The sequence below is a fragment of the Rhinopithecus roxellana genome, chromosome 5, assembly GCF_007565055.1.
Source record: "Rhinopithecus roxellana isolate Shanxi Qingling chromosome 5, ASM756505v1, whole genome shotgun sequence".
NCBI lineage: Eukaryota > Metazoa > Chordata > Mammalia > Primates > Cercopithecidae > Rhinopithecus > Rhinopithecus roxellana.
In genome coordinates this window covers 59901353-60025082 of record NC_044553.1, presented here as the reverse complement: position 1 = coordinate 60025082, position 123730 = coordinate 59901353, and the positions used below count along the sequence as shown (strand labels likewise).

The 123730-nt window shown below is 43.1% G+C and overlaps 2 protein-coding genes, 1 long non-coding RNA gene and 1 pseudogene across 7 annotated transcripts; 3 read left to right on the top strand and 1 right to left on the bottom strand.

Annotated features, from left to right (window-relative positions):
- Positions 1 to 48909: 48909 nt before the first annotated feature.
- On the bottom strand, positions 48910 to 89014 carry LOC115897489. The gene is made up of 2 exons (XR_004057273.1): positions 88601 to 89014; positions 48910 to 50456 (listed from the first exon to the last, which is right to left on the bottom strand). It is a non-coding gene; the product is annotated as an uncharacterized LOC115897489 (long non-coding RNA).
- Positions 62334 to 77494, top strand: LOC104662713 (dehydrogenase/reductase SDR family member 4). Of its 2 annotated transcripts, XM_010363803.2 has the most exons (8): positions 62482 to 62677; positions 63794 to 63971; positions 68412 to 68513; positions 74275 to 74345; positions 74445 to 74496; positions 74791 to 74925; positions 75395 to 75450; positions 76969 to 77494. In XM_010363803.2, exons 1-8 carry the CDS (start codon positions 62550 to 62552, stop codon positions 77081 to 77083), a joined length of 837 nt encoding a protein of 278 aa, XP_010362105.2. In that variant the 5' UTR covers positions 62482 to 62549; the 3' UTR covers positions 77084 to 77494. The 2 variants fall into 2 exon arrangements, with proteins under 2 accessions (XP_030786216.1, XP_010362105.2); XM_030930356.1 differs by lacking the exons at positions 74275 to 74345; positions 74791 to 74925 and having other exon boundaries at positions 62334 to 62677; positions 76969 to 77019.
- LOC104662710 (dehydrogenase/reductase SDR family member 4) lies at positions 88493 to 103692 on the top strand. Of its 4 annotated transcripts, none has more exons than XM_030930353.1 (8): positions 88493 to 88743; positions 89855 to 90032; positions 94729 to 94830; positions 100548 to 100618; positions 100718 to 100769; positions 100979 to 101176; positions 101584 to 101639; positions 103167 to 103692. In XM_030930353.1, the coding sequence occupies exons 1-8, from the start codon at positions 88616 to 88618 to the stop codon at positions 103279 to 103281; spliced, it is 900 nt and encodes a 299-aa protein (XP_030786213.1). In that variant the 5' UTR covers positions 88493 to 88615; the 3' UTR covers positions 103282 to 103692. The 4 variants fall into 4 exon arrangements, with proteins under 4 accessions (XP_030786213.1, XP_030786214.1, XP_010362104.2 ...); XM_010363802.2 differs by having other exon boundaries at positions 88581 to 88743; positions 100979 to 101113; positions 103167 to 103689; XM_030930354.1 differs by lacking the exon at positions 94729 to 94830.
- Positions 103693 to 114907: 11215 nt separating this feature from the next.
- LOC104662709 lies at positions 114908 to 122315 on the top strand (annotated as a pseudogene).
- Positions 122316 to 123730: the final 1415 nt, after the last annotated feature.

The following is a 123730-nucleotide window of genomic DNA, read 5'->3' as shown; positions in this document are numbered from 1 at the left end:
CTTTTGTGTTCTGGAGATGGCTTCTTTCCTTAAACCTCATGGACCAACTTCTGCTAGCTTCAAACTTTTCCTCTGAAGCTTTCTCACCTCTCTTAGGTGCCATAATTCTCTTTAATTGAAGATAATTAGGTCCTTGCTCACTCAGGATTAGGCTTTGTCTTAAGAGAATGTTGTGGCTGGTTTGATCTTCTATTCAGACCACTAGAACTTTCTCCATATCAGCAATAAGGCTGTTTTGCTTTCTTATCATTCCTGTGTTCACTGAAATAGCACTTTTAATTTCCTAGCTTTTAGCCTATCTTGGCTTTCAATGTACCTTCCTTACTAAGCTTAATCATGTCCAGCTTTTGATTTAAAGAGAGAGATGTGTGACTCTTCCTTTCACTTGAACACTGAGAGGTCATTGCAGGGCTATTAGTTGGCTTAATTTTAATATTGTTGTGTCTCAGAGAATAGGGAGGTCTGAAGAGAGGGAGAGACAAGGCTGTTCAGTGGAGCAGTCAAGACACACAGCATGTATAGATTAAGTTCACCATTTTATATGGGCTCAGTTTGTGGCACCGCACAACAATTGCAATAGTAACATCACAGATCACCATAATGAATATAATAATAATAATGAAAAAGTTTGAAATATTGTGAGAATCACCAAAATGTAATGCAAAGACACAAAATGAGCACATGCTCTTGGGAAAATGGTGCCAATAGACTTGCTTGATGCAAGTTTGCCACAAACCTTCAATTCGTAAAAAAAAAACCGCAGTGTCTGCAAAGTTCAATAAAGTGAAGAATAACAGAATGAGATTTGCAGGTACTTTAATGATGAATAAATGTCATTATACATTTGTAAACACCCATAGAATATACAACACCAAGAATGAACTCTAATGTAAACTATGGACTTTGGGTAATTAAGATTTGTCAATGTAGGATCATCAAATATAAAAACTGTATTTCTTTGATGGGGAAGCTATGCAGGTACAGGGACTGTGGATATATGGAAAATCTCTGTATCTTTCTCCTAATTTTGCTGTAAACCTGAAACTGCTCTAAAAAAATTTTTTAAAATGCATGGAACACATTTTCTAAAAAGTTAATTGAAATCCACAACATTAGTTTTATGACCCACTAATGATTGAGACCTGCAATTTGAAAAACAGTCCTCCACAGCTACTTTAAAAAATGGTAGTGGAAACTGGGCATGGTGGCTAGTGCTTATAATCCCAGAACTTTGGGAGGCCTCGGCAGAATTGCTTGAGTCCAGAAGCAGGATGGTGAAAACCCATCTCTACAGAAAATTAAAAATTTAGCCACGTATGATGGCACATGACTGTAGTCCCAGCTACTCAGGAGGGTGGAGTGGTCAAGGCTGCAGTGAACCATGATCACACCACTGCACTCCAGCCTGGGCAGCAGAGTGAGACCCTGTTTAAAAACAAAAACTGGTAGTGGAGAAACTGCTTAATATACTTAACATATAAGTTATACCTGGGCATATTTTAAAGTTTTAAAAATATTAAATTATCAAAAAGTGATATGATGTAGGGTGGGTGAAAGAAAGGGAGATCAGATTCATAACCTTTAGGGTTAGAGGGCTCCAGACCTGAGGATTCAAATTTGGGAAGGGGAAGAAAAATGCACACAGAAGACAAAAGGTATAGATAGGAAATAGATCGAAACACTAATAACTTCATTTGACAAATTCTGCTGAAAATGCAAGAGTATGCTCCTCAGTAAGGGGACCTAAAAATGTTTAATTCCCAGATGGCAGTATCACCAGCACATGGTGAGCAATATGTTCTTTTAAAAGTAATTTCATTTCATTTATTTTTAATGACAAAGTAAGACATAAATACATTCTCATCGTAAAAATCAAAATTATACAGAAAAAGTCCTTTTTGACTCTGTTACTTCTCCTTAATTGCAGTGACCTTTCAAGAACAATTTTAACTTTGAGTACACTTCCAGACCTTTCCTAATACATTTTCATTGAGCTACAAATCAAATGTGCATGAACACATAGAAATATATTAAAAACTTAACTGGTATTATAATGTGTGTTTTGTTCTGTAACTTGATTTTTGCATAACAATACATCACAGAGATTTTTCTATATTAGTGGATGTAGATTTATCTCATTCTTTATAATGTACTCATAGTGCTGATATATTTGAATTTAGATGTTTCACATTGTAAATTTTTTTGTGTGTTCCTGCTGTGTTTTGCTTCTGTTTCTCCTTTCTTGTCTTCTTTTGAGTTATTTGAATATTTTTAAAATATTGCATTTATCAGTCATGATTTTCATTATATTTCTTTGTATACTTTTCTTGGTGGTTGCTGTAGAGATTAAAAAATATATAGCTTTTCACTATCTATTTACAGTTATTTTATCACCGTAATTGGAATATAGAAATCTTACCACCTTATAGGACCCCTTACCCTCTCTAATATGTGCTATAGTTGTCATATATTACTTGGTGAAACCCCATCTCTACAAAAAAATGAAAATTAACCAGGCATGGTGGTGCATGCCTGTAGCCCCAGCTACTCAGGATGCTGATGTGGGAGGATCACCTGGGCCTGGGGAGGTTGAAGCTGCAGTGGTCCATGATCATACCACTGCACTCCAGCCTGGGCAACAGAGTGAGACCTTGTTTCAAAAAAATTATAGTGGAGAAATTGCTTAACATACTTAACATATAAGTTATATGTGGGAATATTTAAAAGTTTTAAAAATATTGAATTATTAAAAAGTGGTATAACTTAGGGTGGGTGAAAGAAAAGGAGATGAGGTTCATAACCTTTAGGGTAGAAGGCTCCAGACCTGACTATTTAAATTTGGGAAGGGGAAGAAAAATGGGCAAGAAGACATCCATTGAAAATCCTATCAGACAGTGTTATGACTTATGCTTTCAACCATCAAACATATTTTTAAAAATGCAAGAGAATAATAGCCTATTATATTTAACCAGTATAAATCATTTCTGTAGCCCTTACTTCATTCCTGATGTTCAAAGTCTCTTTCTTGTATCACTTCTCTTCTGCCTGAAGGAACTCCTTTAGCAAATCTGTTGGAATGGATACGCTGGCTCTGAATTCTCTTAGTTTTCCTTTATCTGAGAATGTTTATTTTACCTTCAATCCTGAAGGACACTTTCACTGAGTATAGAATTCTGGGTTGACAGGTCTTTTCTTTCAGAATTTTTTAAAATGTCATGTAACTTCCTTGTGGCTCCACAGTTTCTGATGAGAAATCTACAGTCATTTGAGTTGTCCCCTCTTGGTAATATGCTGTTCTCTTCTGGCAGCTTTTGAGATTTTTTGTTTTCAGATTACCACAACTGGCTTATGATATGCCTGAATTTAGCTTGCTTTATTTGTTTGTTTTTCTATTGAGGATTCTCTTACTTTCTTGAATTTGTAGGTTTATGTCTTTTGTCAAATTTGGGAAGTTATTAGCCATTCTTTCTTTTTTTCTTTTCTTTTCTTTCTTTTTTTTTTTTGAAGTCCCATCTCCTTCTGGGACTATCTTCAAATTCAATTACCATTTTGCTATTAAGTCTATCCAGTGAGGTGTTTTTTGTTTATTTGTTTGTTTGTTTTGTTTCCAGTGAGGTGTTTTCTGTTTATCTGTTTGTTTGTTTTGTTTTGTTTTTTCATGAGACAGGGTCTCACTCTGTCACCCAGGCCGGAGTGCAATGGCACAATAATAGCTCACTGCAACCTCAACCTCCTGGTCTCAAGTGATCGTCCTACTTCCACCTCAGCCTCTTGGGTAGCTGGGACTACAGACATGTACCACCATACCTGGCTAATTTTTAAAAAATCAGTTATCATAGGTTTTAGTTCTAAAAGTTCCATTTGATTAATTTGTTTGAACTGTTGGACAGTATTCATTATATAAATATACCACAATTTATCTACCCATTTGCCTATTGATAGACAAATGCTTTTAACTCTTCTTTATTATAAACAATATTATAATGAACATGTTTCTTCATACATATGAATGAAGATCTCTTTAGGGTGTATGCCTCTAAATGAAATTGACAGTTCATAGGACATACCACATCTAGTTATGCCACCCCTTCCTAGACTCTTTCAGTTGTACCATCTCCAAGCCTAGGCCTCTTGCTCAATGAAGAGTTCTATCTGCTGCCTCCTTACCATACCAGACTGGGCGGATATACATCAGCTGCATGGAGGGTATTCACCAGTGCATGAGTAAATGAACTGCAGCTGGGCAGTGGCTTCTCCAGTAGCAGTTGGGCAGCTGGACTATGCCTCCTCTATGTACTCTGAGGAGCAGCTTCAACTCTTTCTGCACCAGGGTCTACAGCTCAGCCTATGTTCTAGTCAAGGCCAGGAGATTCTCCACGTTGAACCTCAGCTCTGACTCCTCATTTCTGCCTTCTGACCCTCTGCCGGTATCTTGCAGGATCTGGCTAAACATGGTCCTGGCTTTGTTCTCTACTTTTGGACCTACATTAAAGGCTATACTTCTATGCCACTGCCCAGAAGAGCCAAGTAATACAATTCTTAAGTGTGGGTGTGGGAGAATTAATGCCCTGTGGGGCAATCTTTGACCAATCAGAAAAATATAGAAATATAATGTGAGCCACATATATAATTTTAAATTTTCTAGTAGCTATGTTTCAAAAATGGAAAAAAATAGCTGAAATTAATTTAAAGAATATGTTTTATTTAGCCCAATTTATCTAAAATATTGTTTCAACATACAGTCAACATAAAAATTGTTAAGGAAATATTTTATTTTATTTTTTGAGACTGTGTGTTGCTCTGTCACCCAGGCTGGATTACAGTGGCATGATCACAGCTCATTGCAGCCTTTACCTCCTGGGCTCAGGCATCTGCTCACCTCAGCCTCCCAGGTAGCTGGGACTACTGGTGCATGCTATTGTGCCTGACTAATTTTTTTGTATTTTTGTTTGTTTGTTTGTAGAGACAGGGTTTTGCCATGTTTTCCAGGCTGGTCTCAAACTCCTGGCCTAAGTGAGCCACCCACCTTAACCTCTCAAAGTGCTGGGATTACAAGTGTTAGCCACTGCACCTGGGCCTTTTTATTTTTTTCCCTGAAGGCTTTGAAATCCAATACGTATTTTGTACTGACAGCACATCTCAATTCAAATGCTAAATTTCATCAGAAATACTTGGTATATATTTAGATTTCCTAACATTTATAGTTGAAAAAAATAGATTCACAGGTCCAAGCTGTTTCAACACAAAAGTTTTCCCATAACTGAACTGAGTATCAATTTTAAATTAAAATGAAATTTCGTTAAAATTTAAAATACAGTTTCTTCATCACGTTGTCCACATTTCAAGTTTTCAGTAGTCACATATGGTAAGTGGCTACTGTATTGGACAATACAGTTTTAGACAGAGTCCTCATTTCTGCCTGTTTGGAAGGGAGTTTGGAGCTTCCATATGATTGTGTTTTTTTTGCATTAGGAGGCAAATCTTCACTACTGGGAGAACATGATATAATAATAATTTGGAATACTGTATTAGTCTGCTAGGGTTGCTATAACAAACACAACAGACTGGGTGGCTTAATCAACAGAACTTTAACTCCTTACAGTTCTGGAGGCTAGAAGTCCAAGATCAAAGTACTGGCAGGTTTGGTTTCACTGTGAGGCCTCTCTCCTTGGTCTTTTCCTCTATGCGTGTCTGTATCTTAATCCGTTTTTATAAAGACACGAGTCATTGAACTAGGGCCCTCTCCAATGACCTCCTTTAATCTCAATTACCTCTTAAAGACACTGTCTCCAAATGCAGCTGCATTCTGAGGTATTGGGGGTTAGGACTTCAACATATCAATCTTGTGGGGACACAACTCAGCTCCTAACAAAGATTAATCCAGATGTCCTTTTCTTCCATCTTTGATTACCCCCATTCTGGACATGAGACAAGATGCTGCCAATTCCCTCAGTGTCTCAGTTGTCTATTTCTGTGTAACAAGTTACTCCAGAACATAGTAGCTTAAAACAACAAATATTTATTAGCTTATAGTTTTTGTGGGTAAGCTCACCTGGGTTGTGATGGCTCAGAGTCTCTCACGTTGTTACTCTCAGGGTGTCAGCTGGGATGGACATAGGTTGGAGCATCTGCTTCTAGGATGGCTCACTCATATGGCTGTTGGCAGCAGGCCTCAGTTCCTCATTACATGGGCCTTACCATAGGCTGCTTAAGTGACCTCACATCATGGCCTCTGGCCTGCCTGTGCATGAATGATCTAAAAGAGAGTGAGCAGGAAGTTGCAGTACCTTTTATGACCCTACTTTCCTGCTATGGTTTGAAAGTGTGTTTCAAAATTCACATGTTAGAAACTTAATCCCCAATGCAATAGTGTTGGTAGGTGGGGCCTTTTAAGAGGAATTGGGTCATGAAGGCCACACCCTCATGAAGGAATTGATGCTGCTATAAAAAGGGCTTGTGGAAATGGGTTCTGTCTCTTCCACACTTCTGCTGTGTAAGGAATAACACTACATCCTCCAAAGAGGATGTAGTGTTCAAGGCACCATCTTTGAAGCAGAGACCAGGCTCTTACCAGACACCAAATCTGCCAGTGCCTTGATCTTCCAGGCATCCAGAGCTGTGAGAAATAAATTTCTGTTCTTTATAAATTACCCAGTCTCAGGTGTTCTGTTATAGCAGAGTGAAACAGACTATAACATCTCCCAAGTGCATAGTGTCACTTCCACTCTATTCTAGTCATTAGAAGCAAGATACTAAGTCCAGTCCACACTCAAAGGGAGATAAATTTGGTTCTACCACTTGAAGGGAGGGATGTCAATTAAATTATGAACGTATTTTAAAACCACCACACCCTGTAAGAGAGTGGTTGGGATAATTCAGTGAATAAAGTATCACATTTTTAGCCTCTAAATTCAAGAGGCATGGTCCAGGCCTTGGATACACACACAAAAAGAAACCAGAAAAAAAACACAAGACAATAAACAGACTAGAAAATTCCTATGAGCTGGGGAGAGAGAAAAATTTGGAGTGGAGATGTAGAGTGGCAGTGGTGTAAGTGCCCTGTTTGTGCTTAGTCTAGAGCTGGGGTAACTAATGACCAGATATAATTCCCCTTAATGTTTAGGGCCTGAGTGAGGGAACTCGGGCTATCCTTCCAAGCAGCAAACAACAGGAGTAGTCTCTAAGCTATTAGGGTGCAGCAGTCCTGCAGACAAAAGTGTTTTGCGTGTGGGGTAAAGGAAGTCCAGAGACAGTCCTCTGCTTTCCAAGGCCCTGGGCCAGGGTGGGGGCTGGTAAGGAAGAATGTTGAAAGTTCCATGGGCCTGAAGTATGTCACAGAAATTGAGATAGCAAAGACTGCAATTTTTCAAGGAATGTCCTGGTTTGGACAAGAAAGTAAATAGAAACTTTTGGAATGGATGATTCTTGCTGAGGATTGAAGGGTAGGAACATTTAAAATGATCATTGACATCAAATTGTTTTCCAAAAATACTGTATAAATAGGTAGTCCATAGGTGCCATGTTTTTCCAACATTTGTAATAACAATGTTTTAAAGTTTTGTCACTCCAATTAGTAAAAAAAAAAAAAGACATAAATTAGTTTTAATTTTATTCTTCATAGTTACTAGGAGTTTGAGGATCTTTTACGTTTTTATTTACTGTTTTGGTTTCCTCTTCTGTGAATTGCCTGCTCCTCTCTTTTGGCCATATTTCTATACTGCCTTTTCTTTACATTTGTGAGATCTATTTGTATATTTGAAAGCGAATCCTTCACTTGTTATTTGTTGCAAATGTGCTATCATGGACTGCCACTTGTCCTTTAAGCCTGTTTACAGTATCCTTTGTTACACAGAAGTTTTAAATTTTAATATTACCAAATATATTGATCTTTTCCTTTGCAGTTTTAGTTTTTATACCTTGTTTAGGAAGTTCACCCATCTCCAAATCACAGAAATACATTTCTACATACTTTTCTAATCATTTAAAAGTTATATTTGCTTTCAGTGATCTAAAATCTATTTTTCTAGTTATATAAGGTTGTGATCTAATTTTATTTTTTTCCAAAAGGTGTTCCAGTTTTCCCAGCCTTTCTTCTGAATAGTTGCTCCTTTCCTTACTGAGCTTGGATGCCTCCTCTACTGTCCACTGGGTCCCACATGAGTATGGATCTGTGTCTGGGCCCTCTACTCCATTTCATGGTTTATTTCTCTTCTCCAGTGATGACATCACATTGTTTTGAATTCTAGAACCTTCAATACCTTTTGGCTAACAGGGCAAGCAAACCTTTCTCACACACACATACCTGTGTTCTCTTTTAAAATTGTTTAAGCTTTTGAGTGCCTTGACTTTTCCTTTGCCAGTTTAGAACAGTTTCCTGAAAATCCTGCTGAAATTTCAGTTGGGATTGCATTGAATTTGTAGGCTAATTTAGGGGATAATTGACATCTTTACAGTGCTGTTTTCTCATCCAGAAACATAAACATTTGTTTACATTTGCCTTTTGTTCTTTATCTTTCAATACAGATTTTAACTTTTCCTATGAAAAATTTGTGCATATTTCATTAGGTTTATTTCTAAATACTTGATATATATTTATTGATGTTGTCTACTTGGTGTCTTTTTTTAAAAAATGTGTTAGAATCTCCTCCTGTGTTTGTGTATTTGCCTTTATTTCCCTGTAATTCTATTTTTTAATTTATATATAAAACAGGATGTTTAAATTGAAGTTTTGATGAAGGCATAAGATATTATAAATGTGAAATTACAAAGCCAGGTCATCATATGCAAATATTTAAAGAAAATGTTTAAAAATCTGTTCCATGACTTTAAAAACCTCCCACCTAGTTTGAGAACATAAAAAAGGAATCAGGGTATGGAAAGGGACATACCCCATTTTGAAGAGATTTGTAAAGAGATTTCTTTGGAAAGGCATGATCCCTTGCTGTTAATACCCACCCCATCATGAGCCTTGGGAAGAAGGAGTTGCTGCATCTCAATATTCTTTAAACAATTACCCTTACTTTCCCCTAAAGGCTCAGCTTTCCAGCCTCCCATCCAATCCCCCCATCAAAGGGTTTAAAAAAAATTCAAGTAATGTATGTAGCAAACACTACAGGACCACAGAGCTCAACTCCCAAAGCCTCATTCTGAGGCCAGGAATGAAGCAAAGGTAAACACATTTTGAATGTTATGTGACATCTGTTTTAGTTTGTGTCGTAATTTCTTCACTATTGTATCAAAATAGTTCAGTGTATGTCAGGTTCTTCTTCTTCTCTCTTTTTTTTTTTTTTTTTTTTTTTTTTTTTTTTGGAGACAGGATCTCTCTCTGTCACCCAGGTTGGAGGAGAGTGGCGTGATCTGGGCTCACTGCAGCCTTGACCTCCCAGGCTCAAGCAGTCCTCCTACCTCAGCCTCCTGAGAAGCTGGGACTACAGGCATGGGCCACCATGCCTACCTAATTTTTGTATTAGGTTCTCCTTATAAAAGTGTGATGGTGAAGGTGCTAGAATATGTTATTGACTTGATTTAGGTCAAAATGGGCTTCTGACCAAATCATCAGAATACCAACTCACTGTACTTAGCTAGAAAGGCTGGAAGTTGGAAAGTTTATGATCCTGCTTAGGCAGATATAAAAGTGTAGAGTAGTTGTCTTCCTTGCAGCATTGACAAACAGGGCCCCTTCCCTCATGCAGTTAGATTTGGAATTCCATGGTGACTTAATCACTGGGCTAGGGGAGAAGGGTTGTTGCCAGCAACAGGAACTTCAGGGAGGTTTGTGAGAAACAGTTAACAGTGAGAATCCAGGGAACTTCCTTCCCCTAAACAGCCATTCTCCCAGAAGTCCCCATCAGGCTGAGAAGCCTGGAATAGGTTTCCAAATGCTGGAGACAGGGAGTCCCCCATACACTGAGAATCACTTGGTTACATTAGAGCCTGCAGCCAGAGTAGCAGAGCTAATGGAATGATTCTTACATTAACTGAATTCCTGCATGAGTGAAGGAAGAATAGGAAAGAAAAAAGGGAAAGAAACAGATAAGCTGCTAATGAATCAAAACATTTTTATAACATTTCACTTCTAAGTTAAGTACAATCATCTGACTTGTTTATTTGTTTGGAAAATAATGATTTATCTGAGAATTCTTCAAGAAATTATCAATTTGGTTTTTATTCTTTTGCATTTAGTTGAGTGTGGAGAGGCCAGGGAAAACTGAGGCACCATTGGAAAAGGCATAGAGAGAATGAATAAAAGCATGGGCTCACAGAAGTGATGAATATGTTTTAGAAAAGCACCCAAGGGAGGGCAGAGCAATAGGAACAGCTCCAGTCTCCAGCTCCCAGCGCGAGTGACACAGAAGATGGGTGATTTCTGCATTTTCAACTGAGGTACTGGGTTCTTCTCACTAGGGAGTGCCGGACAATCGGTGCTGGTCAGCTGCTGCAGCCTGACCAGCAAGAGCTGAAGCAGGGTGAGGCATCGCCCCACCTGGGAAGTGCAAGAAGCAAGGGAATCCCTTTTCCTAGAAAGGGGAATTGAGACACACAACACCTGGAAAACTGGGTAACTCCCACCCCAATACTGCACTTTACCAAAGGTCTTAGCAAATGGCACACCAGGAGATTATATCCCACACGTGGCCGGGAGGGTCCCACACCCATGAAGCCTCCCTCATTGCTAGCACAGCAGTCTGTGATCTAACTGCAAGGCAGCAGCAAGGCTGTGGGAAGGGAGCCCGCCATCACTGAGGCTTAAGTAGGTAAACAAAGCCACTGGGAAGCTCAAACTGGGTGGAGCCCACAGCAGCTCAAGAAGGCCTGCCTGTCTCTGTAGACTCCACCTCTGGGACATGGCACACCTAAACAAAAAGCAGCAGAAACCTCTGCAAATGCAAACGACCCTGCCTGACAGCTTTGAAGAGAGCAGTGGATCTCCCAACACAGAGATTGAGATCTGAGAATGGACAGAGTGCCTTCTCAAGTGGGTCCCTGATCCCTGAGTACCTAACTGGGAGACATCCCCCACTAGGTGCAGACCGACACCCCACACCTCACACAGCGGGATACACCCCTGAGATGAAGCTTCCAAAGCAAGAATCAGACAGGTACACTTCCTGTTCAGCAATACTCTATCTTCTGCAGCCTCTGCTGCTGACACCCAGGCAAACAGGGTCTCCAAGCAATCTCCAACAGACCTACAGCTGAGGGTCCTGACTGTTTGAAGGAAAACTAACAAACAGGAAGGACACCCACATCAAAACCCCATCAGTATGTCACCATCACCAAAGACCAAAGGCAGATAAAACCACAAAGATGGGGAAAAAGCAGGGCAGAAAAGCTGGAAATTCAAAAAATAAGAGTGCATCGCCCCCTGCAAAGGAACGCAGCTCATCACCAGCAAAGGATCAAAGCTGGATGGAGAATGACTTTGATGAGTTGAGAGAAGAAGGCTTCAGTCCATCAAATGTCTCAGAGCTAAAGGAGGAATTACGTACCCAGCATAAAGAAACTAAAAATCTTGAAAAAAGAATGGAAGAATGGATAACTAGAATAATCAATGCAGAGAATGCCATAAATGAACTGACAGAGATAAAAATCATGACACGAGAAATACGTGACAAATGCACAAGCTTCAGTAACTGACTCGAGCAACTGGAAGAAAGAGTATCAGCGATTGAGGATCAAATGAATGAAATGAAGAGAGAAGGGAAGTCTAAAGAAAAAAAAGGAAAAAGAAATGAACAAAGCCTCCAAGAAGTATGGGATTATGTTAAAAGACCAAATCTACATCTGATTGGGGTGCCTGAAAATGAGTGGGAAAATGGAACCAAGTTGGAAAACACTCTTCAGGATATCATCCAGGAGAACTTCCCCAACCTATTAAGGCAGGCCAACATTTGAACTCAGGAAATACAGAGGATGCCACAAAGATACTCCTCGAGAAGAGCAACTCCAAGACACATAATTGTCAGATTCACCAAAGTTGAAGGAAAAACTGTTAAGGCGAGCCAGAGAGAAAGGTTGGGTTACCCACAAAGGGAAGCCCATCAAACAAACAGCAGATCTCTCAGCAGAAACTCTACAAGCCAGAAGAGAGTGGGGGCCAATATTCAACGTTCTTAAAGAAAAGACTTTTCAATCCAGAATTTCATATCCAGCCAAACTAAGTTTCATAAGTGAAGGAGAAATAAAATCCTTTACAGATAAGCAAATGCTTAGAGATTTTGTCACCACTAGGCCTGCCCTACAAGAGACCCTGAAGGAAGCCCTAAACATGGAAAGGAACAACCGGTACCAGCCATTGCAAAAACATGCAAAAATGTGAAGACCATCAATGCTAGAAAGAAATTGTATCAACTAATGAGCAAAATAACCAGCTAATATCATAATGACAGGATCAACTTCACACATAACAATATTAACCTTAAATGTAAATGGACTAAATGCTCCAATTAAAAGACACAGACTGGCAAATTGGATAAAGAGTCAAGACCCATCAGTCTGCTGTATTCAGGAGACCCATCTCACATGCAGAGACACACAAAGGCTCAAAATAAAGGGATGGAGGAAGATCTACCAAGCAAATGGAGAACAAAAAAAAGCAGGGGTTGCAATCCTAGTCTCTGATAAAACAGACTTTAAACCATCAAAGATCAAAAGAGACAAAGAAGGCCATTACATAATGGTAAAGGGATCAATTCAACAGGAAGAGCTAACTATCCGAAATATATATGCACTCAATACAGGAGCACCCAGATTCATAAAGCAAGTCCTTAGAGACTTACAAAGAGACTTAGACTCCCATACAATAAAAATGGAAAACTTCAACACCCCACTGTCAACATTAGACAGATCAACGAGACAGAAAGTTAACAAGGATATCCAGGAATTGAACTCAACTCTGCACCAAGTGGACCTAATAGACATCTACAGAACTCCCCCAAATCAACAGAATATACATTCTTCTCAGCACCACATCACACTTATTCCAAAACTGACTACATAATTTTAAGTAAAGCACTCCTCAGCAAATGTACAAGAACAGAAATTATAACAAACTGTCTCTCAGACCACAGTGCAATCAAACTAGAACTCAGGGCTAAGAAACTCAATCAAAACCACTCAACTACATGGAAACTGAACAACCTGCTCCTGAATGACTACTGGGTACATAACGAAATGATGGCAGAAATAAAGATGTTCTTTGAAACCAATGAGAACAAAGATACAACATACCAGAATCTCTGGGACACATTTAAAGCAGTGTGTAGAGGGAAATTTATAGCACTAAATGCCCACAAGAGAAAGCAGGAAAGATCTAAAATTGACACTCTAACATCACAATTAAAAGAACTAGAGAAGCAAGAGCAAACACATTCAAAAGCTAGCAGAAGGCAAGAAATAACTAAGATCAGAGCAGAACTGAAGGAAATAGAGACACAAAAAACCCTCCAAAAAATCAATGAATCCAGCAGTTGGTTTTTTGAAAAGATCAACAAAATTGACAGACCGCTAGCAAGACTAATAAAGAAGAAAAGAGAGAAGAATCAAATAGATGCAATAAAAAATTGTTAAGACCCCACAGAAATACAAACTACCATCAGAGAATGCTATAAACACCTCTATGAAAATAAACTAGAAAATCTAGAAGAAATGGATAATTTCCTGGACACTTACACTCTCCCAAGACTAAAAAAGGAAGAAGTTGAATCCCTGAATAGACCAATAGCAGACTCTGAAATTGAGGCAATAATTAATAGCCTACCAACCAAAATAAGTCCAGGACCAGATGGAGTCACAGCTAAATTCTATCAGAGGTACAAGGAGGAGCTGGTACCATTCCTTCTGAAACTATTCCAATCAATTGAAAAAGAGGGAATCCTCCCTAACTCATTTTATGAGGCCAACATCATCTTGATACCAAAGCTTGACAGAGACACAACAAAAAAAGAGAATTTTAGACCAATATCCCTGATGAATATTGATGCAAAAATCCTCAATAAAATACTGGAAAACCAAATCCAGCAGCACATCAAAAAGCTTATCCACCATGATCAAGTGGGCTTCATCCCTCAGATGTAAGGCTGGTTCAACATTCGCAAATAAATAAATGTAATCTAGCATATAAACAGAACCAAAGACAAAAACCACATGATTATCTCAATAGATGCAGAAAAGGCCTTTGACAAAATTCAACAGCCTTTCATGCTAAAAACTCTCAATAAATTCAGTATTGATGGAACATATCTCAAAATAATAAGAGCTATTTATGACAAACCCACAGCCAATATCATACTGAATGGGCAAAAACTGGAAAAATTCCCTTTGAAAACTGGCACAAGACAGGGATGCCCTGTCTCACCACTCCTATTCAACATTGTGTTGGAAGTTCTGGCTAGGGCAATCAGACAAGAGAAAGAAATAAAGGGTATTCAGTTAGGAAAAGAAGAAGTCAAATTGTCCCTGTTTGCAGATGACATGATTGTATATTTAGAAAACCCCATCATCTCAGCCCAAAATCTCCTTAAGCTGATAAGAAACTTCAGCAAAGTCTCAGGATACAAAATTAATGTGCAAAAACCACAAGCATTCTTATACACCAGCAACAGACAAACAGAGAGCCAAATCATGAATGAACTTCTATTCACAATTGCTTCAAAGAGAATAAAATACCTAGGAATCCAACTCACAAGGGATGTAAAGGACCTCTTCAAGGAGAACTACAAACCACTGCTCAGTGAAATAAAAGAGGACACAAACAAATGAAAGAACATACTCTGCTCATGGATAGGAAGAATCAATATCGTGAAAATGGCCATACTGCCCAAGGTTATTTATAGATTCAATGCCATCCCCATCAAGCTACCAATGACTTTCTTCACAGAATTGGAAAAAACTGCTTTAAAGTTCATATGGAACCAAAAAAGAGCCTGCATTGCCAAGACAATCCTAAGTCAAAAGAACAAAGCTGGAGGCATCACACTACCTGACTTCAAACCATACTACAAGGCCACAGTAACCAAAACAGCATGGTACTGGTACCAAAACAGAGAGATAGACTAATGGAACAGAACAGAGTCCTCAGAAATAATACCACACATCTGCAGCCATCTGATCTTTGACAAACCTGAGAAAAACAAGAAATGGGGAAAGGATTCCCTATTTAATAAATGGTGCTGGGAAAATTGGCTAGCCATAAGTAGAAAGCTGAAACTGGATTCTTTCCTTACTCCTTATACGAAAATTAATTCAAGATGGATTAGAGACTTAAATATTAGACCTAATACCATAAAAACCCTAGAAGAAAACCTAGGGAATCCATTCAGGACATAGGTACGCACAAGGACTTCATGTCTAAAACACCAAAAGCCATGGCAACAAAAGCCAAAATTGACAAATGGGATCTAATTAAACTAAACAGCTTCTGCACAGCAAAAGAAACTACCATCAGAGTGAACAGAAAACCCACAGAATGGGAGAAAATGTTTGCAATCTACTCATCTGACAAAGGGCTAATATCCAGAACCTACAAAGAACTCAAACAAATTTACAAGAAAAAAACAAACAACCTCATCAAAAAGTGGGCAAAGGATATGAACAGACATTTCTCAAAAGAAGACATTCATACAGCCAACAGACACATGAAAAAATGCTTGTCATCACTTGCCATCAGAGAAATGCAAATCAAAACCACAATGAGATACCATCTCACACCAGTTAGAATGGCAATCATTAAAAAGTCAGGAAACAACAGGTACTGGAGAGGATGTATAGAAATAGGAACATTTTTACACTGTTGGTGGGACTGTAAACTAGTTCAACCATTATGGAAAACAGTATGGCGATTCCTCAGGGATCTAGAGCTAGAAGTACCATATGACTCAGCCATCCCATTACTGGGTATATACCCAGAGGATTATAAATCATGCTGCTATAAAGACACATGCACACGTACGTTCATTGCGGCACTCTTCACAATAGCAAAGACTTGGAATCAACCCAAATGTCCATCAGTGACAGACTGGATTAAGAAAATGTGGCACATATACACCATGGAATACTATGCAGCCATAAAAAAGGATGACTTCATGTCCTTTGTAGGGACATGGATGCAGCTGGAAACCATCATTCTCAGCAAACTATTGCAAGAACAGAAAACCAAACACCGCATGTTCTCACTCATAGGTGGGAACTGAACAATGAGATCACTTGGACACAGGAAGGGGAACGTCACACCCCGGGGCCTCTTATGGGGAGTGGGGAGTGGGGAGGGATTACATTGGGAGTTATACCTGATGTAAATGACGAGTTGATGGGTGCTGACGAGTTGATGCGTGCAGCACACCAACATGGCACAAGTATACATATGTAAAAAACCTGCAAGTTGTGCACATGTACCCTAGAACTTAAAGTATAATAATAAAAAATAAATAAAGAAATAAAAGAAAAAATTAATGATGGCATTTCCAATAAACTTAGAAAAACTAAAAAAAAAAAAAAAGAAGAAGGAAGAAAAGAAAAGCACCCAAGATGAATAGCTGGCCTGAAAGTGAGTATTTTCTCACTTTGATTCACAGGTTGCCACATTTTCAGAAACATTTCTGTACCACATAACAAAAGAAGCTTGCAGAAAGACTCATGAAAATTGAAGAAAAAAGTGAAAAAAAGGAGTATTTTTTCTTTTAGTACCACATTTTAGCTGCAATGACATAGAAATTTTTGCTCGTGTTGTGAACCCTATAGAAAGCTAGTTCGAAAGAATTTAATCATATCAGAAATTTGTCATTGAAAGTCCTGAGTCCAAATGTCAGGAGAACTCTGCTTCTCAAGATTCCCAGGGACAAAAGAATGAAGGAAAAATGCAAACTAAGCCAGATATCTGTTTATATTGATAATGTATTCTTTTTATTTATGCACGTCTCTTCAGTTATTCATTGTACTCAGTGTTAAATCCCACAATAATTACGAGAGTGTCAATACCAACATTTGGTCCAACCCTTGGGTCCCTGTCTTAGTCTATCTTGCACTGTTATAACAGAATACAACAGACTGGGCAATTTATAAAGAACAGAAATTTATTTCTCATAGTCCTGGAGGCTGGGAAATCTCCAAGATCAAGGTGCTGACATGTTTAGCTTCTGGTTCCAAGGTGGTGCCTTGTTGCTGTGTCCCCTGGAGAAGTGGAATACTGTCTCCTCAGGTGGAAGAAGGTGGAAGGGGGAAAACTCACTTCTGAAAGCCCTTTTCATAGTGGCATTAATGTATTCATGAGGGCAGAGCCCTCATGACCTAAACATCTCTCATTAGACCTCACCTCCCAACACTGTTGCATTGGGATTAAGTTTCCAACACATGTATTTTGGGGGTCATGTTCAGAATAGCAGTCCTATTCTGCTGAGTCTGCTTCATATTCTCAAAAGACTACCACCTCTTCCAAGGGTCATTATTCTATACCACCAAGGGTCAGGTTTACCCCCGGAGATAACCTCAGGCTTGGGCTAACTCAGGAATCAAGACCTGACCTTCTTCTGCAGGAAAGCGATCTTCAGGATTTTTCCCTGGGGCTGTATCCAAAGAAAAAGTCAAGTAATCACAACACAGAGATAAACCTATTAACAAAGTTTTCAGAAAAGGACAACGGTGGGAAACCAAGAAATGCCTATGTATTAGAGTTCTCCAGAGAAACAGAAACTTACACACACACACACACACACACACACATACAGATGCTCCTCAATTTACAAAGGGGTTACATCCTTATAAACCCATTGTAAGTTGAAAATATAAAAAGTTGAAAATGCATTTAATACACCTAACCTATTGAAAATCATAGCTTTAGCCTAGTCTGCCTTAAACATGTTCAGAACACTCACATTAGCCTACTATTGGGCAGAATTATATAATGCAGAGCCTACTTTATGGTAAAGTGCTGAATATCTCATGCAATGTATTGAATACTGTACTGCAAGTGAAAAACACAATGATATGGTTTCTAATTGGATGTGTATTGTTTTTGCACCATCGTAAAGTCAAAAAATTGTAAGTCAAACCATAGTAAGTTGGGGACTCTCTGTCTGTATGTATGTGTGTATGCATGTGTGGAGAGAGAGAGATGGACAGAGACAGAGACAGAGACAGAGAACCAGAGAGATTTATTTTAAAGGATTAGGGTTAGCTCTTATGATTGTGGAGGCTGGCAAGTCCACATCTGCTAGATAGGCAAGGAGGATGGAGACCCAGGAAAGAACTGATGTAGCTGAATCCAAAGACAGTCTGTTTACAGAATTCCCTCTTCTTCAGAGTACCTCAGTCTGTTTTATCTTAAGACCTTCAGCTGATTGGATGAGGCCCATCACATTATAAAGGATAATCTGTTTTACTCAGTGCCTACCAATTTAAATGTTAATCTTATCTAAAAAATACCTTCATAACAACATCCAGACTGGTATTTGACAAAACATCTGGGTGCCATGGCCCAGCCAACTTGACACTTGCAATTAATCACCACAGCATACTAGTTGTTTTACTTAAGCCCTTTGATTGCAAAGGACACTCTCATCCAGTTTGCAACTTACCCCAGAACAAAGGTAGTCCTCAGTTATGCTGAGTCTTTTGCCCACTTTCATAGCTGAAATATCTTCTCCTTCACAGTGCAAATGTCCATTTGGTAACAAGAGAGTAGTGGAGCAGAGATGCAGAGAGAAGCAGATATGGAGTTCTCTTGTGCAGTGGCTCTCAACCACAGGAACATGTCAGAATACCTGTGGAACTTTATAAATATAGAGATATTGTGAGATTCTGTCTCTATGAATAAAATAAAATAAAATAAAATAAGTCAGGCATGGTGGTACAAGCCTGGAGTACCAACTACTTGAAAGGCTGAGGCAGTAAAATATTTTGAGCCCAGGAGTTCAAGGCTGCAGTGAGCTATGGTCACATCACTGCACTCCAGCCTGACATTGTGAGAACCTGTCTCAAAAAAAAAAAAAAAAAAAAAGGTGGGGGGGGCTGGGCACAGTGGCTCACACCTATAATCCCAGCACTTTGGGAAGTCAAAGCAGGGGGATCACCTGAGGTCAGGATTTCAAGACCAGCCTCACCAACATGGTGAAACCCCGTCTCTATTAAAAGTACAAAAAACAGCTAGGCATGGTGGTGCACGCCTGTAATCCCAACGACTCGGGAGACAGACAGGAGAATCGCTTGAACCTAGGAGGCAGAAGTTGCAGTGAGCCAAGATAGAGCCACTGCACTCCAGCCTGGGTGACAGTGCAAGATTCTGTCTCAAAAAGAAAAAAAGAGAGAGAGAGAGATTCTCAGTCCCTTCCCTAAACTGAATCACAGTCACACTGTATTTCCTGATGATGAACACCCAATTAGAAACAGGGTTATATTTAGACAGAAAAGACATCTGATTCAGGGACTGAGAGAGATCTAATTAAAAGTATATTGTGGGTTGGATGTGGTGGCTTACACCTGTAATCCCAGCTTTGGGAGGCCTAGATGGGAGGATTGCTTAAGGCCAGGAGGTCGAGACCAGCCTGGTCAACATAGCAAGACTCCATCTCTATAAAAAAATTTTAAAAGTATATTTGTATCTTTAATTCAGAAAGAGTCACTGCACTTTTTGGGCTTTAATGGTGAAGAAGGGGACAAAATGTGTGAAGGGGTGCTATCAAGCATTAATAATTCCAAAGAAAGAGAGTAATACATTGATAAGAAGAAAGCTGATATAAGAATGGCAGATAACAGCAGAAATTAAATACATTACGCACAGGATTCAAATATAGATGGGTCTTTTACTACGTATGCCCAGATTTCTACTTTCTGGGATAACTCTCAACTATCAGTAATGAAGAATAGCTGAGCATGCACAATGTGAATGCTGCAGATGTTTACCACATTACAGGATGTAGATAGTATTGCAATATCAGAAATGATAATATATCAATACATCTGTCAGGGGTGTGTGAACCAGAGCAACTCCATCTTGAATAGGAGCTGGGTAAAATAAGGCTGAGACCTACTGGGCTGCCTTCCCAGACAGCTAAGGCATTCTAAGTCACAGGGTGAGATAGGAGGTCAGCACAAGATACAGGTCGTAAAGACCTTGCTGATAAAACAAGTTGCAGTAAAGGAGCCAGTCAAAACCCACCAAAACCAAAATGGTGACAAGAGTGATCTCTGGTCTTCCTCACTGCTACACTCCCACCAGCACTATGACAGTTTACAAATGCCATGGCAAAGTCAGGAAGTTACCCTTATATGGTCTAAAAAGGGGAGGCATGAATAATCCACCCCTTGTTTAGCGTATAATCAAGAAATACCCATAAAAATGAGCTGTTCTGTCTATGGAGTAGCCATTATTTTATTTCTTTACTTTCCTAATAAACTAGCTTTCACTTTACTCTGTAGACTCACCCTGAATTCTTTCTTGTGTGAGATTCAATAACCCTCTCTTGGGATCTGGATTGGTACCCCTATCCTGTAACATCTTTTTGGTGATCACAAAGGGATTATAGTGCAGAAATCCACAACCCAAAGGCTAACTTTGGATATGTAATGGGGTTTGGTAACATATTTCTGGTGAACCATGGATAGGATGACACTGAGGAGAACCCCCCTACAACCCAAAGGAAATAGACTACAGCATTGATTGGGTGAATTTGGGTAAGTGGTGGGGTACCCATGCAAAGAATGGGATTGGGTTAGAGGCCCAACTTACGGGAGATAGAGTCTCTCCTAAGACAGAGTGGGTTAGAGACCCCTCTTAATAAAAGGCAAGGACACTTAACTAACCTTGGGTTAGAGGCCCAACTTAGTAGGGTGAGAGTCCCTTCCTAAGATTTACGGGGTTAGAGGCCCCTCTCGGTAAAGTCCCTTTTGGCTAAGAATGGATTTAGCACTATGGGATGTTAGCCACTATTCTCTTTGGATCAATCTGCCTTGCACTCTTCACTGATGGCTGTGGGTGACAGGATTAGGCATGTACAGGATTGTGGGACACAGGGAGCTTTTTCCTCCATGAAAGAGGAAACTTAAGAGCTGATGAGACTGCTAAAATGATCCCTTTGCTACCAACAACCTGCCACCTGAACTTTTCAGTGTTGCCGCAGTGGATGAGTCTTTCTCTGACCTCTCTGAGTGCCTCACCTTCCCCACCTTGCCCAGGCAATGCTTTCCTCTTTCTCTCCCTGTGCAAACTGGTTGAAAGAACGGTAAAAATCACTCTTTATCTCCTGTAAAGTTTTGATTAGTGGGAAAAAGAATTTGTGAGGCTAGTCTTAAGCTGTAGCCAATCTGGTCTGGTGTGCTTTGTGCATCTTTCTGTAATGTTCTGTCATAAAGAGGGGTAACTTAGGATAAAACACAGGCTTAGGACACTTGTAAGCCTGCTTTTCAAGACGACCCAGCAAACTGGTCAATCATGTCCTTGGGAGCTTCACCTTATAACCATGTGGCCATTCTTTCTCTTTTCACAATGGCGGCCTGGGCTCAGGGTTCAAATCCCGGCTTAGGGGAATGAGCTCTTTATCTTCTTCTGTCTGCCTAGGTATTTATATGTATTATGTGTGTAATGTTTATATATTTAAAAGCTTTAATTAATTGGTTTAATAATAATAAGAGCTTAAATCAAATATTTTGTCAGAAAAGTAAAAGTATAATGCCTTTTAGTTCATGTGACTTAAGTAAACTTTGGGAAATAAAGACAGTTTTAAAGATCATTGGTAAAATAAAAATATCTTTAAAAATGTAAACATTTGGTCTAAATTATGCAGGTCAGATATTAAGTTTGCTAAATGCTTTAAAGTCATAAACTGCTTCTTTGACTTTTGAAAATTGTTCAATTTTACTACCTTGTAGACATTAGATTCTAGATAAGGCCTGGGAACATGTGGAGTTAACCACACCTCCTACCTATGCTGGAGAGTCAGCCTTTATCTGCACTTCTGCCTGGTGTGTCCTAGGCTAGGCTCCACACCTGGTACATACATAATTTAAATTACTTACTTACCAAGGTTTTCACCAAACATAAAATTCGCTAAGAGTTATCACCATAACATGTAATTGAGACTACTGAAAAACAAGGCATGTAAGGAAACTAGAATGTACTTTTAGTGAAAGATTATTAAAACTCATGGGAATGTGGATTTTTGCCTAAGTTTAGAGGGTTAAAGAATTTTTTAAGTTAGATAGAATAAAGCTGAAGGTTTAAACAATTTGTGGAAGATTTGTGAAAAGTTAATCTGGTAAAATAAATTCTGTGTGTGAACATATTGGCTAAAATTAAAGGGGGTATTATTCAGTTTTTCTGTAAACTGAACACCGGAATAAAAGCACAACAGGTTTTCCTTAGAGCACTAACTAATCTGCTCTTTAACAAAAAATTATAAAGGGTTGTAAAAGGTTTATGAGAATCTTACTTTGTGGTCAAACATTAAAATTGGGTAGATATGTCTATAAGGTTTTATTAAGAATTGGGTTTAACAGTAGTACACTCATGTAAAAGTGAAATTTGGCTTATTTCATATAAAAATCATACAGGAAGCATTGTCACATATGAAATGTTTGATGTTTGGTTTTCTTTAGGCTGTTTTTGTATAAATATGTTATTGGTATGTGTTCCAAAATCATGGGAAACTCCTATAATTCTGATAAGACTTAGTTTACCTTATCAGTAATAATTATAATTGTTATATAAAATTTACTATGCCACAAAAGTAACCAAAGTTCCTTATCAATTGTGGCTTTAATAGTGACTGTCCTAAGACTTTTTGTCATCCACAAACAATTGTTGTCTTGTTTTAATCCTCTTTAGAAAGTGGGTTATAATCAGCTATAGAACTCTAGCAAGTGTTCTTGAATGCAGGTTTTTTTAATGACTTTGGAGATGGTGACATCAGAATTGAGAAAAAAAACTTTCAGGACTCTCATGGAGAACCAAAATGTTCATGAATATCAAGCCAAACAGGAGTTAACTAAATTAACTGAACCATTAAAAAACTGATGTAATCTTTTTAACTTTGCTTAAATTGTTGCTGATCCTTTGTTTTGTTTTTCAGAGTCAAGGAAACTTTTGAGCTATCTATAGTTTTTAGCAATTGAGTAAAGTATACTCCTATGAACAACATTTGGAGCATATTTGTTTTACTCTAGCTGATTTCTCCAGAATTTGGAAAATATTTGTGAGTATTCTTCAGAGCTTGTTTGGAGGTTCTAGCAGGGAGCTACTCATATACCCTTGACCAAAGACCAGTGCTCCTCTATTGGGGACAGTCATCCTCTTCAACTGAGCACACAACTGTGGGAGGGACGCACATGGAGTGGTGAGGGAGAAAGGGGACACCCACGTAGCCAGCCAGATCAGCCAAATCAACCCTGACAATCAATGGGGTGACAGAGGTTGCAGCCAGATTGCCCTCACATCCTATTTGTGAGTATTCTTTTTTTTTTTTTTTTTTTTTTTTTTAGACAGAGTCTCACTCTGTCACCCAGGCTGGAGTGCAGTGGCCAGATCTCAGCTCACTGCAAGCTCCGCCTCCCGGGTTCATGCCATTCTCCTGCCTCAGCCTCCTGAGTAGCTGGGACTACAGGCGCCCACCACCTCGCCCGGCTAGGTTTTGGTATTTTTTAGTAGAGATGGGGTTTCACCGTGTTAGCCAGGATGGTCTCGATCTCCTGACCTCGTGATCCACCCGTCTCGGCCTCCCAAAGTGCTGGGATTACAGGCTTGAGCCACCGCGCCCGGCCGTGAGTATTCTTAATTTATGGCAATATAGTTGCCATAATTTGTGATGATATAGTATGGTATAAATTCAATAAGAATCTGTTTTCTTTTGTAACAAAATACAATTGGAAAAATTGGTTATTTTACCAAGGCTTTAACTGGAATTGTGTGCTTTCCTTTAAGGAATTAGAGTTATAGAGCCAATAAAAGCCCCTTGGGGAAGTGGCCTCATACCTTGCCTACACAGTCCCTGTACAGGGTTTCTGACCTGTGGTAAGTAAAGAATGTCACTTTCTCACATGTCCAGGAGCCCCAAGTTATCTTGGGACCTCAAAAGGAGAGAAATTTACTTAACTCCTAGGTATCTGAGGGTACAAACCCATCACAGGGCTCGGCTCTAAAAAAGTCTTATCTGAGATTCCTTCTGTAGAACCAAGTTCCATCAAAGTCAATTTAAGAAGAGATTATGTGAAAAATTATTTTTGCTGCACGTTATACAAAGAATCAGGCCAAATATAAGAAAGCAAATCAGTCTTACCGTGATTTGTCTTTAGTAAAAATGAGAAACTGGAGAGATAAATATTATGTTTCAAGAACTATGGTACACTTGTTATTAAATTCTAGTCTCATCAGTTGTTTATAAGTTTGTTTCTGCAATTTAGACAGACTGCTTGTTCCTGTGAACCAAGCAGGGATCTCTGACTGCTGCTTAGAAGAAACAAGAGGGATGGGTAATATAAAAATCTAGATCAGCAGTCTAATTCTGGGAACACTGGAATCAGCTAGCGACCCCATATCAGCTTGGTTCCAAAAATTTCCCAGTTCATGGAAAGCCTCACAATTTAGTTTACTTGGGATAATTTTACTTATTTTGTTTTACTCTTGTGGAATATACTTCTGTTGTACTCTTTGTGTAGGAGTGCAGGATAAGCTTACTGAATGCTTTCTTAATCTGAACATTTATTAATCTTTCATATAGCACCTTTTGTCAAAACTCAGTTATGAACGACCTTCACCATACCAACACTTTCTGACTGAGTTCCTGTCTACCCTGAATGCAAGAGACCCTAATAGTTAGGTAGGAATATCATCACCCCTATTCAGTCTGAAGAAGTTACAAAAGATGGATCTTTGTCCCTCTGCAACCCTTAGGATTAAGGGTTTTCTTACAGAAGGGAGAGGGGAACTGTCAGAGGCATGTGAACCAGAGTAACTCCATCTTGAACAGGAGCTGGGTAAAATAAGGCTAAGACCAACTGGGCTGCATTCCCAGACAGTTAAGGCATTCTAAGTCACAGGATGAGATACGAGGTCAACACAAGATACAGGTACTAAAGACCTTGCTGATAAAACGGGTTGCATTGACTGCCTGTTGAATTCCTGCAAATGAACAATAACACAAAATCTTTGTGTGTAAGAGATTTTCATGAAGATTGAGATAATACAAAGAGAATACTGCTCAGATCAGATCCAGCAACAAGTTAAAAAGGCATGTGAGAGATCACTCTGCTTAAGGTCCCAAGCTCCAATCCTTATCTTTCTTGCTCTTCAGGGCAAAACTCAAAATTCCCAACACTTTATCATACAAAGCAATTTTAGGTTCAGCCTTCACACTAGTCCAGGCTCTGAGCCTTCTGCGTTGCTCTCCTTTGGATAACTTGCTTTTGGAGAAGTCAGATGCCATGCCATGAGGACTCCTAAGCTACCCTGTGTAGAAGTTCAAGTGGCAAGGAATTGAGGCTTCCTGCTCACAACAGCATCAACTTTTCAGCCTCTTGCAAGCGGCTTCTGCAGCCCTAATCAAGTCAACATCCTAACTGCAACCTCATGATAGACTGTAAACAAGAACTTCTCAGGTAAGTCTCTCCCAAATTCCTGATAATACATGTTTTTTTTTTAGGACCCTAAATTTTGGGGTGATTTGTCATGCAGCAATATGTAACTAATAGATATACCTTAATATTGCTGATTACTAACTCTATTATTTGAGCTATCTTCAACTTTCTTCTTATTGTCAGTGGGTCATACTTTCATTTTGCCTGATAATAACATTGCTGTGTCAGTTTTCCTATGCTTAGTATTTTCAAGATATATATTTTGTTTTCAACCTATCTGTACCTTTATATTGTCTTTTATAAACAGTGTATAGGGGTCTTGCTTTTTTCTTTATTATACTTTAAGTTCTAGGGTACATGTGCATAATGTGCAGGTTTGTTACATATGTATACTTGTGCCATGTTGCTGTGTTGCACCCATCAACTCGTCAGCACCCATCAATTCATCATTTATATCAGGTATAACTCCCAATGCAATCACTCCCTCCTCCCCCCTCCCCCCTCCCCATGATAGGCCCGGTGAGTGATGTTCCCCTTCCCGAGTCCAAGTGATGTTCCCCTTCCCGAGTCCAAGTGATCTCATTGTTCAGTTCCCACCTATGAGTGAGAACATGTGGTGTTTGGTTTTCTCTTCTTGTGATAGTTTGCTAAGAATGATGGTTTCCAGCTGCATCCATGTCCCTACAAAGGACTCAAACTCATCCTTTTTATGGCTGCATAGTATTCCATGGTGTATATGTGCCACATTTTCTTAATCCAGTCTGTCACAGATGGACATTTGGGCTGATTCCAAGTCTTTGCTATCGTGAATAGTGCCGCAATAAACATACGTGTGCCTGTGTCTTTATAGCAGCATGATTTATAATCCTTTGGGTATATACCCAGTAGTGGGATGGCTGGGTCATATGGTACATCTAGTTCTAGATCCTTGAGGAATTGCCATACTGTTTTCCATAATGGTTGAACTAGTTTACAATCCCACCAACAGTGTAAAAGTGTTCCTATTTCTCCACATCCTCTCCAACACCTGTTGTTTCCTGAACTTTTTAATGATTGCCATTCTAACTGGTGTGAGATGGTATCTCATTGTGGTTTTGATTTGCATTTCTCTGATGGCCAGTGATGATGAGCATTTTCTTATGTGTCTGTTGGCTGTATGAATGTCTTCTTTTCAGAAATGTCTGTTCATATCCTTTGCCCACTTTTTGATGGGGTTGTTTCCTTTTTTCTTGTATGTTTCTTTGAGTTCTTTGTAGGTTCTGGATATTAGCCCTTTGTTGGGTGAGTAGATTGCAAACATTTTATCCCATTCTGTGGGTTTTCTGTTCACTCTGATGGTAGTTTCTTTTGCTGTGCAGAAGCTCTTTAGTTTAATTAGATCCCATTTGTCAATTTTGGCTTCTGTTGCCGTTGCTTTTGGTGTTTTAGACATGAAGTCCTTGCCCATGCCTATGTCCTGAATGGTATTACCTAGGCTTTCTTCTAGGGTTTTTATGGTATTAGGTCTAACATTTAAGTCTCTAATCCATCTTGAATTAATCTTCGTATGAGGAGTAAGGAAAGGATCCAGTTTCAGCTTTCTACTTATGGCTAGCCAATTTTCCCAACACCATTTATTAAATAGGGAATCCTTTCCCCATTTCTTGTTTCTCTCGGGTTTGTCAAAGATCAGATGGCTGTAGATGTGTGGTATTATTTCTGAGGACTCTGTTCTGTTCCATTGGTCTATAACTCTGTTTTGGTACCAATACCATGCTGTTTTGGTTACTGTAGCCTTGTAGTATAGTTTGAAGTCAGGTAGCGTGACGCCTCCAGCTTTGTTCTTTTGACTTAGGATTGTCTTGGCAATGCGGGCTCTTTTTTGGTTCCATATGAACTTTAAAGCAGTTTTTTTCCAATTCTGTGAAGAAACTCATTGGTAGCTTGATGGGGATGGCATTGAATCTATAAATAACCTTGGGCAGTATGGCCATTTTCACGATATTGATTCTTCCTATCCATGAGCATGGTATGTTCTTCTATTTGTTTGTGTCCTCTTTTATTTCACTGAGCAGTGGTTTGTAGTTCTCCTTGAAGAGGTCCTTTACATCTCTTGTAAGTTGGATTCCTAGGTATTTTATTCTCTTTGAAGCAATTGTGAATGGAAGTTCATTCATGATTTGGCTCTCTGTTTGTCTGTTACTGGTGTATAAGAATGCTTGTGATTTTTGCACATTGATTTTGTATCCTGAGACTTTGCTGAAGTTGCTTATCAGCTTAAGGAGATTTTGGGCTGAGACAATGGGGTTTTCTAAATATACAATCATGTCATCTGCAAACAGGGACAATTTGACTTCTTCTTTTCCTAACTGAATACCCTTGATTTCTTTCTCTTGCCTGATTGCCCTAGCCAGAACTTCCAACACTATGTTGAATAGGAGTGGTGAGACAAGGCATCCCTGTCTTGTGCCAGTTTTCAAAGGGAATTTTTCCAGTTTTTGCCCATTCAGTATGATATTAGCTGTGGGTTTGTCATAAATAGCTCTTATTATTTTGAGGTACGTTCCATCAATACCGAATTTATTGAGTGTTTTTAGCATGAAGGGCTGTTGAATTTTGTCAAAAGCCTTTTCTGCATCTATTGAGATAATCATGTGGTTCTTGTCCTTGGTTCTGTTTATATGCTGGATTACGTTTATTGATTTGCGAATGTTGAACCAGCCTTGCATCCCAGGGATGAAGCCCACTTGATCATGGTGGATAAGCTTTTTGATGTGCTGCTGGATCCGGTTTGCCAGTATTTTATTGAGGATTTTTGCATCGATGTTCATCAGGGATATTGGTCTAAAATTTTCTTTTTTTGTTGTGTCTCTGCCAGGCTTTGGTATCAGGATGATGTTGGCCTCATAAAATGAGTTAGGGAGGATTCCCTCTTTTTCTATTGATTGGAATAGTTTCAGAAGGAATGGTACCAGCTCCTCCTTGTACCTCTAGTAGAATTCAGCTGTGAATCCATCTGGTCCTGGACTTATTTTGGTTGGTAGGCTATTAATTATTGCCTCAATTTCAGAGCTTGCTATTGGTCTATTCAGGGATTCAACTTCTTCCTTTTTTAGTCTTGGAAGAGTGTAAGTGTCCAGGAAATTATCCATTTCTTCTAGATTTTCTATTTGATTTGCGTAGAGGTGTTTATAGTATTCTCTGATGGTAGTTTGTATTTCTGTGGGGTCGGTGGTGATATCCTCTTTATCATTTTTTATTGCGTCTATTTGATTCTTCTCTCTTTTGTTCTTTATTAGTCTTGCTAGCGGTCTGTCAATTTTGTTGATCTTTTCAAAAAACCAACTCCTGGATTCATTGATTTTTTGAAGGCTTTTTTGTGTCTCTATCTCCTTCAGTTCTGCTCTGATCTTAGTTATTTCTTGCCTTCTGCTAGCTTTTGAATGTGTTTGCTCTTGCTTCTCCAGTTCTTTTAAATGTGATGTTAGAGTGTCCATTTTAGATCTTTCCTGCTTTCTCTTGTGGGCATTTAGTGCTATAAATTTCCCTCTACACACTGCTTTAAATGTGTCCCAGAGATTCTGGTATATTGTATCTTTGTTCTCATTGGTTTCAAAGAACATCTTTATTTCTGCCTTCATTTCGTTATGTACCCAGTAGTCATTCAGGAGCAGGTTGTTCAGTTTCCATGTAGTTGAGCAGTTTTGATTGAGTTTCTTAGTCCTGAGTTCTAGTTTGATTGCATTGTGGTCTGAGAGACAGTTTGTTATAATTTCTGTTCTTGTACATTTGCTGAGGAGTGCTTTACTTCCAATTATGTGGTCAATTTTTGAGTAAGTGCGATGTGGTGCTGAGAAGAATGTATATTCTGTTGTTTTGGGGTGGAGAGTTCTATAGATGTCTATTAGGTCCACTTGGTGCAGAGATGAGTTCAATTCCTGGATATCCTTGTTAACCTTCTGTCTCATTGATCTGTCTAATGTTGACAGTGGGGTGTTGAAGTCTCCCATTATTATTGTATGGGAGTCTAAGTCTCTTTGTAAGTCTCTAAGGACTTGCTTTATGAATCTGGGTGCTCCTGTATTGGGTGCATGTATATTTAGGATAGTTAGCTCTTCCTGTTGAATTGATCCCTTTACCATTATGTAATGGCCTTCTTTGTCTCTTTTGATCTTTGATGGTTTAACGTCTGTTTTATCAGAGACTAGGATTGCAACCCCTGCTTTTTTTTGTTCTCCATTTGCTCTGTAGATCTTCCTCCATCCCTTTATTTTGAGCCTATGTATGTCTCTGCATGTGAGATGGGTCTCCTGAATACAGCAGACTGATGGGTCTTGACTCTTTATCCAGTTTGCCAGTCTGTGTCTTTTAATTGGAGCATTTAGTCCATTTACATTTAAGGTTAATATTGTTATGTGTGACCTTGATCCAGCCATTATGATATTAACTGGTTATTTTGCTCGAGTTGATGCAGTTTCTTCCTAGCCTTGATGGTCTTTACATTTTTGCATGTTTTTGCAATGGCTGGTACCGGTTGTTCCTTTCCATGTTTAGGGCTTCCTTCAGGGTCTCTTGTAAGGCAGGCCTGGTGGCAACAAAATCTCTAAGCATTTGCTTATCTGTAAAGGATTTTATTCCTCCTTCACTTATGAAACTTAGTTTGGCTGGATATGAAATTCTGGGTTGAAAATTCTTTTCTTTAAGAATGTTGAATATTGGCCCCCACTCTCTTCTGGCTTGTAGAGTTTCTATGGAGAGATCTGCTGTTAGTCTGATGGGCTTCCCTTTGTGGGTAACCCGACCTTTCTCTCTGGCTGCCCTTAAGATTCTTTCCTTCATTTCAACTTTGGTGAATCTGGCAATTATGTGTCTTGGAGTTGCTCTTCTCGAGGAGTATCTTTGTGGTGTTCTCTGTATTTCCTGAATTTGTATGTTGGCCTACCCTACTAGGTTGGGGAAGTTCTCCTGGATGATATCCTGAAGAGTGTTTTCCAACTTGGTTCCATTTTCCCCCTCACTTTCAGGCACCCCAATCAGACGTAGATTTGGTCTTTTTACATAATCCCATACTTCTTGCAGGCTTTGTTCATTTCTTTTTCTTCTTTTTTCTTTTGGTTTCTCTTCTCACTTCATTTCATTCATTTGATCCTCAATCGCTGATACTCTTTCTTCCAGTTGATCGAGTAGGTTACTGAAGCTTGTGGATTTGTCACGTATTTCTCGTATCATGGTTTTCATCTCTGTCATTTCGTTTATGACCTTCTCTGCATTAATTAGTCTAGCTGTCAATTCTTCCACTCTTTTTTCAAGATTTTTAGTTTCTTTGCGCTGGGTACGTAATTCCTCCTTTAGCTCTGAGAAGTTTGATGAACTGAAGCCTTCTTCTCTCATCTCGTCAAAGTCATTCTCTGACCAGTTTTGATCCGTTGCTGGTGATGGGCTGTGCTCCTTTGCAGGGGGAGATGCGCTCTTATTTTTTGAATTTGCAGCTTTTCTGCCCTGCTTTTTCCCCATCTTTGTGGTTTTATCTGCCTCTGGTCTTTGATGATGGTGACGTACTGATGGGGTTTTGGTATAGGTGTCCTTCCTGTTTGATAGTTTTCCTTCTAACAGTCAGGACCCTCAGCTGTAGGTCTGTTGGAGATTGCTTGAGGTCCACTCCAGATGCTGTTTGCCTGGGTATCAGCAGCAGAGGTTGCAGAAGATAGAATATTGCTGAACAGCGAGTGTACCTGTCTGATTCTTACTTTGGAAGCTTCCTCTCAGGGGTGTACTCCACCCTGTGAGGTGTGGGCTGTCAGACTGCCCCTAGTGGGGGATGTCTCCCAGTTAGGCTACTCAGGGGTCAGGGACCCACTTGAGCAGGCAGTCTGTCCCTTCTCAGATCTCAGCCTCCGTGTTGGGAGATCCACTGCTCTCTTCAAAGCTGTCAGACAGAGTCATTTGCGTCTGCAAAGGTTTCTGCTGCTTTTGTTGTTGTTGTTGTTAACTGTGCCCTGTCCCCAGAGGTGGAGTCTACAGAGACAGGCAGGTTTCCTTGAGCTGCTGTGAGCTCCACCCAGTTCGAGCTTCCCAGCGGCTTTGTTTACCTACTTAAGCCTCAGCAATGGCGGGCGCCCCTCCCCCAGCCTCACTGCTGCCTTGCGGTTAGATTGCAGACTGCTGTGTTAGCAATGAGGGAGGCTCCGTGGGCGTGGGACCCTCCCGGCCAGGTGTGGGATATATTCTCCTGGTGTGCCCGTTTGCTTAAAGCGCAGTATTGGGGTGGGAGTTACCTGATTTTCCAGGTGTTGTGTGTCACAGTTCCCCTGGCTAGGAAAAGGGATTCCCTTCCCCCTTGTGCTTCCCAGGTGAGGCGATGCCTTGCCCTGCTTCAACCCTCGCTGGTCGGGCTGCAGCAACTGACCAGCACTGATTGTCCGGCACTCCCTAGTGAGATAAACCCAGTACCTCAGTTGAAAATGCAGAAATCACCGGTCTTCTGTGTCACTCACGCTGGGAGTTGGAGACTGGAGCTGTTCCTATTCGGCCATCTTGCTCCGCCCTACCTGAAACTTTTTAAGGAAACCCACAATGATTTTTTTTTCAGTTTAGTGCATTCTCCCTTAAGTTACTTCAGTGACTGGTCTTTGCTGTACTGCTGAAAATTATTCAGTAACATTTTAAAATTAATTTTAAGAGAATTTGCAATTAGGAGTTTGACTGGTTTTCTACTCACTCCAATATTTTCCTGGATAATTTTTCTACCATGTCAGGCCTTTCTATCTTCTGATTCAATGGAATCTGGAAAGAATCCAAAGACCAATGATGGGATTAGAACAAGAAAGCCAAGTACTTTCAATAGAAAACTGAAAAATTCCTTTTTGTGCTTTGTTGCTGCTGTTAAGGCTCAGGCTGAGTCTAAGAAAAGAGAAGAAAGATTGGAATGCTGAAATAAAATCTTACCAAAAACACTTTAATAACCTTACATATTAGCTGCATTCCTAAAGGCTCTGAACCTTCCAGGCATCTCGCAAGCAGCAAAGGCCACAGTCATTTCTTTAGCTATAAATGAAGGGATGCTAAATTATTTCCAAGGTCACTTTTCCATCTCTGAATTTCTACAACATTAAATAATGTTTAAGCTGCTAGTTCAGGCATGAATTAATGTAACCAGAATCATTCCCACTTCTTACTACCCTGCCCACAAAATGCACACACACACACCCCTACTTTGATTTCCCGATTTTTAAATTTTTCAAATCAATTGTTATTAAATACAAAATGAAGCTGTGAGAGAGAAAATGAGGGAACCAAATACAAAATTCCTCCCTTCTGGAATCAGGGCAGCCTCTGCACCCCCAGATCTGCTCCAACACATGAGGTACTTAAGAGGAGACCCCTCAAGGCAGCACCCTGCCACGGCATGGGTGAGCCACCAAATCTCAGCCGTTTGGACTATGAGGGGAGGCCCTGAAGCCCTCTGGTGGACAAAGGTGGCATTACAGCCTTCTCTGTCTCCAAAAGGTCACAGCCCATCTGAGATGGAAGCCTCCCAGGGTTCTGATCTGCAAGCGTGACCTGAAATCCTAACCAAGGGCCAACCTGCCCAGGACAGGCTGGATCTTTGCCTCAGAAATGGTGTTTCTGTCATTTTGAGGAACATTATCCCTACAGATTTCAGATTGGAAACTCAAGAAGGCTATGGTGGATTTCAAATAGAGTAATGCTAAATTGTCTACATTTTTACTAGTATTGTGGGCACTCCTACCAGAAGAAAACATTTTTAATTCCATATAATTCAGAATGAAGTTAATCAGAATGAAGTTGTTCCCCACTCCTTTCTTGTGTCCTTCCAGCCCTCAGGGTGGTAGCAGCTTCTGCTGCCACTAATATGTGCTTGTTTAACCAGCCCGTTTGGCTTCTCAGCCCAGTCCATCGTGGAACCAATTTCCTGTTTTAAATTCCCTGTTTGAAATGCCTACAATGATTTTGTTGTGCTTGGCAATAGGAATATGGCAGTGAGCAAGACAGACTTCTTTCCAGATCTTATGGAGCTCATAGTCTAGCCCAGGAAAATAAATACTGAATAAGCACTCATTCATTTAATAATTATTTCAAAAAGGAAGTACATGAGAATGCATAGCAGAGGAACTTAACCTGGAATAAGGATACATTTTGTAGTTCCACAGGTGACACTAGAAGCTAGAAACTCTAGGCCAGCAGGACGTTACACAGAGACAGCCCCACAGCTATGGTGGAAGCACAGTTCTGATGTTGCCTCTCCTCCTCCCTGGATCCAGCAGGGAAGAAAGGAAGGGTCCCTAGCCAAAGGGGGAAGTGAAGGACTTCAGGCAGGAATCAGTGCACAGTAGTGACAGAGAAGCAAGGATGGAGTTCTTCTGACAGCCTGCAGGCACCCAATAAATCTTGGCTCTGCTAGATCTGGCCAGGAAAGAAACCAGAATCTTGAAGGAATGTGTCATCCCCCTGGCAACCTCCAAACCACAGGAGTCAGGCAATGTCCAGAGCAAGCCTGACTCAAAAAAATGCTTTTCCAAAGATTTAACTTACCAGATCACAGTATTTCCCCAGCATTCTCCCAACCAGCATCATATGATAGGGAACGAGGATGGGAGAACCAGTCTGCTGCTGGGCTCTCTTGTCCCAACAGGTGTCTCCTCCTGTCTTGATGAGCTCAAAACATCCTTATCTTCTCTACCTGTCAATACTGATGAACACCAGATTACTCAAAACTTTGACTCGCCATGCCAAATCATAACAACTCTAAATTTTTATCAGGTGGGATAGGCATACTTTATTCAGCTTTGCTATTTAGATCGGGGGTCCCCAATCCCTGGGCCACAGACCAGACAAGTCCATGACCTGTTAGGCACCAGACCACACAGCAGGAGGTGAGTGGTGGGCGAGCGAGCGAAGCTTCATCTGTATTTACAGCCACTCCCCATCACTCGCACTACCGCCTGAGCTCCACCTCCTATCAGATCAGCAGAGACATTAGATTCTCATAGGTGTATGAACCCTATTGTGAACTGCATATGCAAAGGATCTAGGTTGCATGCTCCTTATGAGAATCTAATGCCTGATGATCTGTCACTGTCTCCCATCACCCCCAGATGGGGCCATCTAGTTGCAGGAAAACAAGCTCGGGGTCCCACTGATTCTACAACATGGTGAGTTGTATAATTATTTCATTATATATTATAATATAATAATAATATAAAGTACACGGTAAATGTAATGAGCTTGAATCATCCCAAAACCATCCACCTGCAAGCCCCACAGTCCATGGAAAAACTGTCTTCTATGAAACCAGTCCCTGGTGCCAAAAGATTGGGGACTGCTGATTTAGATCCCTGTTTACAAGATCTAAAGGTTTTTGAACAGAGAACTTCTACTCCCATACCACAGAGGGAAGCCACTACTCCCCGTCCTGCCTTACAGAGTCCCCAATAGGGAATGAGGGAGAGAGCAAAGTTTCAGAGTCTTCTCTCTCCAAGTTCACTGCCTACTGCCTATTCTAAGTTAATATTAGATGACCTAAGAATGCCTAAGCCATTATAACTCAACATACTACCCCCTACAGGGCCTTGGTCTCTCCTTTGAACTCCAATTACATTTAGTGTACACTGTCAAACTCATGACTCAAGAAGTCATTATGGGTCAGTTGTAGCAACTGAGGCAGGCCAAGAAAAGAAAGGAGCTCTGATGTTGCTTGAGACCTTTGGAAGAGGACCCAGAGCAGCCCTTCTCAATCTGGGTTCCATGAGAAAATTAAACCCTAATGCCCAAAAGCGTCTATTTTATGTAATGAATTAACTTATATTTCTCCTTCTTCTAGAATGGAACTAGTTATGTCACATCCTAGAGAAACTGAGAAGACGGTCACTCAAATAATATTCTGTAGACCTTAATTCTTTCCTGGAAATCCTGTTGAGAAAGGCTGGCCTAATAGCAAAAGTAGGTTCCAGTAATACTTTTGTCACTCTCTTGAACCTGTCTAATTCAGAGGATCATACACAGATGATGACAGTCACACAAGCATCAGCACAACTAGGGAGAAATGCATATTGAAAAGACAAGGATATAAAGACTTAGCGAGAGAATATGGAAAAGCTACTAGGCAACCAGAAGAGCCCCAAGAAGGTCACACCCAGGTCTCCTGATGGCCTTTTGTCTTCCTTCTGCATGAATGAGATTCAGCAGATGCTTATCAATTTAACAAGAGATATCTGACTCCTCCAACTAACCAGACCCATTCCATTTTAACAGAAGACAACCTGAGAAATTAAAGCTATTTTTATCTAGCATGATTGCCTTTGCAGGGTCCATTTTCTGGATATATCCACACAAAACCACCTCCTCCCCTCATCACCCTCACACTCTCCCCCATACCAGTCCACTGAGCCCTTTGGGAAGGAGTGAAGGGGTGCAGAGGAACTATTTACCAACAGTGACTATGTTCCATGGGGTAAAGAATGAGTGGGACACTGGAGAGAAGATTCATGTGATCTGCCTCATGCTCCCAGAGTTCTGCCAACCGGGGCAAGGTTGAGCCACTCTGCGGGGAAGATGTAGTGCAAGGGTGGAAAAGAGGTGCCAATGAATCCCACTTAGTTTAGCACTTTTTTTGGCAGTTGTTTTCTAGGTGTTTCGTTGATGTGTCCTATTTCCTCAGCTAGCTTGTAAATTCCTTGAGTGCAAAGATGAAGTTCATGCTGTAAATCTTTAATTTTCTACAGTGTTTAGCACAGGGCTTCTCCTGCAGACACTTAATCAGCATATTGTTGATTAATTAGAATCTGCTCGTGAGGAAAAGGGTGCATCCTTGCAACAATTACAGTTAAGGTTTATATGGAAGTGCTGTATGAATATCATGTAGCTTAAAATATAAGGCCAGGCACGATGGCTCATGCCTGTAATCCCAGCACTTTGGGAGGCCGAGATGTGGATCACAAGGTCAAGAGATCGAGACCATCCTGGCTAACACAGTGAAACCCCGTCTCTACTAAAAATACAAAAATTAGCTGGGCACAGTGGCGGGTGCCTGTAGTCCCAGCTACATGGGAGGCTGAGGCAGGAGAATGGTGTGAACCTGGGAGGCAGAGCTTGCAATGAGTGGAGATCGCACCACTGCACTCCAGCCTGGGTGACAAAGCGAGACTCCATCTCAAAAAAAAAGAAAAAAAAGTATTTAATACTTGTGCACTATGAGCCAAGGCTCTCCCCCATATCCTGCCCTGCTATGCTTCATGGGAACCACCCACCTTGAAAACTGGACAGAAACTGAATCCTGAGCGGGGAGGGGGCCTCTCACTGCTCGAATTTATCAGAGCTCCTCCTGGAAACAGCCCAAAAGTCTCTTTCTCATCTAACTCTTCAAGAACAGCAGACAAACCAGAAACTGTAGATAAAACTGGCCCCCCATCTCCCTTCCACCCCTGCTGCCCTCTCCAGTCAGAGGTTTGTCTCATGCTACCCTCATGTGAAAGCAACACTTTGTTGCTGAACTCTAGAGTCCCAGCAACGTTCACTTCTTGCTACTCGCAGTGAGCAATCAGCTTGCATAGCCCATCCCCTGGGCCTTCAGCTCAGCTTCAGGACCACCTCTGGTGGGGTTCTAGTGCTCCTGAAGCCTGTGAGATCTGACTGCCAGTTTCAGGCTGGGCCCACAGGGTCCTGACCCCTGGTGTGGCTCTCAGATCAGTCAGCCAGGAGCTTGGATATCAAGACCTTGGAGGGAATTTGATGCTGAAAACTGGCACCAAACTCCCTCCAAGGTCTTGATATCCAAGCTCCTGGCTGTCTGGTTCAGAGACTTTCGGAATGCAGCTAAGTAACCTAAACACACACGAAATTGACTGAGTCTCAAAACCCAGTGGATTGGCCTAACGCCTGTAATCCCAGCACTTTAGGAGGCCAAGGCAGGTGGATCACTTGAGGTCAGGAGCTCGACACCAGCCTGGCCAACATGGTGAAACCCCATCTCCACTAAAACACAAAAATTAGCCAGGCATGGTGGTGTGCGCCTGCAATCCCAGCTACTTGGGAGGCTGAGGCAGAAGAATCTCTTGAACCCAGAAGGCAGAGGTTGCAGTAAGCCGAGATTGCACCAGTGCACTCCAGCCCGGGCGACAGAGCCAGACGCTGTCTCAAAAACAAAAGCAAACAAACAAACAAAAAACAGTGGATTCAGTTTCAGTGGGGAACATGCCCTTCCAGTGATGAGAAAAGGTGTTGTCCATCATCCCTCCAACCTGGAGTAATAATTAGAAAGTAGCAGAGTGAACATGGAACCAGGAGAGAGAGTTGGCTGGTGCTGAAGGATCCTTCAACCAGACAGGATGACAAGCCCACAAATAGCCTTGGCTGACCCTCTGTTGCTTGCAATTCTTGCGCAGAATGTACAGAGAATGTAACATTCTGAGATAGGAGGAAATGCCCAGAATAGCCCAGGCTTTGTCTCTGTCATTCCTAGAACAGCCTGCAATGCTTGGCTCATCAATCCAAGTGGTCTCTGAGGTATAAAACCAGAGCAGAGACCGGGTGCGGTGGTTCATGCCTGTAATCCCAGCACTTTGGGAGGCCAAGGTGGGTGGATCACGAGGTCAGGAGATGGAGACCATCCTGGCTAACATGGTGAAACCCCATCTCTATTAAAAATACAAAAAAAGGCCGGGCGCGGTGGCTCAAGCCTATAATCCCAGCACTTTGGGAGGCCGAGACGGGCGGATCACGGGGTCAGGAGATAGAGACCATCCTGGCTAACACGGTGAAACCCCGTCTCTACTAAAAAATACAGAAAACTAGCCAGGCGAGGTGGCGGGCGCCTGTAGTCCCAGCTACTCGGGAGGCTGAGGCAGGAGAATGGCGTAAACCCAGGAGGCGGAGCTTGCAGTGAGCTGAGATCTGGCCACTGCACTCCAGCCTGGGCGACAGAGCAAAACTCCGTCTCAAAAAAAAAAAAAAAAAAAAAAAAACAGAGCAGAATGCTTTCAGGGTCCCTCAGTAGTGGTGCTATATCAGTCCATTTTGTGTTGCTACAAAGGAATATCTGTGCAATTTATACAGAAATGAAATTCATTTGTCTTACAGTTTTGCAGGCTCTACAAGAAGCCTAGCACCCGCATCTATCTCCTCAGCTTCTGGTGAGGTCCTCAGGAAGCTCCCATTCATGGTGGAAAGCAAAGAGGGAGGCAGCATGTCACATGGCATGACAGGGAGCAAAAGAGAAAAGAGAAGGCACCAGTTTCTTTAAAATGACCAGATCTCACGTGAACTAATAGCTGAGAGCTCACTCATTACCACTGGGAGGTCACCAAGCCATTCATGGAGGATCCATCCCTGTGACCCAAACACCTCCCTCCAGGCCCCTCCTCCACACTGGGGATCACATTTCAACATGAGATTTGGAGGGGACAAATATCCAAACTATATCAGATGTAAAGTAGAGCACATACAGATAAGACTGCATTCACCCTGGGCAGCTTCCCTGAGCCTTGGGGGACCAGCACATCATGGATCCTAGACTTCCGTTGGCCCTTACTGCCTGCCTGGGAGTACCAAAGTTGCTTTGCCTGACATGTTGCACAAGTGACCAAACTCATACACTGACAGCCGGGTTTGGGCAAAACCTCCTGCCAGATCTAGAAACCTGCCAGATCTAGGAACCTTGGTAGAAGTTGGCAAGGTGTTTAGAGTTCTCCTCTGGGATTCTTAACAGTTGCACAGAATTCCCCACCAGGGAGTAATACCCATGCACAGTATTCTGCTTAACAGAGACGCTGGTGGTGCTGATGCGCACCCACTCTCCATGCTGCAACACACCTTTGGGGTGTCCAGAATATCCATGCCTACCAGAACATATGGATCTTCTTTGGGACAATATTAGACTCTAAAAATTCCACTTTTTTTAGAGACAGGGTCTCACCCTGTCATCCAGGCTGGAGTGCAGTGGCACAATCATAGCTCACTACAGCCTCCAACTCCTGGACTCAAGTCATCCGGCCTCCTCAGCCCGCTGAGTACCTGGCATTACAGGTGCACGCAATCATGATTAGCTAATTTTTTATTTCTAGTAGAGATAAGAGTCTCACTACATGGCCCAGGCTGGTCTCAAACTCCTAGCCTCAAGTGATCCTCCATCTCTACTTCCCAAAGTGCTGTGATTTCAGGCATGAACCACTGTGCCAACTCCCTATAAATTCTTAACTCACAGCCATCTTCACCCTACATTTGATGAGTTTAGATCTCCTTCCTTGTGTCTTAATAATTCCATCAGATTTTTGAACATATTTTTGCTCTTTTCTAAACATGTAGACAATGTTATGTCATGCACTAACAAATAAGGGTCATCAGCGGACGTACGTGATGGCAGGGATCCCACGACTTCCCTGAGAAGATGAGTTTCCTGCCCTTTTCTTTGCACTGCCTTCCAGATTTCATCTCCACTGTATTTAGAAATGATGTCCTCAGCCCTCTACTCATGGCCTCCAGTGGATTCTGGCAGTCAGGACTGCCCCAGGACCCCAACAAATCTGACAAGGATTTGTGTGATGTCTTTGCTGGGTCTCATTGGTTGGTAGTGAGTATGTGGTGTGTTATCTTCCTTTCTTTTAACTACCTTGTCTTTGGGGGCAAATGCAAAGCAATTCTGTACACCTTGCCTCTCTCCATCTAAGACAAGCTGAGGGTCACAGTCCTGCCCTGTGGTAACCTGCCCTGTGGTCAGGCACAACTTCTGGCTCTGCTACAAGGCAGAAACCTGGTCTTCTCGTTTCTGCTAGTCTGCAAAAAATTAACAGTCAACTAATACAACCTTTACACCACATTTATCAGCTTTGGCAAAGGGAAGCCTGAACTTTGGAAACTGTTTAGTAGGGTTGGCTGCCCGAGAAGTCAAAGACCAGCCTAGCCAATAGTATCAAAGTTGACTGTATTCTTTAGAGCCACAACTAACACGTTGTTGTTGTTGTTGTTGTTGTTGTTGTTGTTGTTGTTGTTTTTGAGATAGAGCCCTGCTCTGTCGCCCAGGCCGGACTGTAGTGGTCTGATCTCAGCTCACTGCAACCTCCGCCTGCCAGGTCCAAGCTATTCTCCTGCCTCAGCCTCCTGAGTAGCTGGGACTACAGGCACATGCCACCAGACCCAGCTAATTTTTTTTTTTTTTTTTTAGTAGAGATGGGGTTTTGCCACGTTGGTCAACCTAGTCTTAAACTCCTGACCTCAAGTGATCCACCCACCTTGGCCTCCCAAAGTCCTGGGATTACAGATGTGAGCCACAGTGTCCAGCCTACATTTTTATTTAATATATTTTAAGTCACTGTACTCAAATAAGCAATAAGATTTGGAATCTGATCTGCAGTTCTTATTTGGGGGCATCAAGCAGAATTTCCAGCTCAGTGAACTATACACAAACAGGCAGCTTAATGTAGTATAGAACAGTGGCTTTCAAACTGGCTCCCACTAAGAAATACGTGTTAAATGATAATGTAATGTGTGCACATGCACAAACACACACACACACACACTCCTACATCACAACAACAGAAGCTTCTTAAAGCAGTGCTGCCCTAGAGGAAGATGCACATGAAAGTGATTTATTAGGAACTATTCCCAGAGAAAAGAGAGATGTGAGAAAGTAAGAGTAGAAAGGGGCCAAGTAAGGGTACAACATCAAGCCACGTCCCATGGAAGGCAATTTTGATTCATTCCCACAGAAGGCTTGGGGAACATCATAGGTTACATCGCAGCCATCCCAGTGAGAGGGCAAAAGAGCTAGAATATGTCTATCCCCACCCCCATCAGTCATTGGTTAAAGGCTGTGAGGGGAGGGAAGGGACATAAATTCCCAGGCATTTCTGGCTCTCTTGTACCTTCCAACAGCATGCTGGCTTTTGGGAAAGAATGCACACTGGGATTCAACTGGTCTACACAGAGATAGCAGAGGGATCCCAGATGGCATAGGTAGAGCAGGAACAGCTTCTGCTACAAACACTCTAACCACAGGTGATGAATTGTGATATTTTCTATTCTGATTTTTTAAATTGCTGGTCATGCATTTTAATCTCAATACAGCGACTTCTAGGTGTTATTTAAACTGCCTAGGGCATTTTCCTCATTTCTAAAATGGGAATACCAACTTTGCTCATTGTAGTGAAAATCAAAAATGAGGAGTGGAGCAAGATGGCTGAATAGGAACAGCTCCAGTCTCCAGCTCCCAGCATGACCGACACAGAAGACAGCCTCTGCTGCTGACACTCAGGCAAACAGGGTCTGGAGTGGACCTCAAGCAATCTCCAACAGACCTACAGCTGAGGGTCCTGACTGGTAGAAGAAAAACTAACAAACAGGAAGGACACCCACACCAAAACCCCATCAGTACATCACCATCATCAAAGACCAGAGGCAGATAAAACCACAAAGATGGGGAAAAAGCAATGCAGAAAAGCTGGAAATTCAAAGAATAAGAGTGCATCTCCACCTCCAAAGGAACACAGCTCATCGCCAGCAATGGATGAAAGCTGGACGGAGAATGACTTTGACAAGATGAGAGAAGAAGGCTTCAGACCATCAAACTTCTCAGAGCTAAAGGAGGAATTACGTACCCAGCGCAAAGAAACTAAAAATCTTTAAAAAAGAGTGGAAGAATTGATAACCAGAATAATTAATGCAGAGAAGGCCATAAATGAACTGACAGAGATGAAAACCATGACACGAGAAATACGTGACAAATGCTCAAGCTTCAGTAACTGACTCGATCAACTGGAAGAAAGAGTATCTGCGATTGAGAATCAAATGAATGAAATGAAGCGAGAAGAGAAGTCTAAAGAAAAAAGAAGAAAAAGAAATGAACAAAGCCTGCAAGAAGTATGGGATTATGTAAAAAGACCAAATCTACGTCTGATTGGGGTGCCTGAAAGTGAGGGAGAAAATGGAACCAAGTTGGAAAACACTCTTCAGGATATCATCCAGGAGAACTTCCCCAACCTAGTAGGGCAGCCTAACGTTCAAATTCAGGAAATACAGAGAATGCCACAGAGATACTCCTCGAGAAGAGCAACTCCAAGACATATAATTGCCAGATTCACCAAAGTTGAAATGAAGGAAAAAATCTTAAGGGCAGCCAGAGAGAAAGGTCGGGTTACCCACAAAGGGAAGCCCATCAGACTAACAGCAGATCTCTCAGCAGAAACTCTACAAGCCAGAAGAGAGTGGGGACCAATATTCAACATTCTTAAAGAAAAGAATTTTCAACCCAGAATTTCATATCCAGCCAAACTAAGTTTCATAAGTGAAGGAGAAATAAAATCCTTTACAGATGAGCAAATGCTTAGAGATTTTGTTGCCACCAGGCCTGCCTTACAAGAGACCCTGAAGGAAGCACTAAACATGGAAAGAACAACCGGTACCAGCCATTGCAAAAACATGCGAAAATGTAAAGACCATCGAGACTAGGAAGAAACTGCATCAACTAACGAGCAAAATAACCAGTTAATATTATAATGGCAGGATCAAGTTCAGACATAACAATATTAACCTTAAATGTAAATGGACTAAATGCTCCAATTAAAAGACACAGACTGGCAAACTGGATAAAGAGTCAAGACCCATCAGTCTGCTGTATTCAGGAGACCCATCTCACATGCAGAGACATACATAGGCTCAAATTAAGGGATGGAGGAAGATCTACCAAGCAAATGGAGAACAAAAAAAAGCAGGGGTTGCAATCCTAGTCTCTGATAAAACAGACTTTAAACCATCAAAGATCAAATGAGACAAAGAAGGCCATTACATAATGGTAAAGGGATCAATTCAACAGGAAGAGCTAACGATCCTAAATATATATGCACCAAATACAGGAGCACCCAGATTCATAAAGCAAGTCCTTAGAGACTTACAAAGGGACTTAAACTCCCATACAATAACAATGGGAGACTTCAACACCCACTGTCAACATTAGACAGATCAACGAGACAGAAAGTTAACAAGGATATCCAGGAATTGAACTCATCTCTGCAGCAAGCAGACCTAGTAGACATCTACAGAACTCTCCACCCCAAATCAACAGAATATACATTTTTCTCAGCACTACACCACACTTACTCCAAAATTGACCACATAATTGGAAGTACAGCACTCCTCAGCAAATGTACAAAAACAGAAATTATAACAAACTGTATCTCAGACCACAGTGCAATCAAACTAGAACTCAGGATTAAGAAACTCACTCAAAACCACTCAACTACATGGAAACTGAATAACCTGCTCCTGAATGACTACTGGGTACATAACGAAATGAAGGCAGAAATAAAGATGTTCTTTGAAACCAATGAGAACAAAGATACAACATACCAGAATCTCTGGGACACATTTAAAGCAGTGTGTAGAGGGAAATTTATAGCACTAAATGCCCACAAGAGAAAGCAGGAAAGATCTAAAATTGACACTCTAACATCACAATTAAAAGAACTAGAGAGGCAAGAGCAAACACATTCAAAAGCTAGCAGAAGACAAGAAATAACTAAGATCAGAGCAGAACTGAAGGAGATAGAGACACAAAAAACCCTCCAAAAAATAAATGAATCCAGGAGTTGGTTTTTTGAAAAGATCAACAAAATTGATCGACCGCTAGCAAGACTAATAAAGAGAAAAGAGAGAAGAATGAAATAGTTGCAATAAAAAATGATAAAGGGGATATCACCACTGACCCCACAGAAATACAAACTACCATCAGAGAATGCTATAAACACCTCTACACAAATCAACTAGAAAATCTAGAAGAAATGGATAATTTCCTGGACACTTACACTCTCCCAAGGCTGAACCAGGAAGAAGTTGAATCCCTGAATAGACCAATAGCAGACTCTGAAATTGAGGCAATAATTAATAGCCTACCAACCAAACAAAGTCCAGGACCAGATGGATTCACAGCTGAATTCTACCAGAGGTACAAGGAGGAGCTGGTACCATTCCTTCTGAAACTATTCCAATCAATAGAAAAAGAGGGAATCCTCCCTAACTCATTTTATGAGGCCAACATCATCTTGATACCAAAGCCTGGCAGAGACACAACAAAAAAAGAGAATTTTAGACCAATATCCCTGATGAACATCGATGCAAAAATCCTCAATAAAATACTGGCAAACCAGATCCAGAAACACATCAAAAAGCTTATCCACCATGATCAAGTGGGCTTCATCCCTGGGATGCAAGGCTGGTTCAACATACGCAAATCAATAAACGTAATCCAGCATATAAACAGAACCAAAGACAAAAACCACATGATTATCTCAATAGATGCAGAAAAGGCCTTTGACAAAATTCAATAGCCCTTCATGCTAAAAACTCTCAATAAATTCGGTATTGATGGAACGTATCTCAAAATAATAAGAGCTATTTATGACAAACCCACACCCAATATCATACTGAATGGGCAAAAACTGGAAAAATTCCCTTTGAAAACTGGCACAAGTCAGGGATGCCCTCTCTCACCACTCCTATTCAACAATGTTGGAAGTTCTGGCAATCAGGCAAGAGAAAGAAATAAAGGGTATTCAGTTAGGAAAAGGAGAAGTCAAATTGTCCCTGTTTGCAGATGACATGATTGTATATTTAGAAAACCCCATTGTCTCAGCCCAAAAACTCCTTAAGCTGATAAGCAACTTCAGCAAAGTCTCAGGATACAAAATCAATGTGCAAAAATCACAAGCATTCCTATATACCAATAACGGACAAACAGAGAGCCAAATCATGAGTGAACTCCCATTCACAATTGCTTCAAAGAGAATAAAATACCTAGGAATCCAACTTACAAGGGATGTGAAGGACCTCTTCAAGGAGAACTACAAACCACTACTCAGTGAAATAAAGGAGGGCACAAACAAATGGAAGAACATGCCATGCTCATGGATAGGAAGAATCAATATCGTGAAAATGGCCATACTGCCCAAGGTCATTTATAGATTCAATGCCATCCCCATCAAGTTACCAATGACTTTCTTCACAGAATTGGAAAAAACTGCTTTAAAGTTCATATGGAACCAAAAAAGAGCCCACATTGCCAAGACAATCCTAAGTCAAAAGAACAAAGCTGGAGGCATCACGCTACCTGACTTCAAACTATACTACAAGGCTACAGTAACCAAAACAGCATGGTATTGGTACCAAAACAGAGATATAGACCAATGGAACAGAACAGAGTCCTCAGAAATAATACCACACATCTACAGCCATCTGATCTTTGACAAACCTGAGAGAAACAAGAAATGGGGAAAGGATTCCCTATTTAATAAATGGTGTTGGGAAAATTGGCTAGCCATAAGTAGAAAGCTGAAACTGGATCCTTTCCCTACTCCTTATACGAAAATTAATTCAAGATGGATTAGAGACTTAAATGTTAGACCTAATACCATAAAAACCCTAGAAGAAAATCTAGGTAATACCATTCAGGAGATAGGCATGGGCAAGGACTTCATGTCTAAAACACCAAAAGCAACAGCAACAGAAGCCAAAATTGACAAATGGGATCTCATTAAACTAAACAGCTTCTGCACAGCAAAAGAAACTACCCTCAGAGTGAACAGGCAACCTACAGAATGGGAGAAAATTTTTGCAATCTACTCATCTGACAAAGGGCTAATATCCAGAACCTACAAAGAACTCAAACAAATTTACAAGAAATAAAACAAACAACCCCATCAAAAAGTGGGCAAAGGATATGAACAGACATTTCTCAAAAGAAGACATTCATACAGCCAACAGACACATGAAAAAATGCTCATCATCACTGGCCATCAGAGAAATGCAAATCAAAACCACAATGAGATACCATCTCACACCAGTTAGAATGGCAATCATTAAAAAGTTCAGGAAACAACAGGTGCTGGAGAGGATGTGGAGAAATAGGAACACTTTTACACTGTTGGTGGGATTGTAAACTAGTTCAACCATTATGGAAAACAGTATGGCGATTCCTCAAGGATCTAGAACTAGAAATCCCATATGACCCAGCCATCCCATTACTGGGTATATACCCAAAGGATTAGAAATCATGCTGCTATAAAGACATATGCACACGTATGTTTATTGCAGCACTATTCACAATAGCAGACTTGGAATCAACCCAAATGTCCATCAGTGACAGACTGGATTAAGAAAATGTGGCACATATACACCATGGAATACTATGCAGCCATAAAAAAGGATGAGTTTCAGTCCTTTGTAGGGACATGGATGCAGCTGGAAACCATCATTCTCAGCAAACTATCCCAAGAACAGAAAACCAAACACCGCATGTTCTCACTCATAGGTGGGAACTGAAAAATGCGATCACTTGGACTCGGGAAGGGGAACATCACACACTGGGACCTATCACGGGGAGGGGGGAGGGGGGAGGGATTGCATTGCAAGTTATACCTGATGTAAATGACGAGTTGATGGGTGCAGCACACCAACATGGCACAAGTATACATATGTAACAAAGCTGCATGTTATGCACATGTACCCTAGAACTTAAAGTATAACAAAAAAAAATCAAAAATGACATAGATATCACTATGTCTATGGGATAACAGTAGGTATTCAACTTGTAGCTATTATGATTAATAAATGTGTCCTCAAAATGCCTCAAAAGAGTAACACGAAAATTTCTGTATCCTCTTAACTATGCTCAAGACATGCATGCATAAAAACACCGGTGGTGGAGCATGAGTTCCTTCGCAGAGACACGATGCACATGTGCACAAATATTCACCACCTCCATGACTTTATTCTTTATTCCCTTTGCCCAACGTTGCTCATCATTCAAGCTTCATCTTAAATGTCCCTCTTTTGTGAAGCTTTTTCAGACCCCAATTAAAAATTCTCCCCCTCTGAATTGCCATACTCTTCTATTTGAAGTTACTTTATGGCAATTTTAGCACTTTCTTTTTCCTGTTTGCAGTATCTATTAAAATCCTGACTTGGGAACAGACAGACAAATCAATGAAATGAACTAGAGTTCAGAAATAGGCTCAAATACATATGGTAATGATAAAGAAACCAAGGCATGGAAGAGTTATTCAAACAGTGCTGAGACAACTGGTTAACCATTTGGGAAAAACACTAACCCGGATTTCTGTCTCACTTCCCACACAAGCACAAATATCAGATGGCCCAAAGATTTAAACATACATATACACACATTGAATAACTACAGGAAATCTTATAACTGAATATCTTATACTTTTGGAATAAGAAAGGCCTTTCTAATCATGACACAAAACTCAGAAGCCATAAACAAAAAAAACAAAAAACTAAATAAATTTATTCCATAAAGATTTTAAACTTCTACAATTCATTAAAAAAGACATAAATTCAAAAGTCAAACTGGTAAAAATATTCACAACATATGACGATCAAATGGTTAATTTCCTTTTATAAAGAGTTTATAGGAATAAATGAGAAAGAAGTAAACAACCAAATAAAAGTAGACAAAGGTCATGAGCAGTTCATTTAAAAAGAAACACAAATGTCTATCAACAAATGAAAAGATAATCACCTTAATATCATTAATAATTAATATTTTTCTCCCACATCAGCAAAAATCTGTATGTTTGTTGAAGCTGAGTGTTATAAGGGTGTGAAGAAATGGACACCATCCCACAGGATTGCCTTTCAGGAAGGTTCTCTGCCACTGGAAAAGGGTGCAGCTTTTCTAGAGGGAGACAGGTGATTTCTATTAAAATATCAAAGACACACCCCTCTGCCCTTGTACTTCAACTATTTACCTGGGCTTAGTACAAGTTCTCCTAGCTACATGTACAAGGGTGCTATTGCAACATCATGCCCTAGAGAAAAACCATAAACAACTGAAGTGGATTCCGATAGGGGACTGATAAGTGATAGTTCATCCAGATAATGAACAAAGGAATAAGAATAGAGTAGATCTGTATGGCTTGCTAGTCAAAGTTCTCCTAAATACATCAACAAGCAGAGAAGCACAGACACACATTGACACACTCAAATGAGTGCAAGTAAAAAATAATGAAAACTGAATAAGGTCTATAGCCTAGTTAGTATTGTACCAATATCAATTTCCCAGAATTGATATTATAGTACAGTTGTCACCACTGTGGGAAGAGTACTCACGGACTCTATGTACTACTTTTGCAACTTCCTATGAGACTATAATTACTTCAAAATAAAAAATGTTTCTTTAAAAAATCAAGGTGCATAAATATTTATGGTTTCTTACAAAGTATGAAAAGATAAGGACAATCCTTGTTTAATTAAATTCAAAATGAGCAGGCAGAACATATGTAACCAGAAGGACAAATCCATCCTTCCCTTTTGTCAAGCGCGTCTTTGTGAAGAGACCACAAACAGGCTTTGTGTGAGCAACAAGGCTGTGTATTCACTTGGGTGCAAGTGGGCTGAGTCCGGAAAGAGAATCAGCGAAGGGAGATGGGGAAGGGGTTGCTTTGTAGGAGTTGGGTAGGTAATGGAAAATTACAGTAAAAGGTGGCTATCCATTGTTAGCAAAGGAGGGGTCACAAGGTATATGGTGGGGAGATCATAAGATTCATTGTCCAGAAGAAGAATATCACAAGGTCGATTGATCAGTTAAGGTAGGGCAGGGACAAGTCACAATGGTGGAATGTTGTAATGTCGGTTAATCAGTTAAGGCAAGAACTGGCTATTTTACTTCTTGTGTGGTTTTTCAGCTGTCCCAGACTTCTTGGCTCCTGCAGGCCATCTGGATGTATACGTGCAGGTCACAGGGGTTGCAATGGCTGAGCTTCGGCTCAGAGGCCTGATACCTTTTACTCCTGAGGGATTGCTCAAGGTACAAGGTTAATAAATTCTTAAACTACCCCCCACTTCCACTGCAGAGATTAAGAGTACAATTCTGTCCAAGAATTTGATCTGGCTCAACAAAAAGCCTTCTTCTGAAGTGGATTTGTTTTGTCCTTTGGTGAGGCTTGTGATGGGCCTTATTTATTCGTATCATAGGCCTCTTATACTATTCCAAAAACAAGACAAGGGAACTGAAACCACTTTGCACAATAATGTCACCTGTTATCTCCAGTGAGGCCAATCTGGCCACCTCTGGATCAATAGTTCTCATTTTTTTTTTTAGACAGAGTTTTGCTCTTGTTGCCCAGGCTGGAGTGCAACGGCACAGTCTCGGCTCACCGCAACTTCCGCCTCCTGGGTTTAAGCAGTTCTCCTGCCTCAGCCTCCCGAGTAGCTGGGATTACAGGCGCCCACCACCATGCCTGGCTAATTTTGTATTTTTAGTAGAGACAGGGTTTCTCCATGTTGGTCAGGTTGGTCTCGAACTCCTGACCTCGGGTGATCCGCCCGCCTCAGCCTCCCAAAATTCTGGGATTACAGGCATGAGCCACCGCACCTGGCCATAGTTGTCTTTCCTAATGTGGATTTAATCTGCATTGTCCCAAAGAACTCAGAATTACTGTTGATGCTTCAAAGGGGTGTGTGTGTGTGTGTGTGTGTGTGTGTGTGTGTTCAGTTGATTAAGAAATTCCTCCCAGGACAACAGAAGACCCCAGGAGGGGTGGGGCAACACCTCTTTATCTGCTACTGGCAGAGAGATCTTCATGAAAACACACATGAACCTCCAGAACTCGATGTGCTCCACCAGCCGGCCTTTGCCTGTCAAAGCCAACCCTGCAACTTACTGCTGAAGCTCCCATGGAATAGCTCAGCTAGCAGGAACTGTAGAGTAGAGAATTCTTAGTGCATCTTGATGTTCTGAGTGAGGGAACAGCACAGACCCTCTGGGAGACCATCCCCTGTGTGTTAGTGAGGTCTTGCATTGTAAAGGTTTTGAAGAAAGGAGACTGTGTCTGTGAGTCCTCAACAAAGTAGACACCTGGTTGGAGTTAGGAGTCCAAAGGGTTTATCTGAAGTGGCACCTGTGAAAGGAAAAGGAAGGAAGCAGGACTGAGAAGAAGAAAGTGTTAGACCGTGAGATACAGGTCGGACAAATGCCTGAGAGCTCCAAAGAAAAGAGGATCTTTTTTTTTTTTTTTTTTTAATTATACTTTAAGTTCTAGGGTACATATGCATAACGTGCAGGTTTGTTACATATATATACTTGTGCCATGTTGGTGTGCTGCACCCATCAACTCGTCAGCACCCATCAATTCATCATTTATATCAGGTATAACTCCCAATGCAATCCCTCCCCCCTCCCCCCTCCCCATGATAGGCCCCAGTGTGTGATGTTCCCCTTCCCGAGTCCAAGTGATAGCATTGTTCCCACCTATGAGTGAGAACATGCGGTGTTTGGTTTTCTGTTCTTGTGATAGTTTGCTAAGAATGATGGTTTCCAGCTGCATCCATGTCCCTATAAAGGACACAAACTCATCCTTTTTTATGGCTGCATAGTATTCCATGGTGTATATGTGCCACATTTTCTTAATCCAGTCTGTCACAGATGGACATTTGGGTTGATTCCAAGTCTTTGCTATTGTGAATAGTGCCGCAATAAATCTTTAGAGAAGCCACATGCTGGGCAGAAATAGTGAGGTCCTTGACCAAACTGTCCTGCTCAGTAAATGGCTAGGGCCACCCTGAGAAGACTGTGACCTCCTTCCAAAGCTGAAGTAGACCAGAAGGAGTTAACAGCTGGACACTCACAGCTAATCAGGCTCTCAGCAGCTGCGTCATGAGTCCTGTCTAGAAGGAAAACCTGAGCTGTGACCTGCATCTCCACATCTGCCACAGGGACTATCTCTGGAGGACAGAGGAAACCTCAGTTTTGAAAGCAGGCCTAGGAATTTGCTGGTGCCAATAAAAGACCCAATGGGAAGTTATGTTAGGCATCCTATGCCTGTGGATTTGTCCCTCTGTATTGTGATTCATTCTGCCCCCAAATTTTCAGTGAATTTCTTAGTGCCATGGCATTGTGAGGAATAAAGAATAGGCAGCTGGGGAAGTGTGTGAGTCCATTTTATGTTGCTATAAAGGAATACCTGAGACTGGGTAATTTGTAATGAAACAGAGTTTGTTTGGCTCACAGTTCTGCAGGCTGTACAGGCACAGTACCAGCATGGAGCAGGTCGCAGGCTCCTTTTAACAACCAGTTCCCACATGCACTAATAGAGAGAAAACTCATTCATTACCAAGGGGAGGGCACAAAGCCACTCATGTGGGATCCACCCCCATGACCCAAACACCTCCCACCAAGCTCATCTCCAATATTGGGAATCACATTTCAGCATGAGATTTGGAGGGGACAAACACCCAAACTGTATCAGGAAGTATGGCATTCCCCATCCCATCTCTGCCCCAAAGCCTGCATCTCAGCATCCACATGGAAATCATGCAAGGGCCATAATCTTGGAGTTCCCAGAAGTGGCCAGCAGCAAAGAGTGCTGAAGCCCAAGACGGAGCCACCTGCTATTTGAAAATAGACTGTGAAACTGCATAGACAAACCTGCTTCCCTTACCACCCCTTCCCAAATACAGCAGAAGAAAGCAATCCTAGGCATGAGGGGAAAGAGAAGCCCATGCTTGTTTTAAAAGAATGTTCTGCCTGCTAGGACCATACAAATACTGGGATATTTCCAACCAGTATTCACAAACAACTGCTTAAATACTGGGCAGTCAGAGAAAAAACTGAAAAACCAAAAATTTGAGTAACTACACAACAGAGTTATAGAATTCTAGGAGTCACTTACAAGATGGCTGAATAGGAACAGCTCTGGTCTACAGCTCCCAGCATGATTGATGCAGAAGACAGGTGATTTCTGCATTTCCAACTGAGATGCCTGGTTCATGTCACTGAGATTGCTTGAACAGTGGGTGCAGCCCAAAAAGGGTGAGCTGAAGCAGGGCAGGGCATCACCTCTCCTGGGAAGAGCAAGGAGTCAGGGGATTTCCCTTTCCTAGCCAAGGGAACCCATGAGTGACTGTACCTGGAGAAATAGTACACTCCTGCACAAATACTGCACTTTTCCCATGGTCTTCACAGCTGGCAGACCAGGAGATTCCCTCCTTTGCCTGACTTGGCAGGTCCCATTCCCACAGAGGCTTGCTCACTGTGAGTGCAGCAGTTTGAGATTGACCTGGGACAGTGGAACTTGGCAGGCAGAGGGGCGTCCCCCATTGTTAAGGCTTGAGTAGGCGGTTCCAGGCTCACAGTGTAAACAAAGTGGCAAAAAAAGCTCAAACTGGGCAGAGCCCACCACAGCTCAGCAAGGCCTACTACCTCTCTAGATTCCACCTCAGGGGGCAGGACATACCTGAACAAAAGGAAGCAGACAGCTTCTGCAGACTTCAACATCCCTGCCTGACAGCTCAGAAGAGAACAGTGGTTCTCCCAGTGTGGCATTTGAGCTCCGATAATGGACAGACTGCCTCCTCAAGTGGGTCACTGATCCCCATGTAGCCTGACCGGGAGACACCTCCAAGTAGGGGCCGACAGACACCTCCTACAGGTGGGTGCCCCTCTGGGACCAAGCTTCCAGAAGAAGGATCAGACACCAATAGTTGCTGTTCTGCAGCCTCCGCTAGTGATACCCAGGCAAATAGAGTCTGGAGTGGACCTCCAGCAAACTCCAAAAGACCTGCAGCTGAGGGGCCTGTCTGTTAGAAGGAAAACTACAAACAGAAACAAATAGCATCAACATCAACAAAAAGGACATCCACACCAAAACCCCATCCGTAGGTCACCAATATCAAAGATCAAAGGTAGATAAAACCACAAACATGGGAGAAACCAGAGCAGAAAAGCGGAAACATCCAAAAACCAGAATGACTCCTCTCTTCCAGAGGAATGCAAGTCCTCGCCAGCAAGGGAATAAAATTAGACAGAGAGTTGATAGAAGTAGGCTTCAGAAAGTCAGTAATAACAAAATTCTCCGAGCTAAAGGAGTATGTTCTAACCCATCACAAGGAAGTTAAAAACCTTGAAAGAAGGTTAGACGAATGGCTAACTAGAATAACCAGTGTGGAGAAGAGCTTAATGACCTGATGGAGCTGAAAACCACAGTACGAGAACCTTATAAAGGATACACAAGCTTCAATAGCCGATTTGATCAAGAGGAAGAAAGGATATCAGTGATTGAAGATAAAATTAATGAAATAAAGGCAGAAGACAAGATTAGAGACAAAAAGAGTAAAAAGAAGCATTCATTCAGGAAATACAGAGAACACCACAAACATACCCCTCAAGAAGAGCAACCCGAAGACACATAATTGTCAGATTCACTAAGGTTAAGGGAAGCCAGGAAGAAATGTTGGGTTACCAACAAAGGGAAGCCCATCAGACTAACAGCAGATCTCTCAGCAGAAACCCTACAAGCCAGTAGGGCTTATTTAACATTCTTAAATAAAAGAATTTTCAAAATAGAATTTCCTATCCAGTCAAACTAAGTTTCATAAGTGAAGGTGAAATACAATCCTTTACAGACAAGCAGATGCTGAGAGATTTTGTCACCACCAGGCCTGCCTTACAAGAGCTCCTGAAGGAAGCACTAAACATGGAAAGGAAAAACCGGTACCAGCCACTGCAAAAACATACCAAATTGTAAAGACCATCGATGGTATGAAGGAATTGCATCAATTAACGGGCAAAATAACCAGCTAGCATCATAATGACAGGATCCAATTCACATACAACAATATCAACCTTAAATGTAAATGGGATAAATGCCCCAATTAAAAGACACAGACTGGCAAATTGAATAAAGAGTCAAGACCCATCGGTGTGCTATATTCAGGAGACCCATCACATGTGCAAAGGCACACATAGGCTCAAAATGAAGGGATGAAGGAATATTTACCAAGCAAATGGAAAGCAAAAAAAAGCAGGGTTTGCAAACCTGGTCTCTGATAAAACAGAATTTAAACCAACAAAGATCAAAAGAGACAAAGAAGGCCATCACATAATGGTAAAGGGATCAATGTAACAAGAGCTAACTATCGTAAATATATATGCACCCAATACAGAAGCACCCAGATACATGAAGCAACTTCATAGAGACCTACAAAGAGGCTTACACTCCCACACAATAATAATGGGAAACTGTAAACCCCACTTTTAATATTAGACAGGCAAAAAGACAGAAAATTAACAAGGATATCCAGGATTTGAACTCAGCTCTAGACCAAGCAGACCTAATAGATATCTACAGAACTCCCCATTCAAAATTAACAGAATATACATGCTTCCCAGCACCTCATCACACTCATTCTAAAATTGATCACATAATTGGAGGTAAAACACTCCTCAGCAAATGTTAAAGAACATCAAATTACAAACAAACAAAAGAAATCACAACAAACTGTCGCTCAGACCACATGTGTAATCAAATTAGAACTCAGGATTAAGAAACTCACTCAAAACTGCACAACTACATAGAAACTGAATAACCTGCTCCTAGATGACTACTGGGTAAATAATGAAATGAAGGCAGAAATAAAGATGTTCTTTGAAATCAGTGCAAACAAAGACACAACGACCAGAATCTCTGGGACACATTTAAAACAGTGTGTAGAGGGAAATTTATAGCACTAAATGCCCACAAGAGAAAGCAGGAAAGATCTAAAATGAACTCCCTAACATCACGATTAAAAGAACTAGAGAAGCAAGAGCAAACATGTTCAAAAGCTAGCAGAAGGCAAGAAATAACTAAGATCAGAGCAGAACTAAGGGAGGTAGAGACACAAAACACCTTCAAAAAATCCATGAATCCAGAAGCTGGTAATTTGAAAAGATCAACAAAATAGATAGACCACTAGCAAGACTAACAAGCAGAAAACAGAGAAAAATGAAATAGACACAATAAAAAATGATAAAGGGGATATCACCGCCCATCCCACAGATATACAAACTACCATCAGAGAACACCTCTATGCAAATAATCGAGAAAATCTAGAAGAAATGGATAAATTCCTGGACACATACACCCTCCCAAGACTAAACCAGGAAGAAGTTGAATCTCTGAATAGACCAATATCAGGTTCTGAAATTGAGGCAATAATTGTAGCATACCAAACAAAAAAGTCCAGGACCAGATAGATTCACAGCCAAATTCTACCAGAGGTACAAAGAGGAGCTGGTACCATGCCTTCTGAAACTATTCCACTCAATAGAAAAGAGGGAATCCTTCCTAACTCATTTTATGGGGCCAGCATCATCCTGATAACAAAGCCTGATAGAGACACAACAAAAAAAAGAGAATTTTAGGCCAATATCCCTCATGAACATCAATGCAAAAATCCTCAATAAAATACTGGCAAACCGAATCTAGCAGCACATCAAAAAGCTTATCCACCATGATCAAGCCGGCTTCATCCCTGGGATGCAAGGCTGGTTCAACATATGCAAATCAATAAATGTAATCCATCGCATAAAAAGAACCAATGACAAAAACCACATGATTAATTGAATAGATGCAGAAAGGCCTTTGAAAAAACTGAACACCCCTTCATGCGAAAAACTCTCAATAACATAGGTGTTGATTGAACATACCTCTAAATAATAAGAGCTATTTATGACAAACTCACAGCCAATATCATACTGAATGGGCAAAAACTGGAAGCATTTCCTTGAAAAAAGGCACAAGACAAGGATGCTGTCTCTCACAACTCCTATTCAACATAGTACTGGAAGTTCTGGCCAGGGCAGTCACGAAAGAGAAAGAAATAAAGGGTATTCAAACAGGAAGAGAGGAAGTCAAATTGTCTCTGTTTGCAGATGACATGATTGCATATTTAGTAAGCCCTATCGTGTCAGGCCAAAATCTCCTTCAGCTGACGAGCAACTTCAGCAAAGTCTCAGGATACAAAATCAACATGCAAAAATCACAAGTATTCCTACACACCAATAACAGACAACAGAGAGCCAAATCATGAGTGAACTCCCATTCACAACTGCTACAAAGAGAATAAAATACCTAGGAATCCAACTTCCAAGGGATGTGAAGGAACTCTTCAAGGAGAACTACAAACCACTGCTCAAGGAAATAAGTGAGGACACAAACGAATGGAAAAACATTCCATGCTCATGGATAGGAAGAATCAATATCATGAAAATGGCCATATTGCCCAAAGTAATTTATAGATTCAATGCTATCCCGTCAAGCTACCATTGACTTTCTTCACAGAATTGGAAAAAACTACTTTAAATTTTATATGGAACCTAAAAAGAGCCAATATAGCCAAGATAATCCTAAACAAAAAGAACAAAACTGGAGGCATCATGCTACCTGACTTCAAACTATACTGCAAGGCTACATTAACCAAAACAGCATGGTACTGGTACCAAAACAGATATCTAGACCAGTGGAATGGAACAGAGGCCTCAGAAATAACACCACACATCTACAACCATCTGATCTTTGACAAATCTGACAAAAACAAACAATAAGGAGAAGATTCCCTATTTAATCAATGGTGTTGGGAAAACTGGCTAGCCATATGCAGAACACTGAAACTGGACCCCTTCCTTTCACCTTATAAAAAAATTAACTCAAGATGGATTAAAGACTTAAATATAAGATCTAAAACCATAAAAACCCTAGAAGAAAACCAACGCCATACCATTCAGGACATAAGTATAGGCAAAGACTTCATGACTAAAACACCGAAAGCAATGGTAAAAAAAAAAAGCCAAAATAGACAAATGGGACCTAATTAAAGAGCTTCAATGCAGCAAAAGAAACAAACTATCATCAGAGTGAACAGGCCACCTATAGAATGGGAGAAAAATTTTGCAATCTATCCATCTGACAATGAGCTAATATCCAGAATCTACAACAAACTTAAACAAATTTACAAGAAAAAAAACAACTCCATCAAAAAGTGGGCTAATGATGTGAACAGACGCATCTCAAAAGAAAACATTTATGCAGCCAACAGACAAGATAAAAAGCTCATCATCACTGCTCATTAGAAAAATGCAAATCAAAACTACAATGAGATACCATATCACACCAGTTAGAATGGCAATCATTACAATGTCAGGAAACAACAGGTGCTGGAGAGAATGTGGAGAAATAGGAACGCTTTTAGACTGTTGGTGGGAGTGTAAATTAGTTCAACCATTGTGGAAGACAGTGTGGCCATTCCTCAAAGATCTAGAACCAGAAATACCATTTGACCCAGCAATCCCATTATTGGGTATATACGTAAGGATTATGAATCATTCTACTATAAAGACACATGCACACATATGTTTATTGGAGCACTGTTCACAATAGCAAAGACCTGCAACCAACCCAAATGCTCATGAATGATAGACTGGATAAAGAAAATGTGGCACATATACACCAGGGAATACTATGCAGCCATAAAAAAGGATGAGTTCATGTCCTTTGCAGGGACATGGATGAAGCTGGAAACCATCATTCTCAGCAAACTAACAACAGAACAGAAAACCAAATACTGCATGTTCTGACTCATAAGTGAAAGTTGAACAATGAGAACACATGGACACAGGGAGGGCAATATCACACACCAGGACCTTTTGGGGGTGGTGGGGGGCTAGGGGAAGGATAGCATTGGGAGAAATACTTAATGTAGGTGACAGGTTGTTGGGTGCACCAAACCACCATGGCACATGTAACAAACCCGCACATTCTGCACACGTATCTCAGAACTTAAAGTATAATAACTTAAAAATAGAAAAAAAAAAGTGGGGGTTGGAGCATAGAAGAAAGAAAAGAAAAGAAATTTAAAGGACAGTATGTATAGTCTCATCTCAATTGTGGAAACAATTTTTAAAAGAAAAATGCATGTAAATGTATAGAAAACTTCTGGAAGGATACACGAAGCCAAGAGCTATATGGGAAGAAGGTTAAAAAAAACATAGGGAACAGTAACCTTTTACTTTTCAAATAACTTTCTGTCCCTTTTTAAAATAATAAGCATGTGTTATTTTATATTTAATGAATAGATGTATTGATTTGAAAAACACACTGATTCTGAAAGTTAAAATACAAATTCAGAGAAAATTGATTTCTATGAAAGCTATCAATCCCCCAACAATGCCAGAAAACTGAAGTGTAGCTATACAACACGTACTGGTTGAGGTTGTCATCACTCACTCGAATTTCACATAGAGAATTTAAAACACCTGACCAGGTGCAGTGGCTCATGCCTGTAATCCCAGCACTTTGGGAGGCTGAGGTGGGCAGATCACTAGGTCAAGAGATCGAGACCATCCTGACCTACACGGTGAAACCCCATCTCCACTAAAATTACAAAAATTAGCTGGGTCAGGTGGTATGTGCCTGTAGTCCCAGTTACTTGGGAGACTGAGGCAGGCGAATCACTTGAACCTGGGAGGCAGAGGTTGCAGGGGGCCAAAATTGTGCCACTGCACTCCAGCCTGGTGACAGAGCAAAACTCTGTCTCAAAAAACGAAAAAAGAATTTAAAATGCCACAGTCCTTGGTGGACTTAACAAAAGAAGATTAACACAAGAATAAAGACAAAGGCAAAAAAGTAAACTTGGAAGAAGGGTTCAGGGGGCTCCTTGCTTCTAGTGAACAAGGGCCCTGAGTTTCTATAGCGCTTCATATTTATTGAGTAAAGGAGGTAGGGAGAAAGGGGTGGTTGTCAGTCAGCTGCTTGACTTAGTGCAGGCTTGCACGACTGCATTCTTTGAACAGTAGTCTCCAGATGTTGCAGTAGATAACCTCAAGGAGCACAGCACCAGGGAGTGATTGCCCTCAGCAAACCTCCTGGCGGCAGGTGCAGAAGTGAGTTGGCCCACATTCTGCATTCATGATAAACAGTTTGCTGTTTGGTCATATAGCCTTCAGTGGAATACTGAGTTGGTCACGACCCTCAGGCCTCTGGCTCCCTACATTAAAACACCCATTTGACCAGATGAAAAATATTCAATAAAATTTATAAAAAGCACTTAAAACTTGCCAACACTTAGTAACGAAGTGCTCAATAAATACTGTTAACACTCTTACCATTATTTTCTCTGCTTAGCAGTTGTCCTAAGCCCACACCACCCCTCCCACACTGCCTACTCCTGACTTATGTCAGTGATGCATGACTCAACAATTAATCTAGGACAGCTATTGCAAAATGCAAGACTTAAATTCCGCCTCAGGTGAATTCTCTTCTGCGGTCGCAGGCAGCCCTTGAAAAGGATAGGAGCAGAGCCCTCAATCATGGAGGGATTTGTCCCTCAAGATAGGCAGATGTTACCACCTCCACACAAGAACAATACCATTGCCTATTACAGTTCCCATTTCAAAGAGATACTCCCAAATATGCATGTATATCCCTGAAAGATTTCCTGTTGTGTTTTTTTATTTTTGTTTTTGTTTTTGTTTTTTGAGATGGAGTCTCTCATTCTGTTGCCCAGGCTGGAGTTCAGTGGCATGATCTCTGCTCGCTGCAACCTCTGCCTCCCAGATTAAAGCAATTCTCCTGCCTCAGCCTCCTGAGTAGCTGGAACTACAAGCACGTGCCACCAGGCCTGGCTAGTTTTTGTATTTTTAGTACAGGCAGGGTTTCACCATGTTGGCCAGGCTGATCTCGACGTTCTGACCATGCCCAGCTAAGTTTAGTATTCTTAGTAAAGACAGGGTTTCACCATGTTGGCCAGGCTGGTCTCCAACTCCTGACCATGCTCGTCTAATTTTTGCATTTTCAGTAGAGATGAGGTTTCATGGTGTTGCCCAGCTGGTCTTGAACTCATGACCTCAAGTGATCCGCCCAAGTCGGCCTCCTAAAGTGCTGGGATTACAAGCATGAGCCACCGTGCCCGGCCCAAGATTTCCTGTTCTTATCTCCAATGAGCCAGCTTGATGAGGAGTAGTGCTAGAGATTCCCATACTTCTTGACTTCCTTCTATCCTTTTCTGCTCACAGGCCCCCTCCCTAATGTCCCCTGTTCTCTCCATAAAAGAAATAGTGCTGGAAGCCAAATAGCAATCCTGCCAACTAAAGGAAGGGCCATGTGATGTTCACCAAACCCCCATGCCACAATTCTCTTTTCCCAGAATCCTTTGCTCGTTGAAGTACAGTCTTCCTCACCTTTCTGCCAATCTCAGCCCCTGAGTCCGCCTGTCTACCTCTGAAGAGAAGGGGAAGAGAGATCAAATGCCACTTGCAGGCCTGTCCCTTTGAACCAAGCCCTGAGAAGCCCTGCAGCAGTCCTCCTGTGTACCCTCTCCCCAGCCCTACACACAGATGGGGGGCCCTGGGAAGGGTTCCCACAGTGCATTAGCTCCAAACAGTGCAAGAGGACAAGGAGTGTGGCGCTTCCAGCCTTTGTCAGTAATTCATGAGGCTCAGACTGAGGGGTACCAGTCAGATTCAGCTTTCCCTGGACATGGGGAAAATTATACTTAAGCTCTCTTATCTCATGGGGATGTGCTGAGTACCAAAGCAGAGTACTGCAGCTGTAACTTCTTATAGTGAGGAAAACACTATAAATCCAATGCAGGCCTGTTCTATTACTTGCTCGCCGTACACCCCCTTTTGAATGTCAAAAGCCTTTTTCAGCTGCTCAGCTAACCTACACTAAATAAATCTTGAGCAAACATGAATTCTATTAAAAAGTCATGCCTAGAACTGATTTCACAAATCAGAATTCTTTCCCCTTTAATTGTAGAGACTGACATAAGACTGCCAAACTGGTGATTTCACCAACGACATATCTCTAAACCTACCCATCTGCTTTCATCATCTTTTCTGAAAGAAAACACTAACACACACACACATACACACACAAAGGAGCAAATGTATACTCCACAATAAAGGACTGTTAAATAAGCTTAGCTTTGTAAAACTCACTGTAATGTCTTTATTTTGTCATTTTGCCTTGAACTAGTGAAAACATTGCCATGGACCAGCACTGCTTCTCAGTCTGGCCTTTGGAGGCCAGTGGGCTAAACCAATTCTGATGCTTGCATCTGGGTCTGTTGGGGCCTTTCTACAGTGCACCATAAGCCATCCAGACCTACTGATTCTCCCAGAAACATAGGAAGGAGATCATTTTAGCCCACTTAGTAGAAGTGGAGGCTGAAGTCTTGGACACAGAATGTATAGCTGGCAAGGACTTTATTCATCATCTACTCCACGCCATCAGTAATTTACAGATGAAGAGTCTGGCCCAGGGCACCAATAATAATCACTACATGGTGGCAGTAACTACTATGTGCTTAGTAGCTTACAGTTCATAAAGAGATTTTGCATTCAACAAATATTTATTGAACTAGGATGGAGGCAAACACATGGGGACAGAGTGGTTAGGCAGAACTTGAGTGCCCCCAGTTCTCAGCGTTTCCACCACTGCCCCAGGGAATCTGCAGCCTCCTGGCTAGCACTCAGCCCCTGTAAAGGAGGAAGTCCCTTTGGCGAGGGATATGAGATACTGTTTGGTCAATGACCATAGTCTGCCCTCCAGGGCCCGTGAAGATGGAGGAGACCTTGGGCAGAGTGAAGGGCAGTGCCAGGCCTGGTGCAGCTACTCCCTATCACATCTCTCCCAGGCTCCTCCAGCCTCACCTGGTGGACTCTATGAGGACCAGAGGCCTCACCTCCATGGGCAGTCTCAAAACATTTGCCCTCCTGTGGGCTGTCACATACATGTACTCAAACTTTCTTGGAGAAGGAATTCTGAAGAAGCAAAGCAACCAACTCAAAACCCCCACTTCCCCCAGAAGAAAAACGTGGGCAAGTAGATGCAGACGGGCAGCGGCCAAAGTCTGCGGGTTCCTGCCGGGGCCAGGGGAGGGGCGAGCCCTACAGAGAACTTGAACAGAGAACGCTTTGGTCACCCGCCAGCTCCGGAAGGCAAGCCCCAGTCGGGCAAGCCCCCGTCGGGCGGAACGTAGATGGCTGCGGGGAGCGGCGGCGGAGGGAGGCGAGCACCGCCACAGAGGACTTCCAGCAGGCGGGGACAAGGAGGGGACGGCGCGGGGGCGGGGAGGGGGAGAGCAGGGAAGCAGCCCGCCCTTCGTCCTGCCCTTCGTCCTACTTTATGTCACCTCGCTGGAAGGAGTGGAACCCAGACTTGCTGGTCTGAGCCATGCACAAGACGGGGCTGCTAGGCCTCTGTGTCCGGGCTTGGAATTCGGTGCGGATGGCCAGCTCTGGGATGAACCGCCGGGACCCGCTCGCGAATAAGGTGGCCCTGGTAACCGCCTCCACTGACGGGTGAGTACTCCGGCTGGAGTTTCTGAGGCCCTGGCTGCCTGGAAACAGGCACTGGCTTCTCATCCTCGGCCTCCGGTGCCCCTATCCTCAGACCTCACACGCGGCCAAAGTCTGACCCTGGAAAAAAGCAGCCGCGTGGTCCGCCTGAAACCCCTCCGAATCCCCTGGCCCTGGACCCTCCCTTGCCAGGTTCGCGTCCCTGCTGCCTCTGGCACAACTGTGCCACCTCTGTGCAGACCTATCGATCTAGTCCCCGCAGTGTTCTGGGCTGCCCCAGTCAACCAGCTCCACCTAGCGTCTGGGAAAACCAGAAACTAGAAATCCAAGGGAATCTGGATTTCAAAATCCTATCCCAAGGCCTCCAGCACTTTGAAAATATACCAGACACTTTATTTGGGCACGAGAAAGTCTCCCGGGACGCCCCCCCGCCCCCTTACCTAGATGGAACAGAACAGCCATGTGTCAAGATTTTTGTTTAGGTCGGTACATCTGGGCCTACCCTGTCCAGCCTGTTTCTCACCCACCACTCTTGTCTGTCCTGGTTCTCATGTCTACAGGACTTTGCTAGATGCCAGCTCTCCACAAAACTAAAATACAAATGTAGGTAAAACGCTAACGACTGACAAGTCCAGAATGTGTAACTCTTCCTCCCAAGGCAATATTTACATTTTTGACCAGAGACCATCTTTTCACAAAATAGATGTTCCCAAAAAATAACTAAGGATAGAATTCTGAGAATATGGTAGACTAGTAAGAAAGAAACCTGGGGGCAGGGCTGTTCTGAGTGAGATCCTCAAATCATGGAAGTGGCTGCTGCACACCCAGCTCATTTCTCACCTCTCAGTCCCAACAGGGAATGAAGCCTGTCACCCGTGGTGGGAACTGTAGAAAGTGATGTAAGTTCTTGGGAACTGAGGCTGTGGTCCAGGTCATAAGAAAAAGTAAATGAGTGCCAAAAATGGCCGTGCCATTAAGCCTGTTTTACACATAGAAGAGACACGTGGAGGTCATCTAGAGAAAGAGCCAGAATTCAAACCCGGGCAGTCTTCAGAGCCCATGCTGTTGACCTCTTCCCCTGCACAGGCCTTGGCAGTCTTTGTCTCTTTCTGCTCACAGGATCGGCTTTGCCATCGCCCGGCGTCTGGCCCAGGACGGGGCCCACGTGGTCGTCAGCAGCCGGAAGCAGCAGAATGTGGACCAGGCGGTGTCCACGCTGCAGGGGGAAGGGCTGAGCGTGACGGGCACCGTGTGCCATGTGGGGAAGGCGGAGGACCGGGAGCGGCTGGTGGCTACGGTGAGCTGCAGGGAAATAGGCACAGAGCCAGGAGGTGGAAAAGGGAGCCAGCCTGATCCTCCTTCCCTGCTTTCCTGGATAGCAGCACATTTTTACTGTGTGCCTTTCTGTTATGTTCATAAACTAACTTCAGAGACTCATCCCATCTCAGAGAATTTTAAAACATTCTAATGCTTCAACCCTGCATCATCCCTTGAGTACCCCAAAGAAACAGTTGGTACTGGTTCTCCAGTAATTTTCCATCTAATTGGACAGATAAGAAGGGTAAATACAATCACAAAATGGATGTTCCCACCCATGAGCTAATAAACAATCCCCTATTCTTCAGCTTATAGAGTCAAGTCCCTGGGAACCTCAGGAAGCAGCCCACCATGTTTCAGCCACTTATTATGTGCCATTTCCTGTGTTCAGAGCCTTACACAGGTTATCTCTAGGCCTGACAACAACCCAAGCAAGGCAAGCACTATTCTCTCAGTCTGCAGAGACTGGCTCAGATAGCTGGAGCAACTTCCTAAGGTCCCACAGCCAGTAAGGAAAGAGCTGTGATTCAACCCAGACCTCCCAAGCTCCCTTCCTTTATTTGCTGCCTACGGACTACCAGGTACTGGACTTTAGTCTCAAAGAAAGTATATAAGTCAATGTCACAATTAGTAGTGGACACCAGCCCTGCAGCTGCTGAAGAAAATATGAACCATCCAGCAAAGGAAGCTCCTCTTCCCTTGAGGCTCAGGGCACACACTTTATTCCCCAGAGTGGAAGGGAGAATCTACCCAAAAATGGAAAGTACAGGATTGTGCTAACAGATTGGAAGGTTGGCAGAAATAATTTGCATAATCTTTTTAGAAGAGGAGGATCTTAACAATAGTAGACAGTAGTGTGGTAGACTGCATAGGGTACTTCCATTTTTAAGGAACTGTCTGGCAAATGCTCAGATGTGCATTGGAAAGAGCCAAATGTGAGTCCAAGAGTGTCACAAATGTGAGTCCAAAAAAGCCTGGCCTAGGCTGGTGAACACAGCCCAAGATTAGGGACTTGATCCTGATGTGGAAGGAGCTGTTTGGGAGTCTGGGTCAATTAGCACTAACTATATGACATGTAAGTAGCAATTTAATGTCAAAATCCTGCTGGAAAAACATCCTGTGACCCCCACTAGGTTCACTTAACAAGGCCTACAGGCCTAGCCCAGAAGTGGTACTTGAGCTAAACGTTTAGGAATAAATGTGAATGGACGGATGGAATAGAGATGAGGTTCCAGATAACTCCGCAAAATGAGCAGACAGCCAAGAAGCAACTGAAGGAAAGAGAGGAGTGCTGTCAGTCCACAGTGGAGAGCACAGGCTTAGAAGTACTGCTGGGAAAGGGGCTGCATTGGAAAGATAGAGGCCATGATCCTCCATATCCTTTTTTTCTTTTTTTTTTTTTGAGACAGAGTTTCACTCTTCTTGCCCAGGCTAGAGTGGTATGGCACAATCTTAGCTCACTGCAACCTCAGCCTCCAGGTTCAAGCAATCCTCATGCCTCAGCATCCCGAGTAGCTAGGATTACAGGCATCCACCACCACGTCCAGCTAATTTTTGTATTTTAGTAGAGACCCATCACTATGTTGGCCAGGCTGGTCTTGAACTCCTCACCTCAGGTGATACACCCCCTTGGCCTCCTAACGTGCTGGGATTACAGGCATGAGCCACCGCACCCAGCAATAGCTTCTTAAAAGGATATGTTAAGGACCTTAAAAGGATATGTTTACACATCCTTATAGCAAATAAGAAGCCATGTGAGGTTTTGAGCAAGAGAAATATGGTTATTAAGAAAGATAATCTGGCTCTGGTAGAAAGGATATACAGAGAAGACACTGAATCCAGGGCATCAGTGAGGAAACTGTTGCTGTCATCCAGGTTTAGAGCAGTGGTGGTGGGACTGGAACAGATGTGTCCAAGAGACATTTAGTGGGAACGAACCAAGATTTTCCAACCCCATGTCAAAAAGTGGGAAACACGAGCGAAGTCAAAAATGACTCTCAGGTAGTTTGTGTGACCATTGTCAGAGAGGAGAATGATAGAATACTTGTCAGCTATTTGAAATGTCTTTTGCCAATTGCCACATGTTACCCTGCAATGAGAAAAGCCACTGCCCTGAGAATGGTTACTACCCAGTGGCCTCCTCATCTGCACCACAAAGCTTCTAAGTGGTGTGGTAAGTGGAAACCAGGTTAGCTGCCTATCTGCTTGATTATATTTTTTCTTAAAATTATATAACTATCAGAACACAGAGCAAATACCTCCTAACTGCTTTAGTGTAGTGATCACACAATTTAGAATAAGACTTAGAAGACTTTTTTTTTTTCCAGAGACAAGGCCTCACTCTGTTTTCCAGGCTGGAGTGCAGTGGCATGATCATAGCACTCTGTAACCACCAACCCCTGAACTCAAGCAATCCTCTCACCTCCGCCTCCCAAGTGGCTAAGACTATAGGCATGAGGTATACTGCAGAGTAGAAAATGTCTCCAGGTGATTCTAGAGCAATCCACTGTCCTCTCCCAGCTCAGACACATGTGTACTCAGCACAGCGCACATTACTTATTAACTTACTCTGCACCTCCCTAGTAACAAGTCCATTGGTGAGACTTATACAAAACCAAGGCAGGTGACTGGGCTTTATGCCAAAATTTAAAGCGTTCAGGAAAGTATGAATACTGGTTTTGAAAGATTATATGACTGTAAATTTTATTAGATTTACATGTCGACAGCCCAGGCATTCCTTCAACCGTCTAGAAACAACTGAGCTTAGCACCTAGTTAACAAGAATAATGAGTTAAAATGGGAAGCTAGCAGATGGTGTACATTGTTAGTAACACCCCTCTGTGTGCCAAATCTGAAGCACAAAGTTGACCAAGGGCCCATGTACTGCTGCTTGCCCAAGGCATCAAAATTGCCAGTTCTGGGCAAATGCAAAGTCTGGTTTCAAGGTGGCTTTGTACTGAAAACTCTTGTTGGCAGATTCTGCTTGGTCATTCATTACTCTAGCACATGCCTCACTACCTACTTATAACTTATTAAGGAGGTGAGATGTTGCCTTTCTTGGCTTTCTCAGTTTAAATGTCAGTTTCTGCCTTGAATCTTTCATGCCTTCAGGTCAAAAGAGAGAGACAGAGACAGGGAAAATGACACTATAACTAAATATGGAATTGCTTTAAATTCAGGCTGGTATCTTCTCCCATCATGGCTCTCCTGGGCAGTCAGTTTCCTAATGACCCCAACTCACTTTCAGAGGGCTCCTATGAATTAGCGGTGTGCTACAAAGTGGGAGACTGACCTCGGTTCTTCCACTGCTAACTAGCTTTGTGCCCTGAGCAAATCACTTTCCCAAACACAGAATAAGCAGGCCTCCTGTTCTTAGCTAGCCTCAGTGTGTCACTACTGAACTATATGATCTTGAGAAAATTCCCTGAACCTGTTTCATCATCTCCACCTTAAGGACATTGGAACAGATGATCTCAAAGGCCCCTCCAGGGTAACTTTCTTCAGCTCTATTTAAGCCAGTTTTTCCATTCAGGTAAGTGTGGACAGATTGAATTTGAGATACGGGTAACTTATTCAAGGAGAACTGGACAGTAAGCACTTGGAGAAATAGGGGTAGAACTCACTGTAAAAGGAAGAGGAGGGGTCTAGAAATAGATTTTGAGGTGAGACTTGAAATCATGAGAATGAAGGAGCGTCCCAAAGGGCAAGTGTAAAGAAAAAAGCAAAGGGTCAGAGACAGCCTTAGAAGAATAGGAGTTGGGAAGAAAAGACTGCAAAAAAAAAAAGACCAACTTTCTGGTGGCTCGCACCTGTAACAATTTCAGATACTGAGGCAGGTGGATGGCTTGAGCTCAAGAGTTCCAGACCAGCCTTGGCAACAGGGCAAGACCCTGTCTCTACAAAAAATACAAAAATTGGTGGGATGTGGTGGCAAGTACTTGTACTCCCGACTACTTTGGGGACTGAGGCAAGAGGATGGCTTGAACCCAGTAGATCAAGGCTGCAGTGAGCTGAGATCATGCCACTGTACTCCAGCCTGGGTGACAGAGCAAGACTACATCTAAAAAAGAAAGAAGAAAGCCAACCTTAAATGGTTAGCAGCAGATCTTAGGGTAGTTTTCAAAAAAAAAAAAAAAACATATTTTAAGAAAGAGAACTTATTTTGACGATAGTTCCTAAGAAGGAAGGTTTTGTTGTCATTTTTTTTTTTTTTTAATATAAAGATAAGGTCTCACTATGTGGCTCAAGCTTCTCTCAAACTCCTCAGCTCAAGTGATCCTCCCACCTTGGCCTCCCAAAGTGCCGTGATTACAGGCGTGACCCACAGGGCATAACTCAAAAGGAAGTTTTTATCAACACGGGTAAATGCACCTCCCTTACTTACTGCAGCCCTGGTCCAGACCTCACCCCCTCTCTCTAGGCTGTGAAGCTTCATGGAGGTATCGATATCCTAGTCTCCAATGCTGCTGTCAACCCTTTCTTTGGAAGCCTAATGGATATCACCGAGGAGGTGTGGGACAAGGTGAGAGGGGATTAAATCAGCAGGGGGTGGGCCTCAGAACACATTCAGTACAAACTCTGTCTGCTTTTAGAATGTGTTTGTCAAGGGCAGTATAAATGTGAGGACTCTTTGCATGTGCCACACACGTGGAGCACACCTGGTAAAGGGCTGGGGGTGGGGTAGCTCTATCCCTGCCCTTCCTATTCGTTTCTGCTACTCCTAGTTCTGACTGCTTGTATTTGCTCTTCACTAACTGTAGTCTGCTCCCCTCCCCAGGCTTCTTCCCCAGTATGCTCTTCTACCTGGCTGATTTCCCACAGAGACATAGCAGCTAATATGCCAACAACTACGACACTTAAATTTACACACCCACCTGTCCCCTTTCAGCTGACAAAAAGTAATCTTTTTTATTAGTTGGGAAATATTAAATGCTGCTAGTTATTTAAAATACTAATTCTGGTGAAATGACCAGTTGCCACTGTATAACACACACCCTTTAAAAATAAAAAATAAAAACCGGTATTAGTTTCTTCTTAGCTGCAATGTCAAGAAAATCTGAGATCTGGATGTCTAAATTCAAGTGGTAGAATATTGGGTTTTATGTGAAAATGTATAATTACGTTATATTTATAATATATTTCACACATACTTAATTACAAAGTTTTAATTAAAATATTTGTTTTTGTTTATTAAGGTTAATATTCCCACATGATTTGAAAATGCTAATTTTTTATGATTTCTCATGGTTTTGCTTTTTACTCTGATGTTGTATTAGTCTGTTCTGTGTTGCTATAAAGGAATACCTGAGCTGGGCAATTTATAAAGAAAAGAAGTTTGTTTTGGCTTACGATACTGCAGACTGTACAAGAAGCATGGTGCCAGTATCTGCTTCTGATGAGGCCTCAGGAAGCTTACAATCATGGCAGAAGGAAAAAGGGAGCAGGCGTGTTACATGGCAAGAGAGGAAGTAAGAGAGAGAAACCAGTCTCTTTTAAACAACTAGTCCTGGCATGAACTAATAGAGTGAGAACTCACTCATTGCCACAGGCAGGACACCAAGCCATTCAAAAGGGATCCACCCCCATGACCCAAACACCTCACACCAGGTCCCACCTTGAACATTGGTGATCACATTTCAACATGGGACTTAGAGGGCACAAACATACCAACTATATCAGATGTCATCAAAAATTTCCCAACACTAAAGTATCAGGTTGTAAAAATACTGTGATTTATTTACTAGTGTTTCATACACATAAAGACCAAAGTGCCAAAATGTTCTTCAGTGAGCTGGTTTTTGATTCTAGATGAGCTAGTTTGAGCGAAGCCTGGGCAACACAGTGAGACCTTTTCTCTATATTAAAAACAACAACAACAACAATGACAACAAAACCTTCCTTCTTAGGAATTATCATCAAAATGACTTCTCTTTCTTAAACCATCTTTTCTTCAAAACTACCCAAAGATGTGCTGCTAACCATTTAAGGTTGACTTCTTTCTTTCTTTCTTTTCTTAGACAGTCTTGCCCTGTCTTTTTTCCCTTTTTCTTTTTTTTTTTTTTTTCTTTTTTCCTCGCTGTGTCACCGAGGCTGGAGTGCTGTGGTGCGATCTCAGCTCACTGCAACCTCTGCCTCCCAGGTTCAAGCAATTCTTGTGCCTCAGCTCCTGAAGTACCCGGGACTACAGGCATGTGCCACCACACCAGGTTAATTTTTTGTATTTTTATTAGAGATGGGGTTTCACTGTGTTGCCCAGGCTGGTCTCAAATTCCTGGCCTCAACAGATCCCCCCACCTCGGCCTCCCAAGTATTGGGATTACAGGCATGAGCCACCACACCCAGCCAGATTTTAATACTCTTTAAAATAGAGGAACATCTTTTGTGAACAGTCTGAATAGAGACCATATGAAAGTCAGTTTTAAACCAGCTACAGGCACACCCAGAGATATTGTGGGTCTGGTTCCAGGCCACTGCACAATAAATTCGATATTATAATAAAGTGAGTCCTGTGAATTTTTTGGTTTCTCAGTGCATATAAAAGTTACGTTTACACTATAATGGTCATCTACTGGTAGCCTATTAAATGAGCAGTAGTATTATCTCTTAAAATATATATATGTATCTAAATTTTAAAATACTTTATTGCTAAAAAATGCTAACAATCATCTGAGACTTTAGAAGCTGTAATCTTTTTGCTGGTGGAGGGTCTTGCCTCACCATTGATGGTGGCTGACTTAGGGTGGTGTTGCTGAAGGCTGGGGTGGCTGTGGCAATTTCTTCAAATAAGCCAGCAGTGAAGTCTGCCACATCAGTTGATTCTTCCTTTCACAAAAGATTTCTCTGTAGCATGCAATGCTGTTTCATAGCATTTACCCACAGTAGAACTTCTTTCAAAATTGGAGTCCTATCAAACTCTGCCACTGCTTAGTCAACTAAGTTCACGTAATATTCTAAATCTCGTGTTGTTATTTCAACAATGTTCGTGGCATCTTCACCAGAAATAGATTCCATCCCAAGAAACCACTTTCCTTGCTTATCCATAAGAAGCAACTCCTCAGCCGTTTACATTTTGTCATGAGATTGCAGCAATTCAGTCCCATCTTCAGGCTCTACCTCTGGGTCTCTTGCTATTTCCACCACATCTGCAGTTCCTTCCTCTGATGCAGTCTTGAACCCCTCCACGTCATCCATGAGGGTTGGAATCAACTTTTTCCAGACTCCTGTTAATGTAGATATTTTGACCTCCTCCCATGAATCACAAATATTCTTAATGGCATCTAGAATGGTGAATCCTTTTCAGAAGGTGTCAGTTAACTTTGCTGAGATCCATCAGAGGAATCGCTATCTACGGCAGTTACAGCCTTACAAAATGTATTTCTTAAATAATAAGTCTTCAAGTCAGAAGTACCCGCTGATCCATGGACTACAGAATGGATGTTGTGCTAGCAGGCATGAAAACAACATTAATCTCCTTGTACATCTCCATCAGAGCTTTTGACTGACCAGTTACATTGTCAATGAGCAACAATAGTTTGAAAGGAATCTTTTTCTGAGCAGTAGCTATCAACAGTGAGCTTTAAATGTTCAGTTAACCATGCTATAAACAGATGTACTGTTATTCAGGCTTTGTTTTCCATTTATAGAGCATGGGCAGAGTAGATTTAGCATAAATCTTGAGAGCCATAGAATTTTCAGAATGATAAATGAGCATTGGCTTCAACTTAAAGTCACTGGCTGCATTAGACCCTAACAAGAGAATAAGCCTGTCCTTTGAAGTTTTGAAGCCAGGCGTTGACTTCTCCTCTCTAGCTATTAAAGCCCTACATGGCATCTTCTTCCACTAGAAGGTTGTTTCATCTACAGGAAAATCTGTTGTTTGGTGTAGCCGCCTTCATCACTGATCTTAGCTAGATCTTCTGGATAACTTGCTGCAGCTTCTACATCAGCACTTGCTGCTTCACCTTGCACTTTTATGTTACAGAGATGGCTTCTTAAACCTCATGAACCAACCTCTGCTAGCTTCCAACTTTTCTTCTGGAGCTTCCTCACCTCTCTCGGCCTTCAAAGAATTAAAAAGTTAGGGCCTTTTTCTGATTAGGCTTTGGCTTAACGGAATGTTGTGGCTAGTTTGATCTTCTATCCAGAGCACTAGAAATTTCTCTCCATATTAACAATAAAGCTGTTTTGCTTTCCTATCATTTATGTGTTCACAGAAGTAGCACTTTTAATTTCCTTCAAGAATTTTTCCTTTGCACTCACAATTTGGCTAACTGGTGCACGTGGCCTAGCTTTCAGCCTGCCTCAGCTTTTAACATGCCTTCCTCACTAAGTTCAATTATTTCTAGCCTTTGATTTGAAGTGCAAAATGTGTGACTCTTCCTTTCACTTGAACACTTACAGGCCATTATATAGTTATTAATTGGTCTAATTTCAATATAAATGTGTCTCAGGGAATACAGAGGCCCACAGAGAGGGAGAGAGATGGGAGAAGGGCAGAGCAGTCAGAATGTACAACATTTATCGATTAAGTTCACCTTCTTTTCTGGGTGTGGTTTGTGGTACCCCAAAACACTTGTAATAAAAACATGAAAGATCACTGATCACAGATCACCATAACAGATATGATAATAATGAAAAAGTCTGAAATATTCCAAGAATTACCAAAATGTGACCCAGAGACAAAGTCAGCACATCACATTGGAAAAATGGCTCCAATTAGCGCAGGGTTGCCAAGAAACCTTAATTTGTAAAAAAAAAAAAAAAAAAAAAAAATACACACACACAATATCTGCAAAGCATAATAAAATGAGATGTGTCTATAACTTTTATATATTTTTTAAACTATCACAGTACATCAAATCCAAACATAATGGCTGATCCTTGATTGAGCTCTGGACTTTAAAAAACACAACACACAATTGGGGGACAAATGAGGCCAATATATTAGATAGCATTATCATCATTGTCAGACTCTTGGTTGTGATAACAGATTATGGTTGTGTAAAAGAACATCGTTCCTCTCTGGAAATGTATGATAAGTATTTAGGGATAGAGCATTGTAATATCTGCAACTGAGTTTACTTATTTTATTTTATTTATGTATTTATTTTTGTGATGGAGCCTCACACTATTCCCCAGGCTGGAGTGCAGTGGTGCTATCTCGGCTCACTGCAACCTCCACCTCCTGGGTTCAAGCTCTTCTGCCGTCTCATCCTCCTGAGTAGCTGGGACTACAGGCACATGCCACCACATCCGGCTAATTTTTGTATTTTTAGTACAGACGAGGTTTGCCATGTTGCCCAGGCTGGTCTCAAACTCCTGTACTCAAAGTGGTCCACCCACCTTGGCCTCCCGAAATTCAGGGATTACAGGCATGAGCCACCATGACCAGCCCTGAGTTACTTTTTTTTAATTTACATTTTTATTTTTTTAATTTTTGTTCTTAGTAGTTTTTCATTTTATTATATAAAATCTTTCAGAAAACTTGCAACTGAGTTTCAGTGGTTCATTTAAAAAACTGTACAGATCTACAGAGAGGACAAACGGGACAAAATGTGAACAATTGGTGAATCTAAGTGAAGGATCTCCAGATATTCATTGTATTTCTATTTCCAATTTTTCTGTAAGACTGAAATATTTTAATATAAGCAGTTGTCTAGAACAATGTAAACAGGGGTCACAGATTTGTTTTACATTATCGATGTCGGGATTCTGATTGTAGCTTGTCACCCAGCTTCCCCAGAAGGTGCGTCCTCATGATCCCACTTTCTAATCAGGTCTAGCCAGGCAGTCCATCCTAGAGGGCCAAGAGCATCTCACTCCCTAAGCACAGAAGCCAGAGAAGTGCTAGAACAACCCCAGGTATCCAAGGTCAGGCCACATTTTCCCCGAGAAGCATGGCCCACTCTAAGACAGGTCCAGGAGGCTGACAATTGCAGGCTCTCCCTACTTTGAAGAAACGCAGAACACGCAGCTCAAATCCAAAGGAGCCCTGAGGAATTAGGCCCCTTCTGGGCCACATCATACCTGGCTGTTTATGAAACAAGATGAACCAGGCTCCATTTTTTCTCACCTGAACCTAATATATCATTATCTAGCTGAGCAGCTGGTGAGAGCTACTTCTCCCTGAACCTCAGTTTCTTCATGTATAAGATGCAGGTATATCATCCTAAGATCTTCGTCAGCTCTGACAAACATCCTAGGAACCCACTCTAACTCCTCATTGCCATGCCTCCTCCAGTGCTCTTCACTCATGCCATTTCCCCTTCTTCTCTTGGCTTCAGACTCTGGACATTAATGTGAAGGCCCCAGCCCTGATGACAAAGGCAGTGGTGCCAGAAATGGAGAAACGAGGGTACAGAGAATGAGGGAGAGCCTGGGTGAGATGGGACCCCACACGGGCTGAGGGCAGTGGTCCATAATGGGAAGACCGTCAGCTCTCTTCTTTTTCCAGAGGCGGCTCACTGGTGATCGTGGCCTCCATAGCAGCCTTCAGTCCATCTCCTGTAAGAACCCTTTTGACTGCCCCTTCCATCCCATCCTGTACATCTTTCCACCCCACCTGTTACCCAAAGAAGTTTGTGTCCCCTTTTAGAATCACGCCACCAAGTCCCTGTCCACAAAATAGATGCCTTGCCTCCACAAACCATAACCTAGGGGAGGTTTAGCCACAAGACAGTTTCCTAACTGTGCCCCTCCATTACAGGAGATCCCTATTGAGCACTGCCCTTTATGTCTAGTTATTAGAACCAAGAATGACCTGGAAATTATGAGTCTAACCCATTGTTTTCTATCTCCAGGGCTTCACTCCTTACAATGTCAGTAAAACAGCTTTGCTGGGCCTCACCAAGACCCTGGCCATAGAGCTGGCCCCAAGGAACATTAGGGTGAACTGCCTAGCACCTGGACTTATCAAGACCAGCTTCAGCAGGATGGTGAGGAAGGAGAGCTCTGCATCCCACTGGAACCCCTTAAAAGGCACATCTTCTTGGACAGGGAAGCCCAGTACCTGATTCCTGAACTCTCAACCACTCCGTTCTCTTTCCCTGGGCTTTTCCATATTCCCTCTCTGTACCAGCTGCCCTATGTAAGCCAGACTCCAATCACACCATTCCTAAGGCATAGGGTGGGGACTGAGGTATTCAGACTCTACTCACGCTGTTTCCTCTCTCCCTACGTGGATGAGAATTGGAGAGATGCAGCAAAATGCATCACTAGAACCTGAAACAAATGAAACACATGAGGGCAGTGGGGAGAGCTGGGAGCTAGAAAAAGAAATAGGAAGTGAAAGAGGGAAGTCTCTCCATCCTTACTTTCTGTTGCCATGAGGACGGGCAGTTTCTTCTCTTTTTGTTCCTCACTTTCCTCTTCTTAAACATAAAGAGATTTCCCTTCTTTCTGCAGTTCTGGATGGACAAGGAAAAACAGGAAAGAATGAAAGAAACCCTGCAGATAAGAAGGTAAAACTGTTATGGCATCAAGGGCCCTAAGAGGCATGAAGATGGAAAGGTCTGGTCCCTGGCAGCACACAGCCCGCTGTCTCAGTCCCAAAGATAACACAGGCAGGCTCTCCTCTGCCTCACAGACCACAAATTCATAAACACTATCACTGCAGTGGCCCGAGCAAGAAGTCAGCTTCCCTTTCAAAAGGTAAACCCAGAGACATCGGGGTTTCAGCGGTGCAGAGCTCTGGGAGAAGCCCTGAGTCCTCTCTCCACATGGGGGATTGCCTCCACCCCTGAGCATCCATGGAGACCAGAGACCAAAACCAAAACCATGCTTTTTTAGTTCCCTTGAATAATGACACATGTTTACAAACTCAGGTTGATGATCTACAATCCAAATGAAAAGAATGAAGAGCTTTACTAAGCCCCAAACTCCCCTTGCCTAAGGACTTACTTTCTTCCCCAGTGAACTGGGTGAACTGTTCAAGCGCCTTTGTTGGGCTCACTTTCCTCTCAGTTCCCCGCCTCTCTTTACCTTCTGGCTTCAGGGCATTATCTACTTCCTCCATCTTGTCCCTCAAGGACAAATGCCAGCAATGCCTAACTCTATACCGGTCCAGACATCCCAAATTTTCCCAAAGCCATTCTGATGTTAGGCATCAGCTACAGTCCTGGTTTATAACTCATTAATAAGTCACGGGATTGTCATCCTAGAGCTCCCATGAATGATCTAGCCCATGTAGCTCAATCCTGGATTCCCATTAGAATCACCTGTGGAGCTTTTTAAACTGCAGGTGCTCAGGCCCCACCCAATCCCAGAGATTCTTTTTTAATTGGTCCAAGGTAGGACTTGACCATCTGGGCTTTTGTTTTTCTTTGTCTTTTCTTTTTTTGTTTAAGCCTCTCAAATGATTGCAAGATACAGCTAGAATGGAGAACCATTAATTCAGTCCTTCTAGGTTTGAGCTACTCACTCTGCCCACCTCTAGAGCATACTATGGCAGGCAGATTAAAGTGTCCCCTAACTATGCAATCGCTGACAAAATAAGAATTAACACATTCTCACCAAATGAACCTGACTTTAAGGGACAAGTATAGATTCCTGAAAAGGTCGTCTGTAAGTTGAACCTCTACAAACTGAATCATTTTAAACGCACCATTTACTGTCACACAGACTCCCTGATACTTTAGTGTGTGCACATGTGAAACCATTTTTTTGAAGTATGAAATAATTGCTCACCATTTTATCTATATAACTTTGGATCTTGGTGTCCTGAGCTCTCTATAAAACAGTATGTTTCCATAGTATTTGAATATTATGGGTAATGGTTTTTGCAGAGTACAGTATGCTTCTACTAAATTATAACAGCATATCCTCATGGTAACCCTATTTGATAGGCAGAAAGCTTGTACACTGATCCTGAAAAGTCATCTGATAATTCTTGATTGAGCAAACTTCATTCCCTGTGTCCCAGGTGAGGGGGCCAGAACTATTTAATTTTTACTCCCTTCTTTTCTTCCCCTATTCCTCAGGTTAGGCGAGCCAGAGGATTGTGCTGGCATCGTGTCTTTCCTGTGCTCTGAAGATGCCAGCTACATCACTGGGGAGACAGTGGTGGTGGGTGGAGGAACCCCATCCCGCCTCTGAGAACCCGGAGACAGCCCACGGGGCAGTGTTGGGCTTTAGCTCCTGATGCTGTTCCTGCATTCATCCACTGGCCATTCCCACCTCTGCTCACCTTACTGTTCACCTCACAAAATGAATTCTGCCCTGTGACAAGATGTAGCTTTCCCTGCCGTCAAGTTGGCGTCTTACTCAGGATTCCTGCTATTGCTGTGGCCTTGGGTAAAGGCCTCCCCTGAGAACACAGGACAGGCCTGCTGACAAGGCTGAGTCTACCTTGGCAAAGACCAACAGATATTTTTTACCCTGGCCACTGGAGAATTTGAGGGGAGATGGGAGAGAAGGAAGCTGGAGTGAAAGGAGCAGAGTTGCAAATTAACAACTTGCAAATGAGGCGCAAATAAAATGCAGATGATTGCGCGGCTTTGAATCGAATCAACGTGTTCATTTCTCAGTGTGGGGTGCTTAGCTGAGCAGAGAGCAGAAGTCTGGCCAGGCTGGATCTCTGGATCCCCCAGCCCTCCTCCCTGTCTCCAGGACCTGAGCGTGATGTTTAGGGGTGGAGGTGTCTGCAGAGCTGCCAACTGGAGGAAGGTGGCACGGGAACTCCCGGAACGCCACGGGGATCCCCGAGGCAGGGCCAGGCTGGCGAGGATGGGGAAGCATGAACTCTCTTACACCTCCCCGCCCCTTGCCTCCCAGATCCCGCCAAGTTCTCTCCCAGCATGGCCCTAGGTTCCGAGTTCCCTCCCGAGTCAGCAAGGAAAAGCTGGACGGGTCCTGAGCCAGTAGGGAATAGAAAAAGGCCCTGCAAGGTAACCAGGCCGACAAACAAAAGAAATGAATTCTGCCCACGGCCCGAGGACTGAGTACACGGAAAGCGGGAACGCTACCCCCGAAGGCCCGGACACCAGGTTATGCTGGAGCCCAGGAGAGGGGTATAGGCCAGCGGCCTGTGGTCTCACGGGACTCGGCAGCGCGGCGCGCATGCTCAGTCCGGCAATTCCCCGGGCGGGGCGGGAGAGCGGCGCTCAGAGGCGCGGGAGAGGAGCCCTTAATGCAGCAGACCCTGACTGAAGCGGGCTCTGCCACTACTGCAGCGCTCAGCGTCCCTATCAAAGCGTAGTCTAGCAAGTGTCCCGGCTCCCCGGCTGCAGGGGTGGCGGCGGCTCCTCTGCAGCAGCCTCAACAGCTGGAGCCCATGGCCAAGCCCAGCCTGGAGCTCAACCATGAGTTTTAAGGTAAGATGCTGCCTCGGTCTCTGGGACTATCAGTCCGGGAGCATCCCAGACCCAGCGTGTTCCTTCCCGCGGTGCACCCCAGCCCGGTGCCTCACATGCACCCCCCACCCCGTGCCATGCATCCCGGTTCCAAGGCACCCCCTGTATCCTAGTCTGGGCATTCATATTTCTGGAGCATCCTCCACTGGAGCTGGAGCTTGACGAGGGAGGGACGATCGCCATTACTGAGGCTTGAGTAGGCAGTTCTATGCTCAGTGTAAGTAAAGTCACAGGGAAGCTCGAACTGGGCGGAGCCCACCTCAACTCAGCAAGGCCTAATGCCTCTCTAGATTCCACCTCAGGGGGCAGGGCATACCTGAACAAAAGGAAGCAAACAGCTTCTGCAGACTTCAGCTTCTCTGCCTGACAGCTCAGAAGAGACCAGTGGTTCTCCCAGCACGGCATTTGAGCTCTGATAATGGACAGACTGCCTCCTCAAGTGGGTCCCTGACCCCCCTGTAGCCTGACTGGGAGACACCTCCCAGTAGGGGCCGACAGACACCTCCTACAGGTGGGTGCCCCTCTGGGACCAAGCTTCCAGAAGAAAGATCAGGCAACAATATTTGCTGTTCTGCAGCCTCTGCTAATGATACCCAGGCAAACAGGGTCTGCAGTGGACCTCCAGCAAACTCCAAAAGACCTGCAGCTGAGGGGCCTGTCTGTTAGAAGGAAAACTAACAAACAGAAACTAATAGCATCAACTTCAGCAAAACAGTATCAACATCAGAATAGCAAAGGACAACCACACCAAAACTCCATCCATAGGTCACCAACATCAATGACCACAGGTAGATAAAACCACAAAGATGGGAGAAACCAGAGCAGAAAGGCTGAAACTTCCAAAAACCAGAAAGTCTCTTCTCCTCCAACGGAATACAAGTCCTCGCCAGCAAGGGAACAAAATTGTATGGAGAATGAGTTTGACGAGTTGATAGAAGCAGGCTTCAGAAGGTCAATAATAACAAACTTCTCTGAGCTAAAGGACCATGTTCTAACCCATCGCAAGGAAGCTAAAAACCTTGAAAAAAGGTTAGACAAATGGCTAACTAGAATAAAGAGTGTAGAGAAGAGCTTAAATGACCTGATGGAGCTGAAAACCACAGTACGAGAACTTCATGAAGGATACACAAGCTTCAATAGCCAATTCAATCAAGTGGAAGAAAGGATATCAGTGATTGAATGTCAAATTAATTAAAGTGAGAAGACAAGATTAGAGACAGAAAGAGAAAAAAGAAACATTCAAATTCAGGAAATACAGAGAACACCACAAACATACCCCTTAAGTAGAGCAACCTCAAGACACATAATTGTCAGATTCACCAAGGTTAAGCGCAGCCAGAGAGAAAGGTTGGATTACCAACAAAGGGAAGCCCATCAGACTAACAGGGGATCTCTCAGCAGAAACCTTACAAGCCAGAAGACAGTCATGACCAATATTCAACATTCTGAACGAAAATATTTTTCAAACTAGAATTTCATATCCAGCCAAACTAGCTTCATAAGTGAAGGAGAAATAAAATCCTTTACAGACAAGCAAATGCTGAGAGATTTTGTCACCACCAGGCCTGCCTTACAAGAGCTCCTGAAGGAAGCACTAAACATGGAAAGAAACAACCGGTACCAGCCACTGCAAAAACATACCAAATTGTAAAGATCATCAATGCTGTGAAGAAACTGCATCAATTAATGGGCAAAATAACCAGCTAACATCATAATGACAGGATCAAATTCACACATAACAATATTAACCTTAAATGTAAATGGGATAAATGCCCAATTAAAAGACACAGACTGGCAAATTGGATAAAGAGTCAAGACCCATTGGTGGGCTATAGGCAGAAGACCCATCTCATGTGCTAAGACACACGTAGGCTTAAAATGAAGGGATGGAGGAAGATCTACCAAACAAATGGAAAGGGAAAAAAAAGCAGGGGTTGCAATCCTGGTCTCTAATAAAACAGACATTAAACCAACAAAGATGAAAAGAGACAAAGAAGGCCATCACATAATGGTAAAGGGATCAATTCAACAAGAAGAGCTAACTATCCTAAATATATATGCACCAAATACGGGAGCACCCAGATACGTAAAGCAAGTTCTTAGAGACCTACAAAGAGGCTTAGACTCCCACACAATAATAATGGGAGATGTTACACCCAACTGTTAATATTAGACAGAAAATTAACAAGGATGTCCAGGACTTGAACTCAGCTCTCGACCAAGCAGGTGTAATACAAATCTACAGAACTCTCCACCCCAAATCAACAGAATATATATTCTTCTCAGCACCATATCACACTTATTCTAAAATTGACCACATCATTGGAAGTAAAACACTCCTCAGCAAATGTCAAAGAACAGAAATCACAACAAACGGTCTCTCAGACACAGTGCAATCAAATTAGAACTCAGGATTAAGAAACTCCTTCAAAACTGCACAACTACATAAAAACTGAACAACCTGCTCCTGAATGACTACTGGGTAAATAACAAAACGAAGGCAGAAGTAAAGATGTTCTTTGAAATCAATGAGAACAAAGACACAACATACCAGAATCTCTGGGACACATTTAAAGCAGTTTGTAGAGGGAAATTTATAGCACTGAATGCCCACAAGAGAAAGCAGGAAAGAACTAAACTCAACACCCTAACCTTAAAAAAGAACTAGAGAAGCAAGAGCAAACAAATTCAAAAGCTAGCAGAAGACAAGAATTAACTAAGATCAGAGCAGAACTGAAGGAGACAGAGACACACAAAAAGAAAAACTTCAAAAAAGCAATGAATCCAAGAGCTGGGTTTTTTTTTAAAAGATCAACAAAATAGATAGACCACTAGCAAGACTATCAGGAGAGAAAAGGAGAATCAAATAGACACAACAAAAAATGATAAAGGGAATATCACCACTGATCCCACAGAAATACACACTACCATCAGAGAATATTATAAACATCTCTATGCAAATAATCTAGAAAACTTAGAAGAAATTGATACATTCCCAGACAAATGCACCCACCCAAGACTAAATCAGGAAGAAGTTGAATCACTGAATACACTAATAACAGGTTCTGAAACTGAGGCAATAATTAATAGCCTACCAAACAAAAAAGGCCCAGGACCAGATGGATTCACAGCCGAATTCTACCAGAGGTAGTAAGAGGAGCTGGTACCATTCCTTCTGAAACTATTCCAATAAATACAAAAAGAAGGAATCCTAACTAATGTTATAAGGCCAGCATCATCATGATAACAAAGCCTGGCAGAGATGCAACAAAAAAAGAGAATTTTAGGCCAATATTCCTGATGAATATCATTGAGAAAATCCTCAATAAAATACTGGCAAACTGAATACAGCAGCACATCAAAAAGCTTATCTGCCACAATCAAGTTGGTTTCATCCCTGGGATGCAAGGCTGGTTCAACATACGCAAATCAATAAATGTAATCCATCACATAAACAGAAGCAAGGATAAAAAACCACATGATTATCTCAATAGATGCAGAAAAGTCTTTGACAAAATTGAATACCCCTTCATGCTAAAAATTATCAATAAACTAGGAATAGATGTAATGCATCTCAAAATAATAAGAACTATTTGAATGGGCAAAACTGGAAGCATTCCCTTTGAAAACTGGCATAAGACAAGGATGCCCTCCCTTACCACTCCTATTCTACATAGTATTGGAAGTTCCAGCCAGGGCACTTAGGCAAGGGGAAGAAATAAAGGGTATTCAATTAGGAAAAGAGGAAGTCAGATTGTCCCTGTTTGCAGATGACATGATTGTCTATTTAGAAAACCCCATCATGTCAGCCCAAAATCTCCTTAAGCTGATAAGCAACTTCAGCAAAGTCTCAGGATACAAAATCAATGTGCAAAAGTCACAAGCTTTCCTATACACCAATAATAGAGAGCCAAATCATGAGTGAACTCCCATTCACAATTGCTACCAAGAGAATAAAATACCTAGGAATCCAACTTACATGGGACGTGAAGGACCTCTTCAAGGAGAACTGCAAACCACTGCTCAAGGAAATAAGTGAGGATACAAACAAATGGAAAAACATTCCATGCTCGTGGATAGGAAGAATCAATATCATGAAAATGGCCATACTGCCCAAGGTAATTTATAGATTGAATGCTGTCCCCAAAAAGCTACCATTGACTTTCTTCACAGAATTGGAAAAAGCTACTTTAAATTTCGTATGGAACCAAAAAAGAGCCCATATAACCAAGACAATCCTAAGCAAAAAGAACAAAGCTGGAGGCATCATGCTACCTGACTTCGAACTATACTACAAGGCTACAGTAACCAAAACAGCATGGTTTGGGTACCAAAACAGATATCTAGACCAATGAACTATAACAGAGGCCTCAGAAATGACACCACACATCTAAAACCGTCTGATCTTTGACAAACCTGACAAAAACAAGCAATGAGGAAAGGATTCCCTATTTAATAAATGGTGTTGGGAAAACTGGCTAGCCATATGCAGAAATCTGAAACTGGACCCCTTCCTTACACCTTATAAAAAAATTAACTCCAGATGGATTAAAGACTTAAATGTAAGACCTAAAACCATAAAAACACTAAAAGAAAACTGAGGCCATACCATTGAGGACATAAGTATGTACAAAGACTTCATGACAAAAACACCAAAAGCAATGGCAACAAAAGCCAAACTAGACAAAGGGACCTAGTTAAAGAGCTTCAGCACAGCAAAAGAAACTATCAGAGTGAACAGGCCATCTACAGAATGGGAGAAAATTTTTGCAATCTATCCATCTGACAATGGGTTAATATCCAGAATCTAAGTGCAAATCAAAACTACAAGGAGATACCATCTCACACCAGTTAGAATGGCAATCATTAAAATGTCAGGAAACAACAGATGCTGGAAAGGAGTTGGAGAAAGAGGAATACTTTTACACTGTTGGTGGGAATGTAAATTAGTTCAACCATTGCGGAAGCCAGTGTGGCCATTCCTCAAGGATCTAGAACCAGAAATACCATTTGACCTAGCAATCCCATTACTGAGTATATACCCAAAGGATTATAAATCATTCTAATATAAAGATACATGCACATGTATTTTTTTGCAGCACTGTTCACAATACAAAGACTTGGAACCAACCCAAATGCCCATCAATAATAGACTGGACCAAGAAAATGTGGCACATATACACCATGGAATACTATGCAGCCATAAAAAAGGATGAGTTCATGTCCTTTGCAGGGACATGGATGAAGCTAGAAACCATCATTCTCAGCAAACCAACACAAAAACAGAAAAGCCAAACACTGCAAGTTCTCACTAATAAGTGAGAAAATCCTCAATAAAATACTGGCAAACTGAATACAGCAGCACATCAAAATACATCTCACAACAGTGAGAACACATGGACACAGGGAGGGGAACATCACACAACAGGGCCTGTCGGCAGCATGGGGGGCTAGGGGAGGGAGAGCATTTGAAAAAATACTTAACGTAGATGATGGGTTGATGGGTGCAGAAAACCACCATGGCACGTTTATACCTATATAACAAACCTGCAAGTTCTGCACATGTATCTCAGAAATTAAAGTATAATAATTTAAAAAAAGAAAAAAATTTTAAATAAGAAATAAAAAAGTGGGGGTTGGAACATGGGAGAAATAAAAGAAAAGCAATTTGAAGGACAGTATGTATAGTGTCATCTCATTTGTGAAACAATTTTTAGAAGACAAATGCATGTAAATGTATAGGAAACTTCTGGAAGGATATACAAAGCCAAGAGCTACATGGGAAAAAGGTAAAGGAACCATAAGGAAGAGTTACCTTTCAGTTTTCACATAACTTTTTATCCCTTTTTAAAATAATGAGCATGTGTTATTTTTATAATTTAATGAATAGATGTGTTGATTTGAAAAACACAATGATCCTGAAAGTTAAAATTCCAATTCAGAGAAAATTGATTTATGTGAAAACTATCAATCCCGCAACAATGCCAGAAAAAAGAAATGTAACTATACAACACAGACAGTGATTGAGGTTGTCATCACTCACTCTGATTTCACATATAGAATTTAAAACACCTGAATGGGCACAGTGGCTCATGCCTGTAATACCAGCACTTTGGGAGGCCAAGGAAGGAAGATCACTAGGTCGAGATACCCCATCTCTACTAAAAACCCACAAATTAGCTGAGTGAGGTGGTGTGCACCTGTAGTCCCATCTACTCAGGAGGCTGAGGCAGAAGAATCGCTTGAAACCGGGAGGAACAGGTTGCCGTGAGCTGAGATTGTGCCACTGCACTCCAACCTGGTGACAAAGCAAGACGCCATCTCAAAAAAAAAGAATTTAAAATGCTGCAGTCCTTGGTGGACTGAACAAAAGAATATTAATGCAGGAATAAAGACAAAGACAAGAGTATATTTGGAAGAAGGGGTCAGGGGGCTTCTTGCTTCTAGTGAAAAAGGGCCCTGAGTTTCTACAGCCCTTTGTATTTATTGAGTAAAGGAGGTAGGGAGAAAGGGGTGGTTGTCAGTCAGCTGCTTGACTTAGTGCAGGCTTGCATGAGTGCATTCTTTGAACAGTAGTCTCCAGATATTGCAGTAGATAACCTCAAGGAGCACAGCACCAGGGAGTGATTGCCCTCAGCAAACCTCCTGGTGGCAGGCGCAGAAGTGAGTTTGCCCACATTCTGCATTCACGATAAACAGTTTGGTATTTGATCACATAGCCTTCGGTGGAATGCTGAGTTGGTCATGACCCTCAGGCCTTTGGCTCCCTACATTAAAACACCCATTTCACCAGATTAAAAATATTCAATAAAATTTATAAAAAAGCACTTAAAACTTGTCAGCACTTAGTAAGGAAGTGCTCAATAAATACTGTTAACAATCTTACATTCTCTGCATGGCAGTTATCCTAACCCCACACCAGCCCTCCCACATTGCCTAATCCTGACTTGTGTCAGTGATGCATGACTCGACAGTCAATCTAGGACAGCTATAGCAAAATGCAAGACTTAAATTCCACCCCAGGTGAATCCTCTTCTGGACCGCAGGCAGCCCTTGAAAAGGATGGGAGTAGAGCCCTCAATCGTGGAGGCATTTGTTCCTCAAGACAGGCAGATGTTACCACCTCCATACAAGAACAATTCCAATTGCCTATTACAGTTCCCATCTCAAAGAGATACTCCCACATATGCATGTATTTCCCTGAAAGATTTCCTGTTTTTGTTTTTGTTTTTTTTAGATGGAGTCGCTCCTTCTGTTGCCCAGGCTGGAGTGCAGTGGCATGATCTCAGCTCACTGCAACTTCTGCCTCCCAGATTGAAGCAATTCTTCTGCTTCAGCCTCCTGAGTAGCTGGGATTACAGGCACGTGCCACCAGGCCCAACTAGCTATTGTATTTTTAGTAGAGATGGAGTTTCACCATGTTGGTCAGGCTGGTCTGGAACTCCTGACCACGCCCACCGCTAAGTTTTGTAGTTTTAGTAAAGACAGGGTTTCACCATGTTGGCCAGGCTGGTCTCAAACTCCAGACCACACCTGGCTAATTTTGGTATTTTCAGTAGAGATGAGGTTTCACCATCTCGGCCAGCTGGTCTCGGACTCCTGACCTCAAGTGATGCACTCACCACGGCCTCCTAAAGTGCTGGGATTACAGGCATGAGCCACCATGCCCGGCCCAAGATTTCCCGTTCTTATCTCCAATAAGCCAGCTTGATGAGGAGTAGTGCTACACTAGTGCTATAGTAGTGCTATACTAGTGCTATAGTAGTGCTATAGTAGTGCTATACTCATACTTCTTGACTTCCTTCTATCCTTTTCTGCTCACAGGCCCCCTCCCTAATGTCTCCTGTGCTCTTTGCAAAAGAAATAGTGCTGGAGGCCAAATAGCAACCCTACCCACAAAAGGAAGGGCCATGTGATGTTCACCAAGCTCCCAAGCCACAATTCTCTTTTCCTAGAATCCTTTGTTCTTTGAAGTGTAGTCTTCCTCACCTTCCTGCAACCCTCCACCCCTCAGTCAGCCGACCTCTGAAGAGAAGGGGAAGAGAGACCAAATGCCCCTTGCAGGCCTGTCCCTTTGAACCAAGCCCTGAGAAGCCCTACAGCAGTCCTCCTGTGTACCCTCTCCCCAGCCCTACACACAGATGGAGAGCCCTGGGAAGGGTTACCACAGTGCATTAGCTCCAAACAGTGCAAGAGGACAAGGAGTGTGGCGCTTCCAGCCTCTGTCAGTAATTCATGAGGTCAGACTGATGAGGACCAGTCAGAGTCAGTTTTCCCTAGACATGGGGAAAATTATACTTAAGCTCTCCTATCTCATTAGGATAGGCTGAGTACCAAAGCAGAGTACTGCAGCTGTAACTTCTTGGCTGAGGAAAATACTATAAATCCAGTGCAGGCCTGTTCTATTACTTGCTTGCCATATATCCTCTTTTGAATGTCGAAATCCATTTTTTTTTTCTTTTTTTTCTTTTTTTTTTTTTTTGAGACAGAGTCTCCGTCTGTCGCTCAGGCTGGAGTGCAGTGGCGCAATCTCAGCTCACTGCAAGCTCCGCTTTGCGGGTTCATGTCATTCTCCTGCCTCACCCTCCCGAATAGCTGGGACTACAGGTGCGTGCCACCATGCCTGACTAATTTTTTGTATTTTTAGTAAAGATGGGATTTCACCCTGTTAGCCAGGATGGGCTTGATCTCCTGACCTTGTGATCTGCCCGCCTCAGCCTCCCAAAGTGCTGGGATTACAGGCATGAACCACCATGCCCAGCTGAATGTTGAAATCTTTTTACAGCTGCTCAGCTGACCTACACATACACTAAATGAATCTTGAGCAAACATGAATTATATTAAAAAGTCATCCCTAGAACTGGATTTCATAAACCAGGATTTTTCCCCCCAGTTGCAGGGGAATAAGGCGGCCAAACTGGTGATTTCACCAACAATACATCTCTAAACCTACCCATTTTCTTTCACCATCTTTTCTGAAAGAAAACACTAACACACACACACACACACACAAAAAGGAGCAAACGTATACTCCACAATAAAGGACTGTTAAATAAACTTAGCTTCATGAAACTCACTGTAATGTGTTTCCTTTTCTCATTTTGCCTTACACTAGTGAAAACGTTGCCATGGACCAGCACTGCTTCTCAGTCTGGCCTTTGGAGGCCAGTGGGTTAAACCAATTCTGAGGCTTACATTTGCGTCTGTTGGGGCCTTTCTACAGTGCACCATAAGCCATCCAGATTTATTGATTCTCCCAGAAACTCAGGAGGGAGATCACTTCAGCCCACATGGCAGAAGTGGAGGCCGAAGTCTTGGACACAGAATTTATAGCTGGCAAGGACTTTATTCATCATCTACTCCACACCATCAGTAATTTACAGATGAAGAGTCTGGCCCAGGGCACCAAAAATAATCACTACATGGTGGCAGTAACTACTATGTGCTTAGTAGCTTACAGTTCATAAAGAGATTTTGCATTCAACAAATATTTATTGAACTAGGATGGAGGCAAACACATGGGGACAGAGTGGTTAGGCAGAACTTGAGTGCCCCCAGTTAGCATTTCCACCACTGCCCCAGGGACTCTGCAGCCTCCTCGCTAGCACTTAGCCCCTGTAAAGGAGGAAGTCCCTTTGGCAGGGATATGAGATACTGTTTGGTCAATGACCATAGTCTGCCCTCCAGGGCCCGTGAAGATGGAGGAGACCTTGGGCAGAGTGAAGGGCAGTGCCAGGCCTGGTGCAGCTACTGCCTATCACATCTCTCCCAGGCTCCTCCAGCCTCACCTGGTGGACTCTCTGAGGACCACAGGTCTCACCTCCATGGGCAGTCTCAAAACATTTGCCCTCCTGTGGGCTGTCACATACATTGACCCAGACTTTCTTGGAGAAGGAATTCTGAAGAAGCAAAAGCAACCAACTCAAAACCCCCACTTCCCGCAGAAGAAAAACGTGGGCAAGGAGATGCAGAAGGGCAGCGGCCAAAGTCTGCGGGTTCCTGCGGGGGCCAGGGCAGGGCGAGCCCTACAGAAAACTTCAACAGAGAGCGCTTTGGTCACCCGCCAGCTCGGGAAGGCAAGGCCCCATCGGGCCGAACGTAGCTGGCTGCAGGGAGCGGCGGCGGAGGGAGGGGCGCACCGCCACAGAGGACTTCCAGCAGGCGGAGGACGAGGAGGGGGCGGGCAGGGAAGCAGCCCGCCCTTCGTCCTGCCCTTTGCCCTACTCTCTGTCACCTCTGGGGGAAGGAGTGGAACTCAGACTTGCTGGTCTGAGCCATGCACAAGACGGGGCTGCTAGGCCTCTGTGTCCCGGTTTGGAATTCGGTGCGGATGGCCAGCTCTGGGATGAACCGCCGGGACCCGCTCGCGAATAAGGTGGCCCTGGTAACCGCCTCCACCGACGGGTGAGTGCTCCCGCCGGAGTTTCTGAGGCCCTGGCTGCCTGGAAACAGGCACTGGCCTCTCATCCTCGGCCTCCGGTGCCCCTGTCCTCAGACCTCACACGCGGCCAAAGTCTGACCCTGGAAAAAAGCAGCCGCGTGGTCCGCCTGAAACCCCTCCGAATCCCCTGGCCCTGGACCCTCCCTTGCCAGGTTCGCGTCCCTGCTGCCTCTGGCACAACTGTGCCACCTCTGTGCAACCCCATCTTTCCAGTCCCCGCTGTGTTCTCGGCTGCCCCAGTCAACCAGCCCCACCTAGCGTCCGGGAAGACCAGAAACTAGAAATCCAAGGGCATCTGGATTTCAAAATCCTATCCCAAGGCCTCCGGCACTTTGAAAATGTACCAGACACTTTATTTGGGCACCGAAAAGTCTCCCGGAACCCCTCCCCCTTACCTAGATGGAACACAAGAGCCATGTTTCAAGATTTTTGTTTAGGTCGGTACATCTGGGCCTACCTTATCCAGCCTGTTTCTCACCCACCACTCTTGTCTGTCCTGGTTCTCATGTCTACAGGACTTTGCTAGATGCCAGCTCTCCACAAAACCAAAATACAAATGTAGGTAAAACGCTAACGACTGACAAGTGCAGAATGTGTAACTCTTCCTCCCAAGGCAATATTTACATATTTGACCGGAGACCATCTTTTCACAAAATAGATGTTCCCAAAAAATAACTAAGGATAGAATTCTGAGAATATGGTAGACTAGTAAGAAAGAAACCTGGGGGCAGGGCTGTTCTGAGTGAGATCCTCAAATCATGGAAGTGGCTGCTGCACACCCAGCTCATTTCTCACCTCTCAGTCCCAACAGGGAATGAAGCCTGTCACCTGTGGTGGGAACTGTAGAAAGTGATGTAAGTTCTTGGGAACTGAGGCTGTGGTCCAGGTCATAAGAAAAAGTAAATGAGTGCCAAAAATGGCCGTGCCATTAAGCCTGTTTTACACATAGAAGAGACACGTGGAGGTCATCTAGAGAAAGAGCCAGAATTCAAACCCGGGCAGTCTTCAGAGCCCATGCTGTTGACCTCTTCCCCTGCACAGGCCTTGGCAGTCTTTGTCTCTTTCTGCTCACAGGATCGGCTTTGCCATCGCCCGGCGTCTGGCCCAGGACGGGGCCCACGTGGTCGTCAGCAGCCGGAAGCAGCAGAATGTGGACCAGGCGGTGTCCACGCTGCAGGGGGAAGGGCTGAGCGTGACGGGCACCGTGTGCCATGTGGGGAAGGCGGAGGACCGGGAGCGGCTGGTGGCTACGGTGAGCTGCAGGGAAATAGGCACAGAGCCAGGAGGTGGAAAAGGGAGCCAGCCTGATCCTCCTTCCCTGCTTTCCTGGATAGCAGCACATTTTTACTGTGTGCCTTTCTGTTATGCGTAAACTAACTTCAGAGAATCATCCCATCTCAGTCAGAGAATTTTAAAACATTCTAATGCTTCAACCCTGCATCATCCCTTACGTACCCCATAGAAACAGTTGGTACTGGTTCTCTAGTAATTTTCCATCTAGTTCGACAGATGAGAAGGGTAAATACAATCACAAAATAGATGTTCCCACCCATGAGCTAATAAACAATCCCCTATTCTTCAGCTTATAGAGTCAAGTCCCTGGGAACCTCAGGAAGCAGCCCACCATGTTTCAGCCACTTATTATGTGCCATTTCCTGTGTTCAGAGCCTTACACAGGTTATCTCTAGGCCTGACAACAACCCAAGCAAGGCAAGCACTATTCTCTCAGTCTGCAGAGACTGGCTCAGATAGCTGGAGCAACTTCCTAAGGTCCCACAGCCAGTAAGGAAAGAGCTGTGATTCAACCCAGACCTCCCAAGCTCCCTTCCTTTATTTGCTTCCTACGGACTACCAGGTACTGGACTTTAGTCTCAAAGAAAGTATATAAGTCAATGTCACAATTAGTAGTGGACACCAGCCCTGCAGCTGCTGAAGAAAATATGAACCATCCAGCAAAGGAAGCTCCTCTTCCCTTGAGGCTCAGGGCACACACTTTATTCCCCAGAGTGGAAGGGAGAATCTACCCAAAAATGGAAAGTACAAGATTGTGCTAACAGATTGGAAGGTTGGCAGAAATAATTTGCACAATCTTCTTGGAAGAGGAGGATCATAACAATAGTAGACGGTAGTATGGTAGACTGTATAGGGTAATTCCATTTTTAAGGAACTGTCTGGCAAATGCTCAGATGTGCATTGGAAAGAGCCAAATGTGAGTCTAAGAAAGTCACAAATGTGAGTCCACAAAAGCCTGGCCTAGGCTGGTGGACAGAGCCCAAGATTGGGGACTTGATCCTGATGGTGGAAGGAGCTGTTTGGGAGTCTGGGTCAATTAGCACTAACTATATGACATGTAAGTAGCAATTTAATGTCAAAATCCTGCTGGAAAAACATCCTGTGACCCCCACTAGGTTCACTTAACAGGGCCTACAGGCCTAGCCCAGAAGTGGTACTTGAGCTAAACGTTTAGGAATAAATGTGAATGGACAGATGGAATAGAGATGTGATTCCAGATAACTCTGCAAAATGAGCAGACAGCCAAGAAGGAACTGAAGGAAAGAGAGGAGTGCTGTCAGTCCACAGTGGAGAGCACAGGCTTAGAAGTACTGCTGGGAAAGGGGCTGCATTGGAAAGACAGAGGCCATGGGCCTCAATATCCTTTTTTTCTTTTTTCTTTTTTTCTTTTTTTTTTTTTTTTTTTGAGACAGAGTTTCACTCTTCTTGCCCAGGCTAGAGTGGTATGGCACAATCTTAGCTCACTGCAACCTCAGCCTCCAGGTTCAAGCAATCCTCATGCCTCAGCATCCCGAGTAGCTAGGATTACAGGCATCCACCACCACGTCCAGCTAATTTTTGTATTTTAGTAGAGACCCATCACTATGTTGGCCAGGCTGGTCTTGAACTCCTCACCTCAGGTGATACACCCCCTTGGCCTCCTAACGTGCTGGGATTACAGGCATGAGCCACCGCACCCAGCAATAGCTTCTTAAAAGGATATGTTAAGGACCTTAAAAGGATATGTTTACACATCATTACAGCAAATAAGAAGCCATGTGAGGTTTTGAGCAAGAGAAATATGGTTATTAAGAAAGATAATCTGGCTCTGGTAGAAAGAATATACAAAGAAGACACTGAATCCAGGGCATCAGTGAGGAAGCTGTTGCTGTCATCCAGGTTTAGAGCAGTGGTGGTGGGACTGGAACAGATGTGCCCAAGAGACATTTAGTGGGAACGAACCAAGATTTTCCAACCCCATGTCAAAAAGTGGGAAACACGAGCGAAGTCAAAAATGACTCTCAGGTAGTTTGTGTGACCATTGTCAGAGAGGAGAATGATAGAATACTTGTCAGCTATTTGAAATGTCTTTTGCCAATTGCCACATGTTACCCTGCCATGAGAAAAGCCACTGCCCTGAGAATGGTTACTACCCAGTGGCCTCCTCATCTGCACCACAAAGCTTCTAAGTGGTGTGGTAAGCGGAAACCAGATTAGCTGCCTATCTGCTTGATTATATTTTTTCTTAAAAATGTATAACTATCAGAACACAGAGCAAACACCTCCTAACCACTTTAGTGTAGTGATCACACAGTTTAGAACAAGACTTAGAAGACTTTTTTTTTTTCCAGAGACAGGGCCTCACTCTGTTTCCCAGGCTGGAGTGCAGTGGCATGATCATAGCTCACTGTAACCTGCAACTCCTGAAGTCAAGCAATCCTGCCACCTCAGCCTCCCAAGTGACTAAGACTATAGGCATGCACCACCACACCAGTTCATTTTTTAAATTTGTTGTAGAGTTGGGACTGTGTTGCCCAGGCTGTTTTGAACTCCTGGCCTCTAGCAATCCTCTATACTGGGCCTACCAAAGTACTAGGATTATAGGTGTGAGCCACCACACCCAGCCTCATTCATCTTTTATGGTTTGCTATCTCTGTTCAATCAAAACCCACCCTCCTCCCATCTCTGTGCTGACAGACCTGGAAGGAGAGGGGCATGAGGTATACAGCAGAGTAGAAAATGTCTCCAGGTGATTCTAGAGCAATCCACTGTCTTCTCCCAGCTCGAACACACGTGTACTCGGCACAGCGCACATCACTTAACTTACTCTGCACCTCCCTAGTAACAAGTCCATTGGTGAGACTTATACAGAGCCAAGGCAGGTGACTGGGCTTTATGCCAGGATACCAAAATTTAAAGGGTGCAGGAACGCATTAATACTGGTTTCAAAAGATTATATGACTGTAAATTTTATTAGATTTACATGTCGACAGCCCAGGCATTCCTTCAACCGTCTAGAAACAACTGAGCTTAGCACCTAGTTGACAAGAATAATTAGTTAAAATGGGAAGCTAGCAGATGGTGTACATTATTAGTAACACCCCTCTGTGTGCCAGATCTGAAGCACAAAGTTGACCAAGGGCCCATGTACTGCTACTTGCCCAAGGCATCAAAATTGCCAGTTCTGGGCAAATGCAAAGTCTGGTTTCAGGGTCGCTTTGTACTGAAAACTCTTGTTGGCAGATTCTGCTTGGCCATTCATTACTCTAGCACATGCCTCACTACCTACTTATAACATATTAAGGAGGTGAGATGTTGCCTTTCTTGGCTGTCTCAGTTTAAATGTCAGTTTCTGCCTTAAATCTTTCATGCCTCCAGGTCAAAAGAGAGAGACAGAGACAGGGAAAATGACATCATAACCAAATATGGAATTGCTTTAAATTCAGGCTGGTATCTTCTCCCATCATGGCTCTCCTGGGCAGTCAGTTTCCTAAATGACCCCAACTCACTTTCAGAGGGCTCTTATGAATTAGCGGTGTGCTACAGAATGGGAGACTGACCTCGGTTCTTCCACTGCTAACTAGCTTTGTGCCCTGAGCAAATCACTTTCCCAAACACAGAATAAGCAGGCCTCCTGTTCTTAGCTAGCCTCAGTGTGTCACTACTGAACTATATGATCTTGAGAAAATTCCCTGAACCTGTTTCATCATCTCCACCTTAAGGACATTGGAACAGATGATCTCAAAGGCCCCTCCAGGGTAACTTTCTTCAGCTCTATTTAAGCCAGTTTTTCCATTTAGATAAGTGTGGACAGATTGACTTTGAGATAAGGGTAACTTATTCAAGGAGAACTGGACAGTAAGCACTTGGAGAAATGGGGGTGGAACTCACTGTGAAAGGAAGAGGAGGGGTCTAGAAATAGATTTTGAGGTGAGACTTGAAATCATGAGAATGAAGGAGCGTCCCAAAGGGCAAGTGTAAAGAAAAAAGCAAAGGGTCAGAGACAGCCTTAGAAGAATAGGAGGTAGGAAGAAAAGACTGCAAAAAAAAAATAAGACCAACTTCCTGGTGGCTCGCGCCTGTAACACTTTTGGATACTGAGGCAGGTGGATGGCTTGAGCTCAGTAGTTCCAGACGACAACAGGGCAAGACCCTGTCTCTACAAAAAATACAAAAATTGGCGTGGTGTGGTGGCAAGTACTTGTACTCCCGACTACTTTGGGGACTGAGGCAAGAGGATGCCTTGAACCCAGTAGGTCAAGGCTGCGGTGAGCTGAGATCATGCCACTGTACTCCAGCCTGGGTAATAGAGCAAGACTCCATCTAAAAAAGAAAGAAGGAAGCCAACCTTAAATGGTTAGCAGCAGATCTTAGGGTAGTTTTCAAAAAAAAGATGTTTTAAGTAATGGAACTTATTTTGATGATAGTTCCTAAGAAGGAAGGTTTTGTTGTCATTGTTATTGTTGTTTTTAATATAAAGATAAGGTCTCACTATGTGGCTCAAGCTTCTCTCAAACTCCTCAACTCAAGTGATCCTCCCACCTTGGCTCCCAAAGTGCCATGATTACAGGCATGAGCCACAGGGCATAACTCAAAAGGAAGTTTTTATCAACATGGGTAAATGCACCTCCCTTACTTACTGCAGCCCTGGTCCAGACCTCACCCCCTCTCTCTAGGCTGTGAAGCTTCATGGAGGTATCGATATCCTAGTCTCCAATGCTGCTGTCAACCCTTTCTTTGGAAGCCTAATGGATATCACCGAGGAGGTGTGGGACAAGGTGAGAGGGGATTAAATCAGCAGGAGGTGGGCCTCAGAACACATTCAGTACAAACTCTGTCTGCTTTTAGAATGTGTTTGTCAAGGGCAGTGTAAATGTGAGGACTGTTTGCCATGTGCCACACACGTGGAGCACACCTGGTAAAGGGGGGGTGGGGGTAGCTCTATCCCTGCCCTTCCTATTCGTTTCTGCTACTCCTAGTTCTGACTGCTTGTATTTGCTCTTCACTAGCTGTAGTCTGCTCCCCTCCCCAGGCTTCTTCCCCAGTATGCTCTTCTACCTGGCTGATTTCCCACAGAGACATAGCAGCTAATATGCCAACAACTACGACACTTAAATTTACACACCCACCTGTCCCCTTTCAGCTGACAAAAAGTAATCTTTTTTATTAGTTGGGAAATATTAAATGCTGCTAGTTATTTAAAATACTGATTCTGGTGAAATGACCAGTTGCCCCTTTATAACATACATCCTTTAAAAAATAAATAAATAAAAACCCGTATTATTTTCTTCTTAGCTGCAATGTCAAGAAAATCTGAGATCCGGATGTCTAAATTCAAGTGGTAGAACATTGGGTTTTATGTGAAAGTGTATAATTACATTATATTCATAATATATTTCACACACATTTAATTACAAAGTTTTAATTAAAATATTTGTTTTTGTTTATTAAGGTTAATATTCCCACATGATTTGAAAATGCTAATTTTTTATGATTTCTCATGGTTTTGCTTTTTACTCTGATGTTGTATTAGTCTGTTCTGTGTTGCTATAAAGGAATACCTGAGCTGGGCAATTTATAAAGAAAAGAAGTTTGTTTTGGCTTACGATACTGCAGACTGTACAAGAAGCATGGTGCCAGTATCTGCTTCTGATGAGGCCTCAGGAAGCTTACAATCATGGCAGAAGGAAAAAGGAAGCACAGTGTCACATGGCAAGAGAGGATGCAAGAGAGAGAAACCAGTCTGTTTTAAACAACTAGTCCTGGCATGAACTAATAGAGTGAGAACTCACTCATTGCCACAGGGAGGGCACGAAGCCATTCATAAGGGATCCACCCCCATGACCCAAACACCTCACACCAGGTCCCACCTTGAACACAGGTGATTATATTTCAACATGAGACTTAGAGGGCACAAACATACCAACTATATCAGATGTCATCAAAAATTTCTCAACACTAAAGTATCAGGTTGCGAAAATACTACGATTTTTACCAGTGTTTCATACACATAAAGACCAAAGTGCCAAAATGTTCTTCAGTGAGCTAGTTTTTGATTCTAGTTTGAGCTAGTTTGAGCGAAGCCTGGGCAACACAGGGGGACCTTTTCTCTATATCAAAAACAACAACAATGACAACAAAACCTTCCTTCTTAGGAACTATCATCAAAATGACTTCTCTTTCTTAAACCATCTTTTCTTCAAAACTACCCAAAGATTTGCTGCTAATCATTTAAGGTTGGCTTCTTTCTTTTTTTAGACAGTCTTGCCCTGTCTTTTTTCCCTCTTTCTTTTTTTCTTTTTTTCTTTTTTTTCTTTTTTCCTCGCTGTGTCACCGAGGCTGGAATGCTGTGGTGCGATCTCAGGTCACTGCAACCTCTGCTTCCCAGGTTCAAGCGATTCTTGTGCCTCAGCCTCTGAAGTACCCAGGACTACAGGCATGTGCCACCACACCCGGCTAATTTTTTGTATTTTTAATAGTGATGGGGTTTCACTGTGTTGCCCAGGCTGGTCTCAAATTCCTGACCTCAACAGATCCCCCCCACCTCGGCCTCCCAAAGTATTGGGATTACAGGCATGAGCCACCACACCCAGCCAGATTATGATAGTCTTTAAAATAGAGGAAAATCATTCATGAACAGTCTGCATAGAGACCATATGAAAGTCAGTTTTGAACTAAGTACAGGCACACCTTGGACATATTGTGGGTCTGGTTCCAGGCCACCGCACAATAAATTCAATATTATAATAAAGCAAGTCACATGAATTTTTTGGTTTCCCAGTGCATATAAAAATTACGTTTACACTATAATGGTCATCTAATGGTAGTCTATTAAATGAGCAATAGTATTATGTCTTAAAATATATATATGTATCTTAATTTTAAAATACTTTATTGCTAAAAAATGCTAAGAATCATCTGAAACTTTAGAAGCTGTAATCTTTTTGCTGGTGGAGGGTCTTGCCTCACCATTGATGGTGGCTGACTTAGGATGGTGTTGCTGAAGGCTGGGATGCTGTGGCAATCTCTTCAAATAAGCCAGCACTGAAGTTTGCCACATCAGTTGATTCTTCCTTTCACAAAAGGTTTCTCTGTAGCATGCAATGCTGTTTCATAGCATTTACCCACAGTAGAACTTCTTTCAAAATTGGAGTCAATCCTATCAAACTCTGCCACTGCTTAGTCAACTAAGTTCATGTAATATTCTAAATCCCATGTTGTGATTTCAATAATATTCATGGCATCTTCACCAGAAACAGATTCCATCCCAAGAAACCATTTCCTTTGCTTATCCATAAGAAGCAACACCTCAGCCATTTACATTTTGTTGTGAGATTGCAGCAATTCAGTCCCATCTTCAGACTCTACTTCTGGATCTCTTGCTATTTCCACCACATCTGCAGTTCCTTCCACTGATGCAGTCTTGAACCCCTCCACATCATCCATGAGGGTTGGAATCAACTTTTTCCAGACTCCTGTTAATGTAGATATTTTGACCTCCTCCCATGAATCACAAATATTCTTAATGGCATCTAGAATGGTGAATCCTTTTCAGAAGGTTTTCAGTTAACTTTGCCGAGATCCATCAGAGGAATCACTATCTATGGCAGCTATAGACTTAAAAAGTGTACGTCTTAAATAATAAGTCTTGCAAGTCAGAATTACCCCAATCCATGGGCTGCAGAATGGATGTTGTGTTAGCAGGCATGAAAACAACATTAATCTCCTTGTACATCTCCATCAGAGCTTTTGACTGACCAGGTGCACTGTCAAGGAGCAGTAATAGTTTGAAAGGAATATTTTTTTCTGAGCAGTAGCTATCAACATTGAGCTTAAAATATTCAGTAAACCATGCTATAAAAGGTGTACTGTTATTCAGGCTTTGTTTTCCATTTATAGATCATGGGCAGAGTAGATTTAGCATAAATCTTGAGAGCCATAGAATTTTCAGAATGATAAATGAGCATTGGCTTCAACTTAAAGTCACTGGCTGCATTAGACCCTAACAAGAGAATAAGCCTGTCCTTTGAAGTTTTGAAGCCAGGCGTTGACTTCTCCTCTCTAGCTATTAAAGCCCTACATGGCATCTTCTTCCACTAGAAGGTTGTTTCATCTACAGGAAAATCTGTTGTTTGGTGTAGCCGCCTTCATCACTGATCTTAGCTAGATCTTCTGGATAACTTGCTGCAGCTTCTACATCAGCACTTGCTGCTTCACCTTGCACTTTTATGTTACAGAGATGGCTTCTTAAACCTCATGAACCAACCTCTGCTAGCTTCCAACTTTTCTTCTGGAGCTTCCTCACCTCTCTCGGCCTTCAAAGAATTAAAAAGTTAGGGCCTTTTTCTGATTAGGCTTTGGCTTAACGGAATGTTGTGGCTAGTTTGATCTTCTATCCAGAGCACTAGAAATTTCTCTCCATATTAACAATAAAGCTGTTTTGCTTTCCTATCATTTATGTGTTCACAGAAGTAGCACTTTTAATTTCCTTCAAGAATTTTTCCTTTGCACTCACAATTTGGCTAACTGGTGCACATGGCCTAGCTTTCAGCCTGCCTCAGCTTTCAACATGCCTTCGTCACTAAGCTCAATTATTTCTACCTTTTGATTTAAAGTGTAAGATGTGTGACTCTTCCTTTCACTTGAACACTTAGAGGCCATTGTAGGGTTAATAATTGGTCTAATTTCAATGTAAATGTGTCTCAGGGAATATGGAGGCCCACAGAGAGGGAGAGAGATGGGAGAAGGGCAGAGCAGTCAGAATGTACAACATTTATCAGTTAAGTTCACCTTCTTTTCTGGGTGTGGTTTGTGGTACCCCAAAACAATTATAATAAAAACATGAAAGATCACTGATCACAGATCACTGTAACAGATATAATAATAATGAAAAAGTCTGAAATATTCCAAGAATTACCAAAATGTGACCCAGAGACAAAGTCAGCACATGCCATTGGAAAAATGACTCCAATTAGCACAGGGTTGCCACGAAACTTCAATTTGTAAAAAAAAAAAACACAATATCTGCAAAGCATAATAAAATGAGATGTGTCTATTACTTTTCTTTTATATATTTTTTAAACTATCACAGTACATCAAATCCAAACATAATGGCTGATCATTGAGCTCTGGACTTTAAAAAACACAACACACATTTGGGGGACAAATGAGGCCAATATATTAGATAGCATTATCATCATTGTCAGACTCTTGGTTGTGATAACAGATTATAGTTGTGTAAAAGAACATCGTTCCTCTCTGGAAATGTATAAGTATTTAGGGATAGAGCATTGTAATATCTGCAACTGAGTTTACTTATTTTATGTATTTATTTTTGTGATGGAGCCTCACACTATTCCCCAGCCTGGATCATAGTGGTGTGCTATCTCGGCTCACTGCAACCTCCACCTCCTGGGTTCCAGCTATTCAGCTGTCTCATCCTCCTGAGTAGCTGGGACTACAGGCACACGCCACCACATCCGGCTAATTTTTGAATCTTTATTACAGACGAGGTTTGCCATGTTGCCCAGGCTGGTCTCGAACTCCTGACCTCAAAGTGATCCATCCATCTTGGCCTCCCGAAGTGCAGGAATTACAGGCATGAGCCACCATGACCAGCCCTGAGTTTCTTCTTTTTAATTTACATTTTTTTATTTTTGTTCTTAGTAATTTTTCATTTTATTACATAAAATCAGAAAACTTGCAACTGAGTTGCAATGGTTCATTTAAAAAACTGTACAGATCTACAGAGAGGACAAATAAGACAAAATGTGAACAATTGGTGAATCTAAGTGAAGGATCTCCAGATATTCGTTGTACTTCTATTTCCAATTTTTCTGTAAGACTAAAATATTTTAATATAAGCAGTTGTCTAGAACAATGTAAACAGGGGTCACACATTTGTTTTACATTATGGATATGGGGATTCTGATTGTAGCCTGTCCCCCAGCTTCCCCAGAAGGTGCGCCCTCATGATCCCACTTTCTAATCAGGTCTAGCCAGGCAGTCCATCCTAGAGGGCCAAGAGCATCTCACTCCCTAAGCACAGAAGCCAGAGAAGTGCTAGAACAACCCCAGGTATCCAAGGTCAGGCCACATTTTCCCTGAGAAGCATGGCCCACTCTAAGACAGGTCCAGGAGGCTGACAATTGCAGGCTCTCCCTACTTTGAAGAAACACAGAAAACACAGCTCAAATCCAAAGGAGCCCTGAGCATTTAGGCCCCTTCTGGGCCAAATCATACTTGGCTGGTTACAAAACAAGATGAACCAGGCTCCATTTTTTCTCACCTGAACCTAATGTATCATTAGCTGAGCAGCTGGTGAGAGCTACTTCTCCCTGAACCTCAGTTTCTTCATGTGTAAGATGCAGGTATATCATCCTAAGATCTTCGTCAGCTCTGACAAACATCCTAGGAACCCACTCTAACTCCTCATTGCCATGCCTCCTCCAGTGCTCTTCACTCATGCTATTTCCCCTTCTTCTCTTGGCTTCAGACTCTGGACATTAATGTGAAGGCCCCAGCCCTGATGACAAAGGCAGTGGTGCCAGAAATGGAGAAACGAGGGTACAGAGAGTGAGAAAGAGCCTGGGTGAGATGGGACCCCACACGGGCTGAGGGCAGTGGTCCACGCTGGGAAGAGGGTCAGCTCTCTTCTTTTTCCAGAGGCGGCTCAGTGGTGATCGTGGCCTCCATAGCAGCCTTCAGTCCATTACCTGTAAGAACCCTTTGGTCTGACCCTTCCATCCCATCCTCCACTCCATATCTTTCCACCCCTCATGTTACCCAAAGAAGTTTGTGTCCCCTTTTAGAATCACACCAAATCCCTGCCCACAAAATAGATGCCTTGCCTCCACAAACCATAACCTAGGGGAGGTTTAGCCACAAGACAGCTTCCTAACTGTGCCCCTTGTTTTCTATCTCCAGGGCCTCAGTCCTTACAACGTCAGTAAAACAGCTTTGCTGGGCCTCACCAAGACCCTGGCCATAGAGCTGGCCCCAAGGAACATTAGGGTGAACTGCCTAGCACCTGGACTTATCAAGACCAGCTTCAGCAGGATGGTGAGGAAGGAGAGCTCTGCATCCCACTGGAACCCCTTGAAGGGCATCCATCTTCTTGGACAGGGAAGCCCAGTACCTGAGTCCTGAACTCTCAACCACTCCGTTCTCCTTCCCTGGGCTTTTCCATATTCCCTCTCTGTACCAGCTGCCCTATGTAAGCCAGACTCCAATCACACCATTCCTAAGGCATAGGGTGGAGACTGAGGTATTCAGACTCTACTCACACTGTTTCCTCTCTCCTTACGTGGATGAGATTGGAGAGATGCAGCAAAATGCATCACTAGAACCTGAAACAAATGAAACACATGAGGGCAGTGGGGAGAGCTGGGAGCTAGAAAAAGAAATAGGAAGTGAAAGAGGGAAGTCTCTCCATCCTTATTCTCTGTTGCCATGAGGACGGGCAGTTTCTTCCCTTTCTATTCCTCACTTTCCTCTTCTTAAACATAAAGAGATTTCCCTTCTTCCTGCAGCTCTGGATGGACAAGGAAAAAGAGGAAAGAATGAAAGAAACCCTGCAGATAAGAAGGTAAAACTGTCATGGGGTCAAGGGCCCTAAGAGGCATGAAGATGGAAAGGTCTGGTCCCTGGCAGCACACAGCCCGCTGTCTCAGTCCCAAAGATAACACAGGCAGGCTCTCCTCTGCCTCACAGACCACAAATTCATAAACACTATCACTGCAGTGGCCCGAGCAAGAAGTCAGCTTCCCTTTCAAAAGGTAAACCCAGAGACATCGGGGTTTCAGCGGTGCAGAGCTCTGGGAGAAGCCCTGAGTCCTCTCTCCACATGGGGGATTGCCTCCACCCCTGAGCATCCATGGAGACCAGAGACCAAAACCAAAACCATGCTTTTTTAGTTCCCTTGAATAATGACACATGTTTACAAAACTCAGGTTGATGATCTACAATCCAAATGAAAAGAATGAAGAGCTTTACTAAGCCCCAAACTCCCCTTGCCTAAGGACCTACTTTCTTCCCCAGTGAGCTGGGTGAACTGTTCAAGCACCTTTGTTGGGCTCACTTTCCTCTCAGTTCCCCGCCTCTCTTTACCTCTTTACCTTCTGGCTTCAGGGCACTATCTACTTCCTCCATCTTGTCCCTCAAGGACAAATGCCAGCAATGCCTAACTCTGTACCGGTCCAGACATCCCAAATTTTCCCAAAGCCATTCTGATGTCAGGCATCAGCTACAGGCCTGGTTTATAACTCGTTAATAAGTCACGGGATTGTCATCCTAGAGCTCCCACGAATGATCTAGCCCATGTAGCTCAATCCTGGATTCACATTAGAATCAGCTGTGGAGCTTTTTAAACTGCAGGTGCTCAGGCCCCACCCAATCCCAGAGATTCTTTTTTAATTGGTCCAAGGTAGGACTTGACCATCTGGGCTTTTGTTTTTCTTTGTCTTTTCTTTTTTTGTTTAAGCCTCTCAAATGATTGCAAGATACAGCTAGAATGGAGAACCATTAATTCAGTCCTTCTAGGTTTGAGCTACTCACTCTGCCCACCTCTAGAGCATACTATGGCAGGCAGATTAAAGTGTCCCCTAACTATGCAATCGCTGACAAAATAAGAATTAACACATTCTCACCAAATGAACCTGACTTTAAGGGACAAGTATAGATTCCTGAAAAGGTCGTCTGTAAGTTGAACCTCTACAAACTGAATCATTTTAAACGCACCATTTACTGTCACACAGACTCCCTGATACTTTAGTGTGTGCACATGTGAAGCCATTTTTTTAAAGTATGAAATAATTGCTCACCATTTTATCTATATAACTTTGGATCTTGGTGTCCTGAGCTCTCTATAAAACAGTACGTTTCCATAGTATTTGAATATTATGGGTAATGGCTTTTGCAGAGTACAGTATGCTTCTACTAAATTATAACAGCATATCCTCATGGTAACCCTATTTGATAGGCAGAAAGCTTGTACACTGATCCTGAAAAGTCATCTGATAATTCTTGATTGAGCAAATTTCAATCCCTATGTCCCAGGTGAGGGGGCCAGAACTATTTAATTTTTACTCTCTTCTTTTCTTCCCTTATTCCCCAGGTTAGGTGAGCCAGAGGATTGTGCTGGCATCGTGTCTTTCCTGTGCTCTGAAGATGCCAGCTACATCACTGGGGAGACAGTGGTGGTGGGTGGAGGAACCCTGTCCCGCCTCTGAGGATCCGGAGACAGCCCACAGGGCAGTGTTGGGCTCTAGCTCCTGGTGCTGTTCCTGCATTCATCCACTGACCTTTCCCACCTCTGCTCACCTTACTGTTCACCTCATAAAATCAGTTCTGCCCTGTGACAAGATCCAGCCTTCCCTGCCTTCAAGTTAGCGCCTTACTCAGGATTCCTGCTGTTGCTGTGGCCTTGGGTAAAGGCCTCCCCTGAGAACACAGGACAGGCCTGCTGACAAGGCTGAGTCTACCTTGGCAAAGACCAACAGATATTTTTTGCCCGGGCCACTGGGGAATTTGAGGGGAGATGGGAGAGAAGGAAGCTGGAGTGGAAGGAGCAGAGTTGCAAATTAACAACTTGCAAATGAGGTGCAAATAAAATGCAGATGATTGCGCGGCTTTGAATCGAATCAACGTGTTCATTTCTCAGTGTGGGGTGCTTAGCTGAGCAGAGAGCAGAAGTCTGGCCAGGCTGGATCTCTGGATCCCCCAGCCCTCCTCCCTGTCTCCAGGACCTGAGCGTGATGTTCAAGGGTGGAGGTGTCTGCAGAGCTGCCAACTGGAAGGAAGGTGGCACAGGAACTCCCAGGACGCCACGGGGATCCCAGAGGCAGTGCCAGCCGGGCGGGAGTGGGGAAGGATGAACTCTCTAACACCTCCCCGCCCCTTGCCTCCCAGATCCGGCCAGGTCCTCTCCCAGCAAGGCCCTAGGTCCCGAGTTCCCTCGCGAGTCAGCAAGGAAAAGCTGGACGGGTCCTGAGCAGGTGGGGAATAGAGAAACGCCCTGCAAGGTACCCAGGCCCACAAACAAAAGAAGTGAGTTCTGCCCACGGCCTGAAGATTGAGTACACGGAAAGCGGGAGCGCTACCCCCGCCCCGAATGCCCGGACACCAGGTTATGCAGGCCGGGCCTTTCATGCTGGAGCCCAGGAGAGGGGTAGAGGCCAGCGGCCTGTGGTCTCACGCGGCTAGGCAGCGCGGCGCGCATGCCCAGTCCGGCAGTTCCCTGGGCTGGACTGTAGAGCGGCGCTCCGGGGCGCGGGAGAGGAGCGCTCATGCAGCCGCCCCTGACGGGAGCGGGCTCTGCCACTACTGCAGCGCTCATTGCCCCTACCAAAGCTTAGTCTAGCATGTGTCCCGGCTTCCCCGCGGCGGGGGTGGCCGCGGCTCCTCTGCAGCAGCCTCAACAGCAGGAGCCCGTGGCCAAGCCCAGCGTGGAGCTCAGCAGCAAGTTTAAAGGTAAGATGCTGCATCCGTCTCTGGTACGACCCGTCTGGGAGCATCCCAGACCTAGCGTGTTCCTCCTCGCGGTGCACCCCAGCCCGGTGCCTCACACACCCCCGACACCCCGAGCTATGCACCCCAGTTCCAAAGCACCCCCTGTATCCCAGTCTGGGCATTCATATTTCCGGAGCATCCTCTGCTGTAGCTGGAGCTTGACGAGGGAGGGACGATCGCCATTACTGAGGCTTGAGTAGGCAGTTCTATGCTCACAGTGTAAGCAAAGCCAGGGGAAGCTCGAACTGGGCGGAGCCCACCGCAACTCAGCAAGGCCTAAGAACTCTCTAGATTCCACTTCAGGGGGCAGGGCATACCTGAACAAAAAGAAGCAGACAGCTTCTGCAGACTTCAACATCCCTGCCTGACAGCTCAGAAGAGACCAGTGGTTCTCCCAGCATGGCATTTGAACTCTGATAATGGACAGACTGCCTCCTCAAGTGGGTCACTGATCCCCATGTAGCCTGACTGGGAGACACCTCCCGGTGGGGGTCGACAGACACCTCCTACAGGTGGGTGCCTCTCTGGGACCAAGCTTCCAGAAGAAAGATCAGGCAACAATATTTGCTGTTCTGCAGCCTCTGCTAATGATACCCAGGCAAACAAGCTCTGCAGTGGACCTCCAGCAAACTCCGAAAGACCTGCAGCTGAGGGGCCTGTCTGTTAGAAGGAAAACTAACAAACAGAAACTAATAGCATCAACTTCAGCAAAACAGTATCAACATCAGAATAGCAAAGGACAACCACACCAAAACTCCATCCATAGGTCACCAACATCAATGACCACAGGTAGATAAAACCACAAAGATGGGAGAAACCAGAGCAGAAAGGCTGAAACTTCCAAAAACCAGAAAGTCTCTTCTCCTCCAACGGAATACAAGTCCTCGCCAGCAAGGGAACAAAATTGTATGGAGAATGAGTTTGACAAATTGATAGAAGCAGGCTTCAGAAGGTCAATAATAACAAACTTCTCCGAGCTAAAGGAGCACGTTCTAACCCATCGCAAGGAAGCTAAAAACCTTGAAAAAAGGTTAGACAAATGGCTAACTAGAATAAAGAGTGTAGAGAAGAGCTTAAATGACCTGATGGAGCTGAAAACCACAGTACGAGAACTTCATGAAGGATACACAAGCTTCAATAGCCAATTCAATCAAGTGGAAGAAAGGATATCAGTGATTGAATGTCAAATTAATTAAAGTGAGAAGACAAGATTAGAGACAGAAAGAGAAAAAAGAAACATTCAAATTCAGGAAATACAGAGAACACCACAAACATACCCCTTAAGTAGAGCAACCTCAAGACATAATTGTCAGATTCACCAAGGTTAAGGGCAGCCAGAGAGAAAGGATGGGTTACCAACAAAGGGAAGCCCATCAGACTAACAGGGGATCTCTCAGCAGAAACCTTACAAGCCAGAAGACAGTCATGACCAATATTCAACATTCTGAACGAAAATATTTTTCAAACTAGAATTTCATATCCAGCCAAACTAGCTTCATAAGTGAAGGAGAAATAAAATCCTTTACAGACAAGCAAATGCTGAGAGATTTTGTCACCACCAGGCCTGCCTTACAAGAGCTCTTGAAGGACACTAAACATGGAAAGAAACAACCGGTACCAGCCACTGCAAAAACATACCAAATTGTAAAGATCATCAATGCTGTGAAGAAACTGAATCAATTAATGGGCAAAATAACCAGCTAACATCATAATGACAGGATCAAATTCACACATAACAATATTAACCTTAAATGTAAATGGGATAAATGCTCCAATTAATAGACACAGACTGGCAAATTGGACAAAGAGTCAAGACCCATTGATGGACTATAGTCAGAAGACCCATCTCATGTGCTAAGACACACGTAGGCTTAAAATGAAGGGATGGAGGAAGATCTACCAAACAAATGGAAAGGAAAAAAAAGCAGGGGTTGCAATCCTGGTCTCTAATAAAACAGACATTAAACCAACAAAGATGAAAAGAGACAAAGAAGGCCATCACATAATGGTAAAGGGATCAATTCAACAAGAGCTAACTATCCTAAATATATATGCACCCAATACGGGAGCACCCAGATTCATAAAGCAAGTTCTTAGAGACCTACAAAGAGGCTTAGACTCCCACACAATAATAATGGGAGACGTTAACACCCGACGGTTAATATTAGACAGAAAATTAACAAGGATGTCCAGGACTTGAACTCAGCTCTAGACCAAGCAGGTGTAATACAAATCTACAGAACTCTCCACCCCAAATCAACAGAATATATATTCTTCTCAGCACCACATCACACTTATTCTAAAATTGACCACATCATTGGAAGTAAAACACTCCTCAGCAAATGTCAAAGAACAGAAATCACAACAAACTGTCTCTTAGACCACAGTGCAATCAAATTAGAACTCAGGCTAAGAAACTCATTCAAAACTGCACAACTACATAGAAACTGAACAACCTGCTCCTGAAAAACTACTAGGTAAATAACAAAACGAAGGCAGAAGTAAATATGTTCTTTGAAATCAATGAGAACAAAGACATAACATACCAGAATCTCTGGGACACATTTAAAGCAGTTTGTAGACGGAAATTTATAGCACTGAATGCCCACAAGAGAAAGCAGGAAAGACCTAAACTCAACACCCTAACCTCAAAATTAAAAGAACTAGAGAAGCAATAGCAAACCAATTCAAAAGCCAGCAGAGGACAAGAAATAACTAAGATCAGAGCAGAACTGAAGGAGACAGAGACACACAAAAAGAAAAACTTCAAAAAATCAATAAATCCAAGAGCTGTTTTTTTTTTTAAGATCAACAAAATAGACCGCTAGCAAGACTGCTGAGAAAGAAAAAAAGAATCAAATAGACACGATAAAAAATGATAAAGGGAATATCACCACTGATCCCACAGAAATACACACTACCATCAGAGAATACTATAAACACCTCTATGCAAATAATCTAGAAAACTTAGAAAAAATGGATAAATTCCTGGACAAATACACCCACACAAGACTAAATCAGGAAGAAGGTGAATCGCTGAATACACCAATAACAGGTTCTGAAACTGAAGCAAAAATTAATAGCCTACCAAACAAATAAAGTCCAGGACCAGATGGATTCATAGCCGAATTCTACCAGAGGTAGTAAGAGGAGCTGGTACCATTCCTTCTGAAACTATTCCAATAAATACAAAAAGAAGGAATCCTAACTAATGTTATAAGGCCAGCATCATCATGATAACAAAGCCTGGCAGAGATGCAACAAAAAAAGAGAATTTTAGGCCAATATCCCTGATGAACATCATTGCAAAAATCCTCAATAAAATACTGGCAAACTGAACACAGCAGCACATCAAAAAGCTTATCCACCATGATCAAGTTGGCTTCATCCCTGGGATGCAAGACTGGTTCAACATATGCAAATCAATAAACATAATCTATCACATAAACAGAACCAAGGACAAAAAAACCACATGATTATCTCAATAGATACAGAAAGGCCTTCAATGAAACTGAACACCCCTTCATGCTAAAACCTCTCAATAAACTAGGAATAGATGTAATGAATCTCAAAATAATAAGAGCTATTTGAATGAGCAAAAACTGGAAGCATTCCCTTTGAAAACTGGCATAAGACAAGGATGCCCTCCCTCACCACTCCTATTCAACATAGTATTGGAAGTTCTAGCCAGGGCACTTAGGCAAGGGGAAGAAATAAAGGGTATTCAATCAGGAAAAAAGGAAGTCAGATTGTCCCTGTTTGCAGATAACATGATTGTCTATTTAGAAAACCCCATCATGTCAGCCCAAAATCTCCTTAAGCTGATAAGCAACTTCAGCAAAGTCTCAGGATACAAAATCAATGTGCAAAAATCACAAGCATTCCTATACACCAATAATAGACAGAGAGCCAAATCATGAGTGAACTCCCATTCACAATTGCTACCAAGAGAATAAAATACTTAGGAATCCAACTTACATGGGACGTGAAGGACCTCTTCAAGGAGAACTGCAAACCACTGCTCAAGGAAATAAGTGAGGACACAAACAAATGGAAAAACATTCCATGCTCATGGATAGGAAGAATCAATATTGTGAAAATGGCCATACTGCCCAAGGTAATTTATAGATTGAATGCTGTCCCCAAAAAGCTACCATTGACTTTCTTCACAGAATTGGAAAAAGCCACTTTAAATTTTATATGGAACCAAAAAAGAGCCCATATAACCAAGACAATCCTAAGCAAAAAGAACAAAGCTGGAGGCATCATGCTACCTGACTTCAAACTATACTGCAAGGTTACAGTAACCAAAACAGCATGGTTCTGGTACCAAAATAGACATCTAGACCAATGGAATGGAACAGAGGCCTCAGAAATGACATCTAAAACCATCTGATCTTCGACAAACCTGACAAAAACAAGCAATGAGGAAAGGATTCCCTATTTAATAAATGGTGTTGGGAAAACTGGCTAGCCATATGCAGAACACTGAAACTGGACCCCTTCCTTATACCTTATAAAAAAATTAACTCCAGATGGATTAAAGACTTAAATGTAAGACCTAAAACCATAAAAAACGCTGAAAGAAAACTGAGGCCATACCATTGAGGACATAAGTATGGGCAAAGACTTCATGACAAAAACACCAAGCAATGGCAACAAAAGCCAAAATAGACAAATGGGACCTGGTTAAAGAGCTTTGGTGCAGCAAAAGAAACTATCAGAGTGAACAGGCCATCTACAGAATGGGAGAAAATTTTTGCAATCTATCCATCTGACAATGGGCTAATATCCAGAACCTAAAAAAACTTTAACAAATTTACAAGAAAAAAACAACCACATCAAAAAGTGGGCTAAGGATGTGAACAGACACTTCTCAAAAGAAAACATTTATGCAGCCAACAAACATGAAAAAAAGCTCATCATCACTGCTCATTAAAGAAATGGAAATCAAACCTACAAGGAGATACCATCTCACACCAGTTAGAATGGCAATCATTAAAATGTCAGGAAACAACAGATGCTGGAAAGGAGGTGGAGAAAGAGGAATACTTTTACACTGTTGGTGGGAATGTAAATTAGTTCAACCATTGTGGAAGACAGTGTGGCCATTCTTCAAGGATCTAGAACCAGAAATACCATTTGACCTAGCAATCCCATTACTGAGTATATACCCAAAGGATTATAAATCATTCTAATATAAAGATACATGCACATGTATGTTTTTTGCAGCACTGTTCACAATACAAAGACTTGGAACCAACCCAAATGCCCATCAATAATAGACTGGATCAAGAAAATGTGGCACATATACACCATGGAATACTATGCAGCCATAAAAAAAGGATGAGTTCATGTCCTTTGCAGGGACATGGATGAAGCTAGAAACCATCATTCTCAGCAAACTAACACAAAAACAGAAAACCAAACACTGCATGTTCTCACTAATAAGTGGGAGTGAAACAGTGAGAACACATGGACATAGGGTGGGAAACATCACACAACAGGGCCTGTCGGGCGTATGGGGGGGCTAGCAGAGGGATAGCATGAGAAAAAATACTTAACGTAGATGATGGGTTGATGGGTGCAGAAAACCACCATGGCACGTTTATACCTATATAACAAACCTGCAAGTTCTGCACATGTATTTCAGAAATTAAAGTATAATAATTTAAAAAAAGAAAAAATATTTTTAAAAAGAAATAAAAAAGTGGGGGTTGGAACATGGGAGAAATAAAAGAAAAGCAATTTGAAGGACAGTATGTATAGTGTCATATCATTTGTGAAACCATTTTTTAAAAAATGCATGTAAATGTATAGGAAACTTCTGGAAGGATACACAAAACCAAGAGCTATATGGGAAAAAAGTAAAGGAACCATAAGGAAGAGTTACATTTCAGTTTTCACGTAACTTTCTATCCCTTTTTAAAATAATGAGCATGTGTTATTTTTATAATTTAATGAATAGATGTATTGATTTGAAAAACACACTGATCCTGAAAGTTAAAATTCCAATTCAGAGAAAATTGATCTCTATGAAAACTATCAATCCCCCAACAATGCCAGAAAAAAGAAATGTAATTATACAACACAGACAGTGATTGAGTTGTCACCACTCACTCTGATTTCACATATAGAATTTAAAACACCCGACCAGGCGCAGTGGCTCACACCTGTAATACCAGCACTTTGGGAGGCCAAGGAAGGAAGATCACTAGGTCGAGATCGAGACGATCCTGGCCAACATGGTGAAACCCCATCTCTACTAAAAACCCACAAATTAGCTGAGTGAGGTGGTGTGCACCTGTAGTCCCATCTACTCAGGATGCTGAGGCAGAAGAATCTCTGGAACCCGGGAGGCACAGGTTGCAGTGAGCCGAAATTGTGCCACTGCACTCCAGCCTGGTGACAGAGCAAGACGCCATCTCAAAAAAAAAAAAAAAAAAAAAAAAAAAAACAGATAAACAAAAAAAATGAATTTAAAATGCTGCAGTCCTTGGTGGACTGAACAAAAGAATATTAATGCAGGAATAAAGACAAAGACGAGTATATTTGGAAGAAGGGGTTGGGGGTTCCTTGCTTCTAGTGAACAAGGGCCCTGAGCTTCTATAGCACTTCGTATTCATTGAGTAAAGGAAGTAGGGAGAAAGGGGTGGTTGTCAGTCAGCTGCTTGACTTAGTGCAGGCTTGCATGACTGTGTTCTTTGAACAGTAGTCTCCAGATGTTCCAGTAGATAACCTCAAGGAGCACAGCACCAGGGAGTGATTGCCCTCAGCAAACCTCCTGGTGGCAGATGCAGAAATGAGTTTGCTCACATTCTGCATTCAAGATAAACAGTTTGCTGTTTGATCATATAGCCTTCAGTGGAATGCTGAGTTGGTCATGACCCTCAGGCCTTTGGCTCCCTACATTAAAACACCCATTTCACCAGATTAAAAATATTCAATAAAATTTGTAAAAAGCGCTTAAAATTTGCCAGCACTTAGTAAGGAAGCGCTCAATAAATACTGTTAACACTCTATTACTTTCTCTGCTTGGCAGTTGTCCTAAGCCCAAACCAGCCCTCCCACATTGCCTACTCCTGACTTGTGTCAGTCATGCATGACTCAACAGTCAATCTAGGACAGCTATTGCAAAATGCAAGACTTAAATTCCACCCCAGGTGAATCCTCTTCTGGACCACAAGCAGCCCTTGAAAACGATGGGAGTAGAACCCTCAATCATGAAGGCATTTGTTCCTCAAGACAGGCAGATGTTACGACCTCCACACAAGAACAATCCCATTGCCTATTACAGTTCCCATTTCAAGGAGATACTCCCACATATGCATGTATTTCCCTGAAAGATTTCCTGTTCTCTTTTTTTTTTTTTTTTTTTTTTTTGAGATGCAGTTGCTCCTTCTGTTGCCCAGGCTGGAGTGCAGTGGCGTGATCTCGGCTCACTGCAACCTCTGCCTCCCAGGTTCAAGCAATTCTTCTGCCTCAGCCTCCTGAGTAGCTAGGATTACAGGCACGTGCCACCAGGCCCAACTAGCTATTGTATTTTTAGTAGAGACAGGGTTTCACCATGCTGGAACTCCTGACCACGCTCAGCTAAGTTTTGTATTTTTAGTAAAAACAGGGTTTCACCATGTTGGCCAGGCTGGTCTCAAACTCCAGACAACACCTGGCTAATTTTGGTATTTTCAGTAGAGATGAGGTTTCACTTCATCTTGGCCAGCTGGCCTCGGACTCCTGAACTCAAGTGATGCACTCATCACGGCCTCCTAAAGTGCTGGGATTACAGGTGTGAATCACCATGCCCAGCCCAAGATTTCCTGTTCTTATCACCAATAAGCCAGCTTGATGAGGAGTAGTGCTAGAGATTCCCATACTTCTTGACTTCCTTCTATCCTTTTCTGCTCACAGGCCCCTTCCCTTGTGCTCTCCGCAAAAGAAATAGTGCTGGAGGACAAATAGCATCCCTGCCCACAAAAGGAAGGGCCATGTGATGTTCACCAAGCTCCCAAGCCACAATTCTCTTTTCCCAGAATCCTTTGCTCTTTGAAGTGTAGTCTTCCTCACCTTCCTGCAACCCTCCTCCCCTCAGTCAGCCTACCTCTGAAGAGAAGGGGAAGAGAGATCAAATGCCCCCTTGCAGGCCTGTCCCTTTGAACCAAGCCCTGAGAACGCCTGCAGCAGTCCTCCTGTGTACCCTCTCCCCAGCCCTACACACAGATGGAGAGCCCTGGGAAGGGTTACCACAGTGCATTAGCACCAAAGAGTGCAAGAGTGTGACTCTCCAGCCTCTGTCAATAATTCATGAGGTCAGACTGAGGAGGACCAGTCAGAGTCAGTTTTCCCTAGACATGGGGAAAATTATACTTAAGCTCTCCTATCTCATCGGGATATGCTGAGTACCAAAGCAGAGTACTGCAGCTGTAACTTCTTGGCTGAGGAAAATACGATAAATCCAGTGCAGGCCTGTTCTATTACTTGCTCGCCATACATCCTCTTTTGAATGTCAAAATCCATTTTTTTTTTTTTTTTTTTTTTTTGGAGACAGAGTCTCCATCTGTCGCTCAGGCTGGAGTGCAGTGGCATGACCTCAGCTCACTGCAAGCTCCGCCGCCCAGGTTCATGTCATTCTCCTGCCTCAGTCTCCCGAGTAGCTGGGACTACAGGTGCGTGCCACCATGCCAGGCTAATTTTTTGTATTTTTAGTAAAGACGGGGTTTCACCGTGTTAGCCAGGATGGACTTGATCTCCTGACCTTGTGATCTGCCTGCCTCGGCCTCCCAAAGTGCTGGGATTACAGGCGTGAACCACCATGCCCGGCTGAATGTCAAAATCCTTTTTCAGCTGCTCCGCTGACCTACAGACACACTCAATGAATCTTGAGCAAACTAAATGAATCTTGAGCAAACATGAATTCTATTAAAAAGTCATCCCTAGAACTGGATTTTACAAACCAGGACTTTTCCCCACTAATTATAGGGAAATAAGGCTGCAAAACTGGTTATTTCACCAACAACACATCTCTAAACCTACCCATCTGCTTTCATCATCTTTTCTGAAAGAAAACACTAATACATACACAAAAAAAGGAGCAAACATATACTCCACAATAAAGGACTGTTAAATAAACTTAGCTTCATGAAACTCACTGTAATGTGTTTCCTTTTCTCATTTTGCCTTACACTAGTGTAAACATTGCCATGGACCAGCACTGCTTTTCAGTCTGGCCTTTGGAAGCCAGTGGGTTAAACCAATTCAGATGCTTGCATCTGGGTCCGTTGGGGCCTTTCTACAGTGTACCATTAGCCATCCAGATTTATTCGTTCTCCCAGAAACCCAGGAGTGAGATAATTTGAGCCCACTTGGCAGAAGTGGAGGCTGAAGTCTTGGACACAGAATTTATAGCTGGCAAGGACTTTATTCATCATCTACTCCATACCCTCAGTAATTTACAGATGAAGAGTCTGACCCAGGGCAGCAATAATAATCACTACATGGTGGCAGTAACTACTATGTGCTTATAGCTTACAGTTCATAAAGAGATTTTGCATTCAACAAATATTTATTGAACTAGGATGCAGGCTAAGACCTGGGGACATAGTGGTTAGGGAGAACTTGACTGCCCCCAGTTCTCAGCATTTCCACCACTGCTCGAGGGACTCTGCAGCCTCCTCGCTAGCACTTAGCCCCTGTAAAGGAGAAAGTTCCTTTGGAGCGGGATGTGAGATACTGTTTGGTCAATGACCATAGTCTGCCCTCCAGGGCCCGTGAAGATGGAGGAGACCTTGGGCAGAGTGAAGGGCAGTGCAGGCCTGGTGCAGCTACTCCCTATCACATCTCTCCCAGGCACCTCCAGCCTCACCTGGTGGACTTTATGAGGACCACAGGCCTCACCTCCATGGGCAGTCTCAAAACATTTGCCCTCCTGTGGGCTGTCACATACATTGACCCAGACTTTCTTGGAGAAAAAATTCTGAAGAAGCAAAAGCAACCAACTCAAAACCCCCACTTCCCCCAGAAGAAAACACGGGCAAGCAGATGCAAAAGGGCAGCAGCCAAAGTCTGCCCGTTCCTGCGGGGGCCAGGGGAGGGGCAAGCCCTACGGAAAACTTTAACAGAGAGCCTTTGAACACCCGCCTGCCCGGGAAGGCAAGCCCCAGTCGGGTGGAAGGTAGCTGGCTGCTGGGCGCGGCGGCGGAGGGAGGCGCCCACCGCCACAGAGGACTCCCAGGTGGTCGAGGGCGGGGAGGGGGCGGGCCGGGAAGCAGCCCGCCCTTCGTCCTGCCCCCTCGCCCTAATCTTTGTTACCTCCGCTGGAAGGAGTGAAACCCAGACTTGCTGGTCTGTGCCATGCACAAGGCGGGGCTGCTAGGCCACTGTGTCCAGGCATGGAAGTCGGTGCGGATGGCCAGCTCCTGGATGACCCACCGGGATCTGCTCGCGAATAAGGTGGCCCCTGGTAACGGCCTCCACCGACGGGTAAGTGTTCGTGCTGGAGTTTCTGAGGCCCTCCCTACCTGCAAACAGGCACTGGTCTCTTCTTTGCTTCCAGTGCCATTGTCCTTAGAACTCACATGTGGCCGAAGTCTGGCCCTGGAAAAAAGTAGTCACGTGATCCGCCTGAACCCCCTCCAAATCCCCAGGCCCTGGGCCCTCCCTTGCTAGCCCTCCTGTCCCTGCTGCCTCTGACACAACTGTGCCACCTCCGTACAACCCCATCGATCTATTCCCCTCCTGGGTTCTGGGCTGCCCCAGTCAACCAGCCCCACCTAGCCTCCGGGAAAACCAGAAACTAGAAATCCAAGGAAATCTGGATTTCAAAATCCTATCCCAAGGCCTCCAGCTTTATGAAAATGTACCAGACACTCTATTTGGGCACCAGAAAGTCTCCAGGAACCCCTCCCCCTTACCTAGATAGGACACAAGAGCCATGTGTCAAGATTTTTGTTAAGTTCGGTACACCTGGGCCTACTTTGCCCAGGCTGTTTCTCACCCACCACTCTTGTCTATCCTGGTTCTCATTTCTACGGGACTTTGCTAGATGCCAGCTCTCCACAAAGCTAAAATACAAATGTAGGTAAAATGCTAATGACTGACAAATGCAGAATGTGTAACTCTTCCTCCCAAGGCAATATTTACATTTCTGACCGGAGACCATCTTTTCACATGCACCCCAAAAAATAACTAAAGATAGAATTTTGAGAATGTGGAAGACTAATAAGAAAGAAACCTGGGGGCAGGGCTGTTTTGAGTGAGACCCTCAAATCACGGAAGTGGCTGCTGCACACCCAGCTCATTTCTCACCTCTCAGTCCCAACAGGGGATGAAGCCTGTCACCCGTGGTGGGAACTGTAGAAAGTGATGTAAGTTCTTGGGAACTGAGGCTGCGGTTCCAGATCATAATAAAAATAAGTAAATTAGCGCCAAAAAGGCCATGCCATCAAGCCTGTTTTACACAGAGTAGAGACACGTGGAGGTCATATAGGGAAAGAGCCTGAATTCAAACCCAGGCTTTCTAACTTCAGAGCCCATGCTTCAACCTCTTCCCCTGCACAGGCCTTGGCAGTCTTTGTCTCTTTCTACTCACAGGATCGGCTTTGCCATCGCCCGGCGTCTGGCCCAGGACAGGGCCCACGTGGTTGTCAACAGCTGGAAGCAGCAGAATGTGGACCAGGCGGTGGCCACGCTGCAGGGGGAGGGGCTGAGCATGACAGGCACCGTGTGCCATGTGGGGAAGACAGAGGACCCGGAGCAGCTGGTGGCCACAGTGAGCTGCAGGGAAATGGGCACAGAGCCAGGAGGTAGAAAAAGGAGCCAGCCTGATCCTCCTTCCCTGCTTTCCTGGACAGCCTTGGTGAGATCCAATGCAGTGCTGTTAACTAAAACATAACAGTGCATTCTGCATACCCACACCAGCCCACCGGTACATTTTTATTGTGTGCCTTTCTATTATGTCCATATACTAATGTTGGAGAATCATCCCATCCCAATCAGAGAATGTTAAAACATTCTAATGCTTCAACCCTTCATCATCCCTTGAGTACCACAAAGAAACAGCTGGTACTGGTTCTCTAGTAATTTTCCCTCTAATTGGACAGATGAGAAGGGTAAATCCAATCACAAAATAGATGTTCCCACCCATGAGCTAATAATCCCCTGTTCTTCAGCTTATAGTGTCAGGTCCCTGTTTCAACCACTTACTATGTGCCATTTCCTGTGTTCAGAGCCTTACAAAGGTTGTAACTTACAAAGTTACAAAGTTTTGTAAGTTACAACTTACAAAGGTTGTCTAGGCCTGACAACAACCCAAGCAAGGCAGGGACTATTCTCTCAGTCTGCAGAGGCTGGCTCAGATAGCTGGAGCAACTTCCCAAGGTCCCACAGCCAGTAAGGAAAGAGCTGTGATTCAGCCCAGACCTCCCAAGCTCCCTTCCTTTATTGGCTGCCTACGGACTACCAGGTACTGGACTTTAGTCTCAAAGAAAGTATGTAAGTCAATGTCACAGTTAGTAGTGCACACCAGCCTTCCATCTGCAGAAGGAAATATGAACCATCCAGCAAAGGAAGCTCCTCTTCCCTTGAGGCTCAGGACACACTTTATTCCTCAGAGTGGAAGGGAGAATCTACCCAAAAATGGAAAGTACAGGATTGTGCTAACAGATTGGAAGGTTGGCAGAAATAATTTGCATAATCTTAGAAGAAGGGGATCTTAAGTAATAGTAGATAGTAGTGTGATAGACAGTATAGGGTAATTCCGTTTTTAAGGAACTTTCTGGCAAATGATCAAATGTGCATTGGAAAGAGCCAAATGTGAGTCCTAGAAAGTCACCTTGCCTGGCCTAGGCTGGTGGACAGAGCCCAAGATTGAGGACTTGATCCTGATGGTTGAAGGATCAGTGAGTCTGGGTCAATCAGTGACTATATCACATGTAAGTAGCAATATAATATGAAAATCCTGGTGGAAATACATCCTGTGGCCCCCACCAGGTTCACTTAACAGGGCCTACAGGCCTGGCCCAGAAGCGGTACTTGAGCTAAACTTTTAGGAATGGATGGGAATGTTCAGATGGAATAGAGATGAGGTTCCAGATAACTCTGCAAAAAGAGCAGACAGCCAAGGAGGAGCTGAAGGAAAGAGGAGCACTGACAGACCACAGTGGAGAGGACAAGCTTAGGAGTACTACTGAGAATGAGCTGCCTTGGAAGGATAGAGGCCATGGGCCTCTATATCCTTTTTTTTATTTTTATTTTTTTACTATATATATTTTTTTTAAGACAGTTTCACTCTTGTTGCCTAGGCTGGAGTGCAGTGGCACCATCTCGACTCACTGCAACCTCCACCTCCAGGTTCAAGCAATCCTCATGCCTCAGCCTCCCAAGTAGCTGGGATTACCTTTGCCCGCCACCATGCCCAGCTAATTTTTTTCTTTTTAGTAGAGACGGGTTTCACCATGTTGGCCAGGCTGATCTTGAACTCCTGACCTCAGGTGACCCACCCCTTGGGCCTCCCAGAGTGCTGGGATTAGAGGTGTGACCCACCACGCCCAGCCATAGCTCCTTAAAAGGATATGTTAAGGACGTTAAAAGGATATGGCCTCTTAAAAGGATATGTTTACCCATTCTTGTAGGAAATAAGAAGCCATGTGAGGTTTTGAGGAAGAGAAAGATGGTTATTAAGAAAGATAATATGGCTCTGGTAGGAAGGATATACAGAGAAAACACTGAATCCAGGGCATCAGTGAGGAAGCTGTTACTGTCATCCAGGTTTAGAGCAGTGGTGGTGGGACTGGAACAGATGTGCCCAAGAGACATTTAGTGGGAACGAACCAAGATTTTCCAACCCCATGTCAAAAAGTGGGAAACACGAGCGAAATCAAAAATGACTCTCAGGTAGTTTGTGTGACCATTGTCAGAGAGGAGAATGATAGAATACTTGTCAGCTATTTGAAATGTCTTTTGCCAATTGCCACATGTTACCCTGCAATGAGAAAAGCCACTGCCCTGAGAATGGTTACTACCCAGTGGCCTCCTCATCTGCACCACAAAGCTTCTAAGTGTGTGGTAAGTGGAAACCAGATTAGCTGCCTATCTGCTTGATTATATTTTTTCTTAAAAATGTATAACCATCAGAACACAGAGCAAACAGCTCCTAACCGTTTTAGTATAGTGAGCACACAATTTAGAACAAGACTGAGAAGACACCTTTTTTTTTCCCCCCCCCCAGTGACAGAGCCTCACTATTTCCCAGGCTGGAGTGCAGTGGCATGATCATAGCTCACTGTAACCTCCAACTCTTGAGCTCAAGCAATCCTGCTACCTCAGCCTCCCAAGTGGCTAAGACTATAGGCGTGCACCACCACACCAGTTTATTTTTTAAATTTTCTGTAGAGCTGGAGCTTTATTGCCCAGGCTGGTTTTGAACTCCTGGCCTCTAGCAATCCACCCCACTGGGCCTACCAAACTGCTAAGATTATAGGTGTGAGCCACCACACCCAGCCTCATTCTTCTTTTATGGTTTGCTATCTCTGTTCAATCAAAACCCAGCCTCCTTCTGTCTCTGTGCTGACAGACCTAGAAGGAGAGGGGCATAGGGTATACAGCAGAGTAGAAAATGTCTCCAGGTGATTCTAGAGCAATCCACTGTCTTCTCCCAGCCCAAACACATATGCACTGAGCACAGTGCACATCACTTATTAACTTATTCTGCACCTCCCTAGTAACAAGTCCATTGGTGAGAATTATACAGAGCCAAGGCAGGTGACTGGGCTTTGCACCAGGATACCAAAACTTAAAGGGTGCAAGAAAGTATTAATACTGGTTTCAAAAGAGTGTATGACTTTAAATTTTGTCTGATTTAATTTTGTTGACAGCCCAGGCATTCCTTCAACCGTGTAAAAACAATTGAGCTTAGCACCTAGTTAACAAGAATAAGTAGTTAAAATGGAAAGCTAGCAGATGGTGTACATTGTTAATAACACCCCTCTGTGTGCCAAATCTGAAGCACAAAGTTGACCAAGGGCCCATGTACTGCTACTTTTTCAAGGCATTAAAATTGCCAGTTCTGAGCAAATGCAAAGTCTGGTTTCAGGGTCGCTTTGTACTGAAAACTCTTGTTGGCAGATTCTGCTTGGCCATTCATTACTCTAGCACACACCTCACTACCTACTTATAACTTATTAAGGAGGTGAGATGTTGCCTTTCTTGACTTTCTCAGTTTAAATGTCAGTTTCTGCCTTAAATCTTTCATGCCTCCAGGTCAAAAGAGAGAGACAGAGACAGGGAAAATGACATCATAACCAAATATGGAATTGCTTTAAATTCAGGCTGGTATCTTCTCCCATCATGGCTCCCTGGGCAGTCAGTTTCCTAATGACCCCAACTCACTTTCAGAGGGCTCTTATGAATTAGTGGTGTGCTACAGAATGGCAGACTGACCTCAGTTCTTCTACCACTAACTAGCTTTGTGCCCTGAGCAAATCACTTCACCCCTCCCAAACACAGAATAAGCAGGCCTCCTGTTCTTAGGTAGCCCCAGTGTGTCACTACTGAACTATATGGTCTTGAGAAAATTCCCTGAACCTGTTTCATCGTCTCCACCTTAAGGACATTGGAACAGATGATCTCAAAGACCCCTCCAGTGGTAAGTTTCTACAGCTCTATTTAAGCCGATTGATTTTTCCATTCAGGTAAGTGTGGACAGATTGACTTTGAGGCGGCTCAGTGGTGATAGCAGCCTTCAGTCCATTACCTGTAAGAACCCTTTGGTCTGACCCTTCCATCCCATCCTCCACTCCATATCTTTCCACCCCTCATGTCACCCAAAGAAGTTTGTGTCCCCTTTTAGAATCACACCAAATCCCTGCCCACAAAATAGATGCCTTGCCTCCACAAACCATAACCTAGGGGAGGTTTAGCCACAAGACAGCTTCCTAACTGTGCCCCTTGTTTTCTATCTCCAGGGCCTCAGTCCTTACAACGTCAGTAAAACAGCTTTGCTGGGCCTCACCAAGACCCTGGCCACAGAGCTGGCCCCAAGGAACATTAGGGTGAACTGCCTAGCACCTGGACTTATCAAGACCAGCTTCAGCAGGATGGTGAGGAAGGGGAGCTCTGCATCCCACTGGAACCCCTTGAAAGGCATCCACCTTCTTGGACAGGGAAGCCCAGTACCTGATTCCTGAACTCTCAACCACTCCGTTCTCCTTCCTTGGGCTTTTCCATATTCCCTCTCTGTACCAGCTGCCCTATCTAAGCCAGACTCCAATCACACCATTCCTAAGGCATAGGGTGGAGACTGAGGTATTCAGACTCTACTCACACTGTTTCCTCTCTCCTTATGTGGATGAGATTGGAGAGATGCAGCAAAATGCATCACTAGAACCCGAAACAAATGAAACACATGAGGGCAGTGGGGAGAGCTGGGAGCTAGAAAAAGAAATAGGAAGTGAAAGAGGGAAGTCTCTCCATCCTTACTCTCTTGCCATAAGGATGGGCAGCTTCTTCCCTTTCTGTTCCTCACTTTCCTCTTCTTAAACATAAAGAGATTTCCCTTCTTCCTGCAGCTCTGCAAGGACAAGGAAAAAGAGGAAAGAATGAAAGAAACCCTGCAGATAAGAAGGTAAAACTGTCATGGGGTCAAGGGCCCTAAGAGGCATGAAGATGGAAAGGTCTGGTTCCCAGCAGCACACAGCCCGCTGTCTGAGTCCCACAGATAACACAGGGAGGCTCTCCTCTGCCTCACAGACCACAAATTCATAAACACTATCACTGCAGTGGCCTGAGCAAGAAGTCAGCTTCCCTTTCAAAAGGTAAACACAGAGACATGGGGGTTTCAGCAGTGCAGAGCTCTGGGAGAAGTCCTGAGTTAAGGGACAAGTATAGATTTCTGAAAAAGTTGCAAGCTGAATCTGTACAAATGGAATCACTTTAAACACACCATTTACTGTCACACAGACTCCCTGATACTTTAGTGTGTGCACATGTGAAACCATTTTTTTGAAGTATGAAATAATTGCTCACCATTTTACCTATATAACTTTGGATTTTGTTGTCCTGAGCTCTCTAAAAAAAACAGTGTGTTTCTATAGTATTTGAATATTATGGGTAATGTTTTTTGCAGAGTACAGTATGCTTCTACTAAATTATAACAGCATATCCTCATGGTAATACTTTTTGATAGATGGAAAGCTTGTACACTGATCCTGAAAAGTCATCTAATAATTCTTGATTAAGCAAATTTCATTCCGTGTGTCCCAGGTGATGGGGCCAGACCTGTTTGATTTTTACTCCCTTCTTTTCTTCCCCTATTCCCCAGGTTAGGTGAGCCAAAGGATTGTGCTGGCATCGTGTCTTTCCTGCGCTCTGAAGATGCCAGCTACATCACTGGGGAGACAGTGGTGGTGGGTGGAGGAACCCCCTCCCGCCTTTGAGGACCCAGAGACAGCCCACGGGGCAGAGTTGGGCTTTAGCTCCTGGTGCTGTTACTGCATTCATCCACTGGCCTTTCCCACCTCTGCTCACCTTACTGTTCACCTCATAAAGTCAGTTCTGCTCTGTGAAAAGATCCAGCCTTCCCTGCCATCAAGGTGGTGTTTTACGCGGGATTCCTGCTGTTGCCGTGGCCTTGGGTAAAGGCCTCCCCTGAGAACACAGGACAGGTCTGCCGACAAGGCTGAGTCTACCTTGGCAAAGACTAACAGATATTTTTTGCCTGGGCCACTGGGGAATTTGATGGGTGATGGGAGAGAAAGAACCTGGAGTGGAGGGTGCAGAGTTGCAAATTAACAACTTGTAATTTAGGGGCAAATAAAATGCAGATGATTGCAGGGCTTTGAATCGATTCCACGTGTTCATTTCTCAGTGTGGGGTGCTTAGCTGAGCAGAGAGCAGAAGTCTGGCCAGGCTGGATCTCTGGATCCCCCAGCCCTCCTCCCTGTCTCCAGGACCTGAGCGTGATGTTCAGGGATGGAGGTGTCCGCAGAGCTGCCAACTGGAAGGAAGGTGGCACGGGAACTCCCAGGACGCCACGGGGATCCCCGAGGCAGGGCCAGCCGGGCGAGAGCGGGGAAAGATGAACTCTAACACCTCCCCGCCCCTTGCCTCCCAGATCAGGCCAGGTCCCCTCCTGGCAGTTCCCTCCCGAGTCAGCAAGGACAAGCTAGACGGGTCCTGAGCCGGTGGGGAATAAAGAAACGCCCTGCAAGGTACCCAGGTAGACAAACAAAAGAAATGGGTTCTGCCCACGGCCTGAGGATTGAGTAGACGGAAAGTGGGGACGCTGTATCCCCCCCAAGACACTGATACTGGGCGACGCACGCTGGGCCTCTGACGCCGGAGCTGGCGAGAGGTGTCGGCGCCAGCGCGTGGGGTCTCAGCAGGCTAGGCAGCGCGGCCCGAATGCTCAGTCGGGCAGCTCTCCGGGCGGGCGTGGGAGCCGGAGCTCCAAGGCCCGGGGTGGGAGCGCTCACGCAACCGACCCTGTCTGGAGCGGGCTCGCCTCTACTGCAGCGCTCAGCGCCCGGGATTTACTGAAGCTGAGTCTAGCATGTGCCACCGCTCCCCAGCAGTGGGAATGTGGGATGTGGCCGGGGCTCCTGTGCAGCAGCCTCAGTAGCGGCGGTCGCCATGGCCAAGCCCACCTTGGAGCTCACCCGAGAGCTGTAAGGTAGGGGACTGCCCCGGTTTCTGGGACGCCCAGTCCGGCAGCATCCCAAACCCAGCGCGTTCTTCCCGGCGGTGCACCCCAGCCAGGTGCCTCACACCCCGCCACCCCATGCATCCAGGCTCTAAGGCAGCCCCTGCGTCCCAGTCCCGGCATGGCTGTCCCTGGAGCATCCTCCGCTGGAGCTAGATCTTGACGGGTACGGGGGAGAGGGCGGTGGGGAAACTGCATCACGTAATAGGGCGGGTGGGGGGAGGGGCCTCCTCCATTGCTGAGACTTGAGCAGGCGTTTCTTTTTTTTTTTTTTTTTTTTTTTTTTGAGACGGAGTCTTGCTCTGCCGCCCAGGCTGGAGTGCAGTGGCCGGATCTCAGCTCACTGCAAGTTCCGCCTCCCGGGTTCACGCCATTCTCCTGCCTCAGCCTCCCGAGTAGCTGGGACTACAGGCGCCCGCCACCTCGCCCTGCTAGTTTTTTGTATTTTTTAGTAGAGACGGGGTTTCACCGTGTTAGCC

Bases quoted from the DNA above. Each gene is read 5' to 3' on its own strand.
- LOC104662710 (XM_030930353.1), top strand. From the start codon at position 88,616: ATGCACAAGACGGGGCTGCTAGGCCTCTGTGTCCCGGTTTGGAATTCG. The intron at 88,744-89,854 runs GTGAGTGCTCCC...TTCTGCTCACAG, and splicing joins GTAACCGCCTCCACCGACGG to GATCGGCTTTGCCATCGCCC. The intron at 100,770-100,978 runs GTAAGAACCCTT...TTCTATCTCCAG, and splicing joins CAGCCTTCAGTCCATTACCT to GGCCTCAGTCCTTACAACGT.
- LOC104662713 (XM_010363803.2), top strand. From the start codon at position 62,550: ATGCACAAGACGGGGCTGCTAGGCCTCTGTGTCCGGGCTTGGAATTCG. The intron at 68,514-74,274 runs GTGAGAGGGGAT...TCTTGGCTTCAG, and splicing joins CCGAGGAGGTGTGGGACAAG to ACTCTGGACATTAATGTGAA. The intron at 74,346-74,444 runs GTACAGAGAATG...TTCTTTTTCCAG, and splicing joins CCAGAAATGGAGAAACGAGG to AGGCGGCTCACTGGTGATCG.